At 29.7% G+C, this 103,286-nt stretch overlaps 1 protein-coding gene across 3 annotated transcripts; it reads right to left on the reverse strand.

Moving 5' to 3' along the window:
• Positions 1-8,303: 8,303 nt before the first annotated feature.
• On the reverse strand, positions 8,304-88,974 carry LOC107446337 (acetoacetyl-CoA synthetase). 3 transcript variants are annotated; one of them, XM_021147617.4, is made up of 18 exons: positions 88,772-88,974; positions 85,559-85,679; positions 83,489-83,592; positions 77,058-77,172; positions 69,539-69,649; positions 67,211-67,308; positions 61,992-62,106; positions 60,823-60,904; positions 54,890-55,037; positions 47,376-47,453; positions 41,917-42,106; positions 28,827-28,949; positions 25,774-25,887; positions 24,513-24,638; positions 23,089-23,158; positions 17,696-17,754; positions 16,189-16,391; positions 8,304-8,604 (listed from the first exon to the last, which is right to left on the reverse strand). In XM_021147617.4, the coding sequence occupies exons 2-18, from the start codon at positions 85,677-85,679 to the stop codon at positions 8,467-8,469; spliced, it is 1,995 nt and encodes a 664-aa protein (XP_021003276.3). In that variant the 5' UTR covers positions 88,772-88,974; the 3' UTR covers positions 8,304-8,466. The 3 variants fall into 3 exon arrangements, with proteins under 3 accessions (XP_021003276.3, XP_087011474.1, XP_087011473.1); XM_087155348.1 differs by lacking the exon at positions 28,827-28,949 and having other exon boundaries at positions 88,772-88,911; XM_087155347.1 differs by lacking the exon at positions 25,774-25,887 and having other exon boundaries at positions 88,772-88,911.
• Positions 88,975-103,286: the final 14,312 nt, after the last annotated feature.

Raw genomic sequence — 103,286 nt, forward strand, 5'->3', positions numbered from 1 at the left:
GGTGGCTTCCCAAATGAGCGAATTTCAATTGATAGATTGTTATGCATTTATATTTAAATAGTAAATAATGAAATGAGGAAGTTTGCAAGGTGGAAAATCATGCATAGTAAATGCATTGAGCTTTTAGTACATGTAAAAACATTTATATAGTACACAGTATACACTATATCTTATATCACAATATATCGCAGCTAAACTTTGAAAACCTTTGTGAACGAACAAACATCTCTAATTATATTAAAATCTTTCATTTTAAATAGCAATTTTATTGATAGTTAAATAATGAACGAATATTAATTGATAACGTGTCATATTTTAATAATAACACTCATATTTAATAATGCACTCATATTTTAATAATAAATTATTAAATTAGGAAATTTGTAAGGACAAAAACATGCATAGAATATTTATTCAGTTTTTAGCACTATTGTGTAAGCAAATATTTTTGATCTCTAATTACTTAACTCATCATTTTAAATACAAATTTTACTAGTATTTAAATAATAGATGAATTTCAATTGATAGCGTGATATACATTCATATTTTAATAGTATATTAAAAATTTAGGAAGTTTGTAAGGAGAAAAAACCTGAATAGTATATTTATTCAGTTTCTAGCACTATCGTTTTTAAAAAAAATTTATCTCTAATTATGTTAAAACTCTTCATTTTAAATATCAATTTTACTAATATTTAAATATTGAACGAATTTTAATTGATAACGTGTTATGCATTTGTCGGGCTCTCATGTGAAGGCGCATGCAGAGTAATATATAGATAACTTCTTATGATAGCAAATGACAATTTATTAAAATAACTTATATTTACATATTTACAACTGGCTCATTATCAATGAATAGAATGCAATATTTATCACAACAAAAGAAACTTTTTTTAATTATCTTAATTCTATTATTGGATTGCCTCTCACTGAATTGAAAACTTTAAAAATTAAAATAAAATAAAATAAAATAAATCATGCTTATGTCATAACATATTTATTCAGTTTTTAGCACTATTGCATGAAAGAAATTTCAACTTGATAACATATTTAAATACATAACAGTTGAATTTAATTTACTGTGCAACATTACTTCATTTCAAAATATTTTTTTTAAAATTTAAATCCATATATTTACTGTAAAAGCCGCTAGAAGTAAAATTTTTGCTGTTTTTTGTATTACGAATTTACCAGTTCAACAATTTTTTTCACAATATATTATATTTAATACTACAATATATCACAGCTAAACTTTGAAAACCTTTGTGTTTGAGCAAACATGATCTCTAATTACGTTAAAACTTTTCATTTTAAATAGCAATTTTACTGGTACTTAACTTGTGTCAAGACATTTCAAATAAATAAAACTGATTCACAGATTACATTCCATAGCAAAGTTTAGTTGCTTTTAAAGATTATTATTTTCATTTTTCGGAAAATTGTAGAAGAAAAGTTTTCATTTAGTGTAAAAGATTACAATGAAATATTGAGTATATTTTTTTGCTCAAAATTTAAGTTCAAAATTCCCTTACATTGCTTTGAGAAAAAAATTGTTAGTAAGGCACCAGAAAAATTACAAAATCAATGCTTTAATGATACATTTAAAACATTTTTATACATATCTTAATGAAAGGTTAGGCATCTTAATGAAAGAGAAGCTACTTTTGCAAAAGCTGAATTGTTAACTGTAGAACACAGCAAACTTCTTTTTCAAAATAACGGAATGACCTATGCTGGATAACTATGTGTATATATCCCCTTAATATTAACCTATAATATTCAAATTGGACCGCTTATTATATTACCGGTTATTAGTGTATCCCACCAGAGGAAATAATTATACGCTGATTAGGGGGTACACAATGTGGCCCTATATGTTATTATGTGTGTAAATACGAGTATATATAATAGTGTGATTATTAGCATTAAAATGAGGAAATTCGATGTCAATATTCTGTATTACAACATGGCCCTATATCTCACCATAATATTGACCCATAATATTCAAATTGGATCACGTATTATATTACCTGGTAGTAGTGTACCCTACCAGAGGACCTACCTTAATAGGAGGCCCACAATGTGGCCCTAAAAGTTACTACGTATGTATATATACAATAGCGTTAAAATGAAAACATTCGCAGTCAATATTATAACTATGTGTGGATAACTGTGTGCGATAAGTGTGATAAATTCAGCCTCCTTAATAATTTGTCCCAGCTTGTATTTCGAATGTCTGCCCAAAGCCCTGATTTAACTGTACTGTTAAGGCATCAGTACGTTCTGACTTCTATAAAAATAAGTACTGTAGCATGCATATTTTTGATCCGTGTGTTCTATAAAAAATGCCTTTAATATGTATTTTTGTAATCCATGTGAAAAATAAAGTAAAGGTATATAAGTAAAAGATCGCAAATTAGTATTTCAGGGAATAGCGCACACAAAAACGAAATTTAATGAATCACTGCTAAAGAAGGCAGATTTGAATCCAGCACAACCAGTTTGATTGCTTAACCAGTCTTGTATTCAAATCCTCGAATTTGAATGTTTTCAGAGCCGTGTTCTACTGCGCGTGCAGTGATTCGTTAAATTCCGATAGCTTTTTGTTTTTCTTCGTTTAAATACTAATTCGAGACTCTTAATGTTTATACTTCTTTGACTTCATTTTTTACTAGAATTCGAATAAAGATTTTAAGAGTGGTCATTAGAGAACACTCTGCATTTCATTCCTGTACACATTTTAAATCTATCGATTCTTAGTCTTTAAGATAAGGAACAAATATGAAAATTGATGGTCAATTCCACAGCAGTAACAATCACAAAATAAAATAACAAGTCTTTCGTGAGGCTTGTGTGGATAATTTTTATAGATTAGCTAAGAAACCTTATTAATAATTGTTTCGAACATATTTTTTAAAATTTAAATGTTTGTCTTCACTTGAATTATACATCAGCTAATTTAAATGCATGTTTTACAATTTTTTTTAAAAAAAACTTTTGTTCACACAAGTCTGATGCAACAGGGCTAGTTAAGACACGTCTTAAAACTTATTATTTAATCTATTGTTACATACGAAAAAAGCTAATAAAATCAAACTGGAACTATTTTAATCTAAAAATACAGTCTTAAGTAAATAATCTAAAAAATCTTTAAAATAATTAAGGTTAAAACCAAATAACTACATAAATTCTAACTTCGCAAGTATGAAAGGAGTTTCTTCTGGACTATTCAAAATGGTTGAAAATTTTACTCGTTGATATTTCATTTTTCATTTATTATATTCATTCATTTTTATATTTTATTTCATTTATTTTTCATTTATTATTCATTTATCATTTTTCATTTCATATAATAAAGTTGGTTTACAGCGAATTGGCCACCTTAATATGTACGGTGAGCAAAAAAAGACGGAACAGCCAGAATAAGTTTTGGTATAATGATCTAATGTTCACGTTCTAGGATTCAATTTTCATAGTTCGAGGAGGTGACCTCCAATATGCTAATTAATAAGTGCAGACGATATTTTAAGTTACGAAATCAGACCCAAAAACGTACTTTCTCTGAATAAAAATTCTTTTTTTGCATATTTGAATTCTTAATCTACAAAATATAGGGGGTAGTCGCAATCTGGGAAATGTGATCCCCATAGTTTGGTCAGGAGAGCGATTCAAAGTTTGGACCCCTTAATGTTAATTTCACTTTTTGTGTTTTTAGTCAAAATTTAAAAACTAAGAAAAAGCAATTTAAGAAAAATTGTATCCACTCATAAAACTCATTCACCCAACGATAATTTCATGCGAAAAATAATTTTTAATAAATATTTATTATTTAATTAAATTGAGGATGAAAAACTTTTGAATTATGAGGTATGAATTTGTTTATACCATATTAATCTACATATTTTTCAATTGAAAAATCTAAAGTTTCAACTGCTTTTATTTAGTAGAAGCTGAGAAAATTAAAATTAATTATTTTTTAAAAAATAATTTGGTGACAATGAAGAAATAATAAAATGGGGCGATTAATATTAAAATGTGATTAACTTGCAAGGAACTTGACTTCGCGCACGTAGCGTAAAATTTCATTCATATTTTTTTTCTCTAATAACTGATTGTTAATCTTTTTATTTATTTTTTTTTAAACTATAAAATACGATGTTTCCTTTTTAGTCGTCTAATAATTTTTTTATAATTTAGTAAGGAAATTTAAGTGAAACATTTTATTGAATAAAAAACATTTTAGTCAACGAATGTCGAATTTTATAAAAGCATGCTTCTGATAGAATATGATTATGCACCAAATTGTGCTTATTTAATATGATTATTTTTTATTTTGTTTTCTCAATAACTGATACAATTTCAATAATATACATGCGCATGCATGGATTTGGAATAATACATTTATCAATTTCTTGAATATATGTTTTATAATTATTCATAAAAATACGTAGTCAACATTTTTAAGCATCTCAAAATTTCTCAACATCTTATATATCGTCTTAATCTTAAAAGAAAATTTTTAATCAGTTCTCCGGGAGTGTTCGCAGAATTATTTTATCAACTGTTTAATTAAATTTTTACATCTTTAAAAATCTTATTCTTCACGCTACTACGTATATTATTTCTTCATTAATATGCTAATCAATTTTTTAGTACTTTAATTTAAGTTTTCTTTAAGGTAAAGTTCCTTTTTAAATTATTGTCAAGTTTTTCTTAAAAGAATCATTGTCTGCTGGCTAAGAATAATACCTTGTTAAGAAATTAAAATTATTCTACTGTTTAAAATTATTTGATGCAGATGAACAGCTGATTATTTACTAAGCATACTATTTTTTTTCGAAAAAAGATTATAAATTATTAATTGTCTTTTTTCTTTTTTCTTCTTTTTTTGTCTCTTGTAACTTCAACATAGATCATCTAAAATAGTGTTGATGTTTTATAAGTCACTACAAAGAGTATAAAGATAATAAATATAAAAAGCTGTCAAATGCGTAGCCAAAATTTCTAAGCGTCTTAAAATATCTCAGTATCTTAAATGTCGTCCTAACATCTTAGTAGTGAATTTAAATTTTTAATTATCTGACCACGTGTGATTCATAGAACTATCCAACTAATTATTTCAATATATCTTTTACTCTTTCTTTATGATACCATGTAGATTTTTTTTCGGATAATATACTAAAATATTTTGTTTACTTTTTAACTTTAGCACGATTCCCAAGATATTATTGTAGTGTAATTTGTTATCAGGAAAATGCCTCATTTTGTTAAACAGCAAATACTAAAAATTGAAATTTATAAAAAGATTCTGAAGCCGTGCCAATTTCAGAATCAACTGATTTTTAAAAGAAATGCAGTAGAAAATATGCAATTTTCGAACTTATTTTGATAAAGAAAAAAAAATACGCGGCGAGAAGTACTTCTTACAGAAACTGTGAAAACCTATTTTTCCCATATTTCGTCATAAGAGGATAAGAATGATGCTGCTCCAATACTCAATAATTTCCTTATTTCCAGAATGAAATCAGTTTGATCGAAACATATTCTTCCTTGAAAATTAAAACGAGAAGAAAATTAACTTTTATTATTTATCTAAGCTTATTTCATTTATTTAATGATAGCGACATCAAGGTTAAGGATATGCGATGGATGCCCAGTTTACTATTATACTATAAATGCATTAAATCATATAGCTTGAATAATTTATTTTAAGCAAATCATTTAATAATTATTAGCAAATAAGGGTGTAGAAATAAACTCGATCGAAATACTCCTAAAGTATACCCTAAAATATATGTAGAATAAACTTTGGGATCGATAGATAAAAAATACCTTTTCAAACAACTTCGAGCAGGACGGGAACACAAACTTGTTTGAAATAACTGTCCTTGTAACTATTTAATTTCGATTCCTGGTGCTAGGGGACATTCCATTTTCACATTCGACTTTTGAAATTTCAATTGTAAACGGAATTTTTTTATGTCCTTACAAAATGTTAAGACTTGCAGCAAAAAAATAAAATAAAAATAATAATTGTACTGCATTGAATTTTTCTAGAAAGTAGTGAATTATTATTTTTTCAATCTAAAAGCCTGTGCCTATATCGTACGTAAAACTTATTTTAATATCCAGTAAAATAATTTAATATGTTGTGTAACTAAATAGATAATCCTAAGAAACTGAGCCGAAAATATAAAAACTTCATTGATTTAAAAAAAATAATAGATGATAATAAAAATAGACATGTTTGGAACGTTCAATAATTAAAGTCACAAGTCATTCAAGCCTGACAAGTCTTGAGAATGGGCGCTTAGATTTGAGCGCTCGAAACATGTCGACTTTTACTTCCCTCTTCATATTTTCTGAAGCCAGTTGAGTTTTTATCATCAATTATACTGCTTTACATTTGGGTCATGATCATTATTTTGATAAGGATTTTACACTCGTTAAAGTAAACATATGCATTTTAATATTTTAATAGGATTTATGTGGTCTTTAAAAACGTAAAAGAACCATAACATCAATATAGTAAAAGTTATCTTTAACTTCAAAATTAAAATTTTGAGACCAGATATTTTGAGTTAATGAAATTGAATATTTTATCTTTTAAGTTTTTGTGCCCCCATTTCATTATCTTAAGGACCTTACAAGTTCTGTTTAAAAAGAGAGTATCGCATCAGATACATATAAGAGACAAAAATAATAATAGTAGCAGTATTTGGTGGTAAATGTATTTTATCGTAATTGAAGAACATGATGTGCGATATTTTATGGTGAATTTGCGAACGTAAGTTGCAGAATGTATCGAAACATGAGGATGCTATTTAAAATCATCTTTATCCAAAGAAAACCATGTAACCTAAATATCTAGCAGAATGAAGCGATATTTTAAACAATGAATCAAAAAATATGAAACATATTATTTCAATATCTTATTCTTTTTTTTTTTCAAATGGCTGGCACTGAACAATATCTTATTCTTAAACATAACATAATTCAATGCTTTTAAAATGCCACTTAACATTCAACAATTCCATGAGTTATAGAAAAAAGAAATATCGTAAATTATAGAAAACCTTGTGAATGTCCATTAGAATTACTATACAATTTACCTTTTATTTTCCAAGCACTTTTTTTTTGTTTCTTCAAATTTTCTTGCCTAGAAAATTCGATTAAAGCTGTAACAATGATTATCCCTAAAATTTTGTATATCAATAATAAGTATGAAATCCACGTAAAAATATAGTAAAAACAACTTAAAAAATCTAAATAATGTCAGATGAAAAGTTCATGCACTTAAATTCTAAAAGCTTAGAAAATCGTAAATAATTTATAAATTGATTCAAATTTTCTTCTAAAAGGAGATTAAAAGAACAAAAAATCTTTGCATTTTGGACAGAATGTTGATAAAAATTGTCTATTGCATAGAAACTTCGAAATATTTTTTTTTTAACTATTAATTAAACCTCCCCGAGCAATTACGTCCCGCAGTGGACACGGTTCCCAGCAGATCACCGAAGTCAAGCATCACTGTCAGTGTGCGGGTGGGTGACCACTTGGATCAGAGGGACCGAGGGTGTGCGGTATTGGTCCTCGTTAAACTGTGCTACCGTAAAGTGCTCGACTTCGCGCGCAGGTAGTCGGGCTATCGAAGCGGGGGTGCCATCCCCTCCGCAGAGAATCAAAATTGTGATGGCGTGTCTTCGGATCATCCTCCGGGATGTTTCCCAGACCGTCGCCAATAGCTCATGTGCAGCTCTAGTGCGATGTAAATTAACAACAGCAACAACAACCCAGAACAATCACAGAAAATTAATTCTTTTTTTTTTACAGTCAGAGCTTGGTTGTGCTTAGCAACCAAGTTAAACTAAGTATTCCTCTTTTGAATTAGTCTATGGGTTATTTTAAAGTATTTATTTGCGGCGGCGACTTTTGTTGGCTGTTTTCTGGACTATCGCCAAATATATAAACCTTTATTGCGACCCAATTTTTTCGAAATTTTGTCTACTCAAGGGCCAGGATTCCAAATATGTAAAAAAAATGTATGCTTATTCAGAGAAAGTACGTTTTTGTGTCTGAATACGTCACTTAATTAATAGTTAGCACTAATTAATTAGCATATTTGAGGTCACCCCCAAGATTCATTAAGATTGACACTTAGTTTGGGAGTTTATCAGGGTGATGTCTTTTTCTTGCGGACTGTGCATTAACAATTAAAACATATACATATATAAGACCTGATAATAGTGCGGTGAAGTTTTCAAGTGATGGCAAAATTGAAGAAACTTTGCTAAACTTAATTGTCATTACACTAGCACTTTAAATAATCACTTTATTGAAATATTTGTACAAAGCAGAGATAACCACAAAACTGTATTTTATAACTTTGTGATTTCAATAAATAGTAACAAAGTTTAGAACATCAAAAGGAAGATACTTTTTGCAGGGAAACTATCTCCAGTATCATTTAAAATCTTGCAGCTCTTTCCTGTTTTGATAACATTTCAGACTCTCTGGATTACTGACAGAATCTAAGTTGACAGGCAAGTTATTGATTATTCTTTTCACTATTAATTCTAATTTCTTTCCATTCGTATTCATCTGGAAAAAAATCAAAAATAAAATGAGTTTTAATAAATTTAATTTTTATTTAATTGATTTATGATAATCAAACTTAAATTTATACAAAAAAAAGGTGTTGAAAGGAGACAAAATGTCAATCAATAAATCAACTCATTAACAAAAATCAAGATTAAAATATTTTAATAAGCCACGTGCAAATGAAAGATGTCTATTTAATCAGCACATTGTAAATCATTGATGTTTGAAAAACTTTTCTCGAACCTTTTTTAAATTCACTTCTCAAAACTTAAAATAGGACAAAGTCTCATGAAACCAGTACTTTTGACAAAACTATTGCAGAAATCCCATGAAATTAGTGTCAGACAGGCGCTATGATACTTAGAGATGAATGAAAGACAGTGTAACCAATTAGCTTTGGAAAATTTGATTAGAAACATTTTGATTTTAAGAATATCTAGTTTACTCTGTAGTTTATAATAACAAGAAGATTTATTTTTGGTAAATTCAGCATCTGATAACACATTTATTGCTGTTATTTTAAATTAGTAAAACAGGTTTTGTTTAAACTACTGTAAGCTTTTTTTTCTGTTAAAGAGCGTTGTTGTATAAAATCGACGCTTTTCATTCGAATAAAATAGGGTTATACACAATCCTTACGAAAATGTGAGGTATTTAGTTTGTTTTGAGGTATATATGAGGTATATTTGAGGTTGGTAAGAAAACAACCAAAGGTGATTTTCAAGGTATGCAGGTTGTTTTTCTGACACTTATTACAGAATATGTATTTATGAGGTATAGAAAAATTTACCTTGGTTCAACTAAAGATAGTGAGGTACTTATTGAGGTGTATGAAGTCATTTTATTTATACCTAAGCTTATTTTGAGGTTATTTTAAATTCACTTCATATCAACCAGATTGATAAGGGGATTTCAAAGGTATACCGGGTCGTTTTTCTGACACTTGTAACGAAAAAGGTATTTATGAGGTACAAAAAATTTACCTTATATCTAATAAAGAGAGTGAGGTATTTATTGAAGTCATTTTATTTATACCAAAGCTTATTTTGAGGTTGTTTAAATTACACTTCATACAACCTTCCCAGAGTGCCGTGCGTGCCAGCGAATGGCGTGTGTGTTGACAATTGAAAGTCTATGCGAAATTCGGTAAGTTACATTTATTGATTTATTATCACTTTTAATCAAACATGCTTCAATTTTCAAATTTTAACTTTTATTATTTTTGTTTTAAAGACGCGTCCTGATCTTAAATAATTAAAGTCGAAGAATATTCTTAGAGGCTGTTGTCGTAGGCTTAGCAATAAGAGAGAAAAATCAGAATATTTCTCGTTCCTGTTAAGGGTGACGCTGTTAGGTGAAACGTTATATTGCTGAGATGACGTAGGCTGTATATAGCACATGTGCAGCAACGCGGAAGAAGTGGCTAGCAAGTTACTGCTCAGCCTTCCCCAGGATAATAGGTCAGATTTTACACTAAAAAGAAAAAGTAATCTCGCATAATAAACTACTGAATTTATATAAGCATTGATAACAATTATTTGCCTGACAGTTGATAATTAAAAACTAATAACTCTACTAGCTCACTTTTTCATGTTTGAGCACAGAACTGGTATATTTCACTACATGAAAATTTTTTGCAATTTATCCGTGTTAATTATTTACTAATCAGATTGTTGATACTTATTAGAATATTAAGCAGAATTAAATAAAACCCGATTTCAAGTTTATATGATAATTTTTTTCAAGGTTATGAGAATTTTCATGCAACTGCTTATGGTTCACTACTTAAAAAATTAGCTAATTTTTGAAATCTTAATTTTTTTATAAAAAAAATCAGTATTGTTTCTTATGTAATTTTAATGCTGAATCGAATGAAATCAATTGCAAATAAAAACATTTATTGTTTGAAAGTATTGCGCATTTTTTTTTTTTTTTTTGAATTTCACCCTATGAGATATATTTTTATATTTAAACAGATGATTGTAGCAACTAACAATTTGTTTCATTCTGCTCGGAATTATAAGTTACGTAGGAACTATTTCACTCAACCTCTTTCAAAAGTACTACATATTTCAACTCGTTCTCTCTTCGATACTTTCCTTTCATGAAATTGCTTACAACTTTAAAACAAATGCTCCCATCAGCTTGTCGTTAGTTTCATTCGATTGGGTGTAAAAATTGGTACCTTACTTTAAAATTTTATGTTTTTAAATGATTGATTCTTGATTACATTGATTAAAATATTAAAATAACTATTTCTGCGAAACTCTGATGTGATTGACAATAACGGAAGTCCTTTTCAGAATAAGAGTCAAAAATGTATTTAAAAACAATTAGTTATCTGAAATCTGGCAAAAAGTTTAATATATAGACCAATCTTATTGAGTATAGGTAAAGATTTGTAAGACAAACAAAAGAAAATCAAATTATCAAACTTATGAGCTCGATAATGGAAGATGGAGGCTTAATTATGGGAAAATAAAAGTGTTAAAATTTTCTAATAAGATTGGAATTAAATATGTGAATTTCTGTAAAGATTGTTGATAGTAGTACTTTCTTCAGTGTATTTTATTTTATAGCTGTGGTACCTTTCACACTTTTAAACGCTTTTAGCTACAAGGATTTAATAGAAATAACCGAAGTCGAGTACCATTTATATGAATAAGAAAATTAATTTCATCCAGTTAATTTAAATCAGGAAAAAAACAATTTATGATTTCTGATATTTTAATATTTTAAAACCTGGCGCTATTATTGTGATTATGACTTTCCTACTGATTCATATTTTTGTCTTTTAGGTTCCAATACTTCCAAGTTTCAACAGGGAGACAGAATCAATATTTAAAATAATTTTGCTGGTTTATAAAAAAGAAACGAAATTTTAATTTTAAATAAAATATTTTGAATGTCAGCTGACCAATTATTTAAATTTTCAGTTTTATGGTTTTAAAAATTCAAGCACCTTGGACATCTAGCTTATAAAAATGTGAGCTCCAGCAAAAAAAAATTTTTTTAACTGTGGAACTTAAACAAGTCTCATTTCAAAATAACTTAATTAATCCTATTAAAATTACAGAAGAAGTATGTATTTGAAACTTAATTTTATAGCTTAGCAAACAAAGCAATTACTGCCAAAGGTGTAATATTAAAAACTTCAGGTTGATAAATGAAGATCGCTACTAGTGAAAAAAGTTAAGGATATGCTTTATTCTTTATATAATATAAATAATACTGAGATTAGAAATTAATAAACTAGGTGGACCGTATAACACCTCACATTTGTTAATTATTACCATTGCAAAGTATTTAAAAAAATAACTTTACGATGAACTATAAAAGTGTAAAATATCGCATCTTAGGTTGATAAATAAGTACCTCTAAAATAAGAAAAATAAATACTTGAGGTTACGAAGTAATAACCTAAGGTAGAACATAGAACACCTCACATTAATAAAAAATAGCCTTTCCAAGTGTCAGTAAATACACTTGAGGTTGATTTATAATAATCAACAAAAGTACAAAAAAAGTTCAAAAAAGTACAAAATGGCACACCTTAGGTTGATAAATAAATACCTCAACAACTATATAAGTCCACACTGACTTGTAGAAAAATAATAACCTAAAGCAGAACATCAAACACCTCACGTTCATAAAAAACAACCCACCCAATGGGAACGAAAAATATACTTGAGGAGGATCTATAAAAACTTGATGTGTAAAATGACGCACCTTACGTTGATAAAAAAAATACCTCAACAAGTATAAAAATATATACTTGAGGTTGAAATATAATAACCTGAGGTAGAACAAAAAATACCTCACGTAAGTAAAATATTACTTTTACAACTGTCAAAAAATACACTTGAGGTAGATCCAGAATAATCTGAAGTGTTAAATTAAACACCTTTTGTTGTTTTTGTAATTATTTGTACTGGTGTAAGAAAATATACTTCAGGTTGATAAGTAATAATCTAAGGTTGAAAACGAAACACTTTAAAGTAGTAAATATCTACCTCTCCACAGATGTTAGGTTGATCTCCACCTCAGGTTGATACATATATACCTATTGAGATATATTTGCGATATTCATTTGCACGCTTTGTAACCTAACGGCGTATTTAAATAACAACCTCATTTATAACTTTGAAAAATACCTCAGACATACCTTAATTTTTCCGTGAGGGAAGACTGTAAATTACAGATTAAGTCAAGTCAAAATCCCAAGATTGTTGAATACAGTGCCTCAACACTAAAGGATGGGCGCATGACGCCTTTTACAATTCTACACACTGTAAAAACTGTAACTATTCGAGTACGGTGTTGAAAAATTCTAAATCTTCCAATGTTATTTGAAGTTAATACTGAATCTAGCGTTCATACTAACTTTAAATGGTGTAGTTAAATCAAAACTCCAATAAATGAGAAAGTTTACACCAAAATCAGATAAATTTACTCCATTCTTGAACTCTTCTTGACGTTTGAAAACCGTCGAAGCTTCGCTTACAATTAATCACAAGAAGGTGAAAATTTGATTTTGCCTCACAAGATGCTGAACAAGGCAGAAGTAAAATGTTATTAAAAGCATGTCTGTTGCATAATAAAGATAATTTTATTCTCATAAGAATTACATAAATCTGCCAATAAAATTTAATAATTTTATAATATATCCGCTTCGGTTTTGTTATTAAGCCTAGTCCGAATTCATCTTAGTATTTTCTCCTTGTTGTTTGCACAACACCGAGATTTTCATAACAAACTAATTAAATTATAAGAAATATTATATATCTATGCATTAGGATAGAACGAGAAAACCAAAATTTCATTTTCAAAACGCTTTAGTTCCGAAAAAATGCTATATAAAGAAAAAAGCAAATTGAAAATTATGAAATCGGTTGATATCTTTCAGTCATGATCAAAATTTATAAAAATTGATAAAACTGTACATTTTACTTAATTTTTACATTTTACTTAATTGTATAACCAGCATGATATTGTTTCTTATGCTAACTTCATAGTTTAAAAAATTTATATAAATTATAATATCATTTAATCCGAGCATAACGACCATGCGATAAATTTAAAAACATGAATTATCTCTTTTTTTTCAAATCTATAACTTTAAAAATATTCAATAAAATTTAACAAACTTTTGGATCAAATTAAAATTGATCAGAAAATTATTGCTTTAAAGTTTGAAAAAAATTCGTTAAGAACTGAGCAAGATATGAGTAATTCAAGTAGTTCTTTTAATACTGTTCACTCACGGAAAAAATTAATTTTTCATTTTTTTCTTAAATTTGTAGTGAATTGCATTTAGCAACTAATAAAAAAAAGTCCGATTTGAATATTTAAGAAAATTTAAATATTTCAAGCCATTTTCCAGGTAGTTTTTCTACTGATAAAAATGGATCCAAAAGAGCGGATATGACAACGAACGCAGTGAAAGCTGTTAGAGAATGGATTAGGTGCTATTCACGAGAATCTGTTCGATTCATTTAAATATATATATACATGAACGGTAAATAGAATACTCAAAGAATATTTGCAGCTGAAACCATGCAAAAAACAACGAATTCATGCAGCGCTGAAAATCAAGCTAGAGATACAAAGAGGAAAATGCTACTACGTCGGTAAGCGGATCGTGACATTCTCTTTTCGGATAAGAAACTTTTTTTTTATTCCACTAGACAGTCACAACCTGCAAAACTATCGAGTACAAGTAGTATGTCTTGCTGACATTCTATAGATAAGTTGGCAGTATAAAAATGTTAAAATGCGCCGAAAATGATGGTGTTGGGTCCGATTTCTGAGAAAGGAAAGCTCTTACTTATTTTCCTTGATTCAAGAGTTAAAATCAACGTTGGTATCTAATTAGAATAAGTCTTTGAATGATTTTGCTTTAGATTTATTTGGAGAGCAATCATATTGCTTTCAACAAGACTCAGCGCCCACTCACAAATCAAAAGAAAGTCTAAACATGGCGCAGATTAAATTTTTCCGATTTCATTTGTGCGGATATACTTGATTATTTTATGGGGGTATATGCTCTCAAAGATTGAAATTACGAAAGGACTAACTATAGAAAAAATCCATGAACGATTGATAAAGATTTGGGATTCAGAGGAAGCAGTGCATGCTAGCTATAATGAGTTTTCTAATCCTTTGCGTAAAGTTATAAATAAACATGGGAAAGATTTGAGATTTCATGTAATAAATGAGTCGATCATAGAGATGAATATTTTTTTTTAATTACGTTCATTTCTTATTTCTTAGCCTTGACTTAGGGATTCTTGTATACTCTGTAGTAGGTAATTCTAAATGATTAAAAAAAATTATAACCAAAATTGTTTTCTGAACTTTTTTTAAGTTCTTGTTTACTGGACAAAGCGACCACCTTGTGCTCTATGTGCCAATTAATTTGCAGTTAGGTGACTCTAAGTGACAATTAAATAGTAACTTAGAATCGTTGTCTGACTCTCTTAATTCTTCTTTTAATCTTATTCAAAAATTTTAACTTGCAGCCTTATTCTAGCCCACAGTAACCCTATTTGTTATCGAGATCTATAGACAAAATTTTTAAATATTTCAAGAATTTTGTTTTTCAGTGTTTAATTTTTAAAAAAAATTAAACTCTGTTAAAATTAAAAAATTACATAAAAATTTTAAAAAAATTAAAAATATTTGAGAAGACGACAGAAAAAATTAACACAGACAACAGAAAACGAAAGCAAATATTCAATTCATTACTAAAATTATGAATAATCATATTAATATTACTGCAAGTTATATTATTATGTTATTTTTATGAAATATATTATTAAATAAATGAATATTAATAATAAATATATTGTCCTTCTTTATAATGAAACACAAAATCAGCATCTAACAAATTATTGGAAATTTATCTTACAAAAGAGATTTATTTCTTTTGATTTCTCTGTACCATACAACCATAAGGTGATCCAACCAAGCTGAATACAGCTTCTTTAGACTGGTTCCTTCTCCACTTTCATAGACATCTGCAAGAATCCTCCTTGAATACTGTCAGATGCAATACTAAACAATTTCATTGCACACATTATTAGTTCATGTATTATCGGCACTGGCTGTTTCATTAAACGTAATCTCTTCCACTGCTATTATGATGTCAGAACAAACATTACCCGCATTAGTTTCATCTTCACAATCATGATTATTGCATTCATCATTGATCGACACATAACCAAATAATGGCATAAATTTACCACCCAAAGTGCAATATTCTTGTATATCATGATATATATCAACAAACAAAAACACATGGAGGTTTCAGTTTGAAAATAAGTTATGTTCCTTATGCTCGGAATCTGAATATCAACCTACCTAATAGATAATAATACCGTAAATATGTATCCCAAATCAAATTTCACAAAGTTCAGAAGAAACAGCAAATAAAGCAAAAACATTATTGATGGACATGTATCAGTAATGGCAGAAACTTCTCGAGTCGAAACTATTATGTGGCTATTCTTAAATGTCTCCTGTATTGGAATATAACTAGACTATAGGGAAAATATGAAATTTATATACTAGAAAATAACCAACCGGTATATCTTTCGTCTCTAAGATGACATCGGGAACATGACGTGGTGTGAGATCATCAGCAATCCTTTTCCGTATCCTTTTAACGAGATCTTGATTAAACATGTACCCATCCCTCAGTTTAAGAAAGAGAACAGCTCTCTCATCTCTACTACTATTGAACTGAGAAACACATAAACAGTCACTGATTTCAGGAAAGTGATCAACTAAAATAAAAATATGTTTATCTATTAAACATTTATTTAAATTTGCTCTCAAAATAGCTCGCTTCACCAAAGATTTAAATTAGTTAATAGTAAACAATTAGATTGTTTTATTGCTAGTTTAATTTGTTGTTTATGGAAGTGCAGTTTTTTAAATTTGTGGTCTTAAACTAAGCATTGTTTGTTGTTTTTTATCATTTAATTTAAATCTACAAATCTTTTCCTAAAAGTAGTAATTTTTAACCCATTATACTTTGTAAAAAATTTTCTTAGAGAATTCTTTGCGAAGAATTATTTTAGAATTTCAACTAATTTAAAGTTCCAAAATAAGTATTCTTCAATAAAAGCGGTTATCAAATTAAAATCAAATTTAGTTGTTTAAGAAATGAAATCAAATCTGCATTGCAAAACAGGAAACTTCAGGCTGATCTGACAGCCACCAAAAAATACGATAAATTGTCTGACTTTATCTAAACTTGTTTTCGGAGGTTTCAAAAGAAAGAATCCATTGATCTGCGAGGAAGAGGTTCTTCAGTCCTGACTGGGATCGAACCAGGGACTTTTGAGTTCGTTGCCGAATGCTCTAACCATTTTGGATCCAGAACCTACAATCCAGATAAGTTAGGAAGTTTTATATAGTTATCGCCGCGAGCTCTCCATTAAAAGAAGATAAAAGTCTGATCCGTTGCCAACAGAGAGCGTTTCACATGATTCAGTGAAAGTGTGATGGTGAATGAAATCAGAATTTCTGTGCAGTTCAGCACTTAAAGTTGATTGGGAAAAAGTGTTTCTTTTGTCACGTCAATGCGAGCCTCAGAACGAGGTGAAATAGTATAGTGCTGCCATCTATCAAGGAGTGAGAGAGTTACGTATTCGTATTGTCAGTGATCAGCAATGCCGAAGAGAGCAGGAAAGATGCTCGTTGGTGCCCCAAAATAATAGTTAAGCGAAGATAAAACAAAAACACTGCCGAAATCCGTTGTATCACAATTAAGAAAAGCGAGCTGGAAAACATCAAAACCAGTTTGATTGCCTTCGAAGATTTAAAATTGCGTGAAATAATAGCCTTTCAGCTACTCTCAGTTTCCTCAGGGAATAAAACCGGTTTTCTATTTAGCTCTTGCTTCCTTAGTATTGATTCATTAGACATTCATTAAATTCGTTTTCGTTTTTCTTGGATCAAACATCAAGTAACGACCCTTAATAAGCCGATTTATTTTTGACAAGGAATCTAAAAAGTATCGATATTCAGGGTTGCAAATACGTGTCACCCTGTATACGCAACATTCTTTTGAGGTGCTACTTACCAACGTTGTATATTTCAGAGCTACCAAACCGGCATCCACGTTGTTTTAATGTAGCATCACTGAAAAAAAATGAATAAAGCAACATTTAACCCTTTATAATTCATAAAATTTATACACAGATAAATTTAAGCAATTTATACACATACCGGTCAGAATAGGATGAATTGGAGCAGGAGTTTTAAACCTTTTGAAAAGAAATTTGTCGCTGAATCGATAAAATATCGAAAAAAGTCGATCACGAATTCTGCTATAGTAAGATGAATTGTATCTTTAACAAATTGTCAATTCTGAAGTGAAGCATTTAAAGGGGTGAAATTTATCTGTTCGCAGACAAAAGAGAAGTATCGAAGGTATCTAAACAAGTTCCTTTAGATAATGAAAAAGAGGTAGAAATATGATTAGTGGATCGAGCAAGAACCTAAAAATAGTAAATGAGCTACCTAAAAGAAACGGTTTTCTTTTCAAGACGAAGAAAACCGCCCTGACACATTCGAAGGAGTAATAAGTGAATGCTTTGATTGCTTGGAATTGGACTTTCTTAATTGTCGTATGTCCAAAACTAAGTTTTCAGATGAATGCTTCATTTCACGATTAAGTTTATGAAAAGGATTTTGATAAACTATTGAATTTGTGTGGCCTGAAGGTTGTCTTATTTCTGTGTTTACGGGTTGATTGAGGGAAAAATCATCAGATTTATCAAAATGCGCGAAAATAATAATCATGTTCAAAACATTGTCCTGAAAAATACCACTTACAAATAAATAAGTGATTTTCTCTTTTCCTTCATAAGTTCGTGACCTAACTGCCAAAAAAACACAAACTGTACAGCGCCTTAACTTATGCGGATTATGATGTTGTTCGCTTAACCGATACTTGGCACTGTGAATAAGAACTTAAATTACTTGATGCCAAGTATGTTGGGTTCAGAAAGGATCATTGATTCCAGTAAGAGATTCAATACAGCGATTACAAACTTGGAAAAAATAAGCAAATTAAAGGATTCAAAATTGCTATAGGAACCATGAACTGGAAATGTCGTCATCGTACGCCGCAAGGGGCACTTTCCTATTCTGAACTTCTGATTCGTGTGCCTTTGCTTTGGTACTTTTATTTATTTAAATAATCTTAATTTTATGTTAGGTTTATATTTTATAATCATTATTTGAAATTGGCATTCAAATAGGTAAAGATATAGCTGTTTTGTCGCAATTTAATAAATTGGGAAGCTACTTAGCGAATTTGTCATGGCGTTTAATATAATACAACATAATATTTATTACAAAAAATTTAACCACGAATTTTTCCGTAGTATTAATAACTTGGAAATAAAAAGCTTTGAAAAAAAAAAGAAGCTTTAATTATCCAAAAAAAATGATGGTTTTTAACTAAAAGTACTTTATTAACAAAATAAACTTCAAAACTTGTATTCTCTTTGTCCCAGATTAGTTGCTACATCTAAATACTTTTTAACTGATGATTTTATGATTTTGTTTGAAAATTTTTCAGAGATTTCAGATTGCTATGCTATTCAACAACATTTACTTACCAAGCATTCCCACATTAAATCAATGCCAAATTAGTTTCAAAAATACAATGGTCGTACTCTCTAAAGCCACATTTGAGGATTATTCCACCAATAATCACATTAATCTATCTTCTAGCTAATGAACCAATAATCCATCAATAATATAACTTTACTGGTGTCGATCTGCATCGGAAGTTATTTATGACTTCATGTACCTGTAGCTACTAATTTTGGACGACAGGAATATTAAACAACAGAAAACTCTTGCAGACAACGGAAGTAAAATAATTTTAAAATTCTACAGAGTTATTGAAAGCAATTCCCTATCGATAGATATATCGATATTAATTGGCGACTTAGGGGCTGAGATAGCCAGGTTGGCAGGGTGCTGGACTCACGTTAGCGAGAACGGGTATAGTAAATAGGTGACTAATACCCGTTAAATTTGTCGCATCACAAAGTCATCCATGTTCCCATAACAAATTATACCTCTGGGGTTACTGAATTGGAGACAAATCGTTCAGGTCAAAATTACGATCTGTAGATAAATGAATGGATATAAGAAGGAGTCCGGTTGTGAATGAATCCCATTAAAGGGTGTGACGTATGGGTGTGGCAGAAATCGAATTCTTGGCCATAGATGGCGCCACTGGAAAACAAAAACAATCGCTCCCCTTGCTTCAATGACCAACGACAACAACAACAATTGGTGACTCGTAACGTATATACTTTTCTACTTCATTTATAATAAGGATTCTAAAAACAAATATTTAGTGCGTTCATGATAATGATACTCTAGTATTCATTATATCTAAGGCAAAGATTTTGTTTGGGAGCATGAAATGTTTTATAAGGTTTCGATTAATCATTATTTTGACCAATGACACTAAATTCGAAGTAGCAGACTCCTGAATAATATCACAGTAGTTATATCAAGATATTTCAGCTTATACCTTTACTGAAATTGACATAGTATATATGAACTTCAAGACTTTTTAGAGCAGTTACTTATTCTTTTGAATTTTTGGATTTTTAAATAAATTGAAAATTGTAATATCCAAAACAATTAAATAATTGCGTTTTGAGAACGACTTCTAAATTTTCATTATTTAAACATACATTAAAGTTCAAATAAATCAAGTCCAACTCTAAATAAATATACAGAAGTGGAAATTATAAGAAGAAATTATAAGAAATTATAAGAAGAAATTATAAATTGCAAAAGACTACAGTTGAATTCCATGCCAATTGAAACCAGTAGTGAATTTTTTACGTTTAAGCAATATCCTTGCATTTGGTATCATTTTAAAGGAAATTTGTTGAAATTTATAAATTCAAAAGTTATTTTTTGGAGTTGAGCATGATTATACTAAAAGTTACCATGTATAGACAGCATTCATGATTTTGACCAAAAAAAACTACCAAAAAACTTTTCTACCAAAAAAACTGTCTATTTTAAACAAGAATAAGTTATTAAAAATATTTATTCTATATTAAAAATATAAGATTTTACGAATAGTTTAATTTATATTGTAAAATAAATTGTTCCTGATTCGAATTATGCAGGGGATACCGTCAAAAAAAATTTTTTTTCTTATTTTTTGAGTCAAAAATCATTTCAAATATATACTGTCCCCTCAGTTATAATTATTCTTTTAAGTTAATTTTATTCATTACACAAAAACCTTCTTAACTTAATATTTGGTTTTCACAATAAAGTCTATTAGTACAATCATGTGATGTTATATTTTTGAGAAAAAAAAATTAAAAATTTTAAAGTTTCTCTTATAACAGAGAGGAGAAAACTAAATGTCCCCTCAGTTACACAAAATTGATAAGTTGACCATTAAAAAGGAACTGTTAGAATGTAAACAAGAGCTAATGCATCTTGATTCAATTAGTTTAAATCAATTCCTCCACTGTTAGAGTACACTTTTTATAAAAAGCTGTGCCATTTTTATTTAATAGTGTGTTTAGTTTATATTTGAAAGTTTTTTAAGTGAGTAATCAATATGGAGAAAACAACAGCAGAAAGAATGAGGAAATATAGAACTAGAATGTTCCAACAAAAAAAAAGATATTTGTAAGGAGAAAGATAAAGAATATAAAATGAAAATTTATGATGGCAGAAGTATTTTGAAAAAGAGAAAAAACCTTAACAGAGAAATAAATAAATTGGAAAAAAAGAAGACAAAGGAAAAATAAAAAGGCACTGATACAAGCAGTAGAACTTCAGGAAGGATATTCTCTTTATAATATTCCTTAGGCATTGGGAAAAGCTATTAAAAAAACAAACAGTGCATCACCTGCATCTTCAAAAAAACGTTGCACTATTCTATGCATACTCTGTAACCTTATTACCAAAACAAAAGAAATAGCCTAGTAACAAAGTTTCTGATGAAACAAAAAAACACTTGTAATAAATTTCTACTCATCTGATAAACTTTCTTACGAGACTTCTGGTAGATCTGAGTGCATGATTGTCAAAGAAAATGGACAGAAAGTCCACAAAGTCAAATGTGCACCTTGATGGAAGCATTTCAAATATCAAAGCAGATGCATCCAAACATAAAAATTGGCAAATCTAAGTTTTACTGTACTACGACCTATCCATATTTTATGCGTAGGTAAAACACCATATAAAATGTGTATGTGCTATTGACGAAAATGTGAATTTTCTATTAAAATCACAGTTGTTTGCCTAATAATTACATAGATTTACTAAATATAGTGACTTGCGAAAATCGCTCAATTGCCTTTTTATTTTACAACCGTCGTTGAACAGCCGACCCAAATTTGAGTTTACGGCTACCAATGTTCAACTCCGTAGCCTTCTAATTTTGAACCCAATCCAAAAGATAAGGGAACTCCTCGATCAGTACCCCCAGAGGTATTGATTTGTTTTGGAACTTGGAGGACTTTGGGACCTGACATATTTAATGTACAGCAGTCACCATTTAAAACACTGAGATTCTTTTGATGTTGCTATAGATAATTTTGCAAGTGTGAAAAGTTCTAGGAAAAAATTCTGTAGTTAATTGTGTTGCCCAAATAACTGAAATTGAGAGAGAAACAAACAATGCACTTGTTTTTTTTTAAACAGGGTGGGTGAAATAAAAACTTTCAAATGTAACTACAAAGATATAGCACGGGTTTCAATTATAGCAGTGTTGCCAACTCCAACTTTAAATAACCGAAAAGTCACTTTTAACAGTGATATTTCTCTTTAACTTTTTGTTAAATTTGTAAGACATCCCCTCTGTTACATTCCATGTCCTCTCTGTTACGATGCATTATTTGGACTTATAAAAAGGGGGTTGGAATTTTAAAAGTCTTACAATAATTTATTTTACCTTGAAATGTGATAATTTAAAAAAAATTACAGATAATGTTAAGGAGGGTCCAAATCACAGAATTTAACATAAATAGCAGTGCATGTCAAAAATGTGAAATTTTATTTGTCCCCTCTGTTACAAGTACTTTTAATTAACTTGCTATTTAATTATGAGGATCTTTCATTATTTTATGCAGTTTAATTAAACATTGCATTCTAAAGTAGCATATTCTAGTAGAATTTTTGCTTTCAAAAATATTTAATATATTTTTTAGAATGAAATACTTGTGTGATTTCCCCTCTGTTACGCTTGGAATGATAAGAAAAATCGGACAATAACATTTAGAAGCTGTTATTACAAATCACATAGTAAAAAATGATGAATTTAGGTGCAATATTTGATTATCTCAAAATTTCCAATATTCATATAAATCTTTACTTTGTAGTAGCATTGCCATTTGGCTGGTATCATACATATTCATGAAAGATAATTAGGGTATTGACTTACTAATTTATGTTTTGAAATCAACTTACCTTCTACCTAACACCAAGAGACCTTTTGTAACTGGATTAATTATTCCGTTATCTCCAATACAAAATTTTCCTGGGGAAAAAAAAGAGGAATAAAACACAATTTAATAACTTTCCATTCAATTCCCAGCACAGCATCAGGAAACTTTTTTTTAATTCTACGCATTAAAAAAGTTTTTTTTTTGTTAAATCATAAAATCAGTACAGTTCTTCAGAAATATAAACTTTTAATAAGTATCAATGTAGTTTTTTTGGAAAGATTTATTTTGAAGTGATCAATAATGTTCAACTGAAATTGAAGGGATTAAGTACTTAAATTCAAAAACTGCTAAATGATAAAAAGAGAATGTTACAAAAAGAAATTTTAAATTTTAGGATTTGTCCACACAGAAATAATTAAGAAGGAAAATTTATTGAGGATTTTAATAACGAAAATAAATTTCAGACGCTTTGAAAAGTTAAGAGTAACTAAATTTTTTCATTGTTCTGCATTCTTTGCTTAGAAGAATTTTGTTTTGCTTTGTTCATGCTTCCAAGTTATTTCATTCTTCAGTTACTGTAGTAACGTTATTCTTTCCTTACCTCCTCTTTTAGTTATTAAGTTTCAAAAAAATCAGATTTTTTAATTTGTATTTTTCAAGAACTATTCGACCGATTTTGTTTAAGTTTTCAACATAATTTAAATGACACGGCATAGTTTAAAAGATGTAAAAATTTTATATTCTGCAATTCAAAATTTTTTATATTATTATTCAATAATTTAATAAAAAAAGTAATAAAGAATTATTAAAAATTAATTTTGCATGGAATCATCTTTGAATAAGCGAATTTGATAGTCATGTCCAAAATTTTTCAATTTTCTTAAATAATTTCCAGCTGTGGCAAAATATGTGGAAAGATAATTAATATTAAAGGACCTAAACTTTCCACCGCTCAACTAGATTGGGGCTATATTGTAACAAATTGCAGCTATGTTTGGATAGTCAAAATTCCAAGTTGCGTTTTGTGTTTAGTTTTGTAACTTAATTAATAGCTAGAACTAATTAATTAGTAAATATGAGGCTAACCCTATGAACCATTAAGATTGGTTTTGATTAATGCCTCTGGGGGTACTGAATTAGAGTTTGATCGTTCTCTGGTTCAGGTCAAAAGTTCGATCTTTGGATGAGTGGGTCCGCCCTATGAGCAGATTATGACGATTGTGGGACAGAAGTCGTATTCTTGGTCATAGATGGCGCCACTGAAGAACAAGAAACGCACCTTCTGCTTTAATTTCGCTTGGTTGCACAGATTGGTTTTTTAATGCATTAAAATTTGATCAAGAAAACAAAAAAAAATATGAGTATTAAGAGCGTTATTTGACAAAAATGAGCGTTATTTGAGAATGTTATGTGACGTTTAATAAAAAAAACTGTATGATTGATTACCTGGATATTTGGTGAAATATGTTTCTCGAAATTTCGAACCATCTTCATCTCCCCACAAACCTGAAATCAAGAGGGGACTGGGCTTGCTTATAACTAGATCTCCAACTTCACCAAATATAACTTCTCCTACGAAATCCAATTTCAAGTATTAGAAATAATTTCTGACATTCAAAAACTTTTTATGTGTAAATCTTCATAATACTTTTTACTATACCGATTCCTTTGAACACTTGTCATATAAAATTTATTGATTTAAAATAATGAAAACATTTGTCTCTCTTACAATTCGAAAGTATTGGGACCATTGTTAAATTAAGTAAAAATAAATAAAAAGAAAAATAAATTTCATAGAATTATTTTTGGATAAGAAATTTGTATAACTGTATTCAAAAATGTGTAAGCCACTTAAATCAGTAATAAATCTAATATTTTTTCATGAAATTAATAAAAAAAAAATTTCTATTTTACTGTTATTTTCATTAAAATTCGAGAAGTGTTTTTTTTTTTTTTTTTTTTTTTTTTTTTTTTTTTTCATTCAGAAATCAGTTATGATGATGCAAAATCAGTTGATTATCAATCAAAACTTTCTAAAAAAGTGTAATAATTGTTTCCCGTTTTACACAGGATCGTTCAGCACAGCTAACTTCAAAGGGATGGCTGGGCAAATCATAAGGATTGAAAATCCTTTAGCAACACTTGGTATGAAATATCATCGTGAGCCATTAGAAGTGCCTCTCCTCAATAAAATCTAGCTGTTCATGCAAACAAGAGTCAATACTTTTTACTTATCTAAACCATTCCCATTTTATGACTTCTAATAACTTATTTCAAAAATTGCATTCAAATAAGTTCAAAAGTAGCTGTTCATCGTAATTTTCTGATTTGGCTAATAAATCGGCAAGATCAGCAGATTAGTCGCAAATTCTTCGAACTAGGATAAAACAACTAAATAAGGGCTTAATTAAATGCAGTTTTTGACAATGATAAGAAAACTTAAAATAAAATAAAATCGAGATAATTTAGATTAATCAAAGTGCCAGTTCAAATAGGCTCGAAGAGCCAGTTCTTAATTGGAAGCATCCTTAACGGCGTACGATGCCATTTCTGGGCATTGGAAGAGCCCAATCTCTTTTCTTAATTTGTAACCGCAGTATAGACTCCCCTCATAAGCTTATTTTTTAACCTCTGATAATAAATCTCAGATAAATTATCATAATTCGAAGTAGAAAAAAATTGTTTTATCAAGAAAGGAAAGTGGTACCAGTTATTTCATCACAACATTCTATTAAAGTACATAAGGCTGAAGTAGGTAATTCTCCTGAGTAGATAGGAATATTGAAATCAAAAGTAGAGCACAACATCACCTCAGTACTACCTAGAATTAAAACATGCATTTAACAATCATCTTTATAAGAAAAAGTATTTATTTGTTTGTTTGTTTGTTTGTTTGCTTGCTTGCTTGCTTGCTTGCTTGCTTGCTTGCTTGCTTGCTTGTTTGCTTGTTTGTTTGTTTGTTTGTTTGTTTGTTTGTTTGTTTGTTTGTTTGTTTGTTTGTTTGTTTGTTTGTTTGTTTGTTTGTTTGTTTGTTTGTTTGTTTATTTATTTATTTATTTATTTATTTATTTATTTATTTGTTTGTTTGTTTGTTTGTTTGTTTGTTTATTTATTTATTTATTTATTTATTTATTTATTCTTATGAATAGAATGTAGCCATCTGCATCGAATTGTATAAGATGGGAAAAAACCGGTTGATTGAACGGGATATTTTAGGAAGGAAATTTTAAAAGTTCCTGTTTCCCTTTAAATTTCCTGCAGCTTAAATTGCCTTTTAATTAACGCAATTGGCATTGATTTGAATACCCATTCAAACCAGTCATCTCTCCTTTATCATAGCGGAAATTTATTTAAAAAAAATAATGAAATTCTCTTTTTAATACTCATAACTTACTTTCAGCTAATTTTAGAAAAGAGATTTAATAATTTCAAAACAAATATTTCGGTGATTTGTTTTAAATATATTTATAAAATTAAATGCACTTAAAATTGACTTTTAATAAAATTTTGCGTGATTATTTAAATAATTTTTAGAAGAAAAAAATAAGTTGAAAACTATTGCAATTAAACTAATATATATCAAGAAGTTAAAATGCTATTCTTTTTATACTGCAGCTGTTTTATTTCATACAATAATTTCTTAATTCACATTGGTAATAAGCCAGTTTTGTTAACCTTAAAAATTCTCATTATATCCCTTTGTTTAATTTTTTAAAGCGAATTCAGTGAATATTTTAGTAAGCACAACTGAAGAGCAGTTTAATGACAAATATATTTTGATAAGTATATTTTTCGTTAGTTTTTTACCCAAATTGGTACTTAAACATTTTCAGGAATTCCCATTAAATGGCACCCTATTGCCAACTCGATTCATTATTTCATATATATGTCTACCTACTTTACATTAACCACATAATATTCTATTGCATGGGTTTACTAGATTACATAGTATTAATGTTTTTCATTAAAAACTCTTTTGGAAAATTTTCTCCTGAACAATGTGGCTTACCATTATACCACCCTTCAATTCAAAAAAAAAATTCTAAGAATCTCCCCTTAGTTTGAGATTGAAGGCCTTTTTGGCACTTTAAATCAAGCAAGTTTTTAACAAGAATCTCTTTAAAATAATTTTTAAGTTGATTTCAGGACATTTGCAAAAAAATAAAATCTGACTTGATCTTTAAAGTTAAAAATCTGACTTTACTTTAAAGTTAATAAAGGTATCTTCAGTGTTTGAAGTATACAATATTCGACTATTAATTTCCAAGTCTGACTCTTGAAAACCTCCTTATTTGCTATAACGTATTTCAGCCATAAATGCAAAATTTTAGAAACAGTTTTATAAGTCTTTGTTCAGAATACTTATTAGTTCTGACGTTGATGTCTTCTTAAGAGGATACTATATCACGAGAGAACATTTCATAGCAAATTCGAAGAAGTTCGAGACAAATCTTTCACAATATTCTTCAGAAAAATCTTTTAAAAACTTTTTGATTCGGAAATTGAAATATTTGCTAAGGAAACAAGGATCAAAGATGACATTAAGAACATCAAAATTGAAGAGTATTCTGAAAAGTGAAAGAGGACCAATGTGCAGATCTTCCCTTCAGACAAATCTCTTTGATTTGGAAACATTTTCTAAAGGTACAAGGTTTTAGGATGTCGAAGGACAGCAGAACTTTCCGAAAAAAGGGATTTAAAGTGAAGAGCAATATGAGAACCAATAAGAAGATTAATCATTCACTATATTCTTCAGACAAATATCTTGTAAACTTTTTAATTCGGAAACATTTGCGAAAGGATTTAAGGATATCGAAGACATTAAAAACATCAGAATTGAAAGGAATTCCGAAAGAGAGATCCTGAAAAAGTTTTAATTTCTTGATAGTGAGAGTTTCAGAAATAAGTTTTGAGATATTTAAAGCTTGTAAAGAAACTGATACTGATTTGTACTCCTTTAATGAAATCGCCTAAAAATTTTTAATTGTAATATATCAATAAAACCTCAGTTAACAGATCCTAAAAGAGAGAAGGCCTACACAAGGGTTACACCATTAACGAGAAATCCATTTTTTTAGTATTTTGAATGTTGTGAACAACTTTATTATTTTTCATCCACTGCGCAGTTTAGTAGCTCGAATAATCTGACATTTTTCTCTTTAGCTTCCCACTGCGCAGTGTTAGTTCGTTCCTCCAGACTACTAAAGTGAGCAGTGCAAAGGCCTTCTCTCTTCTACAAAGAGTTGACTCAGTCCTCATCTTTGCTTCATAATGATTATTCGTAGTGCAGTGATGGAACCCCTAAAATATAAAAATGTAGTAGAAATTTGATTCATTATTATTCAACTTTTCAATTTCCGTAGCTTCCATAAGTTAACGCCATCAATTATACACGTTTAAAACGGAAATCATCTAATAATTTATTTTAAAAATAATAAGAGGAAAGAATATTTTGCTAACTTTAAACAATTTCGATTAATATTTTATTTTTGATCACTATCTCTTGCATTTTAGGTGTACTTTTTATCACTATTAATGTTTAAATAAAAGTAAACTAAATTCCAAATACATTTGTTTTAGTGTTAAAATTTCGGGTTCAATCTTTAACACTAAAAAGACGCATTTTGTGTGCGATCGCTTTCTTAACCACGCATTTTCAATAGAGACAAAATCTGAAAATCTGAAATCTCAAAAATTAAAACAAAATTTATTATTTTCAAGATGAAATCCTTAAATAAAATAAAAATTCAAAATTATCACCGTATGCAGCTGAGAATGCAGACTTCAACTTCAATTCTTTATAGAAAAAGTCAAATGAAGATTTCTTTACAACACTTCCTCCAGTTTTTATAAGTCTCAAGGAATTTAAATTGTTCTTTGAAGCTAAAAGAAAATTTCCTTTGATATATAACACTTGTTGCCAAACACTAATTTTAAAAACCATGCAACATTTAAAATTATGGATGGTAACCGTATAGAGCCAGCACCTCCTAAAAGAGAGAAGTCCTCTGCACGGTTCAATTTAGTAGTCCAACGTAACGAACATAAACTGCGTAGAGGAGAATTAAGAAAGATGTCACTACATTCGGTCTAATAAGCTGCGCAGTGGTGGAAAATACGAAAGAGGATATTACATTTGGACTACTAAAGGATCAAATTTCTTGTTTAGAGTAACTCGTGCTGAAGCCTTCTCTCTTCTAGAAAGTATTGATAGAGCATAAGCAAGTGGCGTTTGTGGCTGAAATGATTAAGAGACTCAGAGAATACTATCTCCGAATAATTTTCACGCCAAAACCTTGAGTTTAAGCCATAAAAATATCCTCTTTGGTAGACGGATAGTAGTATACAGGGGGATATAAGGGACGGAAGTGACGTCATAATCAACCGGAGCTTATTCCTGTCCCAACCGGAAGTTGCTTATTTCTGCCCTCCTATGAACCGGAAGTTGCTTATTTCTGCCCTCTTACGAACCGGAAGTTGCTTATTTCAGCCCTCCTATGAATCGGAAGTTGCTTATTTCTGCCCGTATACTTATTTCTGCCCGCCTGTAGTTTCGATTTTAGTTTCGGTTTCTGTTTATTATTTAATTTATTAGTTTTTTGAGGGTGGCAACACTTATTAATTTTAATATTAGTTTTTAAGGATGGCAACACTTAGAAACTTTGTTATTTCGGGAGATATTGTATATTATGAAGTAATTACGTCATCTTTTATTACATAACACATAAATGATATCATGCTTTTGATCGAGTGGCGCCATCTATGTGGGAATAAAATGACTTTAAATCTATTTTAATATTTAAATCTGTTTTAATATTATTTATTAAATATAATTAAGGCTGAGGATCGAACTCGCGCCATTAAAAAGCCTTCGTGGGTCAGTAGTTGGATATCATAATCACTGACCCACGAATGCTTGGTTAGATATGTGTTAATAAGTTTAACTTTTGTATTCTGAACACGTGTATAAATAAAAAGGATTTGATAACGATATCATTCTACAGTTTCATCGATATTCACTTAACCTTTGACAGTTATTAAATAATTATTACTTCCCCTCTTAATGTTATTATAACTTTCTCTGGATGGCAACGGTACTGACCATACACGTGTTCAGATTTGACGTGTTTTGTGTGATAACACAACCACTGATTACAGAGCGAGTCATTCTGATAAGATATAATAAGCTAGATCTTGGTCTATGACGTGTGTGTTGATTTCAGTTTCCTTCACTTGCGCTAGTAAATAGCTAAGCATGTGACAGCTTAACATTTTTCTGATTGGCTGTTAAAGTTATACTTTCTTGGTTTGGCAACTAGAAGGATAGAGTGATTAAATTACCTCCCCCTCTTATATTAGTATTTCACTTGTTCTTCTGTTGTGTCTCGATTAAGTTTTTAAACTGTTTGATTCACCGGGTCGTTATGGACGGATATTTAAAGAGAAAACATGTTGAAACTGAAGTAAGTACTATTGATTTCTTCGTAATTTACTATGCTTTTAAATTTATTGTTAATAGAATTGTTTTATTGTAACTTCTAGCATTAATTCTTTTTTAAGCAGAGCATGTGGCAAAACTTAGTTAACTTTAAAAATTCTTTAATATTATTTGAATCGAAAGGTATAATTAAGTTAAATTTAAAGCATAATTACATTCTGTTAATAGTTGTTACTTATTTTACATTTTATTGTTGTTCTTGGTGACTCGAAAAAGTGTTTCTTTTTATTTTATTAGGATGAACCAAACAGGAAAGGTTTGTTCCAGGAGGGAAACTTTCCAGAGTATTGCTATTCAATTGGTGAGGACATATTCGTTTTGGCCAGCACGTATAACAAGAAATCAGCCATTCATATACGAAGGTTTAACAGATATGGAGACTCATGCTATCCTTCAGGATATGGTATAACTCTACAGCCTGATCAGTATAATGCTTGCTTTTGTCATGGTCCACCGACATGTATCTTCGGCATTGCAGACATCAACATGGCTTTGGAAGAGATCCCTCCAGCTAATCCCCGTGAAAAATTTTATGTGCTGATGAATGACGAGGGAAAGTATCTGCTAGTGGACGAATATACCTGCAGAAGTGGTCGCGTATACAAGCACGAGACGGAAATCAGTTTCAAACAGTGGAGAGAACTACAGAAGTGTCGAGATAGTGTGACATTCGGCTATATTAATTTAAAATACAGGTCCGTGGACTTTTTGAACATTTTTCAAGAATCCACCCATCAACAGTGTCCAGTGGTGCCAAAGAATTCAGACATCAACGAAGCGGGTCCTGTTATGAAAGATTGCCTGAAAATTGTGTTGTATAAACATATTGGACTGAAGAAAGGTCTGAAGTCAGTAGACAGGCCTGCTGACTTTCTAGACCAGGTTGTGTGCAGTGTTCACGATTTCAGTGAGTCTTGCTTGGACTTACATGTGGAGAATATTACTCTGGATTTTAATAATTAGCTAAGTGAACGAAGGCTGTTTAGACAATCCCTTAAAGACTTTTTGTGTGAAGCTTTTTTTAGAGAAATTAAATTAGATACTTTATTAACTGCTGCTAAAAATGATTTTTGCAAATAAAATAACTTAAGTTTTAAAATATTTTGTTGTTATTTTTATATTGTGTAAAAATTACTGTGAACTTTTGTTTTCAGAGGAAACGAGATTTCTTTTTTTCAGCAGGCATGAATTTTCTTTTTCAAAATAATACTTTTTTCAGGTTCTTAAAATAGAAGAAGAAAAAAATTATTGCTGTAATACAATAAGGAAAACTATTTTATACTTAAATAGGTATTATTATTTAATTTTATAGAAATTATTGTATACCATTATTTTTTAAGAATGTTTATGAGTGTTAATTTTAACTCTTAGAATTAAATTGCTATCAAAAATAAAAATCTGATAATTTCTAAAAAATTTTTGAAATAGATTATGAATCGTTTACTTTCATCTGTTTATACGAAACCTGGACATCCAGGAAGTTTTGGAGGTGTAAATGATATTTATAATTCTGTGAAAGGTAAGGTGAAGAAAAGCGACGTTAAGAAATGGTTGGAGACTAAAGATTCTTATACTTTACATAAACCTGTGAGGCATAAATTTAAACGTAATAGAGAGATTGTTGGAGGTATAGATGAACAATTTCAAATTGATTTAGTTGACATGCAATCTTTAGCGAAATTTAATAATGGATTTAAATATTTGTTAACTTGTATAGATTGTTTCTCAAAGTATGCTTGGGCTATTCCTATTAAAGACAAATCAGCCAAAAATGTATTGCCAGCTTTGAAAACTATTTTTAGAGAAAGAAAACCGGAGAAACTGCAATCAGATAAAGGAACAGAATTCACTAATAAACTTATACAGCAATATCTTAAAAATTTAGGAGTTCATTTTTTTACAACGAATAATGAAACTAAAGCAAGTATTGTTGAAAGATTTAATCGCACTTTAAAAACGAAGATGTGGAAATACTTTACAGAATTCAACACGAAAAAATACATTGATGTCCTTTCTAAATTAATCCATAGTTATAATCATGCAAAGCATAGAAGTATAAAAATGGAACCAGCCTCAGTGAACATCGATAATCAGAAACAAGTTTGGAATAATTTATATAGCGACAATGTGAATATTGATAAACCTGTTTTTCAAGTAGGTGACACTGTTCGCATTAGTAAATCAAAACTTATATTTGAGAAAGGATATGAAAATAATTGGACTCGAGAATTATTTGTCGTAGATAAAATAGTTCATCGAAATCCTGTTGTGTATAAATTAAAAGATTTAAAGAATGAAGCAATAGAAGGTACTTTTTATGCCGGTACTTTTTATGTAGTCAACTCGGGCTATTATCCCGTAGAAAAAGTTATCAAAAAGAGAAAGAAAGGAGGAAGCACGGAATATTTTGTTAAATTTCTAGGTTATCCTGAAAAGTTTAATGCCTGGGTGAGTGATATTCAAAAAGTATAAATAGTGAAACTTAACCTATGAAGACTCATTCTCAAAAATGTCTTTCTATGTGACGTTACCTTCTGATAGCTCCATGCAGTTTTTTCCTAACAACAAAATTTCCGATTTTAAGACGCAGTTACCGATACCAGTTAATCTAAAAGGGGAATGGGAAGTAGGCCTATCTGAAATCATCTATCCGCATTCTTGGCTGAACGTAAATGAAAGAGAAAAAGAGAAAGAAAGGAGGAAGCACGGAATATTTTGTTAAATTTCTAGGTTATCCTGAAAAGTTTAATGCCTGGGTGAGTGATATTCAAAAAGTATAAATAGTGAAACTTAACCTATGAAGACTCATTCTCAAAAATGTCTTTCTATGTGACGTTACCTTCTGATAGCTCCATGCAGTTTTTTCCTAACAACAAAATTTCCGATTTTAAGACGCAGTTACCGATACCAGTTAATCTAAAAGGGGAATGGGAAGTAGGCCTATCTGAAATCATCTATCCGCATTGTTGGCTGAACGTAAATGAAAGTAACAATTATTTTCATTACAAGATAAGTAACGGTAATATCATATCGACTGCGAGGCAAACAATTGATGTGGGGTGTTACGAATCAATGTTCGATATTGTATCAGCTATACAACTTGCTTTACCTAAAAATCCTGGTCGATTTACAATAAATTAGAATAAAGCTACGAAACGAGTTAAAATTAACGCCGTTCAAGGTTGCAGCCTTCATTTAGTAAAGTTAGGTGAATTGTTAGGATTCCAACCTGATGCAGTCATTACGGGTAACCGGAGAAGCGAATTTGTGGCTGACGCGGGGGTCTAATTTTTCCGTTTTTTACGTCTACTCAGATTTAATTTCACCACAAATTGTCGGAGATACGCAAGCTCCTTTACTGCGGATCGTTCGAATAAAAGGACATGATGGTGAAACAATCAGCCAGTATTATGATAGACCTCAATACTTACCTTTAACGAGACACTCCTTTCAAACTATCCATGTGAAGCTCAGATTGAATTCAGGTGATTTCGTACCTTTTGAAAGTGGTAAAGTGATTATAGTTTTACATTTCCGCATGAGACAAATACTATAAATAGTACGATTCGTTTTTTGAATCATTCATTTGAAGAGAAGACGTCAAGATGAGTGTACCGTACGTTTGTTGTGCTGAAAAATTCGAAGATCATTATGCGAGTCAAATTGGCTCGGGTTTGCCCTATTATAAGGGTATTAATTTCCAAAAGGGCTATGGACTTGGTGGTATATTTCGTCGATTATTTAGAGCAGCGCTACCCTTTTTAGTAAGAGGTGGTAAAACTATTGGAAAAGAAGTTTTAAAAACAGGAACTCGAGTAGCATCTGATGTATTATCTGGAGAAAACTTTGAGGAAGCCGTCAAAACAAGAACTAAAGAAAGTGGAAAACATCTAGCACGAAAAGCTATTGATAAAGTGCAGTCTATGGTCGGAAAAGGAAACTATAAAAGGAAGCGTAAGAAGCAAAAACGATTCATTTCATCTAAAGCACGCAAAGTGAGTGGACGTGATATTTTTGATTCATAAAATGGCATTTTTGTTGAAAGATTCTCCCGAGTGCGTAAAATCGGAATTGGAACTTTTTACTTTACCTGGAACTCAAACAGTTATTCAAGATGGTCAATGGATACAATTTCATCCTCTTTCTAACGTTTTTGATAATGCTCCCGTAGAGTTTCATGTCTCTGGAAGTGTAGAAGATTACATAGATCTCAGTCAAACACAATTGTATGTGAAAGCGAAAATAGTAAAAACGAACAATACAGCTATCACTAAAGATGATGTTATAGGACCTGTGAATTTATTTCTACATTCATTATTTTCTCAAGTAGATGTGTCTTTAAACGATCGTACAGTTTCCAATTCAAGTAATACCTATCCCTATAGGGCCTATATTGAAACTCTCCTAAACCATGGATATGATAGCAAAACATCTCAATTAACTGCTGAGTTATTTTATAAAGATTCTGAGGATGGTTTAAATAAAAGAACTGCTTTTTTCAAAGAAAGCGCAACAGTGGACATGATTGGCTGCATTCATTCAGATTTATTTCATCAAGAACGTCTTTTACTCAATTTAGTGGATTTGAAAATAAAACTAATAAGAAGCAAGCCAGAATTTTGTCTACAAGGATCTGAAAGATTTAAAGTAGTATTGGATCATGTCTCTTTATTCATTCGAAAAGTTCGTGTGAACCCTGGAGTGCTTCTTGGTCATGCTAAAGCACTCGAGAAAACAAGTGCAAAATACCCCATTAATCGAGTCCTATGCAAAGTGTATTCAATTCCTAAAGGGAGCATGTCTTTTATTCAAGATAATATATTTTCGGGTCAAATGCCTAAAAAGGTTATTATTGGTTGTGTTGATAATGAAGCTTTTCATGGAACATTGACAAAATCTCCTTTTGATTTTAAACATTTTGATTTAGATTTTATTGGAGTATATGTAGATGGACAGCCTGTCCCCCATAATCCATTGGAACTCAACTTTTCACAAAATCAATACATTCGTGCCTATCAAACTTTATTTGATGGAACGGAACGAATGGGTCAAGATAGAGGAATATTTATTTCCAGAGAAGACTACAGGAACGGAAATACGTTATTTGGATTTAATCTCTCCCCAAATCTATGTTCAGGAGAACATTTAAATCTGATTAAGCATAGCAATTTGAGATTAGAACTGAAATTTGCCAAATCACTGAAAAAAACAGTATGCGTTATCGTTTTTGCCGAATTTGAAAATTTGATTGAAATTAACAAGTCAAGAAATATTTTATTCGACTTCGGAAATTGAAGAATGGATGGATTGCAACTATTCTACATTTTATCGCAAGATAAGATAACAACACCTTACTTTCAAGGCGTATATTCAAGAGATACGCTTCCGAATCTCCGAGAAAACACATGTGCTATCACGAATTCAGATGACTCATCACAAGCTGGGACTCACTGGCTAGCGTTATTTGTGAATGATCAAAGACAGTTAGAGTTTTATGACTCATATGGGAAGCCTCCAGGATATTACAACGTGAATACCGCTTCCTACACGGACGTACTATGGAATTCCAAAGTGTTTCAATCGCCTACATCCAATGTATGTGGACAATATTGTATTTACTTTTTACTCAAACGTTGTCAAGGCTATTCTATGTATCATATTTCAAATCAATTATATGTAAACGATTTTCAGATGTATCAATTTGTAAAGAAAAAATATGGTGTAATATTTGTGTTTAGAAAATAAAAAAGGAATGAAACTAAATCTAGTGTCTCTCATGTCATTATTATAAAATTTTACATTTAAATATTGTTATGTAGGCAATAGTGTAACATTTTTAATTCTTTTTAACAAAGTTTTCAGAAAATATTTTTATTATTGAGGAAAACTTTCTATCTTTTACGAAAATATTTATGTTTTTTGCAAAAAATTTTCTCTTTTAAGATAATATTTTTTTGTTTTTGTAAAAATATTTCAAACGTTTTAACAAAATTTTTCTATCTTTTAAGAAAATATTATGTTTTTACACAAAAAATTTTCTATTTCAAGAAAATATTTTTACTTTTTGTTAAAAATTTGCTAGTTTCGTAAAAATATTTCAAACTTTTTAAAAAAACTTTCTAATATTTCAAAAAAATATTTTTATTCTTATAAAAAATTTTCTATCTTTTAAGAAAATATTTATGTTTTTGCAAAAAGGAAATTTCCAGTTTTTCAGAAAATTCTATCTATTTTTCTAAAATTTTTTGTATTAATTAATAAAGGGTGAAATGTTTCCTTGATAATATAAACTTTTTCACCTGTGAAAAAAATGATCAATAAAGACAAAATACATTTTAATAAATAAAATTTTATTCAAAGTTTCACCCAAGCACTTCTGCGGACATACATCATAGGTTTCTTAACAATTTTATTTTTACTATACAATTTTTTATTTACATCTAAATGTGATGGTAATTGAATATCATTTAATGTTTTCAAAAATACATTTCTCCCCTCTGGAGCTGATTTTCTATTTCGCAAAAAGTCATTGATAAGATTTACTATGATATATTACTTCCAGGAACAGTTTTATCTTCATGAATAATATCACCTTTAGCGTTCCAAAGGAGAGATTCATTATTTTTTAAGATATCTTTAGCCTTTTCTTGAAATCGAACTGGAACAGCAGTTAGAATTTTTCCCTCAAAGTCTTAAGTTTCTTTTTTGATATTTGAAGAGATCTCTTCTGTAGACTCTACTGGAGACTCGTCTATGTTCGTAATTTCCTCCTGAACGGTTTGAGGTTCTGGTTTATTCGGTCTCGAAATTGAAAAGTGCGTATACTTCTGCAATATTTGTAAATACAGGGTTGCTTTCTCGTCATCTGCTAAGTTCTTTTTCCGTAGAATATTTTTCATTTGTTGATCCAATTGTGATAAGTGTTCCGCTACTTGCACTCTATCCTCCGGAACCAACACAAATTTCTTACTGTACTCCATGAATTAAAGAATTAATGACAGAAATAGCTGCAGGTAATAAAAATGATAACAATGGCAATTTCTTCTTAGAAAGTTTTCTTAAACTTTCTTTATGAGGAGCTAATTTATTTTTCTGAGATTTCGTGAGTGGTATATTACCACACAATACATTCAATACACACTCACACAAAGTTTTTATTTCACTTTTTGAACACTTTTTTAAAAGAGGCTTGCAATGTTTAGTTTTAGAGATCAATTTCATGAGCTCTAATGTTCGCTCATTACATACGGACATCTTACTTTCAAATGATTTGAATTTCGAGTGCTTGTCCTATTTATAGGTGTTGATAAAAGTTGAAAACCTTCAAAAACAATGGCTAAAGCTGTCATCTAATTTCCTTGAAATTCACAGTTGAAATGAAGTTATCGAGGTTGGTACACATAATAAGTATCTCCAGGAAACATACCAGTACGCATGCGTAAAGATTCTTCCGTATCACACTTTAAATCAATGAGTAAATAACCATAGGATTTTGATGTGGCATCAGCATAACATTCTTGAAAAAAATTAACTTTTCGAGGGTACAATTGACGTCCTAAATGTGTAATTTGCGATTGATCTCTACGATTCTTAAATAATACAAGATAATGAGCATTTAAGGATATTTCTCTCATTTCCTTTCCTTTATGAAAAATGTTTTGAACCACAAAAAATAATGCTAAGAGATTTATGGTGGGAAAATTTTGTAAATAATTTCGTCAATTGAGGATCATTTCCCAATTCACTCATGAGATCATCAATCACAATTAATGCATCTGAATATTGATTCAAATCGGATGGAAGTCCTTCTTGAAAAACAACATTAGACATCTCATCATATAATTTTTGATAAACGCCATAACACCATACTACATGTCTTGGGAAGGGCTGTATCATTTGGTTTTCAATCACTTTTTTTATGAAATAACTTTTACCACTACCTGTTGGACCTGCGAGGACAGCTGTAAAGGGATGTTTGAACTTCAAAAGATCCATGATGAATGAAAAACTTCACTCTCGCCACCTCTATTTATCGTTATCTCTTATCACCACATGAAGAGTTCAATCCTCAGCAATAATTATATTTAAATTAAATAATAAAATAGATTTAAAGTTATTTTATTTCTGACATTCCCTCATAGATGGCGCCACTAGAGTGAAAGCAGGATATCATTTATTTATTATGTAATAATTAACGCGTGTATGGTCAGTACCGTTGCCACCCAGAGAAAGTTATAATAACATTGAGAGGGGCAGAAGTAATTATTTAATAACTGTCAAAGGTTAAGTGAATATCGATGAAACTGTAGAATGATATCGTCATCAAATCCTTTTTATTTATACACGTGCTCAGAATACAAAAGTTAAACTTATTAACACATATCTAACCAAGCATTCGTGGGTCAATGGTTATGATATCCAACTACTGAGCCACGAAGGCTTTTTAATGGCGCGAGTTCGATCCTCAGCCTTAATTATATTTAATAAATAATATTAAAACAGGTTTAAATATTAAAATAGATTTAAAGTCATTTTATTCCCACATAGATGGCGCCACTAGATCAAAAGTATGATATCATTTATGTGTTATGTAATAAAAGATGACGTCATTACTTCATAATATACAATATCTCCCCAAATAACAAAGTTTCTAAGTGTTGCCATCCTTAAAAACTAATATTAAAATTAATAAGTGTTGCCACCCTCAAAAAACTAGTAAATTAAATAATAAACAGAAACCGAAACTAAAATCGAAACTACAGGCGGGCAGAAATAAGTATACGGGCAGAAATAAGAAACTTCCGGTCCATAGGAGGGCAGAAATAAGCAACTTCCGGTTGTAGGCGGGCAGAAATAAGCAACTTCCGGTTGTAGGTGGGCAGAAATACGCACCTTCTGGTTGGGGCAGAAATAAGCTCCGGTTGACTGTGACGTCACTTCCGTTCCTTATATCCCCCTGTATACTACTACGGATCATGGGTTAGAGCTCTCTTGCTATCTGGTTAACCATGAAAGGTTTCTGTGGTTTTCCCCCACCGTGTGACGCATATACTAATAATTCTTGATATTAATTCATAATATTAACTAATAGAGCCTTTTCACACTTCACCTCAAAATTGCAACATTAGAGGAAGAGAGTTACTTCCGGTTTTCGGAAACTTGTTGATTACACTTGATTAAACATCCATGGAGTATATTAAAAACTATGAAGAGGTTTTGAGGATGAGATGATGATGGTTTAATTATTTTTATTTTTTTTGGTAATTTGCTAAATTATTCCCTGTTTCTTTTCACTTTCAAAGTGTAAATAATTTTAAGTTTTGTAAAGCAAAATTCATTTTACAATTTGGCTTTTAATTCACAATAAATGCATTTTTTTTTATTTTGAATCAAATCAACAATTTCGTAAAAAAAATCAAAAACACGTCCTCCATAGAATTTTACTCGATTATTTATTGGTTTACTAATATTTCAGTGACTAATTTCAAAAGAAATCAAAATATTTCAAAACAACAAATGATCTATTATCTACTTTTTGTCTATTTATACGATATATCTTTTCTATGATCTTTATTTTATCGAGAAAAATCCTAGCTATTCCACTAAACAAAACAAGGTGTGTTGTCACATTACATACTTCATATTATATCTTTGCATAAAGATGAAGTTGGCGTAGATTGTAATGGAACGAATGAATTAAAAATAAAATTTGAATTCTTGACAAAATTCTAAACTGAAAAGTACGAATTTCGGACAAATCTAGACCTCAAATTGCTCAAGTTCTGATAAAAAAAAAGAAATTATTTCTTTATACAAAATTTCAATAAGATCGGTGTTTTTGAAAAATAGTTTCAATAAAAGAGTTTCTAACTTTCCCTCCCTGTCGTTCAAAGGAATTGCTTTGATTGAAATCATATATAATTAGATTTTTTTTTCGAAATTTTAAAATCCCTTAACCTAATAAAACGTGAAACGCGTCATGTTAAAATTTATAACAAATACTAATATTGCATACAATTTGAGAAAATGTTTAGATACTATAAAAACATTACTACATTAGAGAGTTGAAATCATTTGATTTGCATGCAATTAAGCCATTAATTTTTAAATTGTTAGAAATTGTTAGTTATCGATGTAAAGATTTCGTATAAAAAATGTAGCGAAACTGAGCAAGACATATTTAACTGAGCAAAAGGGTTTTTAAGGAGGGTTAAATGAAATTAATTTTTAATACGAAACCTACTTAAAATAAAGTTACAGATCTTTGAAAATTACAAAGAATAGAGACTATGGTATTAACGATTACTTTGTATATGTAACATAATTTTCGATTGAAACTAAAATATATAGTGAATATTCTATGATGTTGTTGACATTCTTAGTTCTAGGGATCACGATGCCAGTAAACAAATTTTGAATGTCGACTTATCCTTTTTACTAATATAATGCTCCTATGTCCTCGACTTGAGAACAGTCTAAACACAAAATCGAAAAGATCATTAGAAAAAAAATCTTTTGGATGTACATTTAAAAGACTTCTCTGTTAACCAAATTTAAAAAAATGTTGGAGACTATATGTAAGAATCAATTGCGGTGTCATTGTAGTTACAATGATTTAAGACAATCATTTTCTGGATCTAGTTACGAGTAAAGACGTGGGAAAACACTTCTTTGCAGAAGAACTCATCATGGACAGAAGATTGTTGAATCTTTGTGAAAAGAAAAATGGCTAAAGATAAATATATAATTTATAATGTTCGAAAAATCGTATCACAATATCATTCAAAAAAAGGGACTTAAGTAATCAATTTATCACCACTCCCTTCCAAAATGAAACCAAATAAACTCTTTTCAAATTAAATTTTTTTTCATAGTTTTTAAATAAGTTCTTTTTTTTTTTTTTTTTTTGCCTTTCCTAATATTTGGAAATGCGTAATGTGTGTAAATGCATTCTTGCTGCATACCATTCACACACCTCTATCGAAGTCGATAGAGAAAGAGAATTTGATTTATGAGTTTTACGTAGAAGAATATATTTCACTAATCAGAAAATAATTCCCCCTAGAAGAAACAGGAGGTGCGTGAATCACATGCAGTGAAAATAGCTCTTAAAGAGATGTTTCTTCAGGAGACCAAGCAAATGTTAGTCCAAATGTGATAAATCATGATGGATTTACTGAATACAAGTACCAAACATACTGAAGTAGAAGTATACACGTCATATTTCTATCAACTTTATACCAGTGATATGTAAAAGCATGCAAAAAACTTTTTGTTTCATCTTACATTTTTTACATCACCTGATTTGATTTTATATCAGAAATGTTCAGTCATATCATTGGTTAACCTTACTTGGTAAATATTTCTTTTTCTCCAATTCCTCGAAAGTTGAGGGAGCAATCATAAGGTTTGTGATTTTAAATTCATCAATCATGTCCCATAAATAAGTAGGACTCAATAAGTATGGAAAACCTTCATGAAGAACTACAGTTTGTCCCAGGAATAAAAGACTCGCACTGAAGCACCATGATGCCCAACCAACCTGCAGGAAAATAGAAGTTTCGATATTACAGTTAATAGAGGAAATTAAAAGACCTTTTTTTAAAAAAAAAAAAACTTTTTTTTTATTATTACGGAAATAGACACAGCTCTAAATGCGTGCTTACAAAAATGGAAACAGCTTGTAATGCGCGCTTTCGAATATAGACACAGCTCGAAATTTATATTTAAGAAAGGGAAACATAGCATTTGATTCTATTTTTTAAACTTATTTTATAAGCATTTTTCTTATTTTATAAGCATTCATAAGCATAAAAAGAAATAAACAAATGAATCCAAATGTGACATAGTCCCTTTTCCATAAGTAACTTAGTACAGTTTATTGACTTAGTTTTTTTTTTTTCAAGCCAACCGCTGTTGTTTCAAAGTTGCCACGGGTGCTATAAATTTATAATTGTGATAATAAATTTACGTCGTAGGAATTTAGAGTTTTAAGCTCACTTTATTATTTAGAGTTCTGAATGTAAACACAGCCCTGAAGACTTACATCTGTAATAAGCTTAGCCACCCTTACACCTCGTTCTTCAATATGTTTCAAAAAAAGATTTATGTTCGCAAAGAAATCATAATAAAATTAAAAGAGAGCTATTTGGATAAAGGAATGAAGAGCATAAGCATAAGTAAATAATATTATTTTATGTGTATATAGTTTTAGTGAAATTTTTTGAATGACATTTAAATTTTTTTATTAAGAAACAAAACGATTTTCGTGATAATAATTATAAAAGAGGGAGATGATCAGACAAGGGTCTCTACCACCTAATTAGTAAATAGAATAGCAAAGATTAGTGAGATTCCTAGGAATCTCACATATTGCTTCTATCTCACATATTGCTCCTATTGCCTTTTGAATTATGTTTTTAAATTCTATGGATTTTCAAATTGTTTTTAAATCTAACAACGGCATGATTTGTTTTATGTAATTTTTCAGGTGGTTTCTTGTCAGTTAGTTTTTACTTGCTGACATACAAAATATTATTTTAAAAAAATCTGTCATGATTGGGTTAATGCAAAATCTGGTAAACGACGGTTATAGATTTACTTTTCTTCAATATATATTTTACTGAATTAAACTATTGAAAAAAAATTTTTCCCTAAAACCTCATACAGTTTTAGTTTGTTATTTTTTAGCATTTCACATATGAGCTTTTAAATTCTGCGGGTTTCTCAATTCTTTACAAATATAACAAACAATTTTAAAAGAACATTAAATTGATTTCCGAGCTGATTTCACGTCACTTAATATTTATAACCTTACAATATTTTTTTTAAAAAGTGACGTGAGTGTTAGTGTGTTGATGATTTCATATTGATGATTTGTTCCTATTTCATATTGACTCTTCCTATAATACAATTTGGTCACGAAATCACGGGTATTAGAATCAGATACAATGTAGTACTGGAATCAGACACGATTCGGTATCGGCATCAGTTGCAATTCGTCCTCGAAATCAGATGCAATTCGCTATCGAAATTAATCACAATTCGATATTTAAATTCCACGCAATTCGGGATCAAAATTAGACAAAAAGCTGCAATGATCAGATCTTGACAAAAATTGGTATCGGAACTAAGCACAATTTGTAATCGGAATTAAACATCGAAATCTAGCATAATTCGATATTGAAATGTGGCACCATTCGGTATTGGAATTGGGCACAATTCGGAATTAGTAACAAATCAAGGAGTTTATAAAAAGTGATTCGAAATGATTTTTTTAAAGGTGATTCCAAACGGAAATGAGTTCTCATTAGATTTCGCAAATGACAATTTGACATTATGCGAGAGCTTTGAAATCGGAGAAGGAATTAGAGAATGAAATGTCTATTTGCTGGTGAACTATTAAGTGAGATGGTCTAATCCTAGTAACTTCATCTAGGGTGATCGCTGTATAGAAACATAAAATAACCAAATCGATACTGTTAGATACGAGGTTAGAGTTAGGTTGTGTTAGAAAGAATAGATAGTGTTAGATACGAGGAAAACGTGAGACCATTTACAATTGTTTTACTATCACAGTCAAACCCCGTAATAGTGATCATGGTTTAAAGTGAACTCCCGGATACAGTAAACGAAATTTTGCTCCCGTGCCTTGATTTACACATATATTATATTTTGTGGATATAGTGAACCAAAAGAAGGGAGGAAATTGGATATTATGAATTTTTTCTATCTTTGACTGATTTTTTTTCTCATTTTTTTGGTAATTTTGAAATTCCTACGTTAGACACATAACGATTTTAAAAATCATCTATTGATTGGAATGTGGCCATAACCATTTCTTCTTGTTTGCTTCTTCTATCTCAGTTTCCCATCATCAGTTTAATTTAAAAAATATATTCCGTGTAAAAAATAAAAAAAAATCCGAATTCACTCAGAAGAAAAATAGTAACATCATATTATCTAAATATATACTGACTATTAAAAAAATATTATAAGCTTAATCTAAAAATGCAAACAAAACTAACTGTTGGAACTTCAAAGACCTGCTTTCAAATGAATTAACTATACAGTGCACTTATGACGTAGCACCTTTTAGGACCTAGAGGAATGAAAGTTTTAGAGAAAAACCGTCCGAGGATAAAATCAGCTGTAAATCTACGACATGTAGTCACGTAATCAGAATCCACGATGCATCCATTCTTGCCAAAAATCGGCAATCAAATTCAGAGCGTGTCTTGGTGGTCTTGAGGTTGCAACATTCGCACCACGTATATCGTATATGGATGCCATTTTAAAATGGATCGCAGAGTTTTTCATACTGTCGAGCAACTCACGTAACATCGATCGAACACTTGCTGAAGAATAGCTGGAACTGTAGAAGCTCTTTCAACCACAACAACAGCGATTTCCTAGACAGGTTCATCCACAACTGTTTTCCACCCTCTTTCTGGCAACACACTTAAGTCTTCAGTCTCTGCAATGTTTGTAATCATCTTCTTCTAACTGTTCTCAAACATGGACCTTTGTCACATTCCCTTTAAACGAAACGATGATATTCACGCAGTGCTAAGTTATTGCTGCCGTTCTGTTTAAACAGTTTTACCAGTACAACTCGATCTTTCTTCTGTAAGGGTATGATTATGGATGACAAAAATACGCTGAAAATTTCTTATGGCTCTAATTACTAGTCTCTTTATTGGTTTGACTCATTTTCATAAGAAAGTGTGTTTTTTTAATCAGAAAAGGCCATCTGGTAGTCAAAATTGCAATTTTTATTGCAGAAATCTTTTTCCTATGGTTCATACAACGTATATACCAAGTTTCATTAAAATCTGATGGGCAGAACGGGATCAGAATAGGGTCCTTTCAATTATAATCTCCCTTTTCTATTTATGTTGCATATAATAACCTTTTGAAAGATATGATAGTGGAATTTTTAAACCTTAATTTTCAAATCATTGTTTGATTGGGAAATGTTACGTCGTATCCATAAATAAGGGTTAATTTTCTCACAACTCAACAACTTTCAAAGAGAGTCAAAACTAAAAGTATATTCATCAAGACTTCGAAACACTTTTAAAATGCGTTATGCAAATGCATGTAAAAAATATTTTTATTCCTTTGTGAAAATTCTTATTATTTACCGGGAAAGTATTGCATAATAAATTTTCTTAAATGTAAAAAATATCGAAATTTTAATGACCTAAAATTTTATTATTAAATTTGTTTGAAAATCATATTTTATTCTTTGTAAAATATATCGCTTAAACCAGGCAATTATCTGATAATTCCCGAATAAAAATGATGTTTGTAAAATTAAACTAGATAGGAAATTTTAATGTGCTCAATTGTCGATAAAAGTGCCTGAACCCATTGCCCTTTCTCCTCTCCCTTTGAACGTCACTGAATAGAGATAATCGTAGAGATAGTGTATGTATTAGAAAGGCCCCTGGCCTCGCAGTAGCGGTCCACAAGAGAACGTTTGGTTAGTTTTGCTAAGAATGAAATGTTCACCATCCATAAACTGTGTCAGATTACAGAGACATCAAATAGGACTTGAAACTATCAAGTGTGAAACGGTGCAAGTGTTTCGGGAGTCAGGCACGGCCAGTGACGAGTCCTAACTCAGCCACTATTTTATGTCACTGGAGCCAATGAAGTTTGAGATATCGATCTTAATATTTAATAATTTCTTTTCAACTTTGATAAAATTGTTGAAAAACATAATGTGAATATTTTGATTTATGTGTTAATTTAAAATTCGAGATATTTAAGCCTAAATTTATATTTTATTGTAAGAACGCTTTTTAGGAAAATAAAAATGCTTTTTTACACATTTTTAATATTATTATATACCTGCGTGTCATAATACTAATTAAGCCCTTTTATTCAAAAATAATAAATAAAATAATGGTAAACTATTTTTATAAAATATTTTATCGTAATTTATAGTTTACTATTATGTTTCTAAAAATGCATAAATATGATCATTTTAAAATTGAAAAATAATCATAAAAGAAAAAAGAATTTCCAGCATTTATTTAAAAACAATGAAAGCTGCATGTTTCATATAAACTCATAAGAAAATTTAAATATCTATTTATAGAAAAAGAAAAGTTAGTTTAGAAAGTGATAGAAATTAAGTGCAGTAAATCTGATGAGTTTCATTTGAAAGTAAAACTGAAAGACGATTTCTTACAAAAGAAAACTGGTAATTGTTAATAGTATCACAGCATGATATAAATTAAGTGCAGTAAAGATGAGTTTTATTTGAAAGTAAAACTGAAAGACGATTTCTTACAAAAGAAAACTGGCAATTGTTAATAGTATCACAGCATGATATAAATTAAGTGCAGTAAAGATGAGTTTCATTTCAAAGTAAAACTGAAGGACGATTTCTTACAAAAAGAGACTGGGTTTTTTTAATAATCTATCTTTGCTCTGATAAAAATCGATAAAGTTTCATCAGATTTTAATTACCACTTTTGTTTCTTACTCTCATTTTTATATTCATGTGCAACTTCCAGTAGGTATAGATTTTTCACTAAATTTCAAAAAATATTCTTAAAAGAAATAATTAATAAAAAAAAACATATTAAAAGTGATTACAACGGAACATCACATATTTTCAGAACGAAATAAGTTTCAAACTTACAAGATCTCAATCTTTGAGTAAATAAATGTATCAATTATATTGCCTTCAGATTAATGTTTATTGGTACAAGTTTATTTGTTATTTATAAAGTCATTTTTTAAACAATAAAGATAAATGTTATAATAATAATTTTTCTGAATCAATGGCAACTTACTGGCGACATAGACAAATAGACATCGTCTCTTCCCGCATCCATATGCATTCCGTAGTCTCTGATCACAGACATAAGAAGCTATAAAAATAAAGACAGACATATGGAACAATAAGAATAAAAATTTATTAGGAACTTAAAAATTTATATCACTTAAAAACTAATAATAATTATCTTAAGTTAATATATAACTTCTTTATTGAGCAGGAATGCTTAAGCGATACAGCATTCATTTTTTGACACCACCTATCCAGAAACCTAAAATTCTGACTGAGGTCATCTAATGATTCGCTAATTCATCTTCTGATTCACCCTCGCTGATATAACGTAGCTTCAATGTTTGAGCTTTTCAGTTAACAGTGGTTTTTTTCATTATTATTATTGTTAATTTCTTGTTCATGCACATTGTAAAAATGGTCACTCGATTATCACGAAACTTTCTTCCTTTTTGACGAAACCGTTTCCTGGTATATGCTCCTAGCAAACATTTCGTCAAAGTGACGAAATAACTATCGTCACCTCTTCGAGGAAATAGATTTCGTAAATTTTAAGATATAATTCGTCATTCTTTTTTTTTCGAAGAAAAATTGCAGTGCCAAATGTTCTAACTTTTTTAATAATCACTTTAATGTGGGCACCATATAGACGGCACGACGCAACAAGGACAGATAGATAAATTTCCCCAATGTCCGAAAAGGGATTCAAACTCCGGATCTTCCTGGTAAAAGGTTGACTCCTTGACCACCATACAAACCGGTCAGCGTAGTCTGTCAGTTTATTTTCCATTCTCTCGTCTTTATTCTAGTTTTATCATTCTAGTTAACACATCTCCCACAATGTACTACGAAAAGGTTACGAATTGAGGAAACATTTTCGTCATACATTTGAGAATTCGCGTTTTGTCGCAAATTACATAATTTCGTGACGAAATGATTCTCAAAATTAACGAAATACTGCTCAAGAATTGCTGAATCATCAAAAGTGAGAGGTTTATTTCTGAGAGTGCACAGCACGAATAATCGGATTTTCACGTATTAGAACTCAACCTTAATGGTTCTAAGGGATGACCTCAAATATTGCAATTAGTGCAGACGATATCTAATGTTACGAAATCAGTCACAAAAACGTAGTTTATATGAATAAATATATCTTTCTTTTCAACGGATTTGGATTCTTGACCCCCTAGGGGTAGCCGCAATTTGAGAAATATGGTCCTAATAGTATGGTTAGAGAGAGGTCCTAAGTTTGAGCCCCTTCAAGTTAATTTTACTTTTTTGTAAGAAAAAAGGGAAATACCTTAAAGATCTAAAAAAAGATTTTTTACAGACATGAAAAAAAACATGTTTAATTAAATTAAAGAATAGATCAATCTTGTAATTGAAATTTTGGGAAGTGACACAGTGACAAATATTTCAAATTCATATGATGATCATGGCACCACTTAACGTTAAAAAAGTTAAGTGGATGTTACAGTCTTGTTATTATTAAAAATTACTCTAACAACAAATGTAAGCTGAGAAAATAATTCTCCAATACCAAATTAAAAAATATGAATTTTAATCCGTACTCAAAATTTATTTCATCTACTTTTTGTTAACGATCCTCCAGAAATCTCTGACAACCCTCAAAAACACCTTTCTAACACCCTCTTCACGGAACACCTCTACACTAAACACGTTGGGAACCTATGTACAAGAATTAAAAACTCATTTTTCTTAATTTGAAACTTTAAATAAACAAGGATCAAGCAAGTAGCTGGAATGATTTCAAACGTGTGAAATACATCTAAGTTATTGACGATAAAATAAATTCCTAGAGAATATAATTTTTCTATTAATCCTTCTTTTAAATACTTTTTCCTTTTTCGATGAATTCAGAAAAATCTGTCGAAAACTTATATTTCAAATGCTTTCAATAGTATGTCTTCTTAATAAATAAATAATAATGTTTTTAAATCTTATTTGATAAATTGACGTGCAGAGCCGGCAATAGGCTGGCGCAGACAGTGCAGTCACTCAGTAGCGTAAGGCCTTGCCTTTATTAGGAACTTTTTAAAAATTCTACAAAGTTGTTTTCAAGAAATAGCCTGGAATTTTTCGAGCACTAGAAAACAAAAACGAAGCTTTTAGTTTTGGAATTAAAAAATAAAGAATTAGCCTTTCTTATCCTGGAAAGGAAATTAAAGAAAAAATGTAGAACCTCATTATAATGCATTCTTTTTCCTTATTTAGAAAAAGAAAATACAGTCAAACCTCAATAAAACGGATTAGAAGGAAAATTCAAGATATTGAAAATCGAATGTCTCAATTGACTATTTGAAACAGTCCAATCAAAATAATAGCAGCACTATCATTTAAAAAGTTATATAGAATGTATTTATTTAAAAACAGAAAAACAGTTGCTTCAAACAATGTCAACATTCTTGCTATTTCGATTGATTTTACATTTTACTGAAATTCTCTGCTTAATCATCTTTTTTTACTTCTGTTCTTTATTCAGTTCAATTGTTTTATTTATTCTTATTATCTTGTTATTCTATTGTATCTTTATTATTCTTGTTATCTCTTTCAATATTTTTAATTTTTCCTAATCACAACACACACTAAAACATTAATTTCCACACCAACTACTTCCTCATAAATATCAATTTGTTTTGAATTTATTAAGTTAGTGAGTCTTACCGATTTTATGAGCAGGTATCTTATTATATGCATGCATATTACGTGTCTACTATTTTAGAAAATAATGATCAAGGCAGCTTCTTTTCCATCGTGAGAATCATTTTCTTAAGAGTTTCAAGAAATGATTCGTAAAATTATTCAAAAAAAAGTTTTTAAGAACTGGAATTCACGAAAGCGTTTTAAATTCTTCCAAAATTAGGGGGAAGAACAGTTTTGGTGATTTGACTTGAAAAAAGTATGAGTAAAATATTTCGTAAAATCAAGAATAACCAAAAAATACATTTAGCAAAAAGAAGCTCTTCTCTATCAGTCCTGTAAAAATTATAGTGTAATTTCCTATCTGAATTCGATGTTATAAAACTCCAAGAATTGAGTGAATGAGTACTTTATTTCAAATTAATACCAATTCGTGAGTTCATATATACTTTAAAAGGTGAAGTTAAGTTTAAGCTCTCATAGTAGAGGAAACCAAGCTTAGATACATCTACTCCATTTAGGAGTTCTTATTCTACAATTTTAGCATTCGTTTGAAAATTATTACATGAAAGCCTTAGATTGTTTACAATTGAGCACGATAAGATTAAAGCTTGTTTTCGCCTCACAAGTGCCTGACAATCTATAGAAACAGAAGTAAACTTTCATAAAAGGCATGCATGTTTTGAGTTAATTATACTCTCATAAGAAAATTTACATAAATCTGTCGAATGTTTTAAATAATTTTATAATATATAATTTCTATTCGCTTTTGTTCTGTGAAGACTTGTTCATTCTAATATTCTCTCTGTTCTGCGTGCATGTTTGATTGACAAACTAATTTTATTTCAAGAATTAGTGTATATATGCATCCTAAATTAATGATTCTTTCCTTATATTTCATCTCAAAAATAACTTTACTGATTCTTATATGTATCATATCTTACTACAATTAAAATTTCAGTGTTGTAACCGAATACTAAAAAAAACTTGAAATAATGTTAAGGACACTTTATTTCAAGTTAAAACCAAGTTAAACGTTTATAAACACTTTATAGAAAGTTGTCAAATTTAAACACATATAATGGAGGAATTGTAAACCAAGCTCCACACATTCACACCAGTTGTGCATTGCTTTTGCTTCCAAAACCACTAATTTAGACAACCTTCGAAAATCCTCAGTAGTTTTTTACAAACGAACACAAGATGGCGTAAATTTGTTGCTCACTTCCATGCTGATAAACATCGTAAGAAACAAAAGTACTTCTTTTGAAAATTTATGTATGTTTTCAACTGTGCAATAAAGATAATACTTTAATTTTAAAATTTCTGTCAATTGAATTAAATAATTTTAAATACTATTTATTATTGTTATTTATTTACACTATCTGGCCATTAATGACCGGACACCCCTCATTTCGGATACATGAGTTGCTAGTATCAAGTCAGTAGGGCGTAGGGCCGCCACGCGCCCGAATCACAGCTTCTAACCCTTCTAGGAAGGCTATCTACTAGGTGTTGGTACACGGCGACAGGTATTGCCCGCCATTCCTCCTGTAACATGGCGAAGAGTTGAGTGGTGATTTTGTGGCGCTGTGATCTGGCCCTCAACCGGCGCTCCAACTCATCCCAGAGATGCTCAATTGGATTGATGTCGGGACTTTGGGATGGCCAGTCAAGCTCTTGCACCCCCATTTCATCAAACCAGTCCGTGATGGCATGTGCTTTATGAATGGCAGCGTTATCGTGTTGAAACACAAACGGGCCATTACCGAACTGATGCCACAAGGTGGGAAGCGCGGAATTGTTCAGGATGTCTCTATACCATTCTGCGGTCAGGGTTCCACGCACTAACACCAAGGGTCCAAGGCCGAACCATGAGAAACAGGAACACACCATAATTCCTCCACCGCCTAACTTCACAATGGGGACAATGCACTCCGGTAGGTACCGTTCTCCGGGCATTCGCCAGGTCCACACTCGTCCATCAGAGTGCCACAACATGTAGCGTGACTCATCATTCCACATAACGCTTTTCCATTGCTCTACTGTCCACTGGCGACGTGCTCTGCGCCACTGAAATCGGTGGCGGGCGTTTGGTGGAGAGATGTTTGGCTTATATGCTGCTGCTCGTCCATGGAATCCTTGTGCAATCAGCTCCTGACGAATGGTACGTGTACTGGCAACACTGCCAGATGCAGCCTGGAAGTTGGTAGCGACAGTGCCCAACGACATTTGTCGGTTTGCCTTCACTACACTTCGAAGAGATCGTCGATCCCTGTCGGACATTATTTTGGGCTTGCCGGGTCGGGACTGCTGTTTTATCACTCCCTCTCGTTCCCATTTCAACACGACGTTACCAACTGTTGACCGTGGTATCTGAAACTTGTCGGAGATGGCACGTATGGAATGACCAAATCGGTGGGCGCCTATGATCATGCCCCTTTCCGCCTCATTCACCTCTCGCCGTCCACTCATTTTCACTGTTTACGCTCGTATGGCCGTTGCCTGCCTGCAAATGATCTTTCCCCCACCACAGGTTCCGTATTTATTCCACCAGGACGAGTCCACCTGCCTTTCAAGGGGTGTCTGGTCATTAATGGCTAGATAGTGTATTTATTTTCTAATAGCTTCTGTACAACTAAGCCTTGTTCAAGTTCTGCTTAGTATTCTCTCTGGGCGATGTGTATGTTTGATTAAAAAACTAATTTTATTTTTAAAATTTTTGCATTGATGAATTTTGAAATAATGATTCTTACTTTATATTTTACCACAAAAATAAATTATACTCAAAAATAGTAACTCTTATATGTATCTTACTGCAATTATAAATTTCAGTGCTGTTACCGAGTACTAAAACTAAACTACTAAAACTACTTTAAGACAAGTAGAGTAATGGAACATTTTTGGTAGAACAATCCTTGGTTCTAAGTGTAGTTAAACACCAAGAACCGAAAGTTATTTGTGATGTTTCACTACATCACTTTGGTGTAAAATAGTTGACACCATTTTTTGGGTGAAGAGAAACTTTTAAAGTCAATAAAGCGAGGAAAAATAAGTACAGAGAGGAACTACAATAAATGTTTGCATACAGGGGACAGCGAAATTGTTTGTAACTACTTCGCACCAAAAATAAAGCACTAAGAATAGTTTTTGGTATAGAGAAACTCTAGGAATTACACTTCCTTCAGTGTAAAGTAATTGCTACCATTTTTAATGCTCACTTAACGCTAAAATTTGTAATGACAATAATATATAACACACACAAGAGTCAGTAAAATTATTTTTATGATACAATTTATTAGAAGGGCAAGTAATTTTGAATACATAGACAGAACAATTTTAGAATTAAAATAAGTTTGTATATCAACCATGCTCATAGCTCAGAGAGAGCATTAGAGCAAATTCGAATTAGGCTTAATGCAACAGAAGCGGATCGAATTTTAATATTATGATATTATTTAATATTTGGCAATTATTTTATGAGAACATATAACATAAGAATATATATGTAAATTATCTTATGAAAGCAAATTAACATTTATTAAGCAACTCTTTCTTTATTAAAAAACTTCACTTCTTTATTAAACTAGTAAAATTCTGCATGTCTTATAAAACAGTGGACTTTTGTTTCTGCGAAATGTTTAGCAGCGTGCAATGCTATAACAATCTCACACTATTTCGTACTCGATTGTAAACAATCTACCGACTATGCCCAAGGTACGCCAAAGTTTGTGCTTACAGAAAGATAAATAAATTACGAATGGTGTGAATGTGCTAGAACTCGGCATAAGAATACTTCATTATTGGTGTTTAGATTTAGTTATTCATTATTCTTCTGAGCTAACTTACCCTGATCATATCCTTGCATGCATGAAGCTCGACAAGCAAGACTTTAATCAGTAATTTATTGTTGGTTTAGGATTTCTTATGGGTGTGTACAAAGTCATGAACCTGATTTAGTCCTACTAGTCTTTGGGAATGAGCAACAGCAACAACAGATTTAACTATATCATTTAAATTATGTAGGAACAATCACTTCGACGTTAACTTGAAATAAAAAATTCATTCACACAATTTTTGGATTTTTTCTTCGATAAATTCGGATATATATAACAAGTCAGTTTTTACTGTGTAGACTAAAATAATAAGATTTTTATTTGCTATAAAAATATTCAAACGATTAATTTAATCTAATTTATTAACTATCTTATAGCTTCTCGTCGTAATTAAATATTTTGACCAACGAGTACAAAACTAATTCTATTTTGACATAAACAATCGCTTTGTGTTGTTGTTGTTGTTGTTAATTTACGTCGCACTAGAGCTGCACAATGGGCTATTGGCGACGGTCTGGGAAACATCCCAGAGGATGATCCGAAGACATGCCATCATGCCAATTTTGATCCCCTGTGGAGGGGATGGCACCCCCGCTTCGGTAGCCCGACGACCTGCGCGAGAAGTCGAGCACTTTACGGTAGCACAGTTTAACGAGAACCAATACCGCACACCCTCGGTCCCTACGCAGACTGATCCAAGTGGTCACCCACCCGCACACTGACCGTAGCCAGTGATGCTTGACTTCGGTGATCTGCTGGGAACCGTGTCTTAACGATCAGTCCACTGCGGGACCAATCGCTTTGTGAAGGTGAAAAATTCCAAAACATTATTTTTTAAGCTACCTAATATAGTCCAATATTTGGATGCTGTGTCTTAGGGGGATAAGTGACAAAGAGTTTTTCATAAACGCGCTGATGAATTTGAAAATTAAATTATTCAATTTTAAGTTATGATAATCAGCATTTTGTAACCTTTTTAGATTACATAGCAATGTTGGAAATAGAAATTAATAAAATAACTTACCCCACATCCGTAAATTGGGGCTTTAGGCAATCCAGTTGTCCCAGATGTAAAGTTGACGTGAACAGGATAGGAGAAGGAAACTTGCTCAAAATCTATTTCTGGAGTATCGGCTTGTCGTCCCAATTCACAAAACTCATCCAGGAAACAACTAAAAATTATCGTGTTTCAGGAGTATTTAATTAGAGGATTAAGCTTTTAATTAATACTAATAAGCATTCAAATTTTTACACCAAAAGAGAAACACCTATTGATTTTTTTTCTTTTTCGTTTTCAAAAAATTTTCTTAAAATAAAGTAAAAATAACAAATTCCTTCTAATTCCTAATAATCTATAAACAAATAATTTTCATTTTAATTCCAAAAATTAATTAAATATTTATAAACATTTAAATTTATGTTTTACTATTATTTTGGATCTAAAGCAAAAGAGCGATATTTGTTCTTATAAAAGTTTATAGGCATTTTTAATATTTTTTTAATAAACAAATTTCTATAGAAATAGGCTGACCTAACTACAAAACAAATTATCATATCATTAGCACAAAAAATGCCATTAACTTTCTAATGACTAAGCGATTGTTAACGATTTGTTAGGATATCAAAATATAGAGAGATGCTTACAAAGCGAGATTCTCACTAACATCTGCGTCAAATTAAAATTTTTTGGTTCTTTCATTCTAGATTAGCCTTCTCGTATCAATTGTTCTGTTCGAAACAGCTGTAAAAAACTAATGCTTTTTGCCTAAAATGTTACATTAGAACAGATACAAAGTTAGCACTTAGTATTGGTTGAAATGTAGCTGATATTCTGCCGGTACTTTTATCAGCCAAAAGAAAACTAGTTAACAGTGAGTAAATTAAATTTTCCACTGACTTTTGTGTTCAATCTGTAACAACTGTCTTTAACGCAATTAATTTTAACATTTTGGGTGTCATTAAATGTTTTTGACATAGTGTTTTGGATCCTTCAAAAGAAAGAATATTTTTAGTTAATTTTTATTAATCTTACTTTTATTCCAGTTGATTTTTATTAATTTTTAGCTCATTAAAATGGAATGTTGGGTTGATGAAAAAATGAACATTTTTAACACCTTCTTCTCTTTGCTTTTAATCATGGTTCTATAGCCGCTAAAGCTGCTCATCACGTGACATTTGTGTTGTCTATTAAAGGGGTGCAAGAGCTGAAAAAACGCTTATTTGTATGCCAAGTTTAAAAGTAGAAATGTTGACCTCAAAGACACATCTCATTCTGGCCATCCAATTGTTGAATCAATAGAAATTGAAATACAGTTTACTCTAAAATTCCTATCTAAGGACAAAAGAACAGACAGAGAAAGTAAACTGCTTCCACACATTAAATTTAAAGAAAACAGAGAGAATTTAGTTACCAACCCAATATTTAACCTCTCTCTCAAATATACGCCCCAAAGTAACTGACTCGTAAATTCTTTAACTATAGTTTATTTTTTGTCCTGGTTCAATATCAGAGGCCAGGTACATATAGAGATCCACTCAGGGCCGTCTTTAAACTATTTGAGGCCCTGGGCACATTAGGATCATGGGGCCCCTATGACCTTGAGAAAACACTATTTAGTTACAATAGATAAAGAAAGACAAACAAGGTTCTAAATTTATTTTTATTTAGTTACTAGCTATAAAAAAATAGGAAATATAAAAAATAATCTACAAAAGTAACTCGCTTAACTTAAAATCCTTAGATTAATTCTATGTTGATTGCAAAGGTACCCCTCTAGATTTAAGATGAGCAAAATCGTTAATCACTTCTTCAAAATCTATGGTATTGAGAATATCACATTCTATGGACATCAGCGACAAACTATTTAATCTCTCTTGAAGCATTGTACTTCTTAATTCATTTTTTATTCGTTTCAATTTGGAGAAGGAGCGTTCTCCGCTGCAGTTAGTTACCATCATGCTTAAAAATATTCTCAATGCAATTTCTACGTTAGGAAATGTGCCTTCAATTTTGTTTTGCTTTAATAGATTATATACTTCCTGTACACTGTTAGATGCTTCATTTTCACTCTGAACATTTATTAAGTATTCTTTTAAATGTTGACATTCTATTTCTAACTCTTTTTCATTTACATCTTCGTGATAGATTTGAGAAAATTCTTTGCATCCTTGTCGTATCTCTTCGGAATTCAGAGTTTTTAAGTGAAAAAATAAACTAAAACGTTGACTGACGATCTCATATGAACTTTGTCGCTGTTTTAGATGAACACTCAAGGTATCGATTATTGGGAGAAAGGTTTCTACGTTGAATCGCTCTTTTCCATTCAATTGGACTGATGGCGCAGAGCCATCAAAAAAACTCTGCCGTGAGCTTCTACGTCTTGTTCTTTGAGATAGATCCTTGTAGTCAGATTCTGGGTTATTTTCTTTGGCAGATGATTCGAAGTTATCAAATTTATCCCTGAGGTTAGTAATAAAATCATAAAGTGAAGTCAACAAATTGGTTGCAACGTCCAGTGTTATTGTTTCTTTCTGAAGATAATTACTTGTTTTGTCTATTCTTTCCAATATAGTGCTCCAGATTTCCGTCAGTATAATAAATTCTAGATTTCCCATTTTTCTAGACAGACTAAGGGCTTCGTCTCTTGTTTCTCGTGCCTGTTCAGTATCGTTTGCGATGGTGATTAAAGCTTCTAATATTCTTTTATAACCCCCATGCAAAGCACTTACTGCATCAGCTCGGGCTGACCATCTGGTTTGTGAAAGACTCTTAACAACTTTTTTTGAACCTAAATGTTCTGTTAACATATTCCATCTGTGGGTAGAGCCCGAAAAAAAGTTGTACACTTTCTGAACTATTTCAAAAAACTGTGATGCCTCCGGTACACACCCAGCAGCATGGACACCTACCAAGTTTAGTGAATGTCCTGCACATGGTATAAAGGTGGCAAATTCACATTTTTCCTTGATTCTTGTTTGTAGACCACTATACTTTCCCGACATATTTGAAGCATTGTCGTAGCTTTGTCCTCTGCAATCTTTTATGGGAATATCATGTATCTCTAAAAAATTTAAGATGGTCTCCGCTAAATACTTAGATTTATGTTCTTTAATAGGTATAAATTTCAAAAACCTTTCAACAGGAACACAGTCTTTTACGTATCGAATGATGAAAGTTAGCTGGTCAATATGAGACAGATCGGGCGTACTGTCAACGCTTATGGAAAAATATTTTGCTGATTTAACTTCATTTATAATTTTTTTTAGAACCTGTTTTCCCATTACTTCAATAAACTCATTACAGATATTTGCTGATAAATAAGAAATGTTACCCTTTCCAGGATTCCCAAATTTTTTTAAGTGATCTGCAAGAAATGGATCAAATTCACTCAATAATTCCACACAACCCAAATAATTTCCATTGTTTGGAGATCCTAGGATTTCATTGTCGCCGCGAAATGGAAGCCCTCTCGATGCCAAAAATTTTACAACAGCTACAATCCGTTTAAGTACGTTTCTCCAGTAATCCACTTCCTTTTGATGTTGAGATAATAAGTCTATATCTACTCTACCAACCGCTTTACTTCGTGCCAGATAAGTCATCATAGATTGCTTATGCGCTGGGCTATTTTCATGTGTTAAAATTATGTGATTAATATGCTTCCAATCATTACATCCATTCCGAGAGCAAAGATTAACATCAGTTGGGTTAAATAAGCAGCATGAAAAACAAAATACAGAGCATTTGGAAGGCGAATACAGCAACCATTTTCTTTCGACGCTTTCATTGTTCTTTAATTTGCGAATAAATAATGCTTTGTTGAAATATCTCGTTACTAATTTATTACCATCTTTGTATGTTCTGGATGCCTCGGAAAAGTCAGAATCTTTATTTTGAAAATATACTGGTCCCTTACGAATTAAAATTTCGCGATTTATTTCAACAAACTTTTCGTGAAAATAATCGGCGGGATCGTGCGATATTAATTCTTCTGTGTTGGAAAACTGCTGTTCAATTGACACAGTTGGAGTTGTCGGTTTTAGTGAAGTCACTGAAGTCGTTGCACTTTCGTCGTAGGAATAGTCGCTTTCTGATTCAATCTCTTTTTCAAAATTGGAACATGAAGGTTTAGAAATTCCCGCAATTTGTAATTGAGCTGAGTCATCATGTGGAACATTTATGAGTTGATTGCTACTTACAGAAGTTTCTCCAGTAGTAGTAGTAAAATATGATGTTAATTTTGGTAACTTTTCAATTACTTCTTTCTGATGTAGAGCTTTTTTCCTTTTTTCAGATCCACTAGGATATGACCGTTTCGACATTTTATATTATAATTCACTATTTAATTAATTTTATAACGAAAATATTCGCTAACACAAAACAGACAAAACGACGATTTAATCAAACAATACTATTTTTTTTATCAGAGCTCGAGCACAGTCAGTAACAAACTAACAACTACAAACAAAACAAACGCCACAACATCGCAGACAAATACTTGAAGGGAATTCCCGTTCGTCAAGTCAAACGACGATCGGGAATCGGGAATTCCCCTTTTTTGTCTTTGGTATTACGAATGACGTTCGAATAGGTTTCTTTAAGACATAAACCACACCGCATCAAATAATTCTTTTTTTAATTTAATAATTTTTTTTTAAATTGTATTCTTATACTTACATATAGGTATTTAAATTAACCTAAACATACTAATATCGGAAAAACTCATTTTTGAGAGAGAGTGGAGTATTATACCCTGTTTATTTATTAGTTTGATCTTTCTTTTTGACAGATGTCAAATCTGAAATCGATATAACTTTGCAACGACGAACAATATCTTCTTATTTTAATAATATTAAAAATTGATAATAATCATAAGAATAGACACACAACATAAAAGTACCTGTTAAGGACTCAAGCATTTTCCGAAAGTCTTAAGTGGTTTTTATTGCTTCGAGGTAAAATTTAAATAGAAAAACTGAAAACAATGGTTTCTTACCTACCCAATGTTTTTATGTCTAGTGCAATAAAATTGATTGACGAATGAATTTATTTATTTTGAATAGTTTAAAACATACATACAGCCACATATTTAGCCAACACATTTTTTACACCAATAGATATTTTCTGTTTCCCATCACTGACCCATCTGTCAAAAAGTTCAAGCTATGTTGTACAAGGTATAGCTATCCGCATGCGGCAAACTAAAGCTAATATAATAAGCGTAGGTATTGTAGTAAGTCATTATCATCAGATTTTTCAAAATTAATGTTTTTCGGTAATAATGTATCGGTTATCATTTGGTAATCTGGCAGGAACTAGGGGGCCCCATTCGATCGCGGGGCCCTGGGCACGTGCCCATAGTGCCCAGTGGGGAAGAGGGGCCTGGATCCACTCTAAATATTTTATGAGCCAAAATAAAGAGACAGTGACAGAATTTAATTTTCAGATAGTACGTTTGTTAATTTGTATCAATAATATTCATTAACAATTACGTTAACCCGTTTAACTCGAATGAAAAGCTACCCTATGCCCACACGCTCCGAGAGTATACATAATAAGAAATATGTATACGTACTAATACGTATCGTCATACTAGAGTACAGATGAACGATAACGTCCATATGATCATGAACCACTAGAGTCAGAAAAGCACGTTTCGTGAATCACGTGATGAAGTATATGCGTTCAGGGTCCTAAAGGGGTTAAACACAAAAAAAATGTATATTAAAAGGCCTAATTTTTAGTTAACTTGTTCTTAACCTAAACTGTACCGACATTGTTTGAAAATCCAAAATCAGAGTCGTAGTCAAATGCGTAAATACTGCAGTAGCTTTTATTCGTACTAAATATTATTGAAAATCGTAATTATAATTAATGATCTTACTGCTATGATTGAAAATGTTTCTTTATATTGACGATTTAATACTGGTTGTTAAAATGAATCCATAGAAATTTACCTATTCTTTATAATTGAGATGTCTTTCAATTTGGATTTTTCTTGAGAAGCGACTATGATGATTTTTTCCAGAGATGGCAATCCTGAAAAATATTTTTTTTTTTTAATAATTGTTGCGTGAATCACTTTTATTAACATACAAATGAACTTATATAGCAAGAGCAGAACTTCCCTAGTTCAAATCATTCAACACAAGTTAATAATAGTTTCCCTTGACAACATGTGAACATCCAACACCTTGGCGTCGACTGCTGGTTTTACCTTCATTTATCCACTTTGCAAATATTATTATACTACGAATCGAGAACAACCTATTAGTTGTGCAGTTTCGAAGACATTCGTTCTGAGTCAAAGGGTTATTACGATCTGCCCTCTATCAAATTCGATTAAATCAGTAGCCTTTCCCATCAGTCGCAAAATAAATGCAAGAATGATTCCTTACCATATTCAGCAGCCCTTAAATACCATTTCAGTAACAGATTGACGGATTGTCAGCGGAAGACTAAATGTATTAAAATAAAAATCTAAAGAACAAAGGGGGAAGTCTATCATGAAGCTATTAGACTTTTATGCAGAAATATTGGAATTTAGTAACAAAAGTTGCCAAAAGATAACGCTATGTGCTGTACAAAACTCGTAGCAATACAAATACCTTTGGACTATAATCTAACCTGTGATATTGCAGTACCAGCAGAAACACACAATGTTTAATAAAAGACAAGGCTCAAATTTTCTATATATATATACGTTGGAACGTTAGATTCCAAACGTTATCTGAAGCATCACGAAGGGGTGGCAAACTATATGCAATATACAAAAATCTTTCTAAAGCATATCATTTTTACTGTATTTCCATACATGCGTTCACGATACATCTGGTGGCCATTCAATGCAGCGTCAATGTAATGCATGCCTCCTGACCAGATGCATGCTTGGCCAGACCTTTGAGCAATTCCTGTAGAAATTATGGTCCTAAATGTGTAACATATGTGTCAAAATTCATTACAAAAATGTTATGAATTTTTTTATTGTCCTTGAATAAGTACGTATAACATTCAACTTTCTCTAGCGGCTTAGGATTTTATTAGAGACACCATAATCCTAGGAGAATTTCTTTTATGCCTTTGCCTTTTTATTTCGACTATGGTTTATAATAAAAATTTGCTTTACCTTCTGCGATATCTTTAACTTTTTTTAGCATATCTATTTCTGTTCCATTGAAGAGAAATCTGTCCACAGTCAATAATAACTTCGGTTTAATTTGAGACATTCTGTTTAAGACAGGCTGAAAAATTTATTCATTTATAGTTACAGTTTAAATGCTCTAACATTGCAAACAAATACAAATTTACATTAATACAATTATTTTATTATTTTTAAATTGAACAAAAATGTATTAGCTAATTTTTATTTGTTAATACTTTGATGGTACATTATCTTTATACAGCGGATAACTGACTAATTACAAGTATAAATATCTCGAGAACAAAGGGGTAATAGAGGAATGAACCAAGCGTAATGTCTATTACAAAGCGTATAAAAATTTTGCAGAAATTTTGGAATTTCGTTACAAAAGTTGTCTCTGTATGCTGCACAGAGTTATTGAAAATAATGCTAATGCCGTTGGACTATGATCTAACCTGTGATATTCCAGTACCAGAAACACATGTTCCATAGAATACAAGATTTAAACTCCCTAATCCAGTACCAAACCCTCTCTTCAAGTTTCAAAGCTAGAACCGATTGCTTTACAGGAAGAAGCCATCGGTTGAAAACTTTTTTAACAAAAAAACAAGAGGTATATTTATTGCAGAAGTTGTAAAAATTGTAAACAGACATTTTGGAAATAAAAAACTTAATTCCAAAATTTCTGTTTACAATATTTACAACTCACGCTATAAATATACCTTGAGATGTGATGGCTCAAGGGATAGAGAGTTCGCCTCCAATGAGTTGAACCAGGTTTGAATCCCAGCGATGGCTGGTCGATACGAATTCCGCATCCGGCTTGCACCAACCACAGTACTGATGTAAAATATCCTTAGTGGTAGACGGATCATGGGTTAGTGTCCCCTTGCCGTCAGGCTAACCGGAGTAAGTTTTCGTGGTTTTCCTCTCCAGGTAACGCAAATGCGGGTTAGCTCCCTCAAAAAGTTAGTTCCACGCAAGCAAATTTCTCCCAATACTTGATCCAGGAGTTCCCTTGTTTTCTGGATCGGGTTCAAAATTACAAGGCTATGGAGTTGAGTGTCAGAAGTCATAAATTCGAAAATTGGGTCGGCTGTTCAACGACGGTTATAAAATATTAAAAAAAAAATATGCGTACCTCTTGTTTCGTGCCCCTATCTTTCTTTGTTATCGAGATTTTTAATTTTGAAATCAGTCACTCTTTCGTTTGCTAGTCCCTGTATAAATATAATCTATTCCCATTTAACAATAATTTATATTAAAGTTTTTGTTTTGTTCTTACAAGGACAAAAGAAAAATTAAAATAAAATTCCTTAAAAGTCAGCAATTTTTATCAAAGAACACTGACTTTTAAAGGTAAATTTTGCTTATTGAGTTTTTCTCCTTTTTTTAAATTTAGTTTAAAAAATAGCGTAAACGCGCAAACAATTTTCGAAATCTGTCATCACATGAAATGACTTTCTTTGTAAATAATATGCTATTTTCTTAACTGCTGTGGGTTTGCTATAGTTTTCGGTATTACCATTGGCAACAGAAAAGCTCCTGTGTGTTGGCAAGCAGTGTGTTCCCGGATGAAGTCCTGTCTTGCCAACACTCAATCTTATAAATTGTTTTGTTTTCTGCTAGATTAGTATTTCTGACTTTTTAAATTAAAATAAAAGCAAATATGATTTTAGCTGCTTTAAACTCTTTCTCATTTTGATTTATTATTTTAAATGTTATTTACTTATATAGTCTTTTTCTGAATTTGTAAATCAGTTTCATTCTTTGATTAGTGGGTTTGCAATAGTAATTTATAGTCCTTAGAACGAGTTAAACCTATCTTTGAGCAACGCTTTCTATGCTAGTTTTGATAATCACGCAAAATATCAGTATAGTGAAAAGCCACAGTTTTGTGAAAATAAAAAGTGTCTGTGAATCCATTTTTTAATATTTAAAAAGTTTCGGTTCATAAAAATTAGCAATGGACAATTTTCATCAAAGTGGGAAAATCTCGCAAAATTGGCAATTTTTAAAAAAAGTTTAAAAATATTAAAGTTATTTGTCCGTTCAATTGGCCAAATAACTCTTTACGGGGAAAAAAGTATGTTTAACTTAGAATTATAGCTTTGCCTCAAGGGTAAGTCACCTTAACTGTCCGTTTTATTTTCAGTATCAAAAGAGCTTCGTGAAGCTCAGTTAAATTTGAACCAAATATGAAAATGGCTATTGATTCGTCCGATTTTATTAAATGGTGATTATACATTATTACTATTTAATGAAATGTGATAAATTGCATAATTTTATATTTCTCAACATTATGAGCAAATTTGCAGAATTTCAAAGTCTGCAACAATAAACGCTTAAAAGAAACTACAAATTCTGATTTCGTTATAGTTTCATTTCCAAGAGAATCCTGTATAACAAATATTTAACAACCTTATCTGAAATTATAATTATTTTAATAACAGAAAACAAAGAAAATTGTGCGTAATTCAAAATTGACGTAATTTGCAAAATTGACGCAATTTGTCAAATTAGCACAAAAAAGTGCATTTGACCACAATGATCAATCACAGCTCTATCAAAGCTCTCCGGTTAAATTATCACTAACACTAGAGCCTCTGCATAGTTACAGAATTAAGATATACTCCGTTTACGTAGCTCCAATAATGATGGTAGCCAACTTTGACAAAATAACTTTTTTTCGATAGGAAATGAAACCTAGAAGTTACTGGATTGTAGAGTGCGCAAAAAAAAATAATTTGAGGAAGTGACCTTAAATATGCTAATTAGTTGGTGCAGACGATATTTTAAGTTAATAAATCAGACACGAAGCGCACTTCCTCTAATAACAGCATACATTTTTTTCGCCGGATTTGGTTTTTTACCCTTAAAATATAGGGGTAACCACAATCTGAAAAATATGATCCCCATAGCTTGAGCGGTAAAAGACTCCTTATTGTAAATTTTACTTTTAGCGTATTTCGATATATCTCAAGAACACTAAACATACCAACATTTACTGTATAGCTACTTCTACCATAGCCGGTCAAATGACAGGTTTTCTTGATTGAATGTAAGAAATATGGATGTTAGGAAGGAATGAAACTTAAAAAAACCATTTTTTAAATTAAACAAAATTGTATATTGCCAATTTTTATTGTATTTTGAACACAAAGAATAAGAATTTTTAATTCATTGCTCAACGCATTTTTTGCATATACAGGGTGTTTCCATTGTACATTTTCAGCAAACATATTTCTTCTAATTATTATTATTTCTATAATTCTTATAATTATTCTTATAATTATACGAATATATAAGAATTATAAGAATTATAATTTTTATAATTATTCTTATAATTATACGAATATATAAGAATTATAATTTTTATAATTATTCTTATAATTATACGAATATATAAGAATTATAAGAATTATAATTTTTATAATTATTCTTATAATTAATATAATTTCTTCTATGAACTTGTACTCTCTTGATTTTTTTGACATTTTCCTAGGTAGAAACTAACACTTAGTTAGAAATGAAGTAAAGCTATCAAAATAAAATATAAGCTACTCACCGAAACATTTAGTTTTTGTCACTTTTTCTTACACAAATATGCCAATCTAATATTTTTGGTACTTTCTTGAAATTTGAATACACAGTTATTCTGATTGAACTAATTACGCAACAGTCTTTGTATAAATGTGCAACTGATCGAATGCAATACGTGAACACGCATTACATCATAATTTCTGATCCGATAACCTTATAAAGCAATAAATTGTTCTCCCGTTCAAATGACCAGTTGTAGTAGAAATAGGTATACGACAAGTGTTATTCGACACAAACAAAATACAAAAAAAGATTATAATAGAATATTAATTATATATAATTGTTAGAAAAAGTCATGAAGTTAAATGCGCAAAAACGATAAGATCAGAAGCGCATTTTTGATGCAAAAGTTTTTAAACGGTCATATGGCCGGTTATGGTATGTTCAGTGTTAAACAAGTTGAAAAACTTTAATACGCAATTAGGAAATTCGTTTATAAAAAGATTCCGATTCCAAGCAAAAAATTATTTTTAATATTCAAATCATGCGAAATCGTTCGAATAGAACCTGAGAATTCAAATTTTAAATGCACGACTTCTTTAAAATTTGATTACCTAGGATTTATTCGACCACTTTCGAGCAAAATTTGTATAATGCCATATAAAATTGCATTTTATAAAATGATGTAAAAAAAATTAACCATCTCCACATTTTTTGACTATTATTAAATAAAATAGTAGAAGATAATAAATATTTTCTAAAAGTTATATTTTGCATGAAATTATTTTTGGATAAACGAATTTTATAATTATTTTCAAAAATTTTTCAATTCGCTTAAAAGTTCTCGAGATATAGCGAAATACGCAAAAAGTAAAATTAACATTGAGGGATCCAAACTTTAGAGAACGCTCCTGACCAAACTACAGGGACCAAATTTCCCAGATTGCCTCTATGTTTTGGGGATTAGATGTCCGAATGGTATGTTTATTCAGAGAAAATACGTTTTTGTGTCTGATTGCATAACTGAAAATATCGTCTGCACTTACTAATTAGCATATATGAACCTCGAACCATGAGTCACCCCCTCGAGCCATGAAGATTGAGTCCTAGTCCTAGAAAGTTATTCAGGGTGGTCCGTTTATTTATTTTATTTTATTTATTTTACTTATTCATTTTATTTATTAATTTTTCGGCACACTGTACACCCTGAATATAAAGTAGTTCCCAAATTCATGCCTTAACATTTAATTTAAAATTACTTTTACCACCATGACATTTAAATAATTTATGTTTTCTGTACAGATTCGGATTGTAAAAATCATTTACACTTAGACGTTATTTTCCTTCAACTTTAAATAATGCAGAGAGCTAAAAATGCCAAATTTGATGCCTAGCATACGCTGTTTGTGTCAGCTGTTCATCCATAATGAATTAAAAAGAAAGCGAATTAAAATTATACAATATCCAATGATTCTTGATTAGCATGTTGTGATATTTTAAAGTGCTGGAGGATCATTTACTTGCTTAAACATTATTTTACTATCACACTAAACTTTGTGAAGAGTTAAAGAATGCCGAGTTAGCAGCTTAGCATATACTATTTATATTAGCTGTTCATCAACAGTGATTTTAAAAAAATGCATTAAATGATAGAATATCACCTCAGGCCCCAGTTGAGGTAAAGCACCCGTCCATATAGCTCCAATACTGACTGTTGCCAACATTCCCAAGATGGCTTCTTTTCTATTGGACATGAAACCTGGAAATTATAAGATAATGCTTCAAACACAATTTTACTAATGTAACTAAAAGGATATACAGTAAGTGCATCGTAGAAAAAGACAAGAAAACCAAAACTATTGAATTTTTACGTGCAACTACCTCCTTAGTTCTCAAACCTAAGACATAATAATTATTTACCACTAACTTTTCTTCAGTTACATGTCCGAAACAGAAGCTTTCGCAAAAAAAAAATGCTTCGTAAATTTTCTTTTTATGGGGCTCCCCACAAAGTGCAGAAACAATTAACAAATAACAACATTAACAGCAGCAGTTAATTCTGATTTCAATTTATATTTATTTTATGTGCAGTACATATTCCCTACTTATGCAATGTACTTTTCTATTTAATTAAAATTAACACTATAATAACTATTTTCGATGAGTTTTCAGATTATATTAAATAGTAAATTTAAAGGGAAAACTGTTGGCGGTGTATACGTTACATTTTTTGGACAATCCTATATTTCACGTGTAAGAAAATGGCACTTAATTGCAGAAATATTTCATAAAAAACATAAAGAAAATAGATAAATACTTCTAAATACTAAATATGGAAAAAGTTAAATGGATAAAGAAAATAGAAAATATGTTGGATTATTTTTGGATATTAAATGACACTTAATCTATTTTTCGTTAAAATAATAACACAGTTTCATTCGTGTCTCTTTGGACACGCATTAAAACAATGATTTTTGTTTCTTAAAATCTTTTACACAGTAAAATGTAATTTATCCATCGTTGCCATAGGATTTTAAAAAGTAAACGTCCTATTTAAACTTAATATATTCTTATTTTTATTTATAAACATCTATATACACGATTTAAATAAAATTTCGTCTTGCATTGGCTCAGTTAGCATCATAATAGATCCAATCAGGATCTTTTTGGTTATAAAAATATTTGTTTTAGGTAATTATAGAAAACTTTTGCAATATAAATTATGTCAATCTTTGTCACTTGACAGAATTATAAATTTACTCCAAAACTTTTATTGTGAATTAAATTTTAATTTAATTGTTTTTAGAACTTACAGTTTAAATCTGTGTTATGCATCCACTTTTTGAAAACTGCCCTATAGAGAGATACGGGTTCTTCACTTTTAAAATCTGTAGAGTATAAAGAATCGTGAAAGCCTACTAGCGTAGAGAATTGTTAAAAATTTGTAAACATGGTTGAAATGTAATTTTTCTATAACTAAATAAGCTAATTATAACATTTTCCCATACAAAAAACATTTATTTAAATATTCTTAAGCGTACAATTTTTAATGATGATTCAATTTTTCTAATGATCGAAACTGTTCCGAATAATAAACTAAGCATATATTCCATATGTTGATAAACTACATGAGGTTTAGAACGCTAAAACTCAAAATTAAAATAATATAATAAAGCAATTTAACAATAAAACTTGAAAAAAATCTTATAATCTATTAAAGTTGTTATTTCTAAGTAACTATAGACCAGATTTATTTCAAATTTCGGGTTCAGCAAATGCAATTATGTCGTTTAACACGAAGTAAAAATATATATTTAGCTTAGAATTCAAAAATATTTCAGTCATTGGATTAAATATTAATTAATCAGTAATAACACTAAACTCCTGACTGAGGATTTTAATTATTATTAACATCATTTATATTACCTCAGTATTTCTGTAAACTACTTCTGAAATTTTGTGCAACAGTTAAGAATCGAATCAAAGAGGTATTCTTTCACATGAACTAAAACTAACCTTAGTGGTGCGACAGCCCATAGAGGGCCAAGGCCTACTGTGCCCATCTCAGTTTTCTTGACCTCTGGGGCGCAGATGTTCCGGTTAGTTGGTCAGCCGAACGCGGAACCCCCAGTGTTTAGTTCCCAAGCATGCCTGGTACTCATTTATCGACCCACTGAAGGGATGAAAGGCTGAGTCAACCTTACCCGGCCCGAGGATCGAACCCAGGACCTGTGGCACGAGCGCGCGAAGCACAACCACTCAACCAGCGGGCGTCTTTCAGATGAGCTACATTTTTATTTTTAATTCGTAATTTTTTCCTTTTTAAAAGTATTTATTATCCTATCTTAGACTTATCCTATCCTAGATTTTAAAATGCGAAATTGAATCTTGGAGCTTTCTTTTTTAATTTAATATTATTATTTGCATTTTTCATCAAGAAAATCAATAGTTCAATTAAACATGAGTATTTCAGAAAGTTGATTACCTACACATTACAATATCTCCCTTTCGAAGGCCAAACTTTCTGAAAGCAGCAACATATAATTTTGTTTCTTCATACAACTGAGAATAGGTTAGCTTCTCAACTTCTCGATCTTCTCCTGAAAATCAACAGTAAAACATTTAAAAGATAACTTCACTTGATAATAAAGAGTAAGGAAGATATATTAGAAGTCTGTTTGTATTCCTGAGGTGTTGAGGGCATCACTCAAAGTTTAAACTCGAGTATAACGTTCATTTAGAATGTGAAGAAAAAGTTTAATCGGTTCTGTTGTTCTGGAACGAGGCTGAACTACATCGTAACTTTGAGTCTCTTAAAAAAGCTAATTCTGATAATATTCACTAAAACCTTTTAATCAATTGTTATTTTGACAATTGTTAAAAGTACGCACCGATCACAGTGCAGACGTAATATACCCTCAGTGGTAGACGGAACATGGGTTAGAGACCCTTTGTCGCCCATCTAACTGTGGGTCGAGATTTTTCTCTCCATGTAAGGCAAATGCAAGTTAGTTCCATCGAAAAGTCCTCCACGAAGGCAAATATCTCCCGATAATTGATCCAGCAGTTCCCTTGTCATCTAGATTGAGTTCAAAATTACAAAGCTATACAGTTGAACATTGGTAGCCGCAAACTCAAAATTGGGTCGGCTGTTATAAAATTCTTGAAAGTTACATGATTTCAAAAGAACGAATTAAACTCATGTGTTATAAAGAATTAATTATCATTTCACATTTCTCATTATATTTTCCGATAGCAGATTTTATTTAATTGCTTTATCGGAATTTTATTGAGACTAATTGTGATCTGTCTGCCTCGTTAATTTAAATAATACAGAAAACAAATTAATTGTTTTGAATTTCATAAACTCTATGAAATAAATAAGCATAAAATAATGAATATAAAAATGAATACAACGATAACTTGTATCAAAATTTTCACAATTTATGTAGAAAAGCGATAGTTGTAGTTCAAAATTGATTTTTTATAAAAATTACTATTGTTTTGCAATAGACTTTAGCAAAAAATGATGAATTTAAAGGGAGTTAAATAAAATAAGTGTCAATAATTTAAATCAAATGTCTAAAAGCTGTGATTTAAATTGTAATTTCAACGACTTGATTTTAAAGAAAAACTTTCCCTAGATCTTATTTATAATGATTTTCAAGATTTTTTTTTAAACTTAACGCAGCAACCTTTTCATGAATATATTTAAAATACTTATCAGAATATATACAGAAGATACATGCATTATTTACCAAAGTTGGTCGTCGATTACAGTAATCGATTACAACTGTAATTGATTACAGATAATAACAGCTATGTAATCAATTACTTGTAATCACGATTACAAGCAATCAAAATTTTTGATTACATCAGAGTAGAGCGAAAATGTAATCGATAGCATTTTTCAATTACAGTAATCAATTACTTGTAATCATGATTAAAGAGTCTGATTACAGCTGTAATCATGATTACATAGTCGATTACAGTAATCAATTACTTGTAATCGTGATTACAACTTTCAAAAAATTTCGATTACAGCTGTAATCATGATTACAATATTGATTACAGTAATCAACTACTTGTAATCTTGATTACAGCTGTAATCAAAATTTTGATTACAACTTTAATCATGATTCCAAGTAATTTCGATTACAAGCAATCACAACAAAAACGATTACGGGTAATTATGATTACAAGTAATCAAAATATATGATTACAAGTAATCAAAATATATGATTACATGTAATCATGATTGCATGTAATTTGATTACATGTAATTGTGATTACTTGTAATCAAACTATACGATTACAAGTTATAACGATTGTATACTATATGCAAATTCATTATGTAAGTATGTATGAGTTTACATATTTTTATGTACATAGAATGTACGCACGCTTGAACGTACAATTTGTGATTCCTATATATACAATGTATGCACAAACGCTGTTTGTACGTACAATATACATAATTATATTGTACAATATACATAATTATATTGTACGATATACATAATTATATTGTACAATATACATAATTATGTTGTAATTTTCAATATGATATGGAACTTTATCTTTTACTTTTGTTTTTCTTGTCTTCTTTAAAAGATATATATATATATTTAATTTTCAAGGTAGTGTTTTTAAATATTCTGAATCAATATCTCAAAATCAGTTCATTATTATTATTTGTTAGCAATCAATATTATTTATATAATTTTATGTAAGAAGCAAGGAAATATACATGTCTTTGAAATTATATTTTTTGCAGCATTGTAAAAGTACGGTATATTTTAATTTGTGACTCTTGAGCAAGATCATGCATGTTTATCGAATGTATTGATTAGTTACTTTACTAGTAACATATTAACCATCGTTTGTACAAAATGTTATTCATATATGCCCAGTAGTTCAGGAAATAATTGACCGAATTTAAATTTCTTTTAATCAAAAACATTAGTGCATTTTGTGCGGAGTGGAAAAGTGAAGTTAAAAAGGTATACTTTACCTATGTATTGATCTTAGGTTATGAAAAACAATTTAACAAGGGTAGCGCATGGCTTGGGAAATTAATTTCGGGATGAAACTTGACATATACCTAAATGGTTGACATATACCTCTAGAATACAATAAAGCGTGGTGGCCAGTCGATTCCGAGAAAAACTCATTTGAAAATTCAGGCACACTTTATATATACTAGGCAATTTTCTACTCCACAAACGGCAGTCAGTGGTAAAGTAATTACTACACTCCTAATTCAATTCGCCTTGTGGATCTATTTTATTTTATTTTTATTATTTACTTTTTTTACTTTTTAATAAAGAATATTTCTGTTTACAAAAAGTACTAATTTTAATATAAAATTATTCATAATATTTATTGTACTTTGTTTTTTACTTATTAGACATATTACTTGTGATTTAAACGGCAATAATTGAATCTTTCAGTAAAATAATAATGTTTAAATAATATTTCTTTACAGCAATGAAAAAGTTAGATATAAAATGGTTTTTCAAAATTTTACACGTTTCATTGCCTTCATGACGTTTATTCCTAAAAACATGTCAAAAATCTTGAAAAGCGTTAACAGAATTATGTATATTTAATCAAACAAAATCAAGAAATAAATTCTCCGGTGACTGTACATAAAAAAAAGCAATTGTTCAGCTTCATTTTTGTTTATTAAATGATAAGATGTAATAAGAATCTTATCTTATTATTTAATAAAATGATAAGATTAGATTTTGCAACCAAACTTCTTTTGATTATATAATATTGAAACGCTTTTAAAGGACAATTGATAGTTGAATCTTTTTGATTGTTAATGAAGTATGTATTTCAAGAATCACTTCAAAAATGTTGTTGACATACATTAACATTGGCTACATAACTCATTTGATCATCGACCACCCCAAAAATTTTAGAATTCTCTTATTTATCTACCCTATAAAAAAATATAAAAAGAAAAAAAAATTATATCTTTCTTAAAGGATTTATTTTATTTTGACAAAATAAAATTTTTATATAAATAGATGAGAAGGATACCCTTGACTAGATCAGCAATTGGTTCGAAATTTGTTAGTTTTAGTTTTAAATCTCCTCGGAGCTCTCATTCAATTTATTTCTCTGTTTTTTTTAAAAAAAAAATAGAATTAGCAAGACTAAAGCCAATTTCAACCATATGTAATTAAATTGCCATTAGAATGCAATTAAAATAGAAATCCCTCATTACAAAGTTTCGGAAATTTCTGCGAAATATCTATAATCATCCAAAATGCACTCCCTGTCAAATTATTAAAGAGCATCTTTCCTTCAAGATCAACTAATAATTTAGCTACTTCGGCTTGCAAATGACTGTCAATATTTTTAACGTGATTGGAAAATTTAATATTTAAAATTAAATTTTTTTTTTAGATTGATGAATAATTATTTTTAAAAAAAATGCTGTAATAAGAAATTAAATAAGGTATAATCTGTTATAAAAATTTACTTACTATATTGATATTACAGATGGTATGCCAAACGAAAATTGAATATACTACTTCGTTGTCAATAAATTTGTAAATGAACAGCATTCATTCATCGACCTCTAATCAACCCCATATATTGGATCAACCCTTTGCTGACTCTTGATATTCCAGATGATAACCTAAACATCATACCCAACCCCATATACCCAAACATCTCTTATTGATTGGACATGATGCCAACCAATTTTTATTCACTTTTTGCGATAATTATCATCTATATTAGTCTCTATGAAAAATGTGTAATTAAAATTTATTTTTTAAACCTTTTTGTCGCTATAAGCATTTTTTATAAATACTAATACCATTATTATTTTATTGAAAAGCTACATTATTACCGTATTTTAACCATCAAGCAAATGAAATAAAATAATTTATATTTAAGTTGTTACTATTTGGAAACAGAAAAAAACAATCTTTATTGAAAAAGGGAAGAAAAAAGGAAACAATGATCGGAAGCGCGAATTGAATTCCAAAGTCTTGCTGTCTGGTAAGTAGTTTACTACTAGGCCAATACACCGTGTGGTAATGTTGTCACACACATTCGCAATCGAATCGGGACTTTCCCTCTTCCTACTCGAGATATTTCACTTTAGATTCCTCACCAGCTAGTTTTGTTTTAAGAGGCAACTCCTGTGTTCTAAATTAATGTTGTTAATTATAAATAAATCGTGCTTGTTAAATATAAGAGTGTCTTCTTCTAAAACCCCACTCACAAGGAACAACACACACACACACACACGATACTAAATAAATGTAAAAAATCTTCGCTTCACTTTCAAAACGAAACTGATTTGGATTAAGGTTGCAAGTATCTGAAGATGGGTAATATAATTTTCGTTCTTAAAAACTTCTCCAGATAGGACAATTCATTTCTTTTTCCAAATGGAAGACATCGTCTCTCAACTAATAGAACAGAATAAGCTGTTAATGTAGACACTGCAGCCGAAAGAAGAAACTAAAACCAAAAATAACGCAACAGGTATAAGTTTTGAGAAATTCGCTGATTCTCAAGAAATTTGTTTTTTATCTTGTATTTTTAGTGTTTTGTGACTTTTTTGGACATACAAAACGTTGCAGGTAAAAAAAAAGAGTAAAAACTTCGACTTCCAATTTATCAGCTAATTTGAATAGTTTGTTAAAAAAAATTTTGGCACCCAACAATTCAGTTCAAGCTGATTTTGAAACCCTAAAAGGCACTCATAAAGATTATCTTCACCCAACGGCATTATTTATTCCAAGCTTATTTAATTTATATATTTTCTTCGTATTACTTTATTATATTTTTCTTAATTAAAAGTATTAATGCTTATTTAGCTGAACATCATTCATTGGTAACATTCAATTATTAACAAGAACTGCCAAACACAATTCTGCCTTAACGATCGTGCCAGAACATTAGACAGGCGTTTCAAAAAAAGTGATCTTGAGTAAAATTGCTTTTATCATGGAAAAGGCTAGCAAGGGCACCCAAGAACTTAATGGGCAGCCTGCAGATGTGAAAAAATTTAAGGCTAATAGGAAAAAAGAACTGAAACAGTTCATGTCTAACAAACAGAAAGTTAAAAATAACTCTGTTATCGTTGTAGGAGGTGTGATCATTCCTCAAAATAATGTGAATTTTAATCTGCAACAATGTTACTAATGTCATAAAGTAGGGCATTTTTCAAAAGCAAGTTTTTCTGCCATGTAAACAAAATAAGCATATTAAACAAAATCAAATTGATGCTGAATACTATTTTTGATAGAGAATTGTTATATGAAATTCCTTTAGACTGAACTGCAAAAAATTAAGAGTACTGTTAATATTAGTGCTAATAATAAGCCCTCAAAACTTCTAAAAGAATTTCAAAGTGTTTTTACTGATAAAATGGAAGAAATTAAAAATTATGAGTGTAAACTTGAATTAAAAGAAGATGCAAATCTAATTTTTTGTTCCGAATATTCGTTCGAGGCAATGGCAGAAAGCCAGCACTTTGACTTGTCGGGGGCATCCAGGAATACTAAAGACCGTCAATTGCGGCAACCCTCGAATCAGTCGGAGGACCCAGCGGTGCATGGACGCGAGGATCCATGGCCCCGAGTCACACACGACATGGAGCAACACAATCTTCGATGAGCAGAGGAGGCCGAATGGGACGAACCCGAGTCGGTGCTGCGGTGCCATACTCAGCTACAGACGACTCCCTAGGAGCGTGGCACCGAGAGACAGCCGCCACGCCACGACCCCTCGAGGCATCCGCTGACTATGTACACACATTAAAGCAAACTCTCCGTGTCAAGCAGAACTTTGCAGAAAATATCTAGCAAAAGGTTAGTACATTCCTATGCAATATTGCAAGGTTCGTAATATGAAAACCATGATTAGCCCGGCTATGCTTCTTCTCCAGAGAGACATTAGACTTAAAATAGACGATGTTCCTCCTAAAATAGAAAAGATCTTGTCGATGACAAGAAAAATATGAGAAAAAAAACCCATGTACCATCCAAGATCATGTTTTTCACGAAGGTGATAATGTAGCTATTTGAGTCTATCGTTTATTCAACTCAAGGTGAAAATTTGGAACTGTAATCAGCAAAAATAGAGCTCTTCATTGCACAGTTCATGTGCAAGGTACATTTTATAGAAATCGCGTGGACCAAATGTGACCAACTGGAGACCAGATCTTGGAAAAGACTATTCACGTTCCACAAATAAATTTAACCAGTAAAACTCCACGCATCAGCTCTGCTAATATTTCTCTTACTGCCTCTGATCTTGATAGAGACATCCAAGAACACTCTGGGCTAGGCAAATTAACACAGGAAACTCGTCAATCAACTCCAACTAAAAAACCAAGTTCAGCTGATTCGCCGAGAAGTACTTCATCTTCAACTTCTCAACAAATTCCATTTCAACTGAGGATACTTTAAATGATTAGAAGGCCCCTAAGAGACTTGATCTTTAGTTTTCCATTTTTGAAAAAAGGGTAGGAGATAGGTTGTATTTAGCCGTTTGAGGCTATGTTTACGAATTGTCGTCACACACATGAGCAATCGAAACAGGACTTACCTACTTCCAACTCGAAAAGTTTCACTTTAGATTTCTCACCAACTAGTGTTGCGTTGAGACGCAACTCTTGTTATCTAAATTACATTAAATGTAGTCAATGATAAATAAATCGCACTTGTTAAACATAAGAATGTTTTCTTCTAAGGCCTCACGCTAAGCAACAGCACACATTGCTAAAGAGGCGAATACTTAAATCGCTTTAGCTTAAATTTTCAAATTCATTTTTCTCCGTGGTCAGTGTTTCTATTATAAGGAATATAAGGAGATATAAAGAATATCCTAAGATATAAACTAATTCCGTCCCAAATTGATGAAATTACAAGCGTTTCTTTTGTAATAGGACAGGCTTATATTTAACCCCCGTTCTCTTGCTTAACGCATTGGATGCGAAATTAAATAAAGCTTAAAAAATTTACTACACACCTGTAAGTATTAAAGCAATGTGATCATCTCTATATTTCAATAAATTTTCGGCATAGTTGAGTTTTGCACCTTCAAACCATTTGGTTTCTGTCATCGGTAAGCTAAGATCAACAACCTAAAAATTAAGATTTCATATTTCATATTTCGTCGATAACTTCCGAGATAGAGGACAAATATATTTGCAGTTGAGTATGAAGATAGGTTAATATAATGAAAACAATATAATCATTCAAACGTTAATATCATACACCTTCTCGTGCATAACGCCTATCGGATTCCGAAGGCACGAAAAAGGGGTCATTGAATAGAGAAAAAATGAGTTAATTAACACTCAATGATATACATGCCCAGCAGAGTTATCCAGAAAATCAAACTTTTTAGATATTTTTGTGACAATTACTTCCTGTCGTTCAGAAACGAGTTGCAATTGCTCTCTTTTGAGCATCCCAGACTTGCTTTATAAGATTTATGAGTAGAAACCTAGCTCTAACCATACAGAGCAGTGGTTCCAAAACCTATTTTGACTCATTCCCATTCTTACTATTGCTAGTAGCTCAGCTCAAAATCCAAAACACAACTATACTTTATTTATACAGATGTATTTTTTTTCCTAATACATTTAAATATGTTAACTACAAAGCATAAAAAAATTTTGATTGTAGTTTTTTTTCATCGTATAACTATTTATTATGCAGAATAAATTAAAAATGCATTTAGCCATTTTTTGTTCAAAGCGATACCAGTAATTGTTTTTTCTTTACTAATTTTCGGATGCATACAGAAATGCTGAGAACGTCATTGAACTTTCAACATTCAAGACTTGAAAAGTCTGGCTTAATAAAACAAATATAAATAGTACCATGATAGTGTTTTCTGCAACTCTTGGATAGCTTTTCTGCAACAATAGCTCTTCTCCAACTCTCCTGCAACAATAAGAGTTGCACATTGCAGACCAAACTTTTGTGACTTATTTCTGTTCAAATATGTACTTAGCTTGGATATTAATTTCAAGTACAGGAAATTCCTTTTGAAAATATGCGAAACTTTTCCCGCAAGCAAAAAAAAAAAAAAAAAATCTTGATGGATTTTGAATCTAACTCCTCGTTAAAAAATTACAGGAAAGTTTTTTCCTAAATTACATTTTCTAAGGATGCAGGATTTGCTGCAGGAAGTTATTGTAATTAAACTGGTCTCATTTCGAGCTTGAAACTGTGTTATTCTCCCTTAGAGGGAATTACACCCTAGCTGGGAACCACTATTATAGAGTATCTACTCACAACGCCATACATGGCCTGGAATTAGTGTTGCTAAACGAGAAGGACCCATGGCTAAAAGAATACCTAAATCGTCTTCTTTTCTGCACGAAATGACAGCCAGCTCATAGTTGGAAAGTAACTTTGAAGGAACTAAACATCTAATTAATCGATATTTTTGTTCGATTTTGTAAACGTTGTTTTACATTTTCCAACTCCGATGGATGTCACGTACGGGTATATGCGTGTACATTATAACTGATGAGTGGTTATTTTGTTAGTATCATATCATCCTATCTTCATACCAAATTTCATTTAAATCAGTTCTCTAGTTCTGATTGGAGTAATCAATGAAAGATTTTTTTTTTAATTTTGAGCACCAGTGTAATAAAAAAAGAACAAACAGGAACGATAGACCCCTCATTTGATCAAAAGGAAATTTTTTCTCAATCAAGGCCTCAAACTGATTTATTGAATAAACTATTGGATCTATATTAAACAGATTACAATTACATACCGAAGTTGCACATAATATTCGATAAAATCACAAAACCAGAAAATCTAACGTTATTTTGCACAACTTTTCGAGTGTTAGGAAGATATAAAAGTTCGCTGTCCTTCCTGCGGTACATAAGGTTAGATTGATTAAAATATATATATATATATATATATATATATATATATATATATATATATATATATATAGATAGATAGATAGATAGATAGATAGATAGATAGATAGATAGATAGATAGATAGATAGATAGATAGATAGATAGATAGATAGATAGATAGATAGATAGATAGATAGATAGATAGATAGATAGATAGATAGATAGATAGATAGATAGATAGATAGATAGATAGATAGATAGATAGATAGATAGATAGATAGATAGATAGATAGATAGATAGATAGATAGATAGATAGATAGATAGATAGATAGATAGATAGATAGATAGATAGATAGATAGATAGATAGATAGATAGATAGATAGATAGATAGATAGATAGATAGATAGATAGATAGATAGATAGATAGATAGATAGATAGATAGATAGATAGATAGATAGATAGATAGATAGATAGATAGATAGATAGATAGATAGATAGATAGATAGATAGATAGATAGATAGATAGATAGATAGATAGATAGATAGATAGATAGATAGATAGATAGATAGATAGATAGATAGATAGATAGATAGATAGATAGATAGATAGATAGATAGATAGATAGATAGATAGATAGATAGATAGATAGATAGATAGATAGATAGATAGATAGATAGATAGATAGATAGATAGATAGATAGATAGATAGATAGATAGATAGATAGATAGATAGATAGATAGATAGATAGATAGATAGATAGATAGATAGATAGATAGATAGATAGATAGATAGATAGATAGATAGATAGATAGATAGATAGATAGATAGATAGATAGATAGATAGATAGATAGATAGATAGATAGATAGATAGATAGATAGATAGATAGATAGATAGATAGATAGATAGATAGATAGATAGATAGATAGATAGATAGATAGATAGATAGATAGATAGATAGATAGATAGATAGATAGATAGATAGATAGATAGATAGATAGATAGATAGATAGATAGATAGATAGATAGATAGATAGATAGATAGATAGATAGATAGATAGATAGATAGATAGATAGATAGATAGATAGATAGATAGATAGATAGATAGATAGATAGATAGATAGATAGATAGATAGATAGATAGATAGATAGATAGATAGATAGATAGATAGATAGATAGATAGATAGATAGATAGATAGATAGATAGATAGATAGATAGATAGATAGATAGATAGATAGATAGATAGATAGATAGATAGATAGATAGATAGATAGATAGATAGATAGATAGATAGATAGATAGATAGATAGATAGATAGATAGATAGATAGATAGATAGATAGATAGATAGATAGATAGATAGATAGATAGATAGATAGATAGATAGATAGATAGATAGATAGATAGATAGATAGATAGATAGATAGATAGATAGATAGATAGATAGATAGATAGATAGATAGATAGATAGATAGATAGATAGATAGATAGATAGATAGATAGATAGATAGATAGATAGATAGATAGATAGATAGATAGATAGATAGATAGATAGATAGATAGATAGATAGATAGATAGATAGATAGATAGATAGATAGATAGATAGATAGATAGATAGATAGATAGATAGATAGATAGATAGATAGATAGATAGATAGATAGATAGATAGATAGATAGATAGATAGATAGATAGATAGATAGATAGATAGATAGATAGATAGATAGATAGATAGATAGATAGATAGATAGATAGATAGATAGATAGATAGATAGATAGATAGATAGATAGATAGATAGATAGATAGATAGATAGATAGATAGATAGATAGATAGATAGATAGATAGATAGATAGATAGATAGATAGATAGATAGATAGATAGATAGATAGATAGATAGATAGATAGATAGATAGATAGATAGATAGATAGATAGATAGATAGATAGATAGATAGATAGATAGATAGATAGATAGATAGATAGATAGATAGATAGATAGATAGATAGATAGATAGATAGATAGATAGATAGATAGATAGATAGATAGATAGATAGATAGATAGATAGATAGATAGATAGATAGATAGATAGATAGATAGATAGATAGATAGATAGATAGATAGATAGATAGATAGATAGATAGATAGATAGATAGATAGATAGATAGATAGATAGATAGATAGATAGATAGATAGATAGATAGATAGATAGATAGATAGATAGATAGATAGATAGATAGATAGATAGATAGATAGATAGATAGATAGATAGATATAAATAAATACGAGAAAACACTAAGAAAGTTAAGAAAAACAATAAGTATCATTTATTGCGCTTAAGCTGCAAGTAAACAGCACTCATTAGATAAGTTCAAAATGAAGAATAAAACAAAGAAAAATTATAGACATATGAAATAAAGGGGGTGGGAAATAATAAATATTGATTGAAATAATAATTTATTGCATTTGATTGATATATATATATATATATATATATATATATATATATATATATATATATATATATATATATATATATATATATATATATATATATATATATATATATTGCATCTGTTTCGATGCTAGATAATATTAGATTTCATATTTTCTGTTTATTTTGGATTATATATTTTATATAATTTCTTTAATATTATATTTTGTATTTTCTGTTAGATTTTGGAATCAACAAGGGGAAGATTTGAATGGTATTAGAATAATTCGGGGATAAAATTTCACTAAATTTTGTTTATTGTTGTGAAGTGGTAAAATATGGAACAGTAGTTTTATAAAATCATTCCACTCATTATTTACTTAGAAATAATAAATAAAAGTATATAACTAAATTCTGGTACCATCCACTTTCCTTCCTCTTACACCAAATTGTATTTTGTGCCAAGCTGATTTTTATTAATGAAAAGTTCAAATTTAATTAAAAAATAACACCTCAGTAACTAAACTTTTTTTGATATTTGTTCTTTTTTTTCTTCGTACAAAGAATTTTATATCTATATAATTTTATATAATAAATAAAATTTTTATCATTAATCATTTTTAATGTTTATTTTTATTTTTATTTTTTAAAAAAGAGCCAATATTATCAAAACTTCAATTAAACTTGCTAGTTTATAAGGCATATATATTTTAAATTCACTATATATATATTGTATATTTCACTATATATATTTCACAGGCATATATATTTTAATTTTCCTTACTTTCAATTTACTCTAATCATTTGTAATTTCACAATTATCATACATTTCTCACATTATGAAATTGTCTAATAAAAACCATACTATATAGTTGCAAAGTAATATTTTCATTTAACTTGAGTGGAAATTTTAACTTCAGAAAAATCTTTTTCTTACTACATTTTAAAATATAGCTATGTATCGCTATTTATTTCCATAAAATAAAACTCTTGTTCAAGATTAAAATAAAATTATTGTTTGAATTTGTTTGAAACTGAATTTGAATATTGAATTGTCATTTTCAGAATTGTCATTTTTTGTAATAATCGTGGCAATAAAGAAAATAATTTAAACCTAACCAAATTACATACTTACTTCCATAAATTTTTTCCACTTCTCTATGTATTGAAATGAAATGAATACATGACTTAACTTACAAAACTTAATTTTTTAAGTATCTGAACTTTTATGAAACGAATAACATGAAAAATCCCAAAGACACCCATAGAAATTTTTGCAACGGATGAAGCCAAGAAAGTATCAAATATTTTAAAAATTGTCCCCAATTTTTTATTTTGCAAAAATAATTTTAAGAGGACGCCATACCATGGGAGAACCTTTTCGTCACAAATTCTCTTCACCTTCCTTACAAATTTAAAATTTAATAGAAAAAAGGTGAGTTCAGGCAAACCTAGAGTAAGCCATGAAGTTTCAATCGCTGAAAAAAAAATATCAAAATGCAAACAAATGTCTGGATTATTGCAAGAAATAAATGTTATTTTATTAGCATTATTTTATTCTTGCGCTTAACTAACAGAACGCAGTTTCACATACATTTCCTAAAGTACCTTCGAGAAAAAAGTGCAAGCATTACGTTTTTATAGAATATAATAAAATAAAATTATGAATAAAAAGAAGCATCAGATTATTTAAATGCCTCGTTTTATGAACTGGTGAAAGGTTAAATTTTCGAAAGAGAGTAACAGTAGAGATATGTGAAAAACGCATTGTAATTACAAATAGAATTTATATCATTTACAAACTTAATCAAAGGAAATTTATTAAAGAAATCTTTACTAGTATATATTTATGATAATTTTCTGACATATGGTTTTATTAACAATATTAAACGATAATAAATACCTTTGAAGTGTTAAGTGAACTGCGTGATTTAAAATGGCAGTTTTAAGAATCCTCGTAATCTAATAACCTGTTGATAAAAGTGCATCCAGTTTAACCGTAAAAATTCGATAGTTAAGTTAAAAAGTGTTCCGCTTTTTATTTTACACTAAACAAATTATATCATTCTCTTATTTAATAAACTTATTTGAAGTAGGTTCTTAATTCAAAAATGAAAAAAAAAAACCTTGTCATATTTCTTTGAGCAGATGATTCCTGAATTTTCCCACATTTCTGTCCAAGTTTCTTCGATATTATCGACAGTCCATTGATGAAAATCCCAATAATCTCCTGAAAAAGACACATTCTTAATAAAAATATTCAGACTAACCTGCTTCGAAAACTTCCTGTTTTATGCTGTAGGAAATAACTTTCGGAACGCTTTTCAATTCAGATGCCTTCGATATCCTCATATCTTGTTTCTTACGGTTTAAGAAACAAGAAAAAATCTAAGACGTATTGAATGCTATCTTCTCCTGTGGCTGTGATCGGACGTACGTGTATTGCATGCAGTGAAATTTTTCCTTTACATGTAGTTCCTAAACATTCGCAAACGCACATAGGGTTATCGGATATAGTGTGAATGGCACCCAAGATTAAACCACTATACAACTTAATGCTGGCTTCTGCACAAGTTATGGATCCGGTGAAAGAACTCTGGTTGGGAGCTTACGCTACGATTTCTTAGTCGAATTCGGACACGAACGTGAGACTAAAATCGCGCCAGTTGAGCAAATTCCCAATTCTCCATAAACCAAGTTTTTCAATAGAAAAATGGCATACCTACCAACTTCTCCCATTTTAACGGAAAAAATTTTCTGAATATTTAAAATGGTAGTTAAATTTATGCTTTACCACTTTATTTTTTACTTAATAAATTTCATTTTCTATGGTTTTGACCATCACAATATATAAACAATTCGAAAGAATGTAAAGAACCTGAAAATCGTTGAAGAAAATTAAGTGCTGAAAAAATGAAGCAAATTTACCTTAATTGTTATTTTGCTACCACTCTAAATATTGTATAATATTTAGGATTCCCGGGTTGGCATCAATGGTATATGATTATTTTGTGCGATCTCATTGCGTTGCTTGTTAAGTGGTTTTTAATCCAGTCGAGAAAAGAAATCGTGATCCTCCATATTTGCCAGACATAGCACAAACGGGTATTTTAATGCTTCCAAGACTAAAGATTTGAAGGCAAGAACAAGCTTTGAGGAGACTTGAAGATTATCCCGAACGATAACAGTCGAGCATTATTTACAAAACTGTATTATCGCAACTTACTTCGAAACATATTCTATTAATATGTAATTTATATGGTAATTTATGAAGTTCTAGATCAATCTCTGAAATTGTTTGCGTAGTATTAATAACCATCATATGAGGGAAGGGATCAACTAAGTGAATATTATTTGAAATCATTATAGGCTTAAATTATTCAACAGGTTATTTCTTATTTTTATAATCTTTAAAAAAATTTTAAAATCCGGATTGGCATACCCATGATTTAAATTCTGACTGTTTTTAACTACGGTTTAAAATATCCAATGAAAAATCTGCTCTCAAATATTTCTTTTATAGTATAAAAATTATTACTGTCATCTTTAAATTACAGTTCCAATAATGCGTCAATCAATATCAAAAGAGATAATTTGCCGACTTCAAAAATAACTATCAAATATTATCCATGGTTTGAAACTTCAGGTCACAAATCCTTTGTCAAATAACTCAAAAAAACACTTATTTTGTCCTCTGTATGATATTTTACAACAATTCTTTTTCACTTAACTTATTTTTTTTCATATATTTTATTTTAATTCATAGCAAGCAGATTATACACAGTTTTGCTCATACTAAATAATTTCAATTTTTTTTTTAAAACCTTTGAATTAAATTTATAAAATTGTTACCTTTAGTTAGTTTCACAAGTCTTGTCAAATGATACAGGAATTTTGGAGTTGATATTTAAAGAATATAATACTTACAATAAAAGTAGTTACAGATAATGAACGAAATTGGGATTATTTTGTGCAAGATATTTTATTAAAAAATAAATTCGTTATTGAAAAAAAAATTTATAAATAACAAATTAACGTAAATATTTATTCTACTCTTTATTTCTTTGTTTTATCGCTTTAAATTAAAAATCAATACATGAAAGTAGTAACACATTTCAAGAACAAAAAAATCGGTAACACCTGTTGTGTGACCTAAATTCAATAAAATCATAATAATCCAATCAATGGTTACATACCAAACTTCCTTTGGTATTTATCTTCGATACATTTCATAAAGGTCCTGATATTTTTACCAGATTTTCCATCCGGCTTCCAGACTTGAGGAACAGATGAGAAATCTCGACTGTCAGAACTCATCTACAAACATTTCAAAGAGAAAAAAAAATAATGTTTAATTTAAATAAAGAACGTTCATTATACATCCACTGTACTAACTTTTGAGAGGCTGTAACTATAATTTAAAAGTGATGTCTAGATATAGTAAATTGGCTATGTGTATCTACAGGAGATCATTCACAGTGCCACCTAGTAAAAAACACTAGAATTTGCATTTTTATCTCATACGCTGTACGAGATAATGGAAAATTTAAATTTATAGTAATATAGGATCATTAATTTTGTGCAAATAGGCACGATGTGGAATATGATCTAATTGCAATCACATTAAGTTTAAACTTAGTTGTCATACTCCTTTTATTGCAATTCAGGGACATTTCAAATAATGTCATCTGTGGTTTCTTTGATTTATATTAAGAATCATCCACTTATTTAACGTATTGTCCTATATTGTGATTTGATGGAATAATTATATCTTTTCTTATCAAATCAAATGTAGTTAAAGTAAATCAGAAAATATTTATAAAAAAATTACAAGGAGAAAAAAATGTTCCCAAACACCATATAGCTGTAAAAAAAATCGCAATCTGTATGTTAATTTTACACACGTTTTTCCTACTATGTAGAGTGTGCCAAAAAAAAAACGGACCACCGTGAATAACTTTTGATCTAATGCTCGGATCTTCGCGTTGTAAGACTCAATCTTGATGGCTCGTAGAGGTGATTTCAAATATGATAATTAATAAGTGCTGACGATATTTTAAATTACGAAATCAGACACAGAAACGTACTTTCTCTGAAGGATCATACCTTTTTTTTCCGACGGATTCGTAGTTCTAACACCCTAAAATGTAGGTAGAAGCCCCAATCTCGGAAATATGGTCCCTGTAGTCCCAAACTTTTTGTAACTTTTAGTTAACAAAAAATAACTTTTACTAAATATTTACTACTATTTTATTTAAGAATGGTAACAAAAAAATTTGAATTGTAAGGTATGCAATTTTTTGCATCATTTTAAAGAATGTAATTTTGTATGGGAAAAATGCAAAATCTGAAGGAAATCGGTCGAATAGTTCCAGAGAAATCGAATTTTAAAAAAATTCTATTCTTTTTTGGAGCAGCGTACAATATGTAAGAATCTTTTACTTCAGACCGCATGAGACCAATTTATTTTTTTGAGACAATCAATGCAGGACTGTTGCATTCGATATACAACAAGTACAAACTTCTGTGTTGGTCACCATTTTCCATACATGTTCTTCTTTGATTTTTCAGACGCTGAATAATTTTTTTCAATCAGTTTGATTGAAAAATTAAACTCTATATTGCTGATTGTAAAGACTTTATTTTCCAGTAGATCACTGAAGTCAAGCGTCACTGGCAGCATTCAGTGAACGGGTGTATCAGCACTTTGATCAGCCTACGAAGGGACCGAGAGAGTGCGGTCTTCGTTCTACCGAAAATGCTCAACTTCGAGGGCAGGTTGCGGAGTCTGCAAAGGATCAAAATTGTAATGGCATGTCCTCGAATCATCCCAGATCGTCGCCAATAACTCATTGCGCAACTCTAATGCGACATAAATAAAGTACTACTACTATTAATGAAAACAAAACCAAGTTACATAAGTTCCAAAATATCATTCTCTTAAAGATAAAATACAAATTTTTTAAGAAAATAAAGGCCTAACAAAAGTTACTATATCCTCCTGAGACCTGAGCTTGAAATAATGGTAGAAAATGCGATTTTTACTTAGAAATAATTAGCTTGGAAGAAAGTTAACTCATAAATGAGATAAAAGAAATTTATTTTAAAAAGCAACTAATAAACTCTTTTTATAGTTATTTTTAATTATTACATGAAAAAAGGATAATTTTTTTAACATTGTAGAACATTTTTATAGTGTATGGTTTTACTTTTTGAGCATGAAACAAATTCCACTGGACTCAAATAATATCATATTTACACGCTCTAAGACTATCCAAAAGATTACTTAAATCAAATTTCCTACCTTTCTTTTAATTTTTCATTGTAATTGAAAATTCCAACTAACGAGAGTAATTCCAATTATATTTTTAACAAAACAATCCCTTTGTATAGGTATACAAACAGAAAAAAAGTTTTAAAACATTTTTTAATTGATAAAATTGCCCCATATACTGAATGCTGAGTCTTGGGAGGTTATTGTATTATTGTGTACAGCTTTATTATTGTATAAGTAACTGCTAAAACTTAGAAATTGTTAATGTACACATTACCTGGCTAATCTGCAGATTAACTAGAGTGCTCCATTAAAGTTAAGAATCAGGTGTTTTTCTCAATTTACCTACGTAATGTGCAAATTAACGGTCTCCGTATCGTTAAAGTTACAAAATTTGTTTCCCTCATTTTACCAAATAGAATGTTGATTGATTGATAGTAATTACTTGATTCTTTAGATATCGAAAATTATATAAATGAAATTATGATAATTTCCTTAAATGTAATAATATTTTAAACCGCTTGATTCTATATATTATAGTTTTTATTGTTTGATAGTATTGACCTGATTCTTTAGATTCCGAAAATTACATAAATAAAATTATGATATTTCCTTAAATGAAATAATATTTTAAACCGTTTGATTCTTTGTATTATAGTTTTTAAAATGATTGATTCTATCAAATAATGTGTTGATTATTTGATTGTAGTAACTTGATTTATTAGGTAGCGAAAAATAAATAAATAACATTACGTTAATTTAGACATGCAGAAACGTTGCTGTTTCAGCGAAGATCTTACTTTTCCTATAACGAGTGCCTATTGGGTAGTGTGCAGGTTATCTAGGTAATTTGTAGATTACTAAGGTAATTTTAAAAATGAAACAATTTGTTAGTTCTTTACCACCCTAGTTAATCTGCACAAAAGCTAGATAATCTGCAGAATAACTGATTTCTAGCCTCTATCGATAATATAAAGTACTCCACATTCGCATTCCGAGAGGTTGGTGATACAAAATTCTATATAATATAATGACTTATGAATTTAAACTTAATAAATAAAATAAAAGTTATTCTTGTAAAAACAAAATGTATTTTCAAATTTTATAAAAAAAAATGCTCAAAAGATGTACTTACAGTGGAATAGAATGAAAAAGTACTTTGTGAAAAAATTGTCGCTATAATATTTGAAGAAAAGAATTATCTTTCATTGATTACAACTTCTCTTCAATAACAATCACTTAAAAGGAGCCAATCAACATATTAGCGAAGCTCCCTAAATAACCTTTGCATTCTTTCAGGTTAGAAAGTTCAAGTTCAGGTTAGAAAAGGAATACTTGTGTTTGTTTCCTTCAACATCGATTGAGTACGTAATCTTTAACCAATGTAGATAACAATGGTTCGAATAAAGATATTTTGATTTGTCTTAGAAGTTGATTTTGCTCTAGAGAAGAAATTTAATATGCTTATATGTACGTATATATATATATATATATATATATATATATATATATATATATATTAACGAGGACCAATACTGCACACCCACAGTCCCTACGCAGACTGATCCAAGTGGTTACCCACCAGCACACTGACCACAGTCAGTGATGCTAGACTTTGGTGATCTGCTGGGAACCGTGCCTTAACGATCAGTCCACTGCGGGACTAAAAATCTTATATATATATATATATATATATATATATATATATATATATATATATATATATATATATATATATATATATATATATATATATATATATATATATATATATATATATATATATATATATATATATATATATATATATATATATATATATATATATATATATATATATATATAAGATAGATAGATAGATAGATAGATAGATAGATAGATTAATGTAAAGAGAAAAGATAAATTATTAAAATAAAATATTTTTAAGAATGTTTTTAAAAATATTCTTTAAAAAAATTTTATTTAAAAAAAATTATTGTAAAGCCGGAAAACAAAATAGTGAAAAGATATAACCTCGTCATCAGCTCACACGATTATATTCGAAAAAAAGAGTGCGTTCTAATATTGTAATAATACAACCAAAGTCTTATTATTTTTCTAAATTTTCTACGTTTTTCTCTTTTTTTTTAAGTCGTTTTGTCTTATGTTATATAATATTTTAAGAATAATAATGCATATAAGCTTCACGATCTCATTATTAATTTTTCTTTTATTAATTTGCGCTTCAGAATTCTTTGTTTCGATCCTGTAAAGGCTAAAATGAGTAAAATTTCCCCAAATAAAAGGAAAAGTTTAGATAAATTATATTTCGATATTAACTTTCAAAACCCTATTTTCGATAAGATTAAATTTCCTAATATATTTGAAAATTCAAAAAATTTTTAACCATTAAAAGATTTCAACATAGTAAAAAGCCTTATATAATAAATCTCTTGGTTGAACTACTTTTAATCATAATGATATTAACAAAAATTTAGAGAAAATTAATCTATCCGATTATAAATGTTACTATGAAGAAGAGAAATATTTTGAATTTGTTTAAAAGCATCATAAACATATTACTGGTAGTTTAAATATTATAGAAAAATTAGAACTTAAGAATTTAATGATACAAAATTTTGACGCATTTAGCATACATCAATTAATAATATTCTAAAATACTTTCTTAATGATCTCACAAAATTTTGTTTAAAGACATCAAATAGATTCTCTTTACCTGTCGGTATGTCAACAGAATGGAAATGGGCTGTTTATTATTACTTTAAAAACTTTATTTTCAATAACAAGGAAAATTTAAATAACAGTAACAATTCAATCAATTCCTCAAAAATTGATCGATGAATTAAGCAACTACAGAAAAATTTCGTTATTACCCTTATAGACAAAGCTAATAATAATTATGCAATCTTCGGTAAAAATATCTTTATGTTGAACTTCAACTTTCTAAACTAAAAGATGTCCTTTCGAATTATTACTATGATTTCAAAAATATCCTTAATTGCGATTTTGATTATTGAAAATTCTAATTACTTTTTATCTTTTTAATATTTATCTTTACAATGGAAAAGATATTTTTCTTCAGATTGATGGAATATCTCAAGGATCTAATTTTTCATCTCACTTAAACTGACTTATTTTTGCACTATTATGAAAAAAAATTATACACTTAATATTAAATTTTTTATTAGATTTATTGATTATTTAATTATTTTTAATTTTCAAGATCATACAATTTAATTAAATAATATTTACCCCGGGGGAATCACATCTATTATACTCTTATTATTAGATTCTTATAGATTTGAAACAGTAAAGAGTTTTACTTACTTAGAATCAGTTATTACTGTTGATAACAGAATGTCTCCTGAAGTAAAAAACCGACTTTATCTGGCAAATAGGGCTGCCTATGGGCTGAGAAGATTTATTAAATCTAGGTTTCTTTCTAGAAAAACAAAGTTCTTAATTAACAAAACTCCTGTCAGGCTAGTCTTGACATATGCGTCTGAAGCTTGGGCAGTGACCAAACTGGAGGAAAATTATATCGCAATATTCGAGGGAAAGATTTTGCGGAGTATACTTGGTGGTGTAAATGAAAACAATAACAGGAGAGTTAACTTTGTACTGTACAAGATTTGTAAACAACCCGATATTATTAAGTACATGAAAATAAATAGAATGAATTGAATAGCCTACGTGATTCGTATGAGTGATGACAATACAATGAAAAAAGAGATTACTTTTTAGACCCACAGAAACAAGAAAGGCCGCGGTAGAGATGGGCTGATACTGTGGGGGTCTGATTTTCTTGCAATTAGAAAGAAGAATTGGATATCAAAGATAAATCTGATGTTGTTATGGAGAAATCTTCAGAGAAAGGCATTGGCCCTCATTGGGCTGTCTGGCCAATTTTGATGATGAATAGATGTGTGGGCAACAAAAGTCGCATTCTTTTGAAGTGTGCCATAGGATTTCAAAAATAGCGGGCGAACTTTTATTAGAAAGACATATACTGCATTATGAAAATAACTTTATAACAACCATATAAAACTTTAAGAAGGAAACCATGTTTATTTTTCACTTTTCTGTATTGATACTAGAAATAAATAAAAGTGTCTTCCATTTCGACTTTTTTTTGTATAAAATTGTATAACAGTAGAAAAATTTATTTTCCTGAAAAAAATATTTGTACTTTTAAATTCATTTCAAACATACAGTTGTTTGTAACTTTAATTTTAACATTTTGACTGTCACTTGGAAATTTTTCGTAATAGCGTAGTTTTCGCATTATGTTGTATGTGTTATATCGAGCATTTACTGTATTTATAAAACTAGCTCACCAGAGATAGTTCCTTACAGAATATAATAATAATTTTTAATAACTATTTGTTATATTTTATTATTTAATTTAACAATGATTGAATACATTTTGAATCATAAAGTAAAAGAAATTCGCACGTGATGTTTGACTACATTGTTTGAATTGGTAAAATACAAAATAAATGAGTTGAGTAATTTTAGAGAAAAATATTTCAAAAAAGCTGTTATTTTATTTATTAGAAATTGCGTTCTCTTAAATTGTTATTTATTTATAAATACATCTTTCTTTTAGTGCAATTTCATATTTCATTCAAAATACATTGTTTAAAACAAAGGGATATTGGAAGTTCAGTATGAAACAACCATATAATAAACATTTTTTCTTTAAAAGAAATTAAATAGATTAGGTTTAGAAGGAAAATAATAGAGAAAAAAAAGTTGATACCGAAAAGTGAGCGCTTTAGATAAGGAGTGAAAAGTGACCTATAAAGGTTATACGCACCAACAATTGAGGTTTTCGGGAATGTTTTTCGTCTTGGAAGTGAACTAAAGCAGAAATTTTCAAAACAAATAGAACTTATACAATATTTTTATCAAAATTTAAAATAATTACCATTAATCTATTTGACTTTTTATATATCTGTTTAAATTCTTTAGAAGTAGTGGTGGAGAAATTCTTATAATTCTAGTTTGTTATTATTAATATTAATACATACTCTTTGCTACCACTAGAAAAAATATTTTCTGAAACTGCGGAAATTAGATCAAACGCATTTTCGTTGTAGCACGAGAGTCTGGAGTTAGTCCTTTCCAGCAATGGAATTGGTATTTTAAAACTAGAAATTTTCCCCGAATATAAAGACCAACGCACGCCTGCAACAACACAAAATTAGGATCAGTATTTTCCATTTGAACTGTTCGAAATCGATTCCACCATATGGATTTGTAAGTTCGAAAATCTATGATATTTATTTATTTATTCAATTTCGACATGAAATAACTAAGATAACTAAATCCTGTTGCTTGCACACATCAAAATAGTAAATTGTTTTGTTTGTTTTTTTAACTCAGCTCTTATGTTATTTAAATACATGTGAAATATCAAATATCGACATGATAGTCTATTTCAAGCGCGAAACGGTCTAACATGGCACTATGACAAATTCAAGAGTGATTTTTGTTTTCTCCAAATTGCGATTTAGATGAGCATAGGTTCTTGAACCAATATCACTGAGAAACTTCATGCTTACAAGCAAATGATTTTAAAAAAGAAAATAATAAGAAAAATAATTTTTACTTCCTACTTTTTTTAAGACACGTGAAAAAATTTTTATGGTGTTACCGCAAATCAAAGTTTGAAAGACAAATTTGAGTAACGTCAGGGCCTAATTATCGCATGAACAGAAGAGCACTTGTCTGTATTTTGTTGAAGGGGGGCAGCAATTGTAGAGGCCCCCAAACATTGATATTTAGAAACTTTCTATAAGAAATTTTTATTTTAGTTTTACACTTTATTCATGTTTGTGCCCTGTTAATTCATTAAACTTTTACAGTATTCTAATTTTTACCTAAACGAGTAATTAAGGACGCATATGTAACAACTTTGTTGTTTGTTGCTGTGAAAAAGTAGCTATAATCTACAATGTATTTCCATTCAAATAAAAATCTAAGACAGAATTTAAAATTGCTTAAAAATTTTTTTTAACAAAACCAATGACTGATTGTTCCGGCGAACAAGCATTTTTTTTTTTTTTGAGTGTTTAAAACACCACACAAATCTTTTCTCCTGCAGAAAAAATTAAGCATATCAGCTTTAATATGTCATGAGGCTAACTTGACAGCAAAACTAGAATTTGAAGATGTATTAATATTATTATTTGCATTAATATTTTGTATAATATAATATTTGAATTTGTTTAAATTTCTTGCTTGCATTTTTTGTAGTGAGGTTCTAAATATGAAGTATTAGATGTAATTATTTTAGTAAACAAATTAGAAAGAATAAAATATGGCTATCCCAAGTTAATAATTTTTTGTATATACCCGTTTTTAATTTGATTATTATTGATTTTGGTGGTGTTTTAAATATGTAGTTATGTCTAATAATAAAATTATACCTACCTTAGATAAAGAATAACTAGAAACATAATTTTAATTCTTCATTTGATTACATAAAGTATTTTGATTTTATTTTTTAAAAAATAAATGAATAAACTTTTTTAAGTTTTGTCTTTTTATATTACCCACATTTTTTTCAGAATACCTAATAATTAATTAACGAGAACCTACTTTAGCATCTAAACGTCAAAATGGCTACGTTTAGACACTCAAAAAAGTTCTTGTTTATAGAACTGAAACTAGAGATTGTCAATTTAGGTACTTTCATTTGTGCTTCATTCAAGTTGTTTTTTTCCTTTAGTCTATATAGCACAAAGCATTACCCTTTCCTTTGTAGGATACCTAATAAATTTTTGCTATTAAAAATATTGCTTATAAATTTTAAAATGTTCTTGTCCTGACACATTTTTGAGATTTTTGTTGCTGTTTATATTTTTTAAATAAATATATATTATATAAATTGAAAATATTGACACTTTCTAAGATTTTGCAAAATTCACCAAAAGTGAAATTAACATTAAGGAGATCGAATTTTCAACTGCTCCCTTGACTTAACTATTAGGACCATGTGTTTCAAATCGAGGCCTTTTCCTCATATATTTTCCTCATAGAGGCTTTTCCTCATATTTCCTCATTTTACTGTTGATGAAATTCGTTGCTTCGAAGAAGGAACGATAGTTATTTCGTCACTTTAACGAAATGTTCACTAGGATTATATATATATATATATATATATATATATATATATATATATATATATATATATTTGTAATTAAAAAACTAGTAAAAAATGCTTTAGTTACACTTTTAAAAGGAATAAAAATTAATAACAATGTTGATTGGCACTTGAAACTTATTTATACTTAACGATAACTTACGATGAGTAAAATTTCATAAACATTCATACTTGGGAGCAAAAACACTCGGATGCATTAAATCATGTTAATAAAAAAGGAATGTAGTTCATTGTCAGCCATTTTAATTTTTGCACGCTAAAATTTTAAATAAATATTAATGAAACTCTTGTTCATCTTTACATGGTATGAATAAATTTTGAGTTTGCTCCTGGTTAAATGAGCTATTCTCATTTTATCTTATAAGTCTAGAAGACAAGCTTTAAAAGTATGCAATCAAATGTATTTCATATATAATATATTAATTAATGAGATAAATCTTATCGAGTAGCAGAAAAAATGTTTTTAATAAATGCTTTTATATTTTTTCTATCTTAAATTTAAAAAAAAATTCAAATGTAGTTCATAAAAAATATTCAATATTTTCTTGTCTTTTACAGTGCGTAATTTTTTTAATTATTGAACAATTTCTGCTCCAAAATACTATACTAATTATTTTCTAGAGTAATCTCTATTTTGGGATATTTTTTTAACAAAACTTATAAGAAAGATTGTCATCAATAAATTTATATTGTAGAAAAACTTATGATTTTAAAATACTTTACATTCTTTTAATAATCAACAAAAATAAAAGAATTCATATTTATTTTTGAAAATAATAAATACTATTTTAAAGTTTTACAATCTTAAGGATCGAAATACTTTGCTTAATTACTGATAATTTATTTATTATCATTACTTTATAATTATTATTTAGCTAAATTATTTTGTCCAATTTCAATATTATATGCGTCGTTTATTTGTAAATAATTGCAGTGTTTATATTTAGATTATTTCCATTGAAATTTAAATGTATATCATACGATTCTAAAAGAAAACGCTTTAGAACGAACCTATTTTAAAATAAAGCTTGTATGAATGTGCCAATAAAATTATAATTTATTTATTTGTCTGCTTTCTGCCATGATATAACATATTTTTATTTGTCTCGTATCCGTTTCCTTATTAAAATGTATCATTTCTTTTTTTTACAAATATACGATTAAATCTAATATTTGATTACATATTAGAAAATAATAAATTATATTTAAATAAGGTTTATTCTTTTGATATTTAAAACAGTTATGATGAACCAAGACTTAAAATTGAAAGGAAAAAAATTTCTTTTTAAATCATTTTCTATTATGAAATACACATAATATTGCTTCATGAAAAGCATCAAACAGTCCTACATGTTCATTTTATTGAGTTATAAAGTAATAAATAACATTGATATATTCTCATAAAAAGCTATTGAATTAACTAAAGCAAAAATATTTTACATCGCTCAAAAGATTGAACTATTTATCATAGTTTTCTCTTAATACAAATCTGAATACCGCGTTATCTTATAGTTCGCTGGAAGACGTCACAAATGGACTGAAAGGCCTTGACTCTCGGTGGCTATGGTCCAACCCCCTACTAACCAGGCTATACCAGCCCAATTATTAGTTTATTTTATAACCTGTCATCGAACAGCTGACAAAATTTGAGTTTCTGACTACTAATGTTCAACACTGCGTAGCCTTTTAATTTTGAATCCAATCCAGCAGACGAAGCAACTGCATCGAGTATTGGGGAAATTTTGACTTCCAGGACTACTTTTTGATGGAACTAACCCGCATTTGAGTTACAATGGAGAGGAAAACCGCGAAAGTCAGATTCGTCTACCACTGAGGACATTTTACGTCAGCACTGTGCAGGGCCCGATTAACCTCTGAAAATAGGGGAAGCATAATAGGATTTTGGGGCCCCCCAAACTTGAGCAAAAGAAACTTTTGATCGCCCATAAACAATACATTTTAAAGAGAGAAGAACCATGTGAAAACTATTAGAACCTTAGAAAGGAATACAGAGATCTTATGCAATCATGTTGGACCCTTCTTTACATGCTTTATAGTAACAAAAACATGAGAGAGTAGCTAGCACATATGTTAACAAAATTTAAATATTTCACTAAATTAAATTATAATATTACTTGTTGTTATACGAAAGGTTCTTAGCAAGATTAGTCTCTTTTTTACGCCAATTTGTTTACTAGCGGTAAAACAACACAAAATTCTAATTCAGCATAAATTATTGTTACTGCACCAGAAAAATCATACCAAATAATTTTCAAACATGAAACAAAAATATTTTTTGTACTAATAGATATTTAAAAGTCTTATGTGCTTAGTTCAACAATAAAAAACAGAGTAAAATTAAATTGAGCACACATGATAGAGAAAAAAGATTTTAAAAAAATAAGAAGAAAGCTCATAGGTTACCATTACATAGGTTTTTTTCTCGCTTTCAAATTCGCAAAATCTTCAGTAATATCTGCTAATTGTAGCCTATTTGTAATATCACTCTCTATTGCTAAAAGCGCTAAACCACTTAATTTATTATTTGAACGAGTTGATCTCAACCGATTTTTTATTCTTTTCAATGCAGAAAATGAACGTTCACTAGTGCAGTTAGTTATTGGAATTGAGAGCATTATTCTCAAAGCTGTCTCCACATTTGGAAAAGTATGTCCAATATCCAATGTTTTTATCATTTTTAACTTTTCAACAAGCATCCCATTTTTTTTCCCGAGAGTTTTTGCTGGGGTCATTTTTTTCTTCTTATTTCCTTTATTATTATTTTTTGTTGCAAAAAATAAGAAATTGGGTCCTTAATTTCAGTCATTTGGGGGCCCCCCTAGAATTTTACAGGAGAAGCACTTGCTTCCTGTGCCTTTTCGGTAATCAGGCCCTGGCACTGTGGTTGGAGCGAGCCGTGTGTGGAATTCGTATCGACCAGCGATCACTAGGATTCGAACATTTGACGCGCTGACAGGACCATTTTAAATTAAAGCTTTAACGAATTTCTTTTTTTTTTCAAAATTCCTATCTGTTCGAAAGTTTAAGTGTTGTTTTTTTTCTTCTTTAAATAATAATTATTTATCTATTGTTGTAGAAAAGTTTATCTTTCTCGCAATTTTCATTCTATAAGTTAAGTCAAATTACTCTTAATTTATTATGCATTCCCAAGAACAATTTTTCTTCAAGTACTTTTCATTATTTATGCGTCTTTTAATTATTATGAAGCTCAGCAATTATGAAAATAAATATCAATATCATATTATCAACAAATTATGAAAAAAACTAGCATTTATAAAATATTGCATTAGTATTTCATATCGCTCCTTTCAAAACAAATCAAAATAATTAAATTCTTTTATTAAAAAAATGCTTTCCAAATTACCATTTTTGACGCTTATAAAAGTTCTTTTAAGTTAATTTCGAAGAAAACCATAATTTAGCTTATTTTACTCATCTTCAGCTAATTTATATACACCAAAAATAAATTTAAAAATAGACTAGACTGGAAATCTTAATCATTAAGCTGCCACATAGATTATTTTTTCCACAATATACTAATATAATTTTTAAGTATACTTTAATTTAGGTTTTCCTTCAAATTAAAGACATTCGCTTTTAAATTGGCCAGTATTTAATAAAAGAAATCTTAGAATTATATCCAGTTAGCTGAGAATTAAACCTTGTTAAGAAATTAAAATAATTCTGCTGCTTAAAAATTACTCGAAGCAAAAAAACTAACTATTGATCAAGGATACCATTTTTTTAAAAAAAATAAATACTTAAGAGAAATTATGCTTTTTTATTATTGCTTCTTGATTTTTTTGAGTTATGAGAAGTAAATGCATATTAGTGCAACGTAAAAAAAGGGGGGAATAGAATTATTGCCATGTTTTTTAAAAGACATAAAAAAATTCTTGAACTACAATTTTATTTAGATGTTCTAATATAATCTCTCCCACTAACTTCAAAAAAGCTATCTATATAAAAAAGATAATTGTCAAAAAAATTTGCTTGAAAAAAGTTAAAATAATTTTTCAAGTATAGCATAATTCGCATGATATTGTTATATATCAAGAAAATGCTCAATATGCCTTATTTTGTTAAACAGCATTTTTAGAATTATCATCTTCAAAAAATGGCTTTTTCTAACTTTCTTTTCTTTATACTAAAATAAGGTATATTGCAAATTATCAAATAAGGTATATAACATATTATAATACAAATTATTTTATAGCTGTAGCTGTTAATTAGTATTTTCAACAAATAGTTTTAATAAGTTTTTTCAGAAATTGTGAAGAAACGTTTTTATATTTCGCCGAAAGTAGACAAGAGTATATCATTGATGCTTTGAATGACATTCAATGACATTGAACCGTGCCAATGATTTCATTAAACCTAGAATTCAAATGTGCTTGGATGAAACATTTTATTGCTTGAAACAGAAACAACTAGCAAACTTATTTCTATATTTTGTTGAAAACGACAGGAAAGAAGAGAAAAAGCAGTGAAAAGCCTCTTAACCATCATACTATTCATACCTTTAATCATATACCTTGAGTAATTTTAAGCAAAAAAATATAAAAAAAATTAAGGATGTAAAATATAAACTCTATCAAAATAATGTCTAGAATAAAGTTTGGATCAATGAATAAAAGACAGAGATGTTAACTTGTTCAAAATAATTGACTTTTGTAACTATTCATTCCTGGGGAGAGGTGTTATTCCATTGTAACACTTTTGAAATTTCAATGGTAGATGGAATTATTTAATATTAAAAATTTCTTTCTTTGCAGCAGTCAAAAAATAAATTTGAAAAAAATTAAATAAAATAAAATTTACTTCATTGATTTTTTAGAAAGTTATTACTTATTATATATAACTAAATTTTCAATCTAAGTGTCATAACTTTTATCTTACGTAAAGCTTATATTAATATCACTTAAGTATTTTAATTAATATACTGTTTTACTAAATGAATAATCCCAAGAAACTGAAGGGGAAAGATAAAAACTTCATTAACTTCAAAAAATATAAAGATGTAAACAAAAGTCATCTTGTTTCGAGCGCACAAAAATTCACGTACAGGGTATCTGCTATATTTTAGATTTTCAAATTCATGACTTTTCATGATTTTCCATGACTAATTCCAAGAATTTTTCATGACTTAATGAAGTTACTATTTTCTCCGACAAAAACGCAACAATAAATTTAAAAAAGCATTATAATTACATTAATTGAAATAATAGGTATAACCAAAACTGTTATACTCTGCATCTTCATATTTATAGATTTTAAATTTAAAAAACAGAGTAAAGAAAGAGTTAAAACAATAAAATAGCTGAAAAAAATACAAAAGCAAATAATTTTTTTTCTGCAGAATTATATTCTAAAGATACTTTTCTTGTTCATCAGAAAGGAAAGAAGAACACCTGATTTTTCTGTTCTCATTTCGGAATAAAAGAAATTCGTCAATGGCTGGTTCGCTTCAACTAGAACTTTAAATTCATAAAATTAAAAATAAATAAATAAAAAAAATTCTTAAATCACAGGAGAGGTGAGACTTTAAAAGATAATTCGCTCTAGAAATGATGTTTTTTCTTTCATTTTTTGAAAGAACTCCATAATTTTTAAAGAACATGATAAAATCATTTTATATTCTAATAAAATATGACTGATTATTTGAAACAAAAAAAGTTGAACAAAAAAAATTTAAAGAAAACTGAAAAACCTAACTAGAAAAACCGTGGTAGCCATGAGTGAAACGCAGAATGAATATCTTGACAGTGCAACCATGGTTATACCGGACAAACCAAACAGGTTTTAAAATTTAGACTAAAGGAACACAGTAGATAAATCTGTTATCAAGAATGCAAAAAATCATCTTTTGCTGCACATTCCAGGAATCTTGGGGATATATTCAATTTCCATGAAGCTAAATTCTTATCACCTCTGTCACATCAGCTCCTCTTGGTGCCTGGAAATCTAAATTCACTTGTTAACAACATGAGTTCCTCTCTCTCTCTTCATAGCACATCGAAATGCATTTTGCCCTGATCTGTCTCCCTCTGCCACTGAGGTTTTCCAAGTTTTGTTTCTTACATTTATTTAATTTTTTAAATTCTAATTCACTCTCAGGTACTGCAGTTTTTCCGGTTAGTTTTTTTTTTTTTTTTTTTTTTTTATTTTCTATGGCAACTTCACATTTTCTGTTTTAAATCACTTTTGTTCTCTTCATTCACATTTGGCGAGTCCTTAGAACGGACATTTATTCTTGATCGCCGAAAAGATTTTGACTTTTATTGCCATCTACATATTTTTTCAAGCTTATGAAATTTTTAACATCAAGTATACTTACTGTGTTACATTAGGGTTTTGATCATTATTTTGATTAGAATCTTATGCTCGTTGAAGCAATCATCTGTGTATTTTAACAGGGTTCGTGCAGTCCTTAAAACATTAAGAAACCCTTGGCATCCATATTGTAATTATGAAATCATTTTTAACTTCAAAATTAAAATTCCAAAACTCAAGATTTTTAAGCAGATCTTTGGAATTATTAAAACTGATTGCTGAATGTTGTGGTGAATATAAAAGTAATTACATATATTTTACCTTCTTAGTATTGCTGTCACCATTACAGTTTCTTAAGGACTTAAGGAACTCTGTTTAAAAGAAGATTAGTTTATTATACATTTATAAACAGTGATGGTAAGAATCATAAAGTAAGTTTATAATAAAAAGAGATGAGGAATTAAGCAAAAAGATTATAGTAACGATAGTTGGTAATAAATCTAGCAGATCATAACTGAAGAACATGTTGAGCGACATTTTACGGAGAAGTTACGTAAATATGTTTCAGAACATATCGAAACATGAAGACACTATTTGCAAATTATCTTAATCGAAACAAAGTCACATATTTGGCAGATATTTTCACATATTTTTTTTTAAAAAATGAATCATGCAATATTTTTAAACATGCATATTTCAATCTTTTTAAAATGCCAATTAACATTCAATAATTTCTTCATTTATAGGAAAAAGAAATATCGTGATGAACATTGTGAATGTGCATTAAAGTTCAAATTTCTTCTCCATATACTTTAAATTTTTTCGTGAACTTTTCCATGATTTGTCTTACAACTCTTTATATAATTAAAATAATTAATGTAAATTTGGTTTTAGTGTAAAATCTTTAAATTTAAAAAAATTAAAAACTTAAAAAATGCAAATAATGTCATATAAAAAGGCAATTAAAATTCTAAAATTTTAGAAAATCACAAATAGTTTATTAATAGACTCAAAAATTATTTTCAAAGGAGATGAAAATGAAAACAATCTATGCTTTTTGGGCAGAAAACTGTTAGTTGCATAGATGATTGAAAAGGCTTCAGTTTTTATTTCATTCATTTTTATTGACTCCACTTTTTTGCTTAGCATTAAAGAAACACTAAATATTTCTTTCTTGTCAATCACACAGTTTATGGTTATCTTCAAGTAAGGTATGGGGATACCACTTGGCCTCTTTTCGGGAAACTAAACCAAATATATACAGCTTTCTAGAATCCTAATTTTCAATCCAATTTTTCAAAATTTTGTCTACCCCCCCCCCCCTATTTTGTAACCTAATTAATAATTAGCACTAATTAATGAACGTTTGAAGTGAAGAACCATTAAGATTGACACTTAATTAGTAAAAATATATTCGTGAATATCTTTTTTTGTACTGCACCAAACAGATATAAAGGTATTTCTGAAGGTTTTTAAGATGGTCTTGTGTGGAATTTTCATGTATTTCTGAATGACCTATATAGAAAATGGATATCCTATGAGGAAGATAAGCATGGTATGTGAAGAAGAATTAGACTGTTCCATCTTTCTAGGATTTTTTTTTTTCAATTTTGAACTTGCATACCCAGTTTTATTAAGACATTTGGTCTAAATAAATGTCTTGCAAAATTTCATCAGTTTGAAAAATATTAAGTAACAGCTAAATACATTTAAATGTTTAAAAATATTTAATTTTTTTGTATATTTTTTTACTTTCCCAAAAGTTTCAGCAAATGTATTAAATTTTAATATTAATGTTTATCATTCTTTAAAAAAATAATTTTCTTTTTAAGTTTCGTGTGTTTCTTTTCTTCTTTCGTTTAATAACTCAGCCAGCTTAGGATGATACCCCACTCAAAGAAGAAGTCAATTGCTGATCAATTGACAAGAAAAGTCAATTGCTGATATTTATTATCATGAGTGAGTCGTAAATTATTATTATTTGCCAATTCCATAGGTTGTTCAGCAGTCATTTACTTCTTTTAATGTATGGAACACATCAAATAACTTAATTTTCAATTTGCATTCCTAAGCAATATTTAGATACACAAAAATCGTGAAAAGATTAAATCATACTTTAAAATGTAGTACATATACATAAACAATGTTACACGACGGAAATTAATTATTAAGTTAGTACAGAGAA

Source organism: Parasteatoda tepidariorum, chromosome 11 (genome assembly GCF_982258835.1).
Source record: "Parasteatoda tepidariorum strain Cologne lab strain chromosome 11, Ptep-v5.0, whole genome shotgun sequence".
Lineage (NCBI taxonomy): Eukaryota > Metazoa > Arthropoda > Arachnida > Araneae > Theridiidae > Parasteatoda > Parasteatoda tepidariorum.

What these genes read in the sequence shown, in the direction of transcription:
- LOC107446337 (XM_021147617.4), bottom strand. Translation starts at nt 85,679, where the DNA reads ATGAGTTCTGACAGTCGAGATTTCTCATCTGTTCCTCAAGTCTGGAAG. An exon ending in GCTCAAAGAAATATGACAAG is followed by an intron (nt 77,173 to 83,488) that starts GTTTTTTTTTTT and finishes CTTAATTTTTAG; the next exon opens with GTTGTTGATCTTAGCTTACC. An exon ending in CCCCAATTTACGGATGTGGG is followed by an intron (nt 47,454 to 54,889) that starts GTAAGTTATTTT and finishes TTATTTTTATAG; the next exon opens with CTTCTTATGTCTGTGATCAG.